Genomic DNA, 136,383 nt, shown 5'->3' on the forward strand with positions numbered 1-136,383 from the left:
GGACTTGAATGGTTTCATGATTGATGGTAGGCTATATCTTGTTCGCATTAAAGATAAGTTACGGTACTCTTAGACGTATTTTGATTTTTCAAATGTTTAGTCAATAGTTTTATTGACTTGCAATCATTTTTTGATTAATTTCTGTAAGTAAATTTACTAATATCATTGGAAAATAACTTGATCATAAAATGACTAAAACTCAATTTTGTTCAATATCGAAATTCGAACTAGTTTTGAACTGACAAGATTTGGAATTTTACTAGCCTATCCTACTGTAGCAATTATGCATGATAAAATATGTAGTTACTTTTTCTTGAAAAGTAATATAACCAAGTTGGAAATCCATACTTCTGAATCCCTGATACTTACAAAGACAATCCTTGATCGTATGGCTTGTTGACTGCACATCAACACACTCACAGGCAGCACTGTCTTTTCATCCTTAATGCAATATGTCTGTACCGATGAGACCAACATAATAACAATTTAATAATCAAACAATAAATACTATTAATACTACAAAAAGTGCTCAATGCCAAGCTAAAAGCCAAGCAGAGCGAATTAAGTCAAATTAAGAGTTTACTCTCTAAATCCTTGACAGCCAGTTTCACCCTAAAAGGAGGATCATCAGAAGGTCCTTATTCAAATAGAATTATATTTGAATTCATTTGATTCTGTTTGAATAAGGACCTTCTGGTGATCCTCCTTTTAGGGTGAAACAGGCTGTCAAGGGTTTTTAGAGAGTAGGCTAATAACTATATTTGATTTAATTTAATATCCATGTTTTATTTTGAGCCCACATCAGTGAACAGGCGGTTGTGACTTGATGAGAAAAGTTTAGAAAAGCCATAATCCGACTGACTCTCATATGTAGATCGGATGCAGACACAATGAATTCGTACTATCTGACTATGCTTCACACCACCCCGCATGAAATCACTGCTTGCTAGAGCATCCACCAAAATTGCCAGGAAGTCCCATGCAACAGGTATAATTGCTTTTTGGATCATAAATATTGCGTTGATGGTAGGCCTATATTGAATGTGACTGAAACACGACCTGGACTTGGCTTTTACCACTTGGAGAGAGGACAGTACGCTTGCACTGCAGTGTTGCTGTTTCAGAGAGGTGTTGTTTGTCACATAAACAAAGTATGGCCACCTAAAGATACGACCTGATTTGTCACATTTTGCAGGAATTTCCGGGTTTTCCTAACTTTGGGCGAACGTTTAAATAAATTTTTCTAAAAATTAGATTTTTACGCTTTCTTTACTGCTTTCCCCAGATGACACAAAAGGTTTTAACATCCTCACATGTTGAAAAACAAAGAAAAACTCGATTTCGAAGATTTTAGTCAGACTGTTAATTTTCAATAACAGTCTGATTTAGCGTTTTTCAACTTACTTTTTCTCATTTGCTACTGCTTCCCCAAGGCAACAAAAAAGTTTTATGTCATTAGGAAACCGCAAAAAGTAAAAACATCTCAAGAAATATCAGTCAAGTACTAGCAGTAGCTGTAATCAAAATCTGCAGAATGTGACAAATCAGGCCGCATCTTCAGGTGGCCATGGTGTAAAAAATAAGCATGTCTGCACTAAGTTACTATACAGTACTAAACAAATTTGTATACCAAAGCTAAAGCAGTAAGTTGTTCTTGATACAAATAAGAGGCTTGCATGTTATCTGATGCTAGCAAGACAAGCACTGTGCGACCTGAAGCTTTTCAGCAAAGAAGTCACGGCTTGACGTCTTTAAGGCATGGGTGATGTCTAATCCAAAAAATGTGGACATTAATTCAAAAGCAAGGTTGAGCTATTGGTTCCATTGAATTTATTTTTAATTCAGTTGATTTGTTTTTGCTGCCAAGAAAAAATTGTACAAAATGACCAAACGGTTAACAAAGTCAGTTGCCACCCATATCATATAGGTTGCAGGTGACACTTACGGTCCTTGCTTTGCTCAATTTTACAATGCTAATGATGCAACAACGTGTAGCCTAAGACAGATTGTGCATGGGGTAGCTAAGTTATATGGATACGGTACACATATTTATTTGATTAAATAATCTGGAAGTCATAGCTTAAATGAAAATAAAGGAGAAGATCTGAGCAATCACATTGGAGGGTCCAGCAGTAATCTTCCATCATGCGTTAGTCCATGGGTTTCCAATCGAGGGAATTTCCCACTAGGGGGAAGTTTTGCAAGTTGTAGGAAAAATTTGGTTTTAGGATTGTAAATCTTTTTAAGCCTGGTAAGTTGGCCTAAGCGAGAAATTTACAGCGTGTACAAATCATTTTTGAATTAACATGATTTCACACACTAACTTAAGAATCTTTTTTGTTTCAAAAAATTCCTTTTTGTTCCCATTTCGAAACAATTACGAAAGCTGTTGACATCTTTGAAAAAGCTTATTCTTTTTTGAATGCGAAGAATTTTTGTGGATAAACCTATGTGGGTGTTGCACAGACGGAGGCTCAAATATTTTAGGAACCAAATCTGGATTTCAAGCTCATGTTAAGAGCGAAAGTCCAAATCTAAAAAGTATTTGCTGTATCGTCATGCGCTGGCTTCTAAAGTGTTTCCTGCTCCATTTAGAAGCTTTCACCAGCAAGCTTGATAATTCGAAGAGAAAACTTAGAATGAACAATGTTGCAATGTTTGAAGAATTATCATCTGTGTGGAGTAACTTGAGTTTACTATGAACTTACGAATCTACAGGCCACCAAATCGTCTGCTTTAAGTTTTCAAGTGCACAAATTAATGGAATTGTTGCAGAGGTATAAGCTATCATCATCTTCGTTGAAAACTTTGCAAGTCATTTCATTAAGCCTAGTTAAACATGAATGGGTGGTAAACTGATCATTTGTTCTTCAACCAACAGATTTCTAACAATGTTTGCTTGATCCACTTTCATAGTTTTCTGATGCATTGTTCGAGCAATGTCCTTACCTCCTTCTGCTGCCCTACAAACACATAAGGCAGAAGTATTTTGTGCGTACCCACCATATTGTCAAACCAAAAATGTCAAAATCTTCAGGTGAACACTGAACATAACTACAGGTTATTCAGATTTTAAGGCTTTACTTTTCCACAATCTTAGTATCTATGCCCAGATATTGTATATTAAGGAGCTCAAGTTTTTACTCCGCAGTATGGCAGATAAGCTACACCAGCTTGACAAATTTTGTGATGCGTTTTCCGTTTTTGTGTTGTATATTTACCACAAATGTGATAAAAACGAATCGGAATTGTTGCATCATTGGTGCTTCGATGACAAAACCTGGGATATCCAGAGAAGGGGATGCGAAGGCTCACAGCGATTGCCTTATTCTTATGACACTACCAGGGCGGTAGTTTGTAGTGCGTGAAACATGCGTTTTTTCACAATTGCAGAAAGTTTTATTGTGCAGCTGTTACCGTCAGCTACAGAAGACAGTTAGTAAATGTTACATAGAGCATATTTAACGAATACTTGTTTGGAAAGACAGTTGAAAAATTACCAGTAAGCCGTTTTTGTTAACAAAGCCTTTACAGTAGGCACTTGTAAAGCAAGTATACGGATAGATGGTAAACTAAGATTATTTACGATAAACAAAAGCCCTTCTATTATCAGACGTATTAAAAGCCTTCGTATCCCCTACTTTAGATATCCTTGGACAAAACTTATGTGAAAACTAGATAAAACTAGATCAGTTAAAATTAATTAAATTGAATATAAACAATAATCAAAAGCTGGAAACTAACTCGGATTAATCAAATTGCAGCTTTAACCAAAACACAAGTGTTAGATTAAAAAAGTCAAACTAGTCAAACGAAAAAAACAACAACAATATTCTTTATCACAGAATGAGCAAAACATTTGATTGGTGAGACGTTTTCAATCATAGTCTACGACGTGAAGTGGATCTGAAAAAAAAATGCATTTCTTCATTGCTTGGAGTATCAATAAAATTCTGGAACATTGTGCATTACAATATTGCCAAATTCTAATATTAGTTACAAAGTTACAATATTTATGTTAATATGTACACAAATATCATTAGATACAATTACATTAATATGTATCGTATTGGTACATCTGTACTGTAGGCTACTTTGTAAATCAACCAAAATTAAATGATATGAGATGTTCTACTGGTGCAAATTAAGCTAAACTATCACAAGATGTATACAGTGACAATCTGCTTTTATTCCGACGTTTCGTCAATCAGACACGACTGACTTCTTCAGGGGGCTAGACCAGGTAGTGACTACCTGTCTAGCATGGCAAAACACAGGACATATTGCTGAAAACAACTAAACATGCAAAATGAAAATTCAACTTCTGGACAAAAACTTATCGCGCGCAAAGTTTGAAATAAGTTAGAAAAAAGGGGGACTTAATTGCGATCAACAAGAAACTAAAATAACAACAAGATAGGAGAGTGAACGGCATGAGTCATGAATCGAGTTTTGTACGCACTACTGCACAGTTTTACAATCAGCATGAAACCAATTTAAAAAAACGTCAAATCAGCACTTACAATAGTTTTTTGTAGATAGCGGGAAAAGAGATGCCATCATTGCGATTCATTACATGAGGCTTTTGATTGATGAACCAACTTTCAGAAAACATTCGCTTTTTATAATCACTTTCAACTTTTAGAATTTTAGAATTGCTCCAAGTTATTTTATGATCTGAAGTTATGGCATGCATGCAAGGAGCGGAATGTTCAGGGCGTTGATATTTGAAAGCTCTTTTGTGTTCATTAATGCGAGATTTGAGATCTCGTTTTGTTTGGCCAACATAAATTAAATTGCAATCATCACAAGAAACTTGGTACACTAAACCTGAGATTTCGCTTTGATTCAAGGGGTCTTTTAAAGATGGCAAAAATTTACTTATTGTCAAGAAAGGTTTTAAAGCGACTTTTACACCAATTTCATTTAAGATACGCCGAATTTTTTCAGAAACTCCCTTAACATAAGGTAAAGAAACAAAAGACTTATACTGGGTAGATGGGGGTACTAAACTTTTAGGTTGTCGTTGGCAAGCATGCTTTCTTGGAAATCCATTGAGGCGCAAAGTATTGTGTAATGCTTTGTTCTGTCGTGAACGTTCATGCGGATCTGCGACATGTGTGTCAATGCGGTCATACAAAGTTTTAGCTACAGTAAGTTTTTGATGTTTGGGATGGTGTGAATTAAAATTTAAATATCTGTCAGTGTGTGTGGGTTTTTTGAAAATTGTAGTGGTCAACGTGTTTGTGGCATTGTGACGAATAACTGAGACGTCTAAAAATGATATGGAGTTGTTTTTTTCATGTTCTGTTGTGAATTGAATTGAAGAAGATATGCTATTCAAATGTTGATGAAATTGGTTGACCGCAGACTTTTTTATAATGCAAAAAGTGTCATCTACATATCTCACCCAAAGTTGCGGTGGTGTATGGAATGAAGTGATGGCAGTGCGCTCAATGTATTCCATGAAAATGTTAGCCACGACCGGGGAAATGCAAGAACCCATCGGCGTACCATAAATTTGACGATAAAGAACGTTATTATAACAAAATACAGTAGACTCAAAACACAATTTCAAAGCTTCTGTGACGTCATTGATAGAAAGTTTAGTGCGTTCGTGTAAAGACTTATCTTGCGAAAGTAGTAGAGAGATAATCTGCAAACATTCTTTGAGAGGAACGGAAGTAAATAAGCTCACAACATCAAAAGAAACAAAGCAATTATTGCAATCAACAGAGGTGTTTTTGATTAATTGTACAAACTCAGATGAATTTTTTACAGTGTATTCTTGGTTCAACAATGGCGATAAAATATCAATTAAAAATTTCGATAAATTATAAGTAGGCGAACCGATAAAGGAAACGATAGGTCGAAGAGGGGTGTGGTTTTTATGAATTTTGGGCAATCCATAGATTTTCGGAGTTACACTCTTATTACACTTAAGACGATGATAAACTGGCATGGTGATTTTTCGTTGAGTTGCAAATTGCCAAACTAGTTTGTTTACAGATTTTTCAATAGATGCAATAGGATTAGGTCTACGTCTTAAAATTTTATATGTAGTATTGTCATTTAAAAGTTCAGAGAGTTTGTTATGATACTCAGAACTGTCCATAATTACCGTTGCGTTCCCTTTATCGGCTTTCATTATTTTGATGGAGCTGTCAGATTTCAGTTCTTTTAAAGCTGTCATTTCTTCTGGAAGAAGGTTAGGTGGTGGGGGTCTTGCCGTATTCAGAATTTGAGTAATCTTTGATCTGGCCATTGCAACACCAGCTGCGTCATTTACTCCTCTGTATCCTTTTTCTGTTGCCGCTACAATATCTAATTTAGGAATTGACTTGGGCGAAATGGCAAAATTGAGACCTTTTTTCAACACTTTGATTTGAGGTTTAGTGAGTTCTTTCTGGCTTAGATTTTTCACCCATCGGTTTGTCAACGATGATGTATCATTTCTTTCTGAGAGCTGTGTTTGTCGTAAAGCAGCTAACTTTTTTTCATGAATTTTCTTTGTTTTATTGTTTGAAGAATGTTGCGTTTTAGTAGAGTAATGCAGTAAATCTTGGACATGGCCTGACTTTAGCTTGCTCTTCAAAAAGTCATAAAGTTGATTATAAAATGATTTTTTCTTCTTAATTTGAAAGTGACATTCCGTTATGCGCAATTTTAAAAATTCAAAACCGTGTTTAGACGCTAATCGAAAACCACGAGATGTGCGAATAGGGGGAGAAAACTGTAGACTTTTAGGAAGAATTCTTTCTCTCAAACAGCAATGATTAAACTTGAGATGCTGATATAATTTGCTAATCTTCAAATTTTCATTCACAAGTTTCCTCGCTTTTCTTAACACGTCCTTGCCATATTCTTTTCTGATAATGCTGAAAATTGAATGAGGCTGTTCACCAGGCATTAAATTAAATGATATGAGATGTTCTACTGGTGCAAATTAAGCTAAACTATCACAAGATGTATACAGTGACAATCTGCTTTTATTCCGACGTTTCGTCAATCAGACACGACTGACTTCTTCAGGGGGCTAGACCAGGTAGTGACTACCTGTCTAGCATGGCAAAACACAGGACATATTGCTGAAAACAACTAAACATGCAAAATGAAAATTCAACTTCTGGACAAAAACTTATCGCGCGCAAAGTTTGAAATAAGTTAGAAAAAAGGGGGACTTAATTGCGATCAACAAGAAACTAAAATAACAACAAGATAGGAGAGTGAACGGCATGAGTCATGAATCGAGTTTTGTACGCACTACTGCACAGTTTTACAATCAGCATGAAACCAATTTAAAAAAACGTCAAATCAGCACTTACAATAGTTTTTTGTAGATAGCGGGAAAAGAGATGCCATCATTGCGATTCATTACATGAGGCTTTTGATTGATGAACCAACTTTCAGAAAACATTCGCTTTTTATAATCACTTTCAACTTTTAGAATTTTAGAATTGCTCCAAGTTATTTTATGATCTGAAGTTATGGCATGCATGCAAGGAGCGGAATGTTCAGGGCGTTGATATTTGAAAGCTCTTTTGTGTTCATTAATGCGAGATTTGAGATCTCGTTTTGTTTGGCCAACATAAATTAAATTGCAATCATCACAAGAAACTTGGTACACTAAACCTGAGATTTCGCTTTGATTCAAGGGGTCTTTTAAAGATGGCAAAAATTTACTTATTGTCAAGAAAGGTTTTAAAGCGACTTTTACACCAATTTCATTTAAGATACGCCGAATTTTTTCAGAAACTCCCTTAACATAAGGTAAAGAAACAAAAGACTTATACTGGGTAGATGGGGGTACTAAACTTTTAGGTTGTCGTTGGCAAGCATGCTTTCTTAGTACCTTTAGTACCCCCATCTACCCAGTATAAGTCTTTTGTTTCTTTACCTTATGTTAAGGGAGTTTCTGAAAAAATTCGGCGTATCTTAAATGAAATTGGTGTAAAAGTCGCTTTAAAACCTTTCTTGACAATAAGTAAATTTTTGCCATCTTTAAAAGACCCCTTGAATCAAAGCGAAATCTCAGGTTTAGTGTACCAAGTTTCTTGTGATGATTGCAATTTAATTTATGTTGGCCAAACAAAACGAGATCTCAAATCTCGCATTAATGAACACAAAAGAGCTTTCAAATATCAACGCCCTGAACATTCCGCTCCTTGCATGCATGCCATAACTTCAGATCATAAAATAACTTGGAGCAATTCTAAAATTCTAAAAGTTGAAAGTGATTATAAAAAGCGAATGTTTTCTGAAAGTTGGTTCATCAATCAAAAGCCTCATGTAATGAATCGCAATGATGGCATCTCTTTTCCCGCTATCTACAAAAAACTATTGTAAGTGCTGATTTGACGTTTTTTTAAATTGGTTTCATGCTGATTGTAAAACTGTGCAGTAGTGCGTACAAAACTCGATTCATGACTCATGCCGTTCACTCTCCTATCTTGTTGTTATTTTAGTTTCTTGTTGATCGCAATTAAGTCCCCCTTTTTTCTAACTTATTTCAAACTTTGCGCGCGATAAGTTTTTGTCCAGAAGTTGAATTTTCATTTTGCATGTTTAGTTGTTTTCAGCAATATGTCCTGTGTTTTGCCATGCTAGACAGGTAGTCACTACCTGGTCTAGCCCCCTGAAGAAGTCAGTCGTGTCTGATTGACGAAACGTCGGAATAAAAGCAGATTGTCACTGTATACATCTTGTGATAGTTTAGCTTAATTTGCACCAGTAGAACATCTCATATCATTTAATTTAATGCCTGGTGAACAGCCTCATTCAATTTTCAGCATTATCAGAAAAGAATATGGCAAGGACGTGTTAAGAAAAGCGAGGAAACTTGTGAATGAAAATTTGAAGATTAGCAAATTATATCAGCATCTCAAGTTTAATCATTGCTGTTTGAGAGAAAGAATTCTTCCTAAAAGTCTACAGTTTTCTCCCCCTATTCGCACATCTCGTGGTTTTCGATTAGCGTCTAAACACGGTTTTGAATTTTTAAAATTGCGCATAACGGAATGTCACTTTCAAATTAAGAAGAAAAAATCATTTTATAATCAACTTTATGACTTTTTGAAGAGCAAGCTAAAGTCAGGCCATGTCCAAGATTTACTGCATTACTCTACTAAAACGCAACATTCTTCAAACAATAAAACAAAGAAAATTCATGAAAAAAAGTTAGCTGCTTTACGACAAACACAGCTCTCAGAAAGAAATGATACATCATCGTTGACAAACCGATGGGTGAAAAATCTAAGCCAGAAAGAACTCACTAAACCTCAAATCAAAGTGTTGAAAAAAGGTCTCAATTTTGCCATTTCGCCCAAGTCAATTCCTAAATTAGATATTGTAGCGGCAACAGAAAAAGGATACAGAGGAGTAAATGACGCAGCTGGTGTTGCAATGGCCAGATCAAAGATTACTCAAATTCTGAATACGGCAAGACCCCCACCACCTAACCTTCTTCCAGAAGAAATGACAGCTTTAAAAGAACTGAAATCTGACAGCTCCATCAAAATAATGAAAGCCGATAAAGGGAACGCAACGGTAATTATGGACAGTTCTGAGTATCATAACAAACTCTCTGAACTTTTAAATGACAATACTACATATAAAATTTTAAGACGTAGACCTAATCCTATTGCATCTATTGAAAAATCTGTAAACAAACTAGTTTGGCAATTTGCAACTCAACGAAAAATCACCATGCCAGTTTATCATCGTCTTAAGTGTAATAAGAGTGTAACTCCGAAAATCTATGGATTGCCCAAAATTCATAAAAACCACACCCCTCTTCGACCTATCGTTTCCTTTATCGGTTCGCCTACTTATAATTTATCGAAATTTTTAATTGATATTTTATCGCCATTGTTGAACCAAGAATACACTGTAAAAAATTCATCTGAGTTTGTACAATTAATCAAAAACACCTCTGTTGATTGCAATAATTGCTTTGTTTCTTTTGATGTTGTGAGCTTATTTACTTCCGTTCCTCTCAAAGAATGTTTGCAGATTATCTCTCTACTACTTTCGCAAGATAAGTCTTTACACGAACGCACTAAACTTTCTATCAATGACGTCACAGAAGCTTTGAAATTGTGTTTTGAGTCTACTGTATTTTGTTATAATAACGTTCTTTATCGTCAAATTTATGGTACGCCGATGGGTTCTTGCATTTCCCCGGTCGTGGCTAACATTTTCATGGAATACATTGAGCGCACTGCCATCACTTCATTCCATACACCACCGCAACTTTGGGTGAGATATGTAGATGACACTTTTTGCATTATAAAAAAGTCTGCGGTCAACCAATTTCATCAACATTTGAATAGCATATCTTCTTCAATTCAATTCACAACAGAACATGAAAAAAACAACTCCATATCATTTTTAGACGTCTCAGTTATTCGTCACAATGCCACAAACACGTTGACCACTACAATTTTCAAAAAACCCACACACACTGACAGATATTTAAATTTTAATTCACACCATCCCAAACATCAAAAACTTACTGTAGCTAAAACTTTGTATGACCGCATTGACACACATGTCGCAGATCCGCATGAACGTTCACGACAGAACAAAGCATTACACAATACTTTGCGCCTCAATGGATTTCCAAGAAAGCATGCTTGCCAACGACAACCTAAAAGTTTAGTACCCCCATCTACCCAGTATAAGTCTTTTGTTTCTTTACCTTATGTTAAGGGAGTTTCTGAAAAAATTCGGCGTATCTTAAATGAAATTGGTGTAAAAGTCGCTTTAAAACCTTTCTTGACAATAAGTAAATTTTTGCCATCTTTAAAAGACCCCTTGAATCAAAGCGAAATCTCAGGTTTAGTGTAGCCTACCAAGTTTCTTGTGATGATTGCAATTTAATTTATGTTGGCCAAACAAAACGAGATCTCAAATCTCGCATTAATGAACACAAAAGAGCTTTCAAATATCAACGCCCTGAACATTCCGCTCCTTGCATGCATGCCATAACTTCAGATCATAAAATAACTTGGAGCAATTCTAAAATTCTAAAAGTTGAAAGTGATTATAAAAAGCGAATGTTTTCTGAAAGTTGGTTCATCAATCAAAAGCCTCATGTAATGAATCGCAATGATGGCATCTCTTTTCCCGCTATCTACAAAAAACTATTGTAAGTGCTGATTTGACGTTTTTTTAAATTGGTTTCATGCTGATTGTAAAACTGTGCAGTAGTGCGTACAAAACTCGATTCATGACTCATGCCGTTCACTCTCCTATCTTGTTGTTATTTTAGTTTCTTGTTGATCGCAATTAAGTCCCCCTTTTTTCTAACTTATTTCAAACTTTGCGCGCGATAAGTTTTTGTCCAGAAGTTGAATTTTCATTTTGCATGTTTAGTTGTTTTCAGCAATATGTCCTGTGTTTTGCCATGCTAGACAGGTAGTCACTACCTGGTCTAGCCCCCTGAAGAAGTCAGTCGTGTCTGATTGACGAAACGTCGGAATAAAAGCAGATTGTCACTGTATACATCTTGTGATAGTTTAGCTTAATTTGCACCAGTAGAACATCTCATATCATTTAATTTAATGCCTGGTGAACAGCCTCATTCAATTTTCAGAATCAACCAAAATGTTACTTATAATATCTTCATTGATTATAGGCTACTACTATTATTGTAGTACAATTTTGGAAGATTGGGGATTTGGGAGATTGGGGATTTGGGAGATTGGGGATTTGGGAGATTAGGGATTTGAGAGATTGGGGATTTGGGAGATTGGGGATTTGGGAGATTGGGGGTTTGGGAGATTGGGGGTTTGGGAGATTGGGGGTTTGGGAGATTGGGGATTTGGGAGATTGGGGATTTGGGAGATTGGGGATTTGGGAGATTGGGGATTTGGGAGATTGGGGATTTGGGAGATTGGGGATTTGGGAGATTGGGGATTTGGGAGATTGGGGATTTGGGAGATTGGGGATTTGGGAGATTGGGGATTTGGGAGATTGGGGATTTGGGAGATTGGGGATTTGGGAGATTGGGGATTTGGGAGATTGGGGATTTGGGAGATTGGGGATTTGGGAGATTGGGGATTTGGGAGATTGGGGATTTGGGAGATTGGGGATTTGGGAGATTGGGGATTTGGGAGATTGGGGATTTGGGAGATTGGGGATTTGGGAGATTGGGGATTTGGGAGATTGGGGATTTGGGAGATTGGGGATTTGGGAGATTGGGGATTTGGGAGATTGGGGATTTGGGAGATTGGGGATTTGGGAGATTGGGGATTTGGGAGATTGGGGATTTGGGAGATTGGGGATTTGGGAGATTGGGGATTTGGGAGATTGGGGATTTGGGAGATTGGGGATTTGGGAGATTGGGGATTTGGGAGATTGGGGATTTGGGAGATTGGGGATTTGGGAGATTGGGGATTTGGGAGATTGGGGATTTGGGAGATTGGGGATTTGGGAGATTGGGGATTTGGGAGATTGGGGGTTTGGGAGATTGGGGATTTGGGAGATTGGGGATTTGGGAGATTGGGGATTTGGGAGATTGGGGATTTGGGAGATTGGGGATTTGGGAGATTGGGGCTTTGGGAGATTGGGGATTTGGGAGATTGGGGATTTGGGAGATTGGGGATTTGGGAGATTGGGGATTTGGGAGATTGGGGATTTGGGAGATTGGGGATTTGGGAGATTGGGGATTTGGGAGATTGGGGATTTGGGAGATTGGGGATTTGGGAGATTGGGGATTTGGGAGATTGAAACAACAAGTTTTTTTATCTCAATTTATAATTCCTTCAATGATTTTTAAAAGTCCTCTGCAATTCTTGTCTCCAATTTGTTGGTGGTTCCATAATTTGTTGTTCGACGATTTTTCGTGTCTTTAGACCTTGCTTTGAGCAGTTATTGCTTTGAGCAAATTCTGCTTCCGTTTACTTTGTCCGATCATTTGTTGGTTGGTTTTGAATCTTTATTCTTGAACTTATAAACCTTGATAGGTTAACCCTGGCAGTTTTTCATACTTGTAGAGGCTTTTGGCGCAAGGTTGGTTACCGAGATTGGCAGAGTAAGTTTCCGATTGTTAAAATGTTGTTGATTAGAAATCATTTGATCCACTAGGTGCAGTGCTGAAATGCGTTGCTCAAGAGCATACTCCAAAGAGCCGAACCAGTGCCGCGTGATCTTGATTCGGGCGAGTAATCACTGTGCTAACGAGGTGGACTGTTGTTCTACCATATGTCATGTAAGCCACCGCCGTAGTACTAATGCAGTAATGCAGCAACATTAAACTTCCAATTAAACTCAAACATGATTTTATATTGATACAAGTCAATCTAAATACGGCTGCTATGTACTGGCAAGATATGAGGTAACATAATTATAAAGAGAAATGCTTATAAAGCTATTGAAGTGCCCATCACATAGGCTACAGTATTATATGGGCAACTTCAATATCTGTTATAAACAGTATAAAGGTTTTATTGAGTATTCTATGATTTATAAATTACATTTAACTTGTGTTGTAGTATTGCATTAGTAAGTGTATAATGCTGTTGATCATTATTTTTCTCAAATTTGTTTTTACTCTCACCTTGATTGCACCCGTTAAAACTGCAAGATGTTATACAGTTTCGGAGTGTTGAGTTACTAAACCTCTCCGCAATACAGGACGTTCCTATGTCCAAAACGCTGCAGCCACGCGACACTAATGTGGAATATCCAGGAATATTTTCTGCAAATCAATTAAAACGAGGATTGCTTAACTAGAAATTTCAACCTCATCAAAACTAAAGCACTTTTAAAAAAGTAAAGCCTACGTTTTCTCATGTACTGTAGTTTAACTTTTAAAGAAACTTTTTTTAACAGTAACAATTTGTGCTTAGAATTTCTTAAGAAGAAGCAAAAGCACTGATCTCAATTGTGTTAGCAAAATCAGATTATTCAAATTACATGCTACATATAGGAGCAGTATTACATTTAGCTCAAAAGTTGTAGGTTATAAAAAAGTAACAACCTATTTTGCGAAGAAAGGGGCGTTCTTCCCGGCTATCAGCACAAGGCTGAGTACTCACTAGTACAGCGAGCAGTTGTGATTTGCTAACCAAAACGGTGTAGCTTCCACGCTAACCATTCAGACTATCCAATCAACTATATGTTTCTCGGCAGCCGATCTGTAGCAAGAATACACAGCGATAGACACCGTGTTTCGCCTATGACGCTGGGCTGTCAGTATCACACCGTGCTCTTGCCACAAGGGTTTGTTTGTTTGTTTGTTTTTCATATATTTACCCTGCATTGTGGGAAAGCGGACTTGAGCGCTATGCATCGGTGTACGCCTTCCGACGTACACCTAACCCACGCTGCAGCCGACGGCAATGTCTGTTTCCGGTTGTCTACTCTACTTATGACTTAAACTTGGTACTACCCATTACTCGAAATCGATCACTGGGTAGAGGCAATTATCGTACAGTTTCTTGCCCAGAGAAACAACAGCAAGTGCGGGTGGCTGGAGTCGAACATGCAGGCTCTCGACTGCGAGCCCAACGCGCTAACCACTCGGCCACAGCTGCCGAAGGGTATTCGACCGCCGCTTACCAGTCCGTTTAACTCTTATCTTTGTGAAAAGAAAAGAGACAACAAAACCAGCGAGCGCCAGGAGAGGACATTGTGAAGAAAAGGGCGTTCTTCCCGGGTATCAGCACAAGGCTGAGCACTCACTAGTACAGCGAGCCCAGCCTCATTGGCGAAGCACGCTATCTATCGCTGTTTATTCTTGCTACAAATCGGCTGCCGAGAAACCTATTTTGCATTACAAATTGTTTCTTTAATATAAATATATAGGCTACTGTGTTAGCCATTTTCTTGTCAAGGCTTGCAATATCAGTATTTTCATTACTTATTACTTATATTTCTATACTTATTACCACCTATACTTGAGCTAAGAAAGATGGATTGTTTGATGTTACTATGGGCTCATTTGATGGTGCAGAGGTTTGCGAATTAGTTGGCTTGTTTCTTTTGAACGAACATTCTGATATTGTTGACAGAGCGATGCTTGGGTTGTATCGTGATGATGGTCTGGCTATTTTGCGTAATTTATCTGACCCAAATGTTGATCGTTTGAGAAAAGAAGTCATTCAATTATTTATACAACATGGCTTAAATATTACTATGGAGACTGGCCTAATTGAAACTGACTTTCTTGACGTCACTTTGAATTTACTATCTGGCAAATTCTGGCCTTATCGAAAACCCAACAATGATCCAATTTACTAACATTAAGAGACAAATCCCGACTATGATTGCAAAGTGATTGTCCGCCACATCATTTGGCCAGAATGAATTTGATAAGACCGCATCTGTTCATAATGATGCCCTTTTGAAAAGTGATTTTACGTAGAGAGTTTGCTACAACCCTGCTAATTACTTCCGCACATCTAGGAAAAGGAGTCGAAACATTTTATGGTTTAATCCTCCTTTCAGCTTGCAGGTTGATAGCAACATTGGTAAGAAATTTTTCAAACTCATTTCCATCCACTTTCCGCCCCATCATAGATTGCATAAAATATTCAACAGTAATACTATTAAGCTGAGCTACAGTTGTACTCCGAATTTTGCAAGCATCATATCCTCCCACAATAAATCAATATTGCAGGCTGATAATGAACCATCTCAGCCTGGTTGCAATTGTTGAGTGAAGCCAGATTGTCCTTTGAATGGGCAATGCCTGGAGAAGGACGTTGTTTACAAAGTCACCATTGATAACGGCCCGAAGGTTCTTAATTACATTGGTTGTTGTGAAACTACTTTTAAAAAACGTTTTTTCAACCATAAATGTTCCTTCTTGGATAGGTCTAAACGAAACAGCTCGGAACTATCTAAGGCAGTTTGAGACCGGACAAGGGCGTTGATCCTAAAATAACATGGTCCATCCATAAATGTGCTCGGCCTTATAGTGAAGGTGGTCGTAACAATTGTGGCCTCTGTTTGGCTGAAAAGCTGGCCATTCTAAAGGCCGATAGTGGCCATCTTCTAAACAAGCGTTCTGAACTGGTGGGTAAATGTTGCCATAGAAACAAATTTAAACTCAAGTACTTTAAAATAAAATAAATTCCTTTTGATTTTCACAGGTTACAAACTTAAAAATAAATTTCATTTAATTGGTTCAGGTTACTACAGGTTGCTTCATCGTTGTCGCATTTTGCCTCATTGTGATGTCACAGGTGTTGGCATCAATTTGCTTGATTTCAAGCTGAACATTCTAATTGAGGCTTGGTGGTAACGGATGGAGGTAGCCCTTTGTAATTCTGAGTTTGTTTTTGCAGATTGGATTATGGTTTTAATATTTAACATCTTTTCAGGAATTACAGGTTTAAAGTTTTTTTTTGCAGATTAAATTACAGTTATAGTATTTAATATCTCTTCAGGAATCACCGATTTATTGCTTTTGCATTTTTTTCAAACTTTTGATGATCCGTATAGGTGAAACAGGCTGTTCAGGATTCAGATAGTAATAACTATATTGATTTAATTCACTCTGCTTTGCTTTTTTGCTTAGCATTGAGCCATTTTTGTAGTATTAATAGTTTTCATTGTTCATTCTTTATTACAAAATACATGGAAAATCAGCAGAGCCCTATTGGCATATGCATTTCGCTCTAACTTTAGAGCATCTTTAGTGCCTAAAAAACAAACATAAGAAAGCAAAACCTAAAAACTGTCACTAAATAAATAAATAAATGAATCTGCAGTAGCCTAAGATACTGACCAAGACTAACTGCCAAAACTAACTGGTAGAATACTGCGTAAATATTAACTGGCTGCGTAAAATATTTATAGGCAAATTTAAACTATATTTAAACTAAACTACACGAACCTAACTACTATGACAAAATAATGATGACAATGCGCAAAAACAAACCAAGGTTGATGAGAGTCGAATGGCTAAAGCAATACATACAAAATGAAACTGTGTGAAGATAGCATGTCAAAATAAAACTAATCATCAGTCAAATCTTCTTTTATTTTATTTATAGTTTATGTGATCACTCGTTGCTGTCAGTAATTTACTTTGAGCTTGTGTATTTGGTAACAGCCTTGGTTCCTTCGGACACTGCATGCTTGGCCAATTCACCAGGAAGCAACAGACGGACAGCTGTTTGTACTTCACGGCTGCTGATGGTGGCACGATGGTTGTAGTGACACAAGCGAGAAGATTCAGCAGCGACTCGTTCGAACAAATCGTTGACGAAAGAATTCATGATCTTCATTGCCTTGCTGGAGATACCAGTGTCGGGATGAACCTGCTTGAGAACTTTGTAGATGTAAATTCCAAAGCTCTCTTTGCGTCGGTGTCGTCGCCTTTTCCTCTTTTCAACCTCGACTTTCTGAACAACTTTCTTTGGTCCTTTTGATGCCGCCATTTTATATTCACAAGTGGGCATCACTAATCAAATCTTCGATTAACATCAAGAGAATGATTTTGCCTCTAGTTAAGTAGAGGTTTCTGATCGCTGGTCCTGCTTTTCCAGCTTCATTTCATTGTAAATTTATCGCTGCGCTATCTTATTGATTTGCACTTAACACTTAGGTCATGGACCCATTGATTTTGCTATGTTCTGTCACTTAGTTTTATTTTGACATGCTATCTTCACACAGTTTCATTTTGTATGTATTGCTTTAGCCATTCGACTCTCATCAACCTTGGTTTGTTTTTGCGCATTGTCATCATTATTTTGTCATAGTAGTTAGGTTCGTGTAGTTTAGTTTAAATATAGTTTAAATTTGCCTATAAATATTTTACGCAGCCAGTTAATATTTACGCAGTATTCTACCAGTTAGTTTTGGCAGTTAGTCTTGGTCAGTATCTTAGGCTACTGCAGATTCATTTATTTATTTATTTAGTGACAGTTTTTAGGTTTTGCTTTCTTATGTTTGTTTTTTAGGCACTAAAGATGCTCTAAAGTTAGAGCGAAATGCATATGCCAATAGGGCTCTGCTGATTTTCCATGTATTTTGTAATAAAGAATGATTAATTGAAACTTGATGGAGAATCGCTGGCCCGCTGCTTCTTAGTCAGGAGATCCCCTAGCATATCCTTAATGGAAATCAATATATGTAGTTTTCATTGTTTTAAATCGTTGTATAATATATTTTACATCATATACAGTTACTACTTTCTAAAACCTCTAGGCATCAGCTTGTTTCACCCTAAAAAGGGGGTCATCAGAAGGTCCTTATTCAATACATATATTTTTATAACCGTGTATCAGCCCACCAATGCAACAACGTCCTCATTAGTATACACAACTTACTGTATTAAATTATCTTAATTTCTGTCAGATTGACGCAGTAGCTGTAGTTAAAATTTGAAAAATGTGACAAATCCGGCCCCATCTCCAAGTAACTAGGGTGTAACCTATTAAGGAATAGTTTTAAACCTTTTTTTTATTGAAGTTACACGTTATTGATACAGCAATTCAGCAAAAATTAAAACAATAAACAAACGTGTTAATCAACGCTTACCAGTATTCATAGCGTTTGTGAAGCAATAGGCATGAAGTGGCGACTGGCAAGCCCAAGGTGCCCCAGGGTTGAGTTTGCAAGATTCGTTTTCTACTGTTGAGTTTTCTCCGCTGCATTGTGAACATCGAGGCCTGGCAGCTGTTAGCAATGTTGATAAGTTCAATGGATTATATCAATGTGTGTGGTTGGTTGGCTTTGTAACAAAACTATTAACTTAGTCTGATTTGTATGTTCCATAAAGTTACCTGTATGTTTGAATCAATATTATCTACATATCCTGCATCCGTGCTCCTGCGTACACCAGTTTAATAGCGTTTTATTTTGAATTATATATTGATTATGATGCTATTGTGATGGTGAAGGGAATCTTCCTTCCATGTTTTTCTACACATGACTACATGGTGTAGACATGTGTAGGAAAGCACATTTCTCTCTTGATTATGAACGGTAAGATACACTGCTCTGTTGAGAAATCCCCACAGTTCTTCTTAAGGCTATGGTTTAATGAACAGAGTTAAACTGACTGCGTGGTTTATTCACACCATTTTGTAATCTCTATTTATCGAAAAGTTTACAAAAACTTACCGCATTCCAGGATGCGTATAAACGATCTCAGCCTGAGTCAGAAAAACAGTGCCTAATTTGTAATTCTGCCTAGTAGGCTATATCTTTAGAGTCTGTTTTCAGTCATTTTTCATTTTTATTATCATTTTTATGATAACGCGTATGAACAGATCAAAACGAAGTATACATGAACAATTACAAAACTTACGCCATCCCACATTGCAACCTGAAGAGTTACATGTTTCCTCACATGTCACGATATCCAATCCAACTTCCTCAAGGAACTTCGATTTGCATGACGCGTTTACTGATTCAGAGGAACAACCTCGGTTTATTTTGGCTATTTTATATTGGATTGGATCTGAAAAGTAGTTTTTAAAAGCGGTTGAATTTTCTTTTAAAAGCTTTAAAAGCAATCTTAGAAACAGAGTTCTTCTTTTTGCGTTTGAGGCCACCGCAGATAACGTTGTTATATCCAAGCGCAGCAGCTAATGTATTGTGTGTTCATCGAGCGTTGTTAGGTCCAAATGACATTGGTGGAGAATGTGGTATGCAGTCTGAAATTTTGAACCACATACACAAGATAGTGAGTCGGCGAGGCCCCATTGGAACATATTGCTATTGAAACGGCCCACCCCAGTTTCCAAGCGATTGAGTTTCATCCATCTCTTCCGAGTTAGTTCTGCTCCTAGTGGAGCATTGATATTGGGAAGGACCGTGAATTGAACTGGTCTCGCGACATCTTTCCATTCACTATTCCAAACTTCGGAAATGTGGAAGTTGGAGTTGCAGATAGCTGCAGCATGGCGAGATAAAAGGCGTCAAGATTTCAAGCGCAGGGGATTTTGGAGGTGCGATTTTAGAACCATCTGGTTGAGAAGGTTGTCATCTCTGGACATAGCTTGTAAAACCAGCCTATGTACGTGATTTTGTTTACGTAGTCTAGCTAGGGCAATGCCTGATAGTAACGGCAGAAAGTCAGTGGGAGTTGGAAGCAGACAACCGGTGATAATTCTCATGATTTAGAAATAGAGTTTAGAAGGTTATTCATGTGATGTTGCTTTGAGAATAATTTGTACTTTATGATCGAATGATTGCTTCGTTACCACATCTCCTTAAGGTTTACTCAGTTTCCTTTTCTTCCTTATATTTTAGTCTGCAATTTAGTTTTAATTTAGTTTGCAACCTATCTGCATTTTTGCATAATATACTTTGAATAATATACGAATAAATAATATACTTTGAATAAAAGAACTAGCTCAGTTGCTGCCGATTAGTTATTGCCATCGACTCTAGTGCACGTAGGTCTGTTTTCGATATTAGGTCGATTCATCCAAAAAAAATCACAAAACGGTACCAATTGTGTTCTTTCTTGCATAAATCAATAGTGACGTCACAAATGCGAAAAAGTTAATAAATGAGCCATTGTCGCTAAACGACCTAAGCAGTTTTTATAGTATTAGCAGAGCCTCTACTAGTATGCAAAACTACCAGGAATAACCTATCAAGGCTTTGTCAGTCCGTGGATAAAAATTCAAAACCAAACCGATCAAACCAGTGCAAAAATCACAGGTGTTAATGATACACCTACCTACATTTTACATCAATAACAATGCATTAACTACAACCATAAATAAATCCCGTATCATCAAAATGCATATGAATAAGTAACTATTATGACGTAACAATTTCTTTTGGCGGCTTTTGATGACACAGACTTGTGTTGATGTTTGTTCTATGTTGTTAGCACATACGCTCGAATTCAATTGTACGTTAGTCGCTAACTTATCTATTTGGTCGAGTGAAGTAATTTATTAATAAAATGTATGTTAAATAAAAGTGCCAAAGAAAAACAGGGAGTTCAATTCTACTTAGGGGAAAGGCATTTTTTGTCAATATCAACGGTAAAATCACAGTCTCTGGTGTGCTTGCAAGTACAGTAATACTAATATGATTGTGTTTAATTTAAAAGACTTTGCATTGAAGATGTGCTCTACTGTATGTTCGGTAGTACATACATTTGCGAAGGGCCTTTCTCAATAATGAAGAGCTTGAAAAGCGACACACTGAACAGAATAAAATGATGAAACCCTGGATGCCTGCTTGCGTCTGTCGACTACCGAATTAAAACTAAGATTGACACAATAACCAAAAGCAAAAAAACATGAATTGGATGAAAAACATGAAAAAACATGAAAAAAACATGAAAACATGAATTTTTATGGATGTGATGTGCCATGTATTTTTTATTCTTTACTAGCTGAAAATCACTTTTTGAGGTAGCAAATAATCTGAAAATCATATTTTATGCGCCCCTTGATACTTTCCTCAAATGTTCATGTGGTCCTTTATGTTCACAATCTTGGACTAGTTTTTAATTAGTTATTCATTAATTAAGTTAATATTTACTTTTATAAAGTTATTATTTCGCTAGTTATCAGCTAGTGATTGGATGTTACACTGGTTATTAATTAGCTATTATTGGTTAAAAATCGGTCACAATTTGGTTATTAATTAGTTATTAATTAGATCTAAATTACTCAGTTATTAATTAGCTCTAAATTAGCTCTTAATTAATCAGTAATTAGGTATTATACATATGGTTAATGTGAGCATGATTTGAGCACCAGAAAAAAAATATTTATGTTCTATAAAAATTGTAATTTCCAACTAATTTAAAAAAGATGATTATCAGTTTTTTGGTACCCATTTGTTCTTCGGTACCTATATTAACCTTTAATACAAAGTTTCCTTTTTGCAACGCCATGATATATCAAGCTTATTTAACATCATTTATTTGGATAGAAAACAAAATAAAAACGTTATTAAACCGCATGTAGGCCTAGTCGGCTTTCACGTATTATCATCACAAAAATTTGTTTGGTTGCCTGCTTGCGAAAGTTTGTTGACTAACTTTTTAGACTTTGTTGCTAAGCTACAATAGGTTGCTATACCGTCTTGATCCAAGGTGACATAATAAGATAAAGTCGATATGCAATGGGTGGATTCTGCAGGACATGGAGTTGTTTGTTCTTTTTTCTCACAATGAGTCGTTATTACGTTTCCCGAACATACAACGCAACTCAGTGGGTCTGGTCCGGGCAGAGGTGCAGCTAAAATAACAAAATATTGCAATAATTCAAAAGTAGTAACTCCGACAATATTTGAATCGAATAACGTTGTCTTTTCAAAGAGAAACGTTACTTTACTGTATATCTCGTAAAACTGTAGTATTAGCAGAAGTCCGGTTCAAGAAAGACCGACATCTAACTTCATCTGCTGTTTTAAAATCATTCTAGGCCATTTTGCAAAATTAACAGAAGAAAACGCTGTGAAAACGCCGTTTTTACTTATCAGCTACGAGTAGAAGATTGCACATAGCTCAAAGCTGCAGGTTTTCGTCAGATTTTCTTCAAGAGTTAACGTCAGAATAAAATAAAGTTAAATGTGGTAAAGTACTCATAGTAGAAGAAAAACGAAATGTAAATTAGGCTTATCAGAAGGATTCAAAATAATGAAGGAGCTTTATGGCATAAACGAATTCTTTTCTGCGACATAAGACTAGATCGAGATGAAGAGTAGTAAATTCATTCAATTTAATTTTTTTTTTTTTCTTTGCTAGCGCGAACATGTAAGAAAACTTCAAAGTAAACACATGAATTTGGCACCAATTAAAGGAAAAGATGGATAAACCAAAAGATTTAACATATGCATAAAACAGCGCTTGAAAATCACTATCTATATTTTGCACAGCCACAAAATCAAGAAAAACAACATAAAAAATATTTGTGAAAACAAGTTTACAATTACAATTAACACTTGCAAGTACAACAATAGCAATTTAAACTTTACCACACAAAAAGAAATTCGAAAAGTGACAAGTTTCCTGAACTTTTCACTTTGCGAATTTTTAAAGACACTTAAAAAAAGAAATGTGATATCTCAGTTAAGTGAAAATTACAGGAAGCCTGCTCAGTGTGACCACACAATTTAGAAAAATAAGTAAATATAAACAGATACAATTAAATGCACACATACCGTACTACTTATTTAGATAAATTTTGATTAATAAATTTCAGTTTAAATTTCTAAAGCATTTACAAAAATGAAATAATTTTTTGGCAAAAGGTCTGGCAGAACTGCTTCTTAAACTTAAAAATTTTGGGTTAAAAAAATGAGTTACTTTACTTTGACTTAAGTTAAACATTGAATTCTATGAATGTGTATGAATGAACAGTTGAACACTACTAAATAGAGCATGTCAATTTTGAAATAGAGCTTAGGTTAGATTTTGTACAATACAGCAGGGGTCCGCAAATAGTGGGTCGCGACCCAAATTTGGGTCGCAAGACCATCCGCAGTGGGTCGCAAAACGGTTTAAACTTACCATAAATATAACTTGTATGGCAAAAATAAATACAATCATATAGTCTTTGATGTGCTGAGTTTCGTACAATTTGGTAGGTTACAAAAAAAGTTATACTTTCGATTGCAGTACAGTAGTTAAGCCCACGGTTATATAGCCTGGAAGACACCTTGAGGCAGGGCATGAAAACTCTCTCAGCTTATCTCCAGAACTGGCGACTGAAACTCAGCGAAACCAAAACATTGGCGGCAGCTTTCCACCTACACAATCGGGAAGCTGATCGTGAGCTACAATAGAAAACTTCAGTCCTTATGCCCCGAACCAAAATATCTTAGGGTGGCACTAGACAGATCGCTCACATACCGCCACCATTTGGTGTCACTGCGCAAGAAAATGACATCCCGCGCTGCACTACCGTACTCAAGCGCCTGGCAGGCCACAGCTGAGGGGGGGGAGTGCTGACACTTTGCGTATAGCAGCCTTAGCCCTTGTCTACTCTTCAGCAGAGTACTGTGCACCAGTGCACCTGTTTGGTGCTGCGGTGCTCACTGCCATAACATCGACACTGCCATAAAGAGCGCCCTGCGCACAGTTACCGGATGCCTGCGTCCCACAACATTGGACAATCTCCCCATTCTCGCTGGCATCCAACCTGCTAAGCTTCGTCGCGAAGAAGCCACTCTGTTTCTTGGCCGACGGGCACTAGAGCCTAACCATCTTCTCCACCACAAGATATCTGCTCCCCCAAACCAGCACCCCTGTCAACTGAAATCATGACACCCATTCGTACCAGCCGCTCAACTTCTGATGAACTTCACCTCTGCGGCTACTTGGGCAGACAATAATGAAATTCTGAATGGAAGTCAAGTACCACCAGACTCTATTCGTTCATCCCGACGCCGACACATGCCCTATCGGCCTGGCACTACAAAGACAAGCATGAGTGCGCCTCAACTGTCTTCGTACGGGCGTCGGGCTTTTCCACTCAACCATGTGCACCAATTGGAAATCGGCCTCTTCCTCCTCCTGTGATTGTGGTGCCGAGGAACAGACCGCAGACCACATTATCAATGACTGTACCATCTTCATACCACCTAACGGAGTGGAAGGTCTGCGTGTCATGGATGATGAAACTAAAGACTGGCTACTCTCTAGTAGCCTTCCAGTGTAGTCCGGGAACATCTTGAATCTGGGGTGGTAAAAGAATAGACCCTCGGCCCAAGAGGCTTGCACGACGACGATGACGAAGCACACGGTTAATAGGTCCACCCGCTTATTAAGCTCAATTTGGTCCATTCCGGAATTACTGAAGGTATAGGAGTGGTAGAAAATTGTCCCCCGCTTAATAAGCCAAAATCGTCCGGCCCCGATGTGGCCTTAATAAGCGGGAACGACCGTATTGGAATTGATATTAATTTGCAAAGTGTTTTGCGCATTCCGAAACGTTTGGGTCGCGAAGATTTCGAACGATTGCTTTTTGGGTCGCACCAACAAGTATTTGCGGACCCCTGCAATACAGTATAGTTAAAGTTGCAGCCGTGCATGTGAATTCAGAAAAATCAAAAGCAATCCTACAAAACTTATTTGCTTGTGCATTTGCAATTATTGATATTTATTTGGTCCTATTTTTATATGCAAAAATAGTGACGTGATAAAGTCTTTGTCAATATCCCAAGCCAGCAAGCTTTTATACACGCTTTGTCATCTGTGGACATCCATGGGTACTTACAGATCCGGCCGGATTTGCCACATTTTGCAGAACTCTTTGGATTTTGCTAACTCTTGGAATTAAAAAAAATATTTATCAAAATACATAATGATAAAATTAACTGTTTAATGTTGAGACAGTCTATTAAAACATAAAACAACAAAAAGTCAAAAAGAAACTGGATTTCTTTATTGAACATTTTCTACGGCTGTTGGTAAAAATGTGGAGTAAAATGCTGGCTATTGTCAAACTCGGCAAGAAATTAGATTGACCCACCTGGTGATTAGGCTGCTCATCTTCATAAAAACAAGATGTACACAATGCAGAAGTAAAACATTTTAACTTAATTTTGCCGTTGAAAATATAAACTTTATAATGAAAAAGTGAAACTTCTCTTGCGTTCTTTTTATTTAAGTTTGATACAACGAGCCTTCCATAACAAGGATTGTTTTCAATCTTAAAAACAGTAGATACGTTTTGCTGCTAAAAGCGAAACTCAAACTATTACATAGTTTGCAATATTGGACTTTATAATCAACCATTTGTCTTGCCTCTTGAGTGGGATGCTTTTGCAAGTGGAGTTGTATGCATTTGTCACACTAACAATCTATTTATTACATAATCAAGTGGCCAGAACAAACTACCTTTATTGCATCCATTTTCAGCACAGAAAACTGAACAAGCCATGGAAGTTGTAGATTGTGGATAATTAAACGAGTTGGTTCTCACATGGTTGGCACTAGTAATATGGCACTGGTTGTGTGGAGGTCTGTGACTGCGAAAGCTTTTACAACTCCTGACGATATTTGTCGCTATTGTCGTCATATCTGCAAAGCAAAGGGTGAGCACTCATCTGTGTGCTAATAGGATAACTTTATATAATATTATATCGAAATATATAATAATATTATTACTCCAGACAGTGACACACTGCTTATTGTAATAATATAACATTTGTTATAATAATAATATTATATAATATATTATACAACATAATAAAACAATAAAATCAAATCAAACATAGTTATTACTCTCTAAACCAGTGGTTCCCAAACTTTTTGTTGTCACGGACCCTTTTAGACAAATTATTCATTCTGCGGAGCCCTACCTAAATTTTGCCTGAAACTCAATTAACATACTATTGTATATTGACTATTGTAATAATTATGCAATTATGCTACTCAACTACTGTAGCCTACTGTGTCATATTGCATTGCCGCTATGATCCCTGCGGCAAATATCAGCTTAAACAGTTGCTCATATAAGAAAATGAATGAATTGTTCAAGAAATGTCAGCAGTATTTGAATATTAGGGTGACCCAAAGTGCCATGCCGAAACGTTTTCAACGTAAGCAAGTCTAATGAGAGGGCTGTTGTTGCCTTTCCTGAACTAAACGACTGAACTGTGGTTGAGTTTTTGACAATGCTACACGCATGTCACCTTCAACGCCCAGGCGATTTCGATGTTTAGTTTTTATTGTAACAAGAGCTGAGAATCCTGCCTCGTAAAGATAAGTATGGTTATGAATGGTAACAAAACAATAATCGCTTGCTTTGCCAAGAGTGGGTAGGTTTGTAGTTGTGAGCACCAAAATTCTTCCACAGTTTTTGAATGAAATTCAATGCGTAATAACTCTTTTGATCTCAAATCAATTAGGTCATCTTTACTGAGATCGTCATCGCCAATGTTGTTCAAGTCAAAAAGAAAACGATTTCGAATCCATGTTTCAACTTCGTTCGGCAGGTGTTCTAAATTAACATAACGTTGAAATGAGATTTGCAGGTTTCCAAGTGTGCGCAAAATTTTTCTCTCATAGAGATCAAAAGAATACATTCTCTTTGAGTTCCAACTATCAAGATAAGATCTTCTAACATTGGAAAGTTAGCGTAATTACCTGCTTCCAATCTGCGTTTCCAAACCGGCAACTTAGCTAAAAACGCTTTCAGTTTTTCAGTTGCATCAATTATGTTCACACCTGGTCCTTGAATGCCACGATGAACATTGTTAATATGACCGAAAATAACGGCTAAGTAGGCCATGCCGTATAGAAACTTTTACTATCAAACAATTATGAGAGGGGACTTCCTTTTGCTTTCAAAAGAGTTGATACCTCATTTTTTAGCTGGTGCAGTCGTTTTAAAACTTCTCCTCTAGATAACCAACGTACCTCAGAATGATACAAAAGTACTTCATAATCTGACCCTTTGACAGAGCGCTTTAAAAGTATGGTGGTTTACAGCTCTGCTTTTGATGAAATTAACGACTTTTACGCAATTCGTCAGAAATTATTTGTGACTTGCTGGTAAATTTTTGCTGCCAAGGCGTACCTGTGCAAGAAGCAATGGGTAATAACCACGAGAGGAGCTTCGTTTTTTTACTAAAGCTTGACAAATTTGCATTTAAAGAGAGAAATGAAAGTGAAAAGATCGCTTTTTTTTCCAGAATTCATCAAGGTAATCACGGACCCCCAAATGCTTTCTCACGGACCCCCAAGGGGTTCGCGAACCCCAGGTTGGGTACCACTGCTCTAAATCTATGACAGCCTGTTTCACCTTAAAAGAAGGATCATCAGAAGGTCCTTATTCAAATAGAATATTTATTCTATTTTGTATATCTGTTGCCTATCAGTTCATTTCTCAATCGGATATCAATCAGTTTTGTTGAAATAAAAAATGCCATACTTTTTATTGAATTTTCTTGCAGTGACCCAGTATAGTCTAAAAACGTCTTGGACTTGGCATAATATAAACGTACTTTGATTCAATAAAGTTGTCTTCTTGGTTTCGCAGAAGTTATTCCTTATGCTTGAACAACGTGATACTTTGGTTTCGTTTTTACAATCTTCATTGTCTTCACTATTGCATTGGACACATTGCTGATTGACTAAAACAATGAAAATTGTTGGATTACAATCAATAGAGTATACATAGGCAAAACCAATTTTATTATTGATAGTAATAGGCTACTGTAATAAAAACAAAAAGCTATCTTTTTCAATACACATATCTCCTTCAAGACAAAGTATAGAACTTAAAGTGCTGCGTATAGCCTACCCAGTTTTTATTATACTTTTAATCCTTGAAATATCCTCACAAAAATGGCTAGAAAAATTAATACATTACATTTGAAATGTAGTACTTCCAAAAAGTGCAACGTGTTTTATAGTGTAGCTGATAAAAAAGTAAAAAAGGTAAAGGGGGTCCCATACTTGATTCAAGTGGGGTTTTTTTCAAGTGTTTCTTTTCAAAAATTGGCGTAAAACTTTTATTTGCCTAACTTTAATGTATAACTACAAACAGGGTATCTGCGCTTCAATCTTTATGTTTGCTTTGTGAGTTTAGTAATATCAATTGGAAATGTAAGATTTGTATTTGCGCTTTGTTTTATTTACATGTTATTATTACATATTATTATATTTACATATTTTAAAATTTACTTCGGAGAGACGCCATTTCTTTCTTGTCTAAGTCATTTAGTATTTAACCCTAGAAGTACTATAACGGTTAATTGACCGGTAGGGCAGTAGTTTTTTTGCAATATTTTCCGCAAATGGTATATCTTCGGCTGATAGTACCGCTAATCCTCGAGTTAGATGTGAACTACGTGCTTTATGAAGGTAATCGCTTTACATTTAAAGCAAGTCTAAAGAAGTCGTAAATACACCTAGAACTACCATACCGGTCAATTGACCGATAAGTGGAAATATTGGAAAAAATTATTCTTGTAGGTATGAAATAATCAAAGTTATTTGACAAAAGCTTTAGCATAGGCTTGGTTTTCTATCCAACCAAAAAATTTATTTCGGACACATCTACAAACAACTTTATCCTTTTTTTGCTTTTAACCAGTCAATTGACCGATGTGGTCGATCTAGATATATCGAGTTTCCAGTAGTTTTGGAGTTTCGTTTTTGTTAACTTTTCTCTGATACTATTATATCCAATAACCAAAATCATTTGATATTAGGTCTGTCATTAGCTTTGTTACCAGTTACAAACAGGATAATTTGTCTCGGGATCATTTGCAAATAGCGCTATCTTTGTCTACCAGTCAATCGACCAGTACGGTCGCTCTAGGTATAACGATTTTTTGGTAGTTGTAGGGATAATACATACAATATTATTCGAAATATCTAAACATCCATCTGAAACAGATTTGGATCTATTACATTTGTAATTTGATTACACATTTTAACTTAAATGTAATTGTATTTGTAAATGAGACGTTTTGTTGTTGCGTAGCCTAATTGTATTTTTAAAACATTTTGGTCCAAATTACCACTAGATTTGGTAAGCTGCAGGCATGTTATCAGTAGCTTAATTTGATGAGCCGCTACGACTTTTACATAGAAACCTAATCTTTTCGAATGCTATTCTACTTGTCTTTGATAAAAACTTTGTAATTGACCCAACTCTGATCTGAATAAGATGTTACTAAAAAGCGCAATCAACTTTTTCATAGCTGCAAAATAAATTATGTGTTTTTTTGCTGTTGGAAAGCTAAACTCATTGCAAGCTAAGATTTTGATCAACAACGATAAAAAAATAGTTTATTTTTAGAATAATTTAGTTTAGAATTAGTTTATTTAAATAATTAACTAACTGCTTGCTTTGAGCTCAACATACAAAAATAATGTATTCTCTATTTTGTTTGTCGTATCCAGGCTGACACCCGGTGGTTGAAGATTTAAGTGGATAGGATGGCAAGGAAGCCAATCTTCGTGTCCACCTTCAGACATGCCTTTAAAGGCATACTAAAGGAAAATTTCAAACCGGAATTAAGCATTAAAATGAGTAAACTGAACATTCAAGAATACATTTCAAAAACAATTACCCAAAAAAATTTGTTTTCAATGGCGCTGGCAAGGCCCAAAGTCCAGTGTTTCATTTATTTTCATTTTTTTCAAAATGACCAAAACGTGCAAACACAGCTCAAGAATACGTCATAAAGTCCAGCAATAACAAAAGCCACGTTACCAATCTGATGTTTTGAGCAAACTGTCTGCTGTTTTGATGTTAAAATGTGCTGTTTTGATGTAAATACATACATAGCCTACAGTCAAATCGCCCGCAGTAACAATCATTGCGTGATCGGTTGATTGCTAGACTTTATGACGTAGACTTTATGACGTTCTTTACAGTCGCACGCTTCGTTGCTCAGGCCAATCTCGTTTTGAAAGCTCTGACAAAAGCACGCCCACAATGGTGGTCAGACCGCAATGGGGCAAAATTTTATTGAAAATCGTTTTATGGTAGCATGTTAAACACAAAGAACGTGGAAAATCGCCAAGTCAGGTTTTTCCTTTAATACCCCTTTAAGTGCCCTGCCAGAGACACAACCGCGTGCTCTTGAGCGGTGTCGAACTGGCGCCCTTTTGATTGCCATTCCAGGGCTTTCATCACTCTGCTATGCAGCCGACCGTGTATTCTATGAATACGCACGACGAATACAAGAAAATGGTTTCACCAACCTTCAATGCAAACATAGCACTGGAATACAGGAGTACGAGTTATTAACCAAAACACTTACATGTACTACACTTTCCCTCAACCGGTTCGCATTCTCCTTTGCATTCTTTGGAACATTTTTCAACCGTACCTGTAAACAATTAACGTATATGTAATGTCGTTGTCTATTTTAAGAGCATTTTTACTTGAATACCTAACTTTCAGTTGCATTCAACTACTACCTGGAGCATTGTGTGATCCAAAATTATAAGGTTTGGAACAGAGTAGGTAGTTTGCTTCAGAGTTTGTTGTACTGTACATTAGACTATGTTTTTATTTTTTAGGGACTTTATCAGGTTAATTGCCAGTAAAACTATGGAAAGTTTTCAACACAGGTAGATAAGAGCATAGCAATACTTAAAGAAATGTCAACAATTTTGTTTCAATTCGTTCGTTCGTTCGTATGAAGCAGATAGTTTGTGATGAGTCGAATGGAGAGACTTAGAGCTAATTTTTCGTTAGATCATCAAGTGTGCTGAGGCTTGTTATTCTGTTGGGATAGGAATACATGGGACACCCAAAGATGATGTAGTTGTCTGCTTGCCCAGTCGGACCTAACTGACACGCGGCAGAGACCCTCATTCTCCAATGTGTCAAGCAAGCATCAGAACGGTTAACTCCCGTTCTTAATGCGTTTAGCGTCACAACTCCAGTCTTTAAAGCTCAGAACCAGGTGGGAGTGATGAGGAGGCAGGAAAGATGGCAAATAAAACGAGACGTGATTTTATGTTCGGTGCACTGCTCATTTCCTCAGACCATGAATCCGACATGCTAAAGTTTGCGAATGAACAATTTGGATAGAATTCGTCACCATATACGACGCTTCATAACTGCAAAATTTTAATCTAAAAAAAAAAGCATTATTTAAATTCTCGAAATTCAAATCTACCTAAACCTCCCGAATATAAATACTCCAATCGATCGGTCGTTCCATAAAATGTAGTTCGATGAATTGTTGTTAGGCGTACTGCTGTATCTGTATTTTCATGTTGTCTAAAACGAAACTTATTATATTGTACTGCTGTACTATTCAGCAGATGAATATTTCCACAATCAGGTGTAATGATCGAGTTGATTGTAGATATAGTTCTTCTATGACAGAGAAAGCCTCCTTGGAAAGCCTGTCATGGCAGTTTGGCATGCTTGTAGAGCCTATGAACTAGTGACACAAGCCGGTCACAGAGATCGGCTAAGCTACTTAAATTCCATCATCTAACTGCTTCTGATAGATGAAGAGCTGTTCCTGAGATCACTTGTTCAAAGGCATACCCCGAATATAGAACTGGCTTGATTCTTCCGTTTTGTTAAATATTGGGTGTTCATTTGACAGAGTTATTTAGGATAATTATGCTGATATAGATTATTATCTAATCTACTACAGTATAAGATTATCGGTTGCAAAATAATAATTTAATCAAATTAGATGATCAAGATGAGAAGTTTGCTTACTTGGAATTAAGTTATTGCATAAATTGCTCGCACAATAATGAAAACATTCAAAGGATCCACGATTGTCCACATAATTCTTCCATGCGCAATGGCTCTTTATGGGAAGCCTGCTTGCATTTTCTTCTGGAAAAAAATTCGATCTCTGGCAACGTCTTCGAATTTGATTCAGCACTAGAAAAAGTTTACATCTCAATAAAGGTTTTGTCTAGAATAAATTGTTCAATTAAGCAGTAATCAAGAATTATTTAAAAAAATAATAATAATAATTATTGCAAATCAAATTTTTAAACAATTTTTAAAAGATACAGAGAGTCAATAATATAGATCCAACTGAGAGGTCTATAAAATTTTAGGAAAGAGCAGCTTTAGGGCAGAGAGCAATGCATATCTTTGATGGAAATAACGCTATGTATAAACACGTATTGATTATACTCAATACGTGTTTTTTGTGTTTAATAATTATTACTATTAGTCTACTTTTAAGAGTAGTCGAATTTTGTTAGGGTTAGGACTCTAAAGGACTCTCAGATAGCACCCAGACTTTCATCGCACCATCAAAGACATGCAGATACTTTGCCCTATTTATTAGATAAATGGTTGTAGCATACAGCTGTTAATGATGATTTGCTATACTTTATACATATTAGTGTCATACCAGTGGGAAGAGGAAGATGTTATCCCTATTGGAGCGTGGTTCATCATCAATTCTAAAATGGTATAAGCCATGTGACTTAGTTTTTCATGGGCATACTCAATCAGATTAAGGTTAGGGTTAGTCCTTGCGTACTTCTTCACAATAGGGGACTAAGTGTTGATCCATAATTATAAACAAAAATAAAAAAACACCTAAAATGATAAAAAATGAGAGCGGTGGTTAAATTTTTACATGTACTGTAAACTGGACTCTTCGTACACTTTTCTTGAATGTAAAATTTCGAGGCAGTGCATGCTACGAATCCACAAGTGGGCTTCTCTCTAGCACCAGCTTGCTGTGCGTGCAGTTGTTCTTTTGCGTTAGGTTGCTTTTTTCATTATTTTTGTAATTTCATTATTTTGGAAAGGTAACTAACGAAATCATTTTTTTCTGTGTCGTTCGTGTCGACGCTAACTACACTTTTCCAGCAACTACAACGAACACCTCACTCCCTACTAGGCATCTCCTTCCATCCTTTCTACATCCCGGTACCCCATTATAGTCTAGGAGTTATACGAGTTTAATTACATTTTCATTAGGAAATTTAAGGAAGAACTTTTTGGATGAATTTTTGGGCGTAGAATCCAAAAATCGAGTGCTTGCACACCGAAAACTGGACATTTTTGAGATATTAGCAATTTTTAATGTTTGTGGGCTACTTCCGTTTATTATTTTCTAATTTTTTCCTTTACCATTTTGTCATAGAATTAAGACAGCTTCTAAGTTCAAAAAGTAAAATTGGTCAAATTCTGCCAAGTCAAAAGGTTATCTGTCATGGTTTTTAAGTAACTGATGTAACAGTTTTTGTGTTTTTCAAATATGAAACTGCAAAAAAAATACAATCTGAAGTACAAGATTTAGTTAGATAATGTTAAAATCATCATTCTGACTTTAACTGTCATCTGAATCGTCAGATAAATTCGAATCCTCGTAGTCACTGTCATTGTTATATTGGTCTACTTCCATAGAATCTGGCAGCTGAGAGCATTCAAACCAATTTGGCACTATCTTGCCGCTATTAACCTCTTTGCACCCATGGTCTAAGGGTGACTCTGTCAGGCTTGAATTCATTTGCAAGCTTCCGCATCCTTGCAATAAAATTTGCTCGCTTAATGCGCTGGATAAACGCTGCCCTGCAAGGAGGCATTGCTGTAGGTTCCAAACTTTTTACTTTTTGCAGAGACCGCTTACTATGTATTGGCGTAAACTTCGTTTCAAATACAACTCTGCGGGCTTCATTGACGTCACGAATTTACCTTTCCCTTATGTTGCACCTACAAACTCTTGGAGAGCAGCTTCCGTGACAGAGCTAACACTGATGGAACTGCCTAAATCTGCCAGTGCTTGATGGAATTGAGGGTACTTTAATGCAATTAAGAGGGGTCTAGTTTTTCCTTTGCCGAAGAAACAGGAATTGTAATCACACCATGTAATGGCATGGTATCCTGGCAAAGCTGTACAGCAGGGGTTCTTAAACTTTTTGAGCCGCGCCCCCCTTTTACGTGCCATCCAAACTTGCGCCCCACCAAACTACAAAATTAGAAAACATTAAAGTGTAATGACTACAGGAATTTATATTTAGCTTTCATCAATGTGAGGGATGTAATTGTTTTTCGGAAACCAAAACTTTAATTCGAGGCTTTGTAGCTGATAAGGCCTCAGATCGGCTTCACAATCAATAAGTTTGTTTCGAAGTTTTGTTTTTATGTTCAAAAGTGTAGAAAAGCCACTTTCGTACAGATAAGTGGACGAAAACGGAAGAAGTGTGCTTATCGCCACGCTACCCACTCCCTTGTATATGTGCAAATATTTAACCCAAAAATCAGTTAGTGGCATTGCTTCATAATTGTCTTTTGCAGTGGAGTTACACTTTATTTCCAAGAATTCCTTTTGCAAACCATCGGGAAGAATGTCTTCGTTAACACAAAAGGGATTTCTTGTCATCTTCCATTCTGGAAGTCGGTGTCACTCAAGTCTGGGAAATAGCGTTCGAATTCTTGTTTTAAAAGTTGAAGGTGAGCCTCCACTTCAGCCTTAAGCTCACCTTCCAGTTCAAGTTGCTTTTTGTCAAGTGCAGTATCTACAGTAGGTTGGGAAATGAAGCTGCAGTTCCTATTTGTATTCGGCGGTGCCACAACCCCATCTTTGCCACAAATGCTCGAATGGAATCATAGCTATTAATCCGGTTAGTATTTCTGCCCTGCAAGAGCAGATTTAAGTTATTGAGAGCCTCGAAAATGTCCACGAGGTGGGCTATGCCAACTCCAGATGAAACTTCTCTGATGAAAATGGCAGAAGGAGATCTTGCTTCCCAAGAGCTTCCAAAAATAGCATCAGTTCATCTCTCATTTCATACACGCGGGCTAACATATTACCTTTCGATAACCAACGAACAGATGTATGGAAGAGGAGAGTCTCATGGTTCGAATCCATGTCCTTGCACAGCTTGGTAAACATTCTCGTATTGACAGCACTGGTTTTGACGAAGTTGACGGCTCGTATGATTACTGTAAGCTCTGGTAAGACTACAACCATGGCAAGACTACAACCTACCGGCACTAGACTAAATTAAACTATGTCATTACGACCCCAAAATTTCATTACGCGACGTTTAGTCGCATAGTTTGACATAGCTCGCGCCCCCCTTGTGAACCTTTCACGCCCCCCAAGGGGGGCGCGCCCCCAGTTTAAGAACCGCTGCTGTACAGAATAAGCCATTAATTTCAATGAGCTCCTCCATCATGCTTCTGATGTTAACAATACGCCGAGTATTGTTGTAAGCATGACCCATTTCTAATAAAACTTCTGTTTGCAGGTCCACATCGCTGCAATAATGCAAAAGAATTATCATTACATCTGTGTCATTACAACGCACATTCACTCGCAGAGGATTGTTACTACTTTTGTAGAGCTGAAAGATGTGATGCACCATCCATAAGTGTTTTTTTTTTTTGTTCGTATCCAAGCTTGCACACGGTAGTTGAAGATTTAGATTAGGTGAACGGGAAGGCAAGGAAGCCAATCTTCGTGTCCACCTTCAGGCATGCCTTTAAGTGTCCTGCCAAAGACACAGCCGTATGCTCTTGAGCGGTGTCGAACCGGCGCCCTTTTGATTGCCGTTCCAGGGCTCTCACCGCTCGGCTATGCAGCCGACTCCACCATAAGTAGAAGGAAGGTTCGTAATCATTCTGATCAAGAACATGCCATCAAAAATACTCACATCGCTTCCCGTATTCAATGGTTCATTAGCTGCCGTCGCAAGTGACTCAAGATCATTAGCCAATTTGGACTTGTTAGTTGTGGTCATACTTCCATTTACATTGCATAAACTAAAGGGAACTACTGACAGTGGGTGAGACAGGGCTTTTCTTAAGTCAAGCTTTTTTTGGCAGGACAAGTAAAGAAGTTTGCCAAACATGTCTCTGGAACATTTTAGCTCTACCACTTTCTTGTCGTTTGTGGTGACGAAAACCTTTGCTGCATTGCCAGCGAAATTTCTAACTTTCCTTCTCTTGATGGGCTTTTCAATTCGAGCTGGATCTTATTTTATTTCATCAAGGAACTCCTGTTGCCATTCAGAACTTTTGCTAATTGTGTTCAAGAGATCATTTCTGATCTCATCTGGAGCTGGTTTTCCAGACGATAGCTTGATCAAGTGATTGCTTTGTTCAACTTGTTGAAATGGATTCATGGTCGAATCGATAGTTTCACCAATTTTCATGAAATCAGCATAGTCTATTTTTTTCTGTAGGGTTTTGATTCCTGGTAAACAGTTTCATAATGTTTCATACCAGCCTTCTCCATTGCACAATTTATCACTTGAGTCCTTTATACATACAGTACCTCGTGACATACCATCTTCGTTGGGCAGGAAAACTCTGGGTGTACGCACTTATGCCAGTCATCCTGGATACAGCATCCACATTCACAGTCATCTCCACTGCTTGATCAACAGGTAATCTGGAGAAGGAATGTCCAAACAACCTCACAGAGAAAGCTCCTTTCTCCAGCTGATCACGTCTGCCAGGGTGTGTGTAGTCCATGTTCAACAGTTTCAGGAAGTACAGTAGTATGTGTCTGGAATAGTTGGGCTTGTTGCTTGCAAAAAAACACAAGTATTATTGTTTTCAGAGCATAAGTGAAGAGCTCAATATCATTCGTCTTACAGCTCTGTTCATAAGTAAAAACAGCTGTACCAGATTGATGTAAAGAAACCAGAACTGGGCTGTACCGCCATGATTCCCGTTTTGTGTGTCGTCACAGAACTGCTCATAATCATTCATAAGACCTTTAAAGGCGTCTGATTTCTCTACATCTTCAATATGTATACTTTTTCGAAACATTGCTGTGATGATAGCATGTCTATTCACATTGTCCTTCATCTGCTCTAAGAACGACTCTACGCTACATGTTTGTTTCCTGAACGCAGTGGCAAGTAAAACATGCAATCGCTTACACATGCTGTAATGCTTTCCTGATAAGAAGCCGCTAATTGACCCAGGAGCTAGTACTTCCGATTGAGTAAAGATGTATGAACCTCCAGAATCCTCTATCAGGTAGCCCAAGCAACCAAAGTACCTGAACATGATGTGGAACGGTCCATAGTAGATGAATAACCTATAAAATCAGTGAGCCAGAATATTCTGGATTTGGGCAGCAGGCTTTGCAATACCAAGGTCATACGTAACATTCATGTAATGTTCCTTGCATTCATCCGCTACTTTCAAGTTTGTTTCATACTATCAAAAACTACATCATGTCTTGTAGGTGGTTCCCCTATATTTGGCATGAATGCAACTGTCTGGGGTGGCAGGGGATCTTTTGTAAGTTGAGCATTCCATCCTGACCACATAGGCGTGTCTTTACAGCCAACAAAAGGGATTGACAAAATCACATCCCTTTTTGTCACATTTTGTAGATTTTCAGGATTAGGATTTAGGGATTTGGGATTAGCATAACGGGATTTTCTTGCAACTTTGGTTTTGAGTCATGCATTCAAATGCAGCCGCTATCCAACGACCGCGAATTTCTCCTGAGCTCCCAAGCAATGACGTCATTCTCTTGCTAGCCCAAAAAATGCAAATATCTCAAAAATGTCCAGTTTTCGGCTTGTAAGCACTCGATTTTTGGATTCTACGTCCAAAAATACATCTAAAAAAGTCATCGTTGAAATTCCTAATGAAAATGTAGTTAAAGCCATGTGGTCACAGCGGTAAACCATAATTTCTTCGTGGGAAAATTGTAACTTAAAGTTCCCGGATCCTTTCGTCTGCATATAATGACCGAAGAAACACACACTTGAACTTCTTTTCAAACAGTGTATTTCTGTAAAAATTAGCCCACGGCTACCAAAACGAGGGGGTGCAACGCGTACACCACTGAAAACTGTCACTACAGAACAGATTACTTGGATAAAAGACGGAACCTTTGTCCAGCTAGCAAGCACTAAGCCAACAGTTAAATGTGCGGCCAACTTTCAAACAATCATTTTACGAATGACCAGAATAGATATCAATATCTCAAATTCACGTAGAAAGTAACTGTGACGCAATAAATGAAAGACAATTATGAAGTCATTCCAACAGGTGTTTAAAGCTGATGTAATATTTCCTGTTTAAACAGGCCCAAACAAGTCCAAACAAGTTTGACACAAGTCTATGAACGATGGTGCAATTTTGGCACATTTTCTAGCAACTTCCATGACGTAATATTCAGTAGACTTGAACGGTTTTATATGACGTTTGATTTGTACAGAGATTGGCCGTAACATAGCGGCCCCTAGTTATGACAGTCTAACATGGCATAACTAAAAAAGAATTGAAGGACAATCGTGAGCCGATGAATAAAACACACGATACACAAATTTTTTGAATCACTCACGTTTAAGTTAATACGCAAATACAAAGGGCATGCAAAGAATGAACAGCAATAAGAATAAACACGACGATACATGAAATTGGTACCATAGGTACACGCTAAATGACGCTATATACAATAGTTGCGATAATAACCGACTGTTCCGGGCTCAGACAAGTATCGGCCACCGCAGACAAAACCAGGCTCAAACCCTAACACTTAGCTGTTCTTTACGGGGGCGAGGCACGAAATATCCCTCAACACGTAGTCTACTTTCACTTTCCCCGTACTCTCATCATAGTTGCAGACGGCAACTTTGGCTCTACGAACCACAGGCTTCCTTTTCCTAATTTGTGGAACTACCTCATGCACCCTCCCAAGTTGATACTTCCCACGTTTACCAATGTCTTGGAGAGAACCTACCACTACAAGTTGACCAGGCTCCAAATTCTCGGCCATTTTTAACCATTTTTTCCGGCCCTGAAGACCTGGCAAGTAAAAATCGATCCATTTACTCCAAAACTGCTGAGAAAGTGACAAATTGAACCGATAATCCCTTCTTAATTGGTCACGATCATGTGGTTGCCCAACAGCACAGTATGGGTCTAAGTATGGGGTCAAAAGTGAGGCAGGGGTGATGACAGTAAAATCCCTAGGATCGTCACTCAAAGGTACCAAAGGGCGTTCGTTCACGATCCGAACGGCACTACTGGTGTACGTAAGCAGTTCAATAAAATTGGGCTTACGAATTGAAGAGTCCAAAATGTGAAAGAAGTATTTGGTCATATCGGCCACGAAACCAAATCTTTCAAGCCGAAATCTAGCCAAGACATCTGCCAGAGGGTTTAACAAGTCAGACAAGTCAAGACAAGAAGACATTAAATCATTAACACAAGTTCCTCGAAATTCAGACTTGCCATAGTAAACAATGCGCTTTTTTAATTGTGACGTCACAAAGTATGGTAAATACCATTCAAATCCCTTGACATTTCCTGCTTCACCAGCACGCTCAATATAGCCATTAGATTTAAGATCTTTCATGGTGTCAGTAAGGAAATCACGAAGTTCAGGTTGTTTTAAAGCCTTCTTTCTTAAAGCAGCAGCTCTATCTGACGCCAACACAAAATTGTTAGGTAAATCAATATCTTCCTTCAACGGTACAGGTATCTCAAATCGACCATCTTTCAACTCAATATTCGGTTCGACAAGTTCTCTAGCCAAAATATCATTGCGAGACAATTCACAGGTTTCATTTTGCAAAGTCAAATCCTGAATGACTTTATTCAGGTCTGCTATTTCCATATCGCCAGACTCAATTTTACGCTGAAAGCCAGAGATGACATCCGACTCTGAAGACGTCTGCACTCTGCACACTTTAGCAACGCTTTCAACTAAGGGTGACTTACCACCACAAGCCAACCAACCGAGAGGAGTGAGCAAAGCATGCGGTTCACTACGATTGTCACCAACACGCTCTTCTTTTGCACACATCAAATAAGCGTTGTCGTTGCCAATCAGTACATCTACAGTACTACAATCATTCAAATGAAACATATTCACGTCATGAAAATGACGGAAACCACTTAAATCTTGTTTATGGGGTAAAGTTTTAACATCGTCAGCCCAAGCTGGGTTAACCACCGAGGTTATATCACAAAACAGTTCATCAGTCTCTAACGACTGGATGTTGAGTTTAACAAGGTCAGCACAAGTAGGTTTCTGACCAGCCAGAGTATCCATTTTAAACGACGCTTTATCATACGGTTTAAGACCAAGTTCGCACACCAAGTCACTCGAAACAAAGGTCAACTGCGAACCAGGATCATGCTGACAATACACCAACTTCGATTTGCCAGTCATTGGATTCAAAACACGAGCAGCAGTAACGCGGTTAAAGGCTGCTTTAACATTTCCAATCTTAACATTACGCACAGGAACTCTGGCACCAGCCTCATCTTTACCGACCAAATCCAGAGAATCACGTGACGTCACATAAAAATCATGCAGAAGAAAATAGTGTTTCCTATCGTTGGTAGGTCCACACTTACGACAGTTATTTGCATGATTACAGTCTCTAACCATATGCTGGCGCAAACAATTCAAGCATTTGCCAGCTTTCACAATGACATCTCTCCGATCTTTAGGTGTCAAGCGCAAAAATTCTTTACAATTAGACAAAAAATGATATTCAACTTGACCACGTGACGAACAACAAAAACACGCCGGTATGTCACTATGTCTGGCAACACCGCCGCGCGGTGCGCCAACAGCAGTCGAGTACTGCGAACTCCCTGAAATCACATTATCATGGGGTTTCACCGACGTCTGCCCAACCGGACATGAAGGCAATTTTCCTTTGCCAAACTTTTCAAAATGCTGCGACTCACCAGAATCGCCCATTAGCACAATGCTAAAATCAGTCGACTTGCGCGTTTCCTCCCGTACTACAAAATCAAACAAACTCTGAAAAGTAGGTTCCTCAGTGCTACCATACTGATCACCTAAAAAGTCAAGATAACGCTGCTTAGCGTCAAACGGGAGTCGTTTAGCCAAATCCAAAACAAAACGTCCTTCTAATTTATCACGCTGACCATAAGCTTTCGCGTAAAGCAAACACTGCGACAATTCATCTTTAAACTCTTTCAAATCACTGGAAGAGATAGAAGTCAATTTGCTACCATAGCGATACTTTCTAATTTCTGGTTCTGCGAAAAGACCTCCACGAACTCCAAAACGTTGGGACAAGCGAGATAACGACATTTCTATCCTGTCTTCCTCTGACAAGCCAGGAGTGTCGGAAACCAAATTAGCAATCGTTTGTGCAGCTGTTCTAACACAAGCTGCTTGCAACAAAGTCAAACGAGTTCCCTTAAAGGGCGAAGCTGCCATCAAGGCCATAACACGATTTTTAAAGAAGACAAATGGCATATTATTACCATCGTAACCAATCAAGGCCGCCTTATCGAAGAACGTCCTACTATTTTGGTATTCAAAAAAGCAATCCTGCTGTTGAGAACTCGATTTAGCGGGAGAAGACAAGCTATATCCCTTAAGGGGCTGAGTGGGCTCAGTCACATGCACAGCCCGATCACGATCCTCAAACACGTTAAAATCAGGAGACACGATACGCCTCTCACAACCACCCAAATTACGTGTAGCTGGGCGATCAGCAACAAGCGGCGCAGAAAACTTTGAAGGGGGCAAAGCATTACTGCTAATGGCGGCCCCGTGACCTGTACGCTCTGGGGGAGGAGTTCGGTTGTAATTTGCAGACCTTGGCTCTACAGCCTTCGGAAGACCCTTAGCCGCGGCCCCGAGACCTCCTGAAACAGCTGGAAAACATGTGGATTGTACAGGTCCACTTACAGATTGAACAGGCGTCTGGAAAAGGTTAGGTAAATTAAACTGCGATTGATGTTCACTTCTGGAATGCCTAGAAGAGCCCTTCCTAGAGCTACGCCGGGAGCCCAACTCAGAACGATATTCAGCTAAAGCTACCTCCTTACGTTGTTCAGCCCTCAACTGTGCGTCTTTGAGTGCGAACTCAGCAGCTCTCGCTTCGGCTTTCGCGGCAGCCTCAGCTCGTACGGCCTCAGCTCTCGCGGCGGCCTCAGCAGCTCTCGCTTCGGCCTCAACTCGTATGGTCTCAGCTCTCGCGGCGGCCTCAGCAGCTCTCGCTTCGGCCTCAACTCGTATGGTCTCAGCTCTCGCGGCGGCCTCAGCAGCTCTCGCTTCGGCCTCAGCAGCTCTTGCTTCGGCCTCGGCTTGGATCTGGAGCTCCTCTCGTCTTAGCTGTAGGTTAATTTGTGCAACTATCCGTGACGAGCTCTCAGACATCCTAGTGCTTACATTTGAGGCGCTATCCTCAGGATGTATGTCAGCATCTAACCTATCTGAGAAATCACTTTCTTTTTGTTCGAAGTTATTTTTTAACGAGTTAAATTCGGGATCTACCCTATCACGAAGTTCTGCCAAGATTGCAGAGTTAACAATTTTACTCAAAAGAGCATGGAAATGCCTTAATTCCTCTTCTAAAGTAGATAAGTTAGATCTAAAAATTAACAGTTCCTGCTTATCACTCAAAGAACCTAGGGCCACAGAAAGTTTCCCAATTTGAGTCAAAATATCCCGTCTAAGATGCCGGGCCTCTCGAACTGACTTAGCCTCATCGTTAATGGGTCCCTCCCCAGAATGGCCTGCCCGACCGCAAAGAACATCATCAGGCTTAAACTCAGTCGAGTCGACGGCGGTCGAGTCCCTGTCACCACCGAGTGTAGACATATTAAATGTTAGGGCTAAATTTAACAATTAAAAAATTAAGTTACACAAACACACAAAATTACAGTAGTTATAAAAAACTTAACTGCAAAGACCGTAAAAATACAAAAAAGAATTTAAATGCACGATACCGTAGCTGTACGAGTATGTGAAGTCCAAACGTCCACAAAACTTGCTTGGATTCTTCCACTTGAATCTTCAAGCACAGATGGATTGCCTTTAATCTTCTTTCTTGCCAATAAATGTCAAAGTTATTTTTCTTCTGTACCAAACTGAGAAGAAATGTCTTTACTTTTTAGCTTAAAGTTCTTCAGTTGCCTACCGAGAAGAAATGTCTTTAATTTTCTTTGCTTCTTTAGACTACCAACCAATAAGATCTTCTTTTATTATTTCTTTGCTTCTAAGTGCTTCTGTGCCAAACACTAGACAGAGAATAGTCTTTTATTTTTTATGGTCACAGCGGTAAACCATAATTTCTTCGTGGGAAAATTGTAACTTAAAGTTCCCGGATCCTTTCGTCTGCATATAATGACCGAAGAAACACACACTTGAACTTCTTTTCAAACAGTGTATTTCTGTAAAAATTAGCCCACGGCTACCAAAACGAGGGGGTGCAACGCGTACACCACTGAAAACTGTCACTACAGAACAGATTACTTGGATAAAAGACGGAACCTTTGTCCAGCTAGCAAGCACTAAGCCAACAGTTAAATGTGCGGCCAACTTTCAAACAATCATTTTACGAATGACCAGAATAGATATCAATATCTCAAATTCACGTAGAAAGTAACTGTGACGCAATAAATGAAAGACAATTATGAAGTCATTCCAACAGGTGTTTAAAGCTGATGTAATATTTCCTGTTTAAACAGGCCCAAACAAGTCCAAACAAGTTTGACACAAGTCTATGAACGATGGTGCAATTTTGGCACATTTTCTAGCAACTTCCATGACGTAATATTCAGTAGACTTGAACGGTTTTATATGACGTTTGATTTGTACAGAGATTGGCCGTAACACCATGTAACTCCTGCTTTATTACAACCCAGCTTAATGCTTCATAACCTGAGATGCAAACCCCTGCAACGGAATTCTGTTCGCTTTTACCTCTCTTTTCTGCACTAGCTTTAAACCTAAAATCTTACAAATTACCATCCTCTTGTGTTCGTGCAGAGTGCCTTGGTTTTCTCAAACTCATTGCAATTGCCTAAATCAGTGGTTCTTAAACTGGAGGGTGTGAAAATTCTCCAAGGGGGAGGGAGGGGCGAAGATGGTAGGCTGTTGCACTAGTATGCTATTAAATTCTACACGTAGTAAACAGAAACGAATGTTGGTAATACCGTACCCGTCCTTGTGTCATGGTGATTGACTAGAAATGTGACGTAGTTTTAACTTTAGCTCTCCAGGTATTCTCGCGGTTGTTGGTTAGTCCATTGTTCGATAACAATGGATGTTTGTGACGTTTTTTATGTGAAAATGGCTGTTTAGAGCAGGGGCGTCCAACCCGTGGCCCGCGAGAAGGTTCTGAGTGGCCCGCGTGATATTTTTCGAAATGACATATAGCCTATTATATAATCAACTCAATCGCCAACGTAATTTATGGCGAACTTACATTCCGATAAATTGGCATTTATTGTTTTCTTTCTTTCTCTATTACTCTATAACCCCTAGTGCATGGGGCGCGCAACTGTTCAAGTTAATTTTATTGTATCACAATGCACATTGTTACGCATCACATTTTCCACATTGTTACGTCCACCCTTTTCCACACAATAGTACTGGTGCTTCAAGAGTCAGTCAATCAGCCATATTTCTTGCTTTTAGCGAGAGAAGTTCAAAACTTTCTATTGCTAGAATTTCGCAAAAAAAAAGGTTTCTTATTAAAAAGATCAGAGGATTCATAGATTGGCAGTTTTCGTGACATCAATATTCGACAGCACTTACTTGTACGAGCAAGTTTTTCGTGGATGAACCTAGGTACAGCCGGACAATACATTACGGGACGCGCAACTCCGCTGTTCCGTCAACATCAGAAGGGTCAATTGCCAATTTGACATTTTTTACGCTTTGCTGCTGGCTTGCTTTCAACTAAAAACCTTAAACCACTTTAAAACCTACTTCACTCTTTTTATATAACCCATAAAATGTACAAACACATTTCTAAGATTAGAATTTGGGTGTGAGGGTTTTAATAAGAAATTATCAGACAGTCATTTTTAAATAAAGTAAACAATATCACACCAAATCAGAAGAATCGGTTTATTTAAATACAGAGCTTTCGCCACACAAGTGTGGCTTCATCAGTATAAACTGCAACAATAATAAAGAATGATATACTATTAAGATGGTTATAAAATTTAATGAAAGTGTTAAAAAAGTAGATAATATAGTAAAAAAATAGAAAAGATCAAATATTATACATAACTATAAGACTTTAGGTCAATACACTAGATAATAAGATGATAATCAACATGTAAAAATTCAAATCTATTAAAATTGTAATTGGAGAGAACTTGAAACTATAAAACTAGTTTCTACGTATTGTAGCTCCTATCATTTGTCTGACTTCTAACGATGACATAACCTACACTATTTATTATCGTGATAGCAAGGAATAAAAACAAACTGAACTGCTAATTCAAAGAATGTTGAGATGCAAACAAACTGAACCGCTAATTTAAACAGAACTAAATTCTAAGAATGTTGAGATGCAATGACATTGGCATAGCAACGATAGGTTAAAAGTAAAAATGCATTTCAATAATGATGTCATAATGAAAATTTTATATTAGAAATGAATTAAAAATGAACAAGGTAGTAGTAAAGAAAAAAACGTATTGAAATGTTTAAATCAATTAGTGAAAGAAAAGAACATCTAAATCTAAAACGAGAAAATTAGGAAAATAGACAAAACAAGAAGGTCTAAAAAGTAGTTAGTAAAAGGATCGTTAGTAAAAGAGTGATAAGATTGTTTATTCTCTAATGTTTATCCCAGTAGGTTCTTGTGAGTGAAGTGTTTTAATCCAAAATTGTTCTTTAGTTTTTCTATATTCACACGTTTTGTTAAGTTTATCAATGGCAATGGCGTGAAAATCAACAGTGGTATGATTTTGTTTGTTGAAATGTAAAGCTACAGCTGTGTTTTTATTGTTCTTGATGTCTCGTAAGTGTTCACTAATTCTGATTTTAAATTTGCGTCCAGTTTCTCCAACGTATTGTTGGAAACATTTTTGGCAAGTAATTAAATAAATGATGTTAGAAGAATCACAATTAACTGACTGGAAAATATTAAACTGTTTATTTGTAACACTGCTGGAAAAGTTTTCGCAAGGATTAGAATGAGCACAAGTGGAACAACTTTTTCTGTTACAATGGGTGAAACCAGGTGGGGTCAAGGTGGAATGTAAAGGTTTAAGGTTAGTTTTGACTAGAAGATCACGAAGAGTAGGGCATCTTTTGTAAGCAGGAAGTGGAGGATCCGGAAATAAAGTTTTCAAATTTTCATCAATTTTTAAAATGTAATCAAATTTGTTAAATACTTTTTTGATGTTAGAAAGTGAGGGATGATATGTGGTGACGAATGGTATACGTTTAGAGTTAGTGGTTTTTATAAGACTTTGTTGCTCAAGAAGACTTTCACGATTCATTGCTTTAGCTTTATTAATGGCATCAGTTATGATTTTAGTTTTGTAATTTCGTGTTTTGAGATGAATGCTTAAAATTTGGCTGTGTTTATCAAAAAATTGAGTTGTCGAGCATATTCTGCGAAGGCGTAGTGCTAAACTGTATGGAATATTTTTAGTGACGTGAGATGGATGGCATGAGGTGGGTAAAAGGTATTGATGTGCATCTGTAGGTTTACAATAAAGTTCTGTTTCAATTTTGTTATTAATAATGTGTACAGTTGTGTCTAGAAAGTTTATTTCATTTGAAGAGTAGTTTAATGTGAAGCGAATAGTGGGGTGAAGTGAATTGGCAAAATTAAAGAAGTCTAAAAGTGATTGTTCTCCCGTTGTCCAAATGATAAAGATGTCATCAATGTATCTTAAGTAACAGAGTGGCTTGTGTTTTGTAGATTGAAGTAGCTGGTTTTCAAAGTTTGCCATGAAAATGTTAGCATATTTCGGAGCCATTTTAGTGCCCATGGCTGTGCCTTGAAGTTGTAAGTAGTTTTTAGAATCGAAGGTGAAGTAATTGTTTTTTAAAATGCAATTAACAGATTCTTTTAATAATGTAATGAAATCATTAATGTAATGAAAGTACTAGTCATTTTTAAGATTACAAATTAGCAGTAAATATTCAAGTGGCCCGCGCAACCATTCGTAAACTACATGTGGCCTTTTGGCCAAAAAGGTTGGACACCCCTGGTTTAGAGTTTGCAAGTGTGAAGACTAGGGTTGTAAAAATACTTTTTGTGTAAAATACATGTAAAATACAAGAAAAATACATCGACGGAAAAATACATGTATTTTTCGTATTAAATTAAAACTTATTAAAAGCTCGCGTCATGCTCCGGCAACAGCGTAATGGCAGGGAGCATCCGCTCGCTACGCGAAGTTCTTGGTCCTTGTAGTTCAGTGGTTCCCAAACTCATTGTCGCGACCCAAACGAGGATCGCGAGGATGCTTCTGAGGGTCGCGGAATGGTAGGCCTACATAACAACGTATACAAATGAGGACTTTTACACAACCCAACCATTCCAACTGCGGATTTTAGAGCCCTGTATATTCTTTTTTATCAACGTTTAGTGATTGTACTTAATACCTTACTTGCAATGGCCTTATAGTCTTCTACAGATATTATATATTGTGATGTCACAGGCGATCTAGGTCACAATTAGGTCATTGTTCTATTGCGGACATGTGTAACCGCCCACCACGTTGTTCTGAGTGGCCCGCGTGGTAGGCTACTCAGCATAATGTTAGTTCACTTACATCAAAGCAAGTTTAAGGTTTAGGGGGTTTATGTAGAGCGGAAGCTTTGTTATGTAAGAATACTGCCTTGCAATTTCGTAATGCGAGGATAGCACTTAGAAGCTGTATGGAGTTGTACAGTACCTACAAAACTGTACAGTACGTAGCTAGAGATTTGTTGGTGCTAATTGCTAAATAGGTGCTGTTGGATTTGATTTCAGCTTAAGTCTCGTAGGCTACTCGCAAGTAGACATAATTTTCACTGTAAGTAAAAGCATCATCACGGTAAGCAGACAAAATTTTCGGTTTATTTAGTTATAAAATACGAAAAATACAGAAAAAAATACGAAAAATACATGTATTTTACATTTGTATTTTACGCACAACCAAAAATACAGTATTTTTACAACCCTAGTGAAGACACATAAAGCTTGGAACAAAGTTAACTGTAAACATGTGATACGCTTTGTCTTTAACTAAGCCACTTTTGGCTTCGGAAAGCTGCCACATCCTTCTCGTCAATGCGAGAAAAGGCAGATTGCTATCCACTTAATCTTTTGATTTTTGTATGATGAAAAATAAACTTTGTTGTAGAATCTTAAACATATGAAATTTATGTAGTTCGAGTTGGATTTACAACTTAAACTGGAAAATGGGGTCACAAGATTTTACAAGTGATGTCAAAGAGGCGCAGCCAATCACGTTAAAAAAATCTTCTAAAAATGTAGGTCTCACACTGAACAATAGAAAAAGTTCACTGTCTGCCATTAGATTTGTACGCGATTTTCGATCAATGGATAGCATTGCAAAGTAACAAGGATACAAGGGCTTCAATAGTTTCTGTTTCGTCTGTACAAGGTGACCAAGGCCTAGAAGCGCGGGATTAATACCGGCAGGAGTTATGCATTCAGGGATTGCAGGAGCTGTATTGATTTTGGGTTGAGATGAAAAAACGAATAAGGTGCTCGCTTTCTGCAGTAGACATGCATTCCCAGTTCGACTCCCAACTTAAGCTGGTTGTTGAAGAAACACTGCTCACTTCTAACTACTATTGTAATAGGTCAGGCAGGCGGAGTTTCTAAATAAAAGTCAAGAAAAATGATTGTGGACTCTGCACTCTTATTATGCTGAAGGCTTAGTATAATGGGGATCTTATCTTCTCGTCCGTTTATTTCATTAAAGAAGGCACTGCTAAAATTAAAGTTTCTGTAATTCTAAAATAAGGTCAAGAGCAAGAGATAGCTCACCAGCACCACTGAAAGTGTACTCGATAGCGCAATGTTCGCCCTCTCTGCACGTCACTGCTCTCCAAGAAGACACCTTTTCCACACAGTCTAAGTTTGCTCGGTTTTTGTAGAAGTGGTTTGCAAAGCAGGTATAGCACTGTATACGTTCTCCTGAAACAATTAATATTTCATATTAGAAAGACTCAAGCTTTCATTTAACTAAAACAACGGATGATAGCATTTTGAGATCTATGTTTATTGGAGTTCAGAAGTTTGTCCTAATTTGTGTTTTTATTTATCAAAACAACAGGTACATGTCCAACGTAAGTAAACCAGTGACATGTAATAGCGCAATACAAGAGTCTACCTTGATTTTAGCCTGTGCACAAACACATACAATACACCGTGTGTGGCAGAGCATTTTTTAGAACAACATTTTGGGTATTGGTTTGCACTAGTATTTGCTTGTTCTGTAGTTCTCATATTCTTCTTCTGAAGATAAAAAAATTTCCATGATGTTCGCTTAGAATGTTGACTGCGAACGTCTATAATTCAACGGTTGGCAAACTGCGGCTCGCGAGCCGCATGCGGCTCTTCAACATAAATTTTGTGGCTCTTGCATTGAATCGTAATATTACAAAAAAATTAGGATTATACTTTATAAATGTTATCTCGCGCTGTCAACCAAGCATTGGCGTACTTAGGGTATGGCAGGCCTGGCTCGAGCCATGGGCACCACATTGATATCGGGCGCAAAAATCGGTTGGCATAAATTAAAATCTTCAAAATCTAATTTGCGCCCAATACAACACAAAGATCAAAAAGGAGTCTCTCTTTTACTGTAGCCATTGTTAAACAATGGAATTGTGACGTTGCAAAAGCAACATTGTGCTTCTCCTGGCTCATTTTGCGTTCACTCAGCAACAATTGGAAGTTTAGTAACGTTGCTAAGCAGCGATTAGTTGAAGCCTAGAAGTAGCACCAGAACTTACTTATTCATTTTTCTACAAATTTATAACTTTGTAAAATGAAAACATCGTGCAACCTTGACAAATGAACACTTGGAAGAATTAATTCGCACAGCATTAACAACTTATCGTCCAAGTTTTCAGAGATTAGCGAGTCAAGTACAAAACTGATATGGATCATTGCGTTTTTATTGCTGTTATGTTATTTTGTGTCAACTGATTTTGCTGCTCGCTGGTGTTTATGGTTTACCTGCAAGAGGCTCTTTCTTTGAACAACTTTGCCCACCCCTTGTCTATATTGTGAGATATTTTCCGATAACAATAAGACTGTGCCATTAATTCTAACCAATAAGTTACTGCTGGTGTAAATTAGCCGTGTTTCAATGTGTTTAACTGGTTTTATGCATGTAAAATCAAGGCTGTGGAATCGGAGTCGTGGAGTCGAAGGGATTTTAGCGTGTCCGGAGTCGGAGTCGTTGAAAGCAAGGTCGACTCCGACTTCATACGATAAACTAAAATTTTTTAGCTTGTAATCTTTTTTTCAAATAATATTGCTTGTTTACTGAATTGTGTTCTAAATATTTTCCAGAAAATTGAAGTATCGCATTTGTTTTTGTTAAATTTTGTAAACTTGCTGCTTAATTTACGATTACAGCTTGAACGAAATTGAATTAAACAAAATTAAAAAAGCAAAGTTAAAATAATCTGGCAACACTAAAGTCAGAGTCAGACTCGGAGTTGGCCAGTTATAAACTGAGGAGTCGGAGCCATATATTTTTAAATAAAACAAGCAGGTTTTGCAACTAAAAAAAAAATATTTGTAGAGATTTCGCTGCCGTAAAGGTGGTTACATTAGTATTTTTATTTAATTAACATTAGTGCAAAATAACAGTGCAAGAGAAACTATTCAAGCCTATCTCTCAGACTAAGTCAAGCAAAGTGAAAAAACAAATTAAAAACCTAGCTAACCTGACACAGGAAGTGAACCAACTCGGATTGCGACAAAACCGTGCAAGTTGATGAAAGTTTGCAAATGGTTGCAATCAAGTAAAATAAAAACAATGAAATTGAAAAAAACATGAAATAGTAATGAACTGTGCAATGTACCTGTAGTTATCGATGATCTACTTACCTGATGCAGGAAGTAATCCAATTAGGGAGACAAAAACTGATAAAATTTGAGAAGGCAACATGACGGATAGACCACAAAACGTCAAATTAGTTTATTGTTTTTACAAGAAAACAGAGCTAACTTTGTCTATGTTCTGTCAAAATCAGCTGCATAGTTCATCAAGGAGCAATACCAAACTCTGAAATCCACTTCCTCTAGTCCAGATCTGGTCAGATCCGTACCTGATTTTGTAAAGATCTGGACCAGAGAAAGTAGTTGTCTAGGAAGTGACCAACTTACTCAAAAGTAGAAAAATATATTAAAAAGAGATCAAGTCAAGTTTTTGAAAATGATAAATGCTTTGAAATGATAAAAGTTATAAATACACCACCCATTGGTAAGAACAAGCTTAAATTAAAAAGTATTCAAAGCTATGCGCATGCAAACGAATCTACATCATGTGGCCAGTAATTTTGAACAAACGTTAGCCACACGTCTTGTGGCAAATCGTAATTTTCGGGTATTTTTGAGTCATACGTCTTATATTAATTAATACTCAGCATGATCCATCCTGGCATAGATCATATTTTCATCAAACTTAACAGCAAAAATCGATTAAATGATTTATCTCTCACTTGGGATTTACTAGCAGAAAAGGTTAGCTAAATCTACAAATAAGTTTTCACCCTTGGTTACAATTCAACCAAAAGAATCATGGGAAGCTATAGTTAAATCTTGGAAAATATGCATTTTGCGATGTTAAACAGACTCGCATCTCCCAATTTGAAAAGTTTTAGTCTTCAGAATAAATGTTTGACAATCCTGAATTACTACACGGCATGCAACAACTCAGCAAGTGTTTCAACTAAGCAACTAGGCTACATTTCAACTACTGCAAAAAGCAGTGATGTACGCGCATACAAAAAATATTGACGCCGTCAGCGTAAACGCAAACGTTCGAAAATGCATACGCCGTATGCGTCAACGTAACTTGTATAAAAAAGTTGGCGGCGTCAGCTTCAGCGCATACACTAGCGTAAACTCATTTTGTTTCCTAGGTTCCAAGTATTCACACGGTATAAACTACTCGAAACAAACAAGTTTTATTTTGAATTTCCACGAAGAAACACAAGCACCTGAAAGTGTTCATCTGACATTTTGCTGCGCTTTGGTTTCAATATGTGTTTGCCCATTGAAAACATTTTTCAACTTATTCAAAATTTGGAAAGTTTGATAAAAAAAAATGCAAACAACAGCTAAGACATTAAAAAGTATGCGTTGACGCTATGCGCTAAAAAACCGCGAAAACTTTACGGCGTAGCCTCAAGGGACAACTATCCAAAAAATGTGGCCGCAAGCGTTAGCGCAAACAAAAAGTCTACGCCGCAAGTCTAGGGCGTAGAATTTGCGGCATACACGTACATCTCTGGCAAAAAGTCATCAAATAAGATTTGCTTTTTCATCGCTTGCTAAATTGAATTTGCTCACTTGTGGTTGTGCCATGCCATGCTTCGGCTTGTTCATTTGTTACTTTCTTAGTTTCATCATTTGCGCACTTCAGTCACTTGCTAAAATGTTGCTGTTCAGTTGTTACTTGCTCAACTGCAATTTGCTCAGTTCACAACTGCTGACTTGTAGGAGACATGCATGTGGTTATGACGTGTCAAAGGAAAAAACATAAAAAGCATATTTTTGAATATCTGATAGAGATGATTACCATTTGCACCAACTGCCTGATAGAATTCTCTGTTTCTAACCGAATTTCATTTCAGTAATTAAATTTACTGAAAAATGCCTGAAGCAGAATAAATTTTAATCTCCCTGTTTCAGCTTCAACAAACAAGTTTTTCTCAACTACAGGCCATCAAAACAAAATTTAAAATATTCCATTTAAAAGCTTTCAACGTTTACTTTTATTACAAGAAAACGCATGAGTAATTTTAATCTTAAGCTTGATTATCTGATGACTGCAGCATAGCTGATACTTTATTGAACGTTCAAAGATATGTAACAAGCTTTGTTTATAACACTTCTGGTGACAACAAACCTGACTTTATCAAGGAAGTTGATTTATAGAAGTGCAAAGGTAAAGGTGGTAAGGTGGTTCCACACTTGATTACAAGTGACGGAGATAAGAAGATGATGTTCTTATTGTACTAAGCCTTCGGCACAAACGAGAGTAGGGTGGCCAGTTCCTTTTTATCCGCAGTCTTTCCTTCAGCCATTATATATGCCCACCCAGTTTATTACACATTAGTATTACACCCTTGGTGTTTTCAACAATCAAGTTAAGCCAGAAGTCGCATCAGGTTTGCATAATTGGACAACCAAGGCGTTGCAGACAACGCCATCCCATCGCTGTAGAAACGTATAAGTATCGAAAAAAGATGCACTTCATATGTTTCCAAGTTAAATATGAAATATTGTATAGCAGTTCAGTTCAGCAGGTTATAGCCTTAGGAAGGGCCGTAGGCATTTGTCTCTAGAGCAGAGTTCTGTTCTTCAACATCAGAAAACTCAAGAGCTACAGCTAGTCGAAGAGGAGCCACTGAGCAATCGACGGCATGCTTTTAACCCTTAGAAGGTTGGGCTCCTGGAATCTTGCTCAGTTTGGGGGGAGGGGTCTGTCGATTCTTCTTATGCTTTAGGAGTGATATCTCTGTTATTGTTTAAGGCACGGTTTCAAAATTTGGGATTCATTTTGTAAAATTATTCACACTGAGCATATCCGAAAATTAAAACTATGTAAATTTTAGAACTGCTCATATACGTTTAAATATTGAGGTGACTTATGACTGTAATTGTAGCGTGAGTTCACATATTATTTTTTGGTAGAATAGGCTAATGAAGAACATGCTTTGCAATGTTGTGATTAATTTTTTTTTACATAATTTTACGTACAGCCAATACCCTTCACGCTGTGAAACAGTTAAGAGGGCCAAATTAATTACTTTCATCCAGAGGATGTGCTGAAAAATGCCTTATATCTCTCAATTTATAACCTTTATTCGCTCAAAGTTTCAGCTCAATAGAAGTGACTAAAAGTTAGGAAAAGTCAAGAAATCTCGTAGTCGAAGCTTCAGTGGATTTAGAGATACAACTGTTGATACAAAAAAGTTAAATTGACAGCCCCCCCAACCTTCAAAGGGTTAAGTGTCTTGCCAAAGACACATGCTCTTGAGCGGTGTCGAACCGGTGTCTTTTCGAACGTCGAACCAAGACATTCACCACTCGTCCATTTAAAGGAAGCAATGTTACAAAAAAAATGCTAAAATAGTGTGTTCTGAATTTGCCACGACGTTATTTTGACATAGCCTAAAGAAAGAAAAGATAAGAATAGCTATTTTCCTAAAACTAAAAAATAGTGGGGAAAGATTTGTTTCCCTTTGTGCATTTCGTTATCCAATACGAGTTATGAAAAAGTTATTGCGTAAAGAATGTTGATTGATTGATTAGCATCACGTCATAATTTTTTAATCTGACTGTCAGTCTGGTCATAGCAATAACATGTAACAGGTTGAGTGACAACATGAAAATACCAATTGATATGCCGTATAGACTATTGCAGATTGTTTCAAATGTTGACAATTGTTGCAAGTACACTACAAACTTTCAAAATTCATACTTTCTCAGGTGCTAAGTAACAAGCCGGTTACACTATCTCTTTTCCAAGCATTTAAAATAAGAATATATTCTTATTTGAAGAGGTTTCAATCAAACTGTCAATTAAGAGAACGTTATTTTGACTAAGCCTACATTACCTACCATTAAAATAGTGCTTCCAGCAGAATCTCAATGGTTGCAAGACCGGATGTGATATTGGAATACCACCACCTCATTCAAAAGAAGAGATACATTCAAAAAAAATTTAAAGTATATTTAAGTTAAAATTAGGCTACATCTACATAATAACAAAATGTTTCATGAAGTCATGCTATACAGAGTTAAAAAATGCAAAGAACCATCGGTTTAGCCTGATATATAGAAAATGAATCTATCCGATAATCATGCTCTCTGATGTATTTACAGCGCAATTTGACAGTATTTGAAACTTTGTTTCTTTTAGCCATGACATATTCATTGGCTTTATCAATGCTTGTTTCTATAGTTGGCGCACTAGCTGTGTTAGGTGAGTTTGTTTTAGCATAATTTTAATTTCTGTTGTATCGTTGTTGCATAACAGCATAATATCCAACTCAATGCAACCTTAACGCCTATGTGGGTCGCTAACGACCGGAACACTAATTTGCAAGCATGGAGCTCACATACAATACACCCAACTATCGTCACACTCCTTGCATTCCTCAATCTAATATTTACTTTAGTTTTCTTTAACGTCAATTGTTTTGATTTGTCCAATAACTCCCTAAAGAATAACTAAACTTTTCTCTGGTAAGCATGCTGTTGTAAACATGCTCTCTAGTTCCTATAGTATTCATGATCAACCAGATATTGGTGCATACTCGAATAAAAGAAGCCTGCTGTTATCTTGCTTTGTAACAAAACCATAAGCGGAATCGACATTGTTAAAAACAAATGGTGAAAACTTATAGCGTCAAGAGAATGAGTAGATGATGGTTTTCAACACCTTTTCCAACATGGTTGGGGTTGACGTGTTTGCTCCCAATGCGTTCATTTGTGGCAAGAACTTAATGGCAGGGATAGTGAAGTAACCGTCAAAAAAACAAGATTTTTTCTAAGAAAGCTTGTCAAGAAGTTGGCAGATTTTTTACCCAAAATTTGCACTAAAGCAAGTAGTCTTTGTACAAGTAACCCTCAACAAAATGCCAGAAAACGATAGTCTATGTAGATTGCACAGAAAGTGGAGATGTTTCCCTTAAAATACAAGCAAGTTGTTGCATTGGTGAGATATGTAGCGATCAAAAATGCAAAACGATCTGTTGCAAGTGTCTGAAGAATATCTTTGGAGATCACTTTAACGACATCGTCATACTAGTTTGCTTCTGTGATGGCGTGAAATGAATTCAATTTCCAAGATATTTTCAGTGATGAGTTGATATTTGTTCATTGAAAGTGTAAACATTATTAAAAAAAAAGCAAAAAAATAACAAAGATTGATGTGTTTCACAATGCTATGTACTAAAAAATATTTCTGATGTAATCTGGTGAAATTTTCTAATATTGCATCTTTGGGGTACAACGGACCCCAATAGTAAACAAGGCAAGTTTTTTTCTTCAGTGATCTAAGGGTTTACACTGGTATCCTTTAAAATTGTTTCAAATGGAAAAGCTGAAGTTTCTTTGTTTTAAATTATTCGACTTTTAAGGTAAATGCTGAAAAATTTTTTAAACAACATGGGCAAACTTTGAGAACAATAAAATGACTGAAACGTAAAAAAGGAATGAAGAGGTCTTCACAGCACAGCATCCAAATTTTTGCGATGTTTCTCTGATAGCAATGCTCTTCCAACGATTGACATTCAAGAGGACATAGATTTTTTGGTTTCTCAATGGTAACCTGGCATTAGCCTGGTAAAAAATGAAGAAGAAGGAGAGTGAAAAGACAACACGAGTGTTGTCATGTTTCTTTGCGTATTATAAAAAAATAATAATGATTTTTATAACTTTACCAAAACCAGCTTCTAACCGCTTTTTTAGTGGTGACTTGAAAAACTGTAGCTAAAAAAATGAAAATAGCTCCGGCATAAGCAAAGAGAAACTACTGATTTGTTGATTTGGTTTAGTTAGTTTTGAAGTTTTATCCTCAGAATAATAAAGCTTCTGAAAAGTAATATCTGGAAGTTTTACATCCTTGCATCAGAAGCTTTTAACACTGACCTGTTGTTGTGTCTGAGTAATTTTATCCACCACGTGCCGTTCAATGAGGATCATTTCTGAAAATGAGTTGCTTAAGCGCACACCCAGAGAGCCAAACTGGTGCAGCTTGAGCTTAAGTTTTTTTTGCGCTTAAAGTCGGGTTCTCAACCTATTTAGACACTCTTGCTTTCCTTACCAAAAAATATAAGTTTAAGCAAATGGGTTAAAATGTTTCCCACCAGATTTTCATCTATCATTGTTTTCTACAGTAGAATTCGCCTATATTGACACCTGAAGGGACCGCGGAAAAAGTGTCACCATAACCGAAGTGTCACTATAGCCGAATGCTACTCAACTGTTGCATATGCAAACGGGACTTTGCAACAGGTGTCACTATAGGCGAAGTGTCACTATAGCCAAAGTCACTAGCCTATAGGCGAATTCTACTGTATTACCAAGTCATGGCAACGTAGTAAAAAACTACTTGAGGTTTCTGGCACATACCAGCAATAATGCATCGAAGAAATAAAACAATTAACATTGCTTTCATCAAAAGCTTCTGACCAACGCTTGAGTTGTTACCACTCCACTGAACAGTACGCCCTCAGAAACTATCGAGGAAACTATTACTCCATGGTCAGGCCGGGGACTGTTCCAGTGAGGCATTGCTCAACAGGACAGGCTTGTGTAACAGAAGTGCACTTTAGAAATGGTGAGTTTCAATTAACAATCTTGCAATTGCTTGTTTTGTTTGTGTTAGTTTATGCATTACAATATATACTGCACATACTACGTAGGCAGGCCCGGATTTAGGGGGACAGAAGGAGCAGGTGGCCCGGGCCCCCCAACTTTTGAAGGCCCCCCTACGTGGAAAAAATATTTCAGGCCTTTGAATGTAAAACAACTCCAAAACATCTTCTTTGGGGGATGTTTTGGAGCTTGGTCAAAATGTGAAGCATTTAAGGGTTATCCTGCACTTCGCCTCACATATAGCGATCTGTAGCCATGCACTTCAAAATGGCTTTCATCTGAAAAAATAACTTTGCGCCACTCTTCTTTCCCCATTTTTACATTTATTGGCCCATGCCAGTCGCTTCTGCTTCATAGCAGTTGTAGGCTATAACTACTGCTTCATAACTATATACAACTATATAACTACTTCATAACTACTGCTTCTTTTGAGGTCTTCTGGCTTTCCTTTCTGCTTGAAAAAATCTTCTTCTTACTGTTGATGAGTCAACGTTGACTCCTGCGGATGCCAAATTTTGCAGAAGATCTTTGCTAGTTTTTTTTAGAGTCTTTAACCCTTAGGCGGTTGGGCTCCTGGAGTCTTGCTCAGTTTGAGGGGGGGGGGCTGTCGATTCTTCTTATGCTTTAGGAGTGATATCTCTGTTATTTTTTAAGGCACGGTTTCAAAATTTGGGATTCACTTTGTAAAACTATTCACGCAGAGCATATCCGAAAATTAAAACTATGTAAATTTTAGAACTGCTTATATACGTTGAAATAATGATGTGACTTATGACATTTGAATTATTTGGTATTTTTTGATAGAGTAATGAAAAACATGCATTGCAATGTTGTGATTACATTTTTTTTACATAATCTCAATTTAAATCATTTGATTAATGAGACATGGGCCAAATTAATTACTTTCATCCAGCTGGTGGGAAAATTTTGAACAATAGAATATGAAATGTTTCAGAGGATGTGCTGAGAAATGCCTTATATCTCTCAATTTATAACCTTTATTCGCTCAAAATTTTAGCTCAATAGAAGTGAATAAAAGTTAGGAAAAGTCAAGAAATCTTGTAGTCGCAGCCTCAGTAGTTTTAGAGATACAACTGTTGATACAAAAAAGTTGAATTGACAGCCCCCCCCCCAACCTTCAAAGGGTTAATGCTGTTTCGCAAAATCACTTTGTCATCATGAGCAGTAGTTTTTTGCTTTCTACCACATCGACCTTTTCTTTTGGTAGTGGTGGTGTCACGACCATTTTCGCTCATCTTCAAAAACCGCCCAGCACTTGATTTTGACAAATTTAGTTGGTCTCCTATTTTTTTGATTGACATGTTGGTATGCTGTCGCAAAGCAACAGCCTGAGCTTGTTTTCTTGGAGTGACATCCATGGTTGAGAACCAAGTAGTCTACTGTAAACTTGAGAACCAAGTAGCCTACCGTAAACTTGAGAATCAAGTAGTCTACCGTAAACTTGAGAACCAAGTAGCGTACCGTAAACTTGAGAACCAAGTAGCCTACCGTAAACTTGAGAACCAAGCAGCCTACCGTAAACTTGAGAACCAATAGCGTACCGTAAACTTGAGAACCAAGTAGCCTACCGTAAAAATACTGTGAGAAGTTTCGGGTTTTGTAGCCTACAATGGAAAATACAGCCAGAGTTTTTAAGTTTTCTTTTTAAATTTGAAGAACCAACACAAAAGGATCTTGTGAGAAAATTTCGCCGAGAAACGACTGGATAATTGGAAATTATTGACAAATGGGTTTCCGACGTTTTTTTCGTAAACAGCTGTTCGTAAAACAATTGTTCGTAAACAATTGTTCGTAAACATTGAAAACAATTGTTCGTAAACGGTCTTGAAATACTTTAAAATGACTCTCACCTTTTGTGCCCAAATTTTTTTGTTGGCCTGTGTTATAATTAGGCTAAAAGCGAATAACAGAAATTGTTATATTGCAAAATGTGCAGTAGCTTACATGACTTTAAAATAGCACCATTTCCTCCCTGTCCCTTCATGATGCCTCCCTGCCCCCGCTTCCGCCGCCTCTGAGTAACAACTGAAAATTGTTTACAAACAATTGACCTATACGAACTATTGATGTATACGAAGAAATGATTTCGGAAGAATTGTTTCACGAAGAATTAATTTTACGAACAACTGTTTAATAACAATTGTTTTACAAGCCACTGTTTACGAACAATTCACCTATAACCGACAAACAACCGACATACCACTATGGGTTACATGAAAGGGACTAAAAATATGTGAAAATTTCTCTTTGTCTCATTTAATTTGCACACTACTGTAACTTCTAAGAAGCTCATGAAACTAAGATGCTTTCTGCTTGGGTCATCTCTCGAATAATTTCATTACTAACTTTATCCAAGGTTTCTTACACATCTCTCTAAGCATTCCAATTTCTATTGCTTCTTCAGATATTTTACAAAGGCAGGAAATTTGCATTTTAGACACAAGAACAAACCTAATGCTAAGTCTTAGTCCTGATAGCCCAGTAGGCCTTGTGATGAGAGCCTTGGAACGGCAATCGAAAGGTCGCCGGTTCGACACCGCTCAAGAGCATGTGGCTGTGTCTTTGGTAGGACACTAAAAGGCATGCCTGAAGGTGGACACGAAGATTGGCTTCCTTGGCTTCCCGTCCACTTAATCTAAATCTTCAACAACCGGGTGTAAGCCTGGATACGACAAAAGTAGGCCTAAAGGTTTCTTCAACTGTTCAATATATATTCAGGATGCACTGTTAGGGTTTTGGGTTCAAGTTATTGTGGTGCTCTTCATACATAAGCATTAGATTTTGTGTAACGGTTGGGTGTAAGGTAACGAGTTACTGTAGCTTTATAAGGAGCAGTGAAATGGCTACTGCACGTGCATGCAGTTGGACTGTAGGCTACACTAGGTAGGCTACTCCGGGTAATTTCTAAGCCTAGTCAAACAGTACTAACATTTATTTCCTGTCAATATTTCCTGTCAATAATAATAAGTGCAACGACAATGATTATTTTCTTTTTCTGTTGCTTATTCAACTGAGTACAAATATGTATGGCAACCCAGTAAAACTTACGAAACACGATTTCGTTTGTAAACCCATAACTGCTACAGTTGTATCATAATCAGTATCAATACATCAACAAATTTATTTTTTTGAGATTGTTGCAAAAAGTAAATAGAAATACTTCAACGTATGTAATTTCAGTAATACCAGTAACTTTAACCTTAATTAACGCGTTAACCGAAGAAAATGAGAAAAAAGCAAGATAAGCAAAATCATTGCTTTATCAGCTATAATAGGTTAACAATTAAATTAACACTAAAATGCCAATTCTTTCTTTTTTCTTTTTAAAATGTCCAACAATTGTCATGTTGGTGTGAAGTAAAAACAAATTTTAAATGTGCTATTCCTTTTTTTGCAACTTGTACTTAGTATAGTGAAATGGAAATCGAATAGTTTGAATTGGAATTCCATTCACGTGTTGGTGCGTCAGGTTTTACAGTAAAATCAGATTTTGCATGCTAACTCTACAAATTTCTGGCCTGAGTCCTTAATGGATAAGTTCTCCGATATGCAACAACCTAGATTAGAAAGTTGGATAAGCACTCAGGTTTTATGCATTTTGCGTCGAATTATTGAAGCACAAATATGGCGTTTGACCTTTCAATATGTCAATTCAAATGCTTTTTCATTCTCATTAGCAGTAAGCTGCTTAAATATGACAATTTTTGTAAAGCTTGCTCTGTAGTTACGGTGTCCGACAAATTGTTCGTAAGCAATTGTTCGTAAAGCAATTGTTCGTAAGTAATTGTTCGTAAAACAATTGTTCGTAAAATTAATTCTTCGTAAAACAATTCTTCCTAAAGCATTTTTTAGTGCATGCAGTTAAATTTGATGTATACGAAGAAATGCTTTACGAAGAATTGTTTTACGGATTTTCTTTTACGAAAAACAGTTTACGAACAATTGCTTGCGAACAATTGCTTTACGAACAATTGCTTACGAACAATTTGCCTATAATCGTAGTTACATAAAGAACGTTTACAGCATATTGAAAAACAAGTACACTACAAAGGAGCCTTAGATTTCAACTCAAAATAAATACAAATGAACCACCTTGATCTTTGATTACACATTTGTGTTGAAATCAGCTGAATCTAAACACTCCACCACTATGGGTTGCTTTGAACTTATTTTTTGTTGTGTTTAGACAACGCATATAAAAGTTTGTTTTGTTTTGAGAAATGCGAGCTCCACATACAATCGATGTCGTAGCGACATTTAGCCACAGGAATGAAGGAGCATTTGCATTGATCTAATTAGTTACACTTTAAATTGTCAATCCTGCTTAAACATTAAATCGCTTATGGTCTATTTTGGTTTGAGATGATATTCGTATGCTTTTCCGAAATAGCAACCAACATAAATTATTAGCAACCATAATTATTAGCATGAACAGCAACCAACAATCAACATAAACCAACATAAAACTTTTGCTTTGAATCTGATTATCTTCTGGATTTCAAACTAAATCACCGTGTTTAGAATTGCTTTGGCATTTTAATTTTTTGTTTAACCTATTCTATAGCATTTTTTTTTATATCAGACAGCTACATGATAAATCATCAAAAATTCTCTCACAATTTTGCAACCCGATGAATACTGAATTGTTGCTTAGTGTTTTGTAATTGTTGGGTATGTTTATGATGTTATTGAATCAATTTTTTGAGGTGATATCATTTCAGGTGAGCTAGCCTACATCAGAAGAGCTTGTTCGCCCCGTCACAAAATCCGTTTCCACCCTTCAGAAGAACATGTTGCAAATGGTGGCTGTCAATCACATCATTATCCAAACGACGTCAGGGGATCTACCAGATGTATATATTATTGTTCAAACAACACTTGCAACAATCAATATCCTGGTCAGCATAAACCTAAATTTATTTGCATTTTACCAAATCGATTCTCAAAGGAAGACATAAATTAATCAATCAAAATGCTGTGGCTAAAAAAATATATGAAGTAAAGGAGAACTGGCCATTCCACTAGTGATTATGCAATATAACATGTTCAGTCGGAAACTTGAACAATCTCTGCTTGCTTTTTGGAATTTTGTGTTTACGTTATCTTGAATATGTTTTTTGGTGCGTTTCTTGAAGCGCGGAATGTTTTAACGTTTTAATTTTCATTTTTTCTCTTGTATTTTAAATGGCAAAATCGTCATTTCCGTAGGGTGGCAATTGGCTAGTAGACCGTATGGTCGTCTCGTTGTCTCCCTGTCGGTATGGGAACTTGTGTAACTTTTGCATTGTGTATATTACTTGCATATTTCAAACATATAGTAGGCCTATGTTCCTGTTACTGAAAAATAAACCATTGATTGATTGATTAAAATTAACTGGCCATTTCACTCTTGAACCTCATTCTCGTTAATTCAGAAGGTCTAGTGCAGAGGTTCTCAACCTTTTTGCACCGTGGCCCCCTTTGAAATTTTGAAAAATCAATGACCCTCCTATTTTTTTCAACGTTTTGAAAAAATTAAGAAACGTTATAACAACCAAGAATTAAAGACTATTTCATAAAGATTTGGGGCAAAATGTACCAGTATTTTTATTAATTTTAAGTTATTTCTTTTGTTATATAATGTTGGAGTGGACTTAGAGATGATAACTTTAAAAAAATATCATTTTTTGCCATTCCCCCTTGAAAAAAACTGATGGCTCACTAGGAAGCCATGGCCCCCAGGTAGGGAACCCCTGGTCTAGTATAATGATAATATTAAGTTTTCTTTCCCGAAAGCTTAGTAACTGGTTATTAACTAGGTAAGCTTAGTACCTTTACTTCCTTTTTTTCCATCTCTCACTACTCTGCCACACAGTCCACAAATGTAACTTATAAGCATAAAATATATAACATGTATTGTACAATTGTACAAGCAAAATTGTTTGTAATTTATTTACAGACTCCTTTAGAAAATGCTTACAGGAATGCTCGGGAAATTGCGATTTCTTTACCGGACAATGCCACAACAGTAAGTGATTACCTTGCAGCAGACATGTGCAACCAGCAGTCCGCGTGGTACTGAGAATAATACTGAAATTGTATTTTGTATACGCCTGCTGACTATCACAAACTATATCTTATTGCTTCCAGCATTGACCCAAAAATAATCGGATTGAAGGAGGAAAGCAATGACTCGAAAAACTTTGTAAATTACACCTAATCTTCACATCAAGAGTAAATTTTCGCGCGCTATTGATATTGCGCTGAAGCTTTGTGATACAATAATGCTGCTTTGCAATTTCACAATGCAAGTTTAGCGTTTAGATGCGTGTGGAACAGTGTTGCCAACCTTGTGGTTTTTCCGTAAACTTGGGCTTGTATTTTTTTTAGTTGGCATTTTTTTTAGATTTGCAGGTTGCTTGTTTTATTTTTCAACTAGCTTTTTTAGTTTTTGAGCTTGATTTCGAAACTGAGATTGAGAATGTCTTGCTGTTGTCAATATTCCGCCATTTTCTTTTTTTTTCTTGTTTTCATAATAGGCTAATGGTTTCGTGGAAACAGTGAGTATAGAGAGTAGGCTAAGTGAGCTCACTAAATTCACGGTGTAAACACGTCGCAGTATTGCTGACCAATTCTATACCAAAAGGGTCTCGTTTTCGCCTCTGTTGCTGGTAGATCTGAGATCGATTTCAGGTCTGAGTTCGACTCTCGGGGTGTGCGTTTGAGCAACGCATTCCAGGACTGCTCTCCATTCAGCGGCACCTAGTGAATGGCATAATTCTCCGCATAATTCTTCGGCAACAACACTTCAACAATCGGAAACTTCACTCTGTCAATCTTGTTAACCGGTGCTGTGTCAAAAGCCTCTACAAATATGCAAAACTACCAGGAATAATCTACCAAGCCTTTGTCAGTCCGAGGATAAAGATTCAAAACCAACCAACCAGGTCGGGTCAAACCGAAGACTTTAAAAACAGTATCGATTGTGTTTTTCATGTATAACGAAGTGAGAAAAAGTCAGGTAATACTGTCATGATATATCTTAAATCTGATATACAATTAAAAATACAGTAAGTTCTGTCGCTAAAAGACCTTAGCTGTTGTAGAGCGACAATAAATAAAACCATAACATTTTTATTATTACAGTATTGCTATTGCAGTGCAGAAAGCATGACAACCACCGTTTTAGGAAAGTTTTCTGGTCTTTGAGAACAAAAATTATGGCAAAGCAAGGTGTACATAAAACCTTTTCCGAAGGCGAAGAACTACAGCTTGTTCATTTGTGTGGACGTAGAAGTCGCAATAGATTACTTTACAACCGTTCATACACGTAAAAATGACGTTGGTAAAATCTGCTTTTCAGTGATTATTTTTGCATTTGCAAAAATTACCAATTTCTTTTGAGCTGCGTATTTTAGGTTAGTTTTCTCTGATCTACTTGCTAGTTTTTATGCAAATGCCTATAGCCTTTCATAAGAAAATTACTCTAAATTTTCCTTTAAAGTTGATGCGGCCGGCGTTATCACTCGAAGTTTCGCATTTGGCTCGCTAGTGTAAATAGTTGCACATGACTGACTTACAGTAACCTAATTCTATTGCATATCTCCAATTCCATAATAATCAACAAATTCCTAATCTGCGAAGATACTTTTCGATTTCCTTTCTCATTTGATGGTTGAAAGAAAGTTGAGGAAACACAAACAAGAATACGGTAACACCATCACCGGTTTCTTGTACCGGTCACACTTGCAAGCACCATGGCTACCTAGAGATACGGCCTGGTTTGTCATAATCTGCAAAATTTTCAGATTTTGCCATCTTTTGGTAAATGTCTGAACGAAGTTTCACAGCTTCAGGTGGCTATACAGATACCAATGGGGATTAGCCTTTCTTTCTTTCTTTCTTTTTACTTCAGTGGCGTCTTAAACCATATCATCTATTACTGCACAATTCCCCATTTACCAAACTAAACAGAAGATGTGCGTGTATGAGATAATACAGACAAGAACTTCCTTCTCTCTCTTACCTTCTCTTTGTAGCCAAGAAAAACATCAGTAGTCACGTGATAAATTCTCGATTTAAGAGATTTTAATATCTCAAATTATAACAGTACTTTATGCAAAATTGTTGTCTAAATTTTAAACAAAATTGCTGTAACTTCCATTTCTAACAACCGTATAATAATTGACACGCTAGCATGCAAAATTTAAACCGCTTTTTTGAATTTTGTCAAAGTCTTCGTCATTTAAGCATAAAGTTGTTGGCAATTACTTTTGCATACTGTCTGTCTTTTTTTCTTGGACTGCTACTGTAGTCAGCGTATTATTTTTTATTGCATATTATACACAGGTGGCCAACGATGTGTGCAATGCCATAGTAAAGAAAACGAAAATTGTGAAAGCAAAACGGAAGCAACATTGTGTCCTCGCTACGCAAGCCATTGCTTCATCCATGAATTTGCGCGTTTCGGTCACGGTAAAAGTACCCTTGTAAAGGTGTTATACTAAGTTTACTGATTTTGTTTTATATATACATTGTACAGTATACATTGTTCTACAAAAAAACTAAATTGGCAAAGTCATGCGCTGCCTGAGGTTTCATGCTAGGTGGCCTAACAATCATCAAGCGCACCAATAAAAAGTAAGCAGGAAAAAGTAAAAATGCAACTAACTGATGGAAAGCAATCAAGTAAAAGAAGCCTTTTTCATGCAATTGCGCAACTGCATGTAATTTCGCTTCCAAGAAGCTGTTTTCATGAGTAAACAGAGTCCAAAGATGAACAATCGTGCCAAAAGGGAAGAGTTACATCAATTAATCTATATTAATCAACTGATTCGACAAAGTTTACAATGACATCGCCTGACAACACATAAACTCAACAGACAACAATCCAGACAGCAGCCTCAAGCCGAATTAAAGAACCGCATAAGAGAACAACATACTAACTCCAACATCATTTGTCATAGCACATGACTAGGGAATTGTGATCTGAAAGCTAGTTCAAACCGCTATTATCACAGCGAACTCGCAGGATCAGGCTAAAACAAGTCGTTAGTATTTTATTAAATCTATTAGTGTTTAGTGAAATCTATTTCTGTGCCTGCACTTGTAACAGATATGGAGAATAGACGTGGTTCCCAATAAACTGTTAAATTGAGGCAGCGGAAGGAAGTTGATGGATATCTTCTGCTGACTAACTAAATTGCATGGAGATTCCTAGCTGATTGACCATTATGGAATGCGAGTGGCCTTTCTGATTAAACTGGAACAGTGGTTGAGATCAAAAATCCATTTTGTATTGTTTCAAAGTGTGACTTTAGTATCTTAGTATCTTGACTTTAGTATCTGACTTTAGTATCTTGACTTTTGTTTCTTAGTGTGACTTTTAAAGTATATTGTTAGTAGCCTATATAGTTAGACTTTCGTGACTTTAGTATAACCTTAACTTTACAAACACAAAAACATAAATTAAAACAGTTACACTACAGTGTAGACATCATAGTTTCACACATTATGGTATACCAAATTTTACATGAGATGCACAGCTGGTTAACCAATTAGACCAGATGTAAATAAAAATGAAAATCATATTTATCGGTTGTTGACAACCCTCTTTTCCAGAATTCATGTAGCCTACAAGGTAGAATGACTATAAGCATTATATCTCGACTAAATAGAAACATTTATAATATAATTAACAAATATTCCAGAAAAATCTAACTAACATCTAATAGCCTACGTCACGCTGTTAATAGGCAAAAATTCGTGTATGTTGATGTGATATAGCTGGAGTCAAACTTTTCCCCAGGCAAATTTCTTAATGCAGAAGAGCCTGCGGGCGAACAATATCTGATAACTTTTCGTATAACAAATCATTATGCAGGTTTAAGTATTTTGTTATAGGCCTATATCACCGGATGTAATAAGTTAAAATATAAATCATCTGCTTTTCCAATATAAATTGAAGCATCTATAAATTTTGTAAAACACAGGCTGCTGACGTCTTGATTCCAATACCCAGGTTAAATTTGGTTCGAGCTTAGTGTTGGACAAGCAGAAACATATTGAGCCGAACAAACTTAGCTGCTGTTTCTTTGTAAACGTTCGTATTTCTGGATTTTTTATATCCAGCTGCTGGTAAAAAAACACAAGGCAAATACGTTGCATTGTTGCTGTCGACTTCAGCGTTGCAGTGAAGCCGAGTTTGATGCAAGTGAGCTGGAGTCTCATCAAGGTTGACGTAAAAAGAGGTAAACAGCAATAAATCCTTTTCAATAGCAGCAAAGTCCCGAAAGCGGTCGTTGAGTTCGCTAGCAAGGAAATGAATAAATACTCGCACATCACTCATTAATCATTATTATACTCTTCTTGACAACAATAGTTGATGTCACAATTAGGCTATGACGCATTGATGCTTTATCTTTTTTCGCCAGCTTTTCTCTTGTCTGAGAAAATGCTATCTTAATTAATTTTCTTAAAAATGCAAGCTTAATTGCTATGATTTCTGTTTGTCTGTGTGGAGAAAATAACACATTTTGAAACAACAAGCGCGGCCATACAAAAAACGTATCGCGTGCCGGACTTTGGACACCCTTGTAATAAATGCATGCGTTGTTTCACAGATCTGAATGTGGAGTGGAAAGGTGTCATCAAAGGCTGCGCTTCAATTAAGCGCTCACAGATTCCATCTCAAAGATGCCACTTTGATATTAAAGACGACAGCGGGCAGCCTAAAAGCGTTTATTTTTGTACGGAATTCTGCATTAAAAATGGCTGCAACAAAGGTGGCTTTGTCATTTGACTTTACAACACTACAGTAGGGGTGGATGGGCTTTTTTTTCAAATCCAACTTTAGCCCTAATTTCAGAATACAACAGGACATTTTAAGACCTGTCATTTTTTTAATTTCTATCCAAACCCCCTACCCTAAAAATTACTTTTCGCGTTTTATTTGCTAACAGTGTATGGACGTCACTGTTTTTTTTATGGCATTTAAAGTTCAAATATTATTTGCTACTGTACTCATCATCATTAAGTTCTTTTCTCTCGTCTAGGGTTGTAGGCAATGAAGCACCAAGTTTTTATTTTTGACGCTCATCGTATTCTATAGAGAAAATACTTATAATATTTGAACTTTAAATGCCTCAAACAAAAAGTGACGTCAATGCATTGGGCTACAAAGCAATTTTAAGGGAAAAGAAATTTTAGAGTAGCGGGATTTATGAACGAAAATTTCAATTTTTTTTTATAGAGGTCTTAAAATGTATTATTGTATACTGAAGTCAGGGTTAAAATTAACCCTTTTCCCCATCTGCAGTCAATCAACTTTACAACTAAACAACATTCTATGCAAATACCTGTACTTAGGGTTTCTTGTTTGTGTGCCATGCCTGTTTCAAGCTTAGACGTTCATGCACAGCTCTTTCTATTTGAGAATATTAAAAGTTGGTGTTTTCCACGAGCTAGTTTTCCTTTTGATCTTTTCAAAAAAAGTAGTGTGTTCTAACTTTTCTTTATTCGATGACGTGGCCAAAAAAAGCTGTCAGTCATTTTATGATGTTCTTCAAGAGAGTTCTGGTTTGATTGGTTGTACTTAGTCCATTTCCATTTACGTTAGGGTACTGCAACTGCGAAATAAAATATAGCAGACTTTTCAGAATGGCTGCTTTCATGATCACAACGTAGTAGCCTACTGACAATTCACAAAGAATAAAAAGCTATTGAAATATATGTCGGTTGCATTGCCGAGTGGTGAGAGTCATGGAATGACGTTCGAAAGGGCGCCGGTTTCGACACCGCTCATGAGCATGCGGCCGTGTCTTTGGCAGAACACTTAAAGGTATGCCTGAAGGTGGACACGAAGATTGGCTTCCTTGCCTTCCCGTCCACTTAATCTAAATCTTCAACCAACCGCCTGGATACGACAAAAATTAAAATATTTCATTTTTACGTTATATGTCTTTCTTGCTTATATTTTAGTGGTTGCTAAACGTCCTATAAAACAACCGTTTCTTGTTTCAGCCATACGAAAGGTCACCAAAAATGCATTACAGTGTGTCGTGTGTTCGGAGTTTGTTTCAACAGATAATTGCGAGAAAAAGAGCCAGACAACTGTTTGTCCGAGCAAATCTACTCATTGCAAATCGACTGTAACATATTATGTTTCACAGGATCAAGGTATACTGCACATGGGCGTAGAAAAAGTTTTTTTTTATTGTTGCCACACAGTCCGAGTATGCTATTACGAACTAAATAGCCTACAGATAATAGATTTTAAGATAATTGTATGCCTAATAGATCAACTAAAATGGTGGAAACCTTATTTTGAAAAAGATGACAGAAAAACGAACAATTTTCTAGATGAAACGTTCTTTTCAGTATCTCAACACAAGATAGCCAGCATAAAACGAGAATGTTCTTCTGAGCGTGTAAAACCGTCATGTACCACGAAGACTCTTGATGAGGCTGGATTGAACGTTGTGACTTGTGTAGAGACATGCGCCACATCTGGATGCAATACTGGATGGCGTGAGTTGTGCTATCCTGTAGGTTATTTAATTGTTTGATCACTTTTTCTAATTTGGTTAAATTTTACTGTTTTTTTTTACAATTTTTGACACGGATATTTATCTTTCACAAAATACGATCTGTCTGTTTCTCAAGCGCTAAACAATGGACCATTTTCATGTGTCCTCTCAGCTTACCACCCAGTCTAAAAGTAAGAACTTTCAAAATTCAGTTACATCGCAAACTATTGCTTCAAGAAACTCTCAAAAAGGCCTTTGAGAGGATTGTGTCAGCATACGTTGTGACACCTTGTTCAATTTTTGAGTTTTTCTGTATAGCTTGCAGTTTTCTGTATAGATTCACATACAAGACACTCTGAAAGACCTTCTATCTTGTAAAAGCTTCCAAAATGTTCGGAATAGTGATCAGCTACATCACCAACTTGTGTCCGAAGAAGTATTCTTTTGCACTCGTTTTTTTCCACTAGTTGGAGCTCAATACAGTGCACGAGTGTTCCAATACCTAGGATACACTAGATCTTCAAACTCTAAGATTGACAAAAAAAAATAGAGTGCAGACTGACCAAAGCGAACTTAACATTTTTAAGAGCTCACAAACCAATTTACAACAACCACCATGTGCAAAAACAAAGATCATGGTATTATTATGGTGCAGTTGTTTTAATAACTATTCTTGAAAAATTGTACGATTTTTGGAACGATTTCACCAGCGTGGTCTTAGAAGATTCGTTTTGAACATATCCACTGGGGACAGCATGTCCTACTGAAGTTTTTAACAAGGATCTAGTTCTTGCTTCTAAAAATAATTACTTTGGGTCAGCCATGTCTCCAGAAAGGACATTGGACAATCATGCACTCTATAACTTTCTTTTATTCTATTACTTAAACTTCTTGAGTTGTACAATATTAATTCAGCTCTGAGAGTATTCCTCAAGCAACACTAACTGTAAATTGCTGTCAAGGTTAAACGACGCAACATCTGCTCTAGTACAGTGATCAGAAAGCAAATGCTTTGCACGACTTTGCCGAGTTCAACGATAGAGCAAGAGCTTGCTAGATGCTCTGATAGATTGAATCTTTATCCTTGGACTGAGAAAGCTTCTTTGATAGCTCAATCCTGGCAGTTTTGCATACTTGCACTATAAATGCTATTTAACCCCTGACGCAAACCCGGTTATCGAGATTGACAGAGTAAAGTTTTTCGATAGTTGTTAAATGTTGTTGCAGGGAAATTGTTTTACTTACTAGGTGCCGCTGAATAGAAATCAGTCCTGAAATGCATTGCTCAACCAGAAAGCCGAACCAGCACCCCTTGATCTTGAGTCACACGCGTAATCACTGAGCTAATGGGGTGGATGGTAAAGCTAGGATATGATGAACAAATGTATAATCCTGCCTGATGTATTTCGTGACACCTTCCAGTTCAATGTTAGCCCATGTTTTAATTAGTCACTTCCTTTACTTCACATTTGATTAAAAAACAACAATCTGCTGTCAAGATTGAAATATTCCGGTATTTGCTTTTTTAATGTAGATATAATTTTGCAGTTTTTGACTGACTTGTTGTTTTATTAGTTTATTTGTTTTATTCAATACTGCTTTGTTTTGAAATTAGGCTATAGCTGTTTCATGTTTCACTCATATGATCATATCAGTTTGTACAAAGCTTTATGTCGGGTATTTAGGCTATCTAGTGAATTATTAATACCACTTATGTGCCCGCAACAAAAGCAAGTGAAAACTGTGCTTCAATTTGTTTCAATAGTTCACACGCAGTTTGATAAAATTTTCTGTGAAAAGCATTTTAATTTATTAGTTTATTATTATTATTTATATTTATTATTTTATATTTTATTATTTATTACTATTGATTATTATTTAATTTATTATATTTGTTAGTTTTATTATTATGATTATTATTTATTGGCATCAGTCAATAATGTCTAATGATTATATTTGAATAAAAAAAAATACACAATAAAATACAAAAACAGTTGTAGCCTACACAAACAGTTGCGGCATGAACGTAACCAGAAAACATTTAGCACAATCAAAAATCGATACAATGCATTATTTTCTAATGTTCAAATGTTTTGACGTATCTTCACTCTTGATAAACGTATACGCTAATATTCCGATGGTATTTTTGGATAATGATCTGATGGTATTTTTGGTGCCAACAGCTGGTAGACCAAAATGTTCGCGTTGCATGAGTAGTACAGCGACTGGAAGCGAACGTTGCAGAGTCAGTCCACCACCGCCTTCACAATGCCAGTCGCCCCTCCACGATTATTGCTTCACAAAAGTCATGAACATTGGTATACGCTGATTGTTAGATTATGTATAAGTTGTATTTTAACTGTCAAGTGTATTCATATGTAGGCTATTAGGCTACTTGCTTTTTTAGTGTAATCTTCTTAGCAGTTTTACTATAGGCTACATTATGCTTTGATTTATCGTACAATTTTGTTTCTTTTCGTAGCATTCAATAAGTTTCTATCTAGCTCTCTTGGCTCCAATTTCAAATATTTCATTAACGTTGTATAGTATAGCAGGCATTAGAGCTTTAGCTGACATGAATAACGGCATTATTGCAATTCATGTCAAGTAGCCTACATAGGATAGGAAATGTTTGAGAAAATATTTCTGCACAGTGTAATCTGTTGATAAGTGGATATTTTTGAGTAATTAACGATCAAACTGCTGTATAGTAAATGTAAATATTGCGAGTGTTTAAACACTATTGTGTTATGCATAATAGCAACCTATCCATTGTCACCTTTCGTCATCAGTTTATTGAAAAATTTGTTTAATATATTTGACAAAACATCGTTTTTTTATTTTCACGATCGCTTCACAAAACAACGTTATTTCACGTTTTTCAGAGAAAGAAAATTCATGTTCTTAAAACAAACATCTTGAAAACGATACTGTCATCATCTTCAGTGCTATAAAGTGTTTGCTGAATTTGAGTTTAGTTTCTACATTTTTGGCTCTTTATTTTTTGACCAGACTAACCAGACGTTCCAACCACTTTGCTTTTAAATTTTTAAAATTATTTTGAATTATTTGAAACGTTACATTCAAAACCCAGTGTTGTTAGTTTTTCTGTACATTTTATTTTAGAAAGAACCAATATTCAATGAATCAAGAAAAAAATATTCGCATTCTTTCAAGGGCACCAAGGTTATCATTTCCCATAGCTATGTTTTCGAAATATTTTGAAGTAAATATTTCTCCATTCTTTTACTCTCTTTGTTTTAATCCCTAGAAAATGTTCCTGGATTCTCCGCCACTGTGTCGCGAGGCTGCAGCATTTCTGACATTGGAACGTCGTGTACTGATGAGAGGTTTGGTGACACAACAATCCGCAATTGTCAAACGTCATGTCATTCCAGTGGTTGCAATCAAGGTAAGCAAACTAAAGATTTATACAGCTCCGAACAGGAAATACAACCGTATATAGTAGATGCCTTTTTTTAAAGTTGTTTTCGATAGAATGTTGAATTTCATTTTGCACGTTTAGTTGACTTACAGCAACATGGTTCAGTTGTTGTTAAAAATTGTTGCAAAATGTTATTATCTTTCAATTGATTAAACAGTAGCCGTTGCCTTTTTCAGGTCTGTTACCTCACACTGCTGCATGAAATCGACTCTCCTGCATGGACAAATTAGCAATTGCATTTGTAGTCAATTAGTATTGAGTAATAAAAACGATTTGTTTATGTGTTGCATTATGACGAATGACAATAAGAAAACCTCTATGTTTTGATTTTTGTCGTTTTTAAAGGGATACTAAAGGAAAAACCTGACTTGGCGATTTTCCACGTTCTTTCTGTTTAACATGCTACCATAAAACGATTTTCACTAAAATTTCCCTTGTGTAGGCTTCTTCCACACACAAGCAACCAGTGCCGGTCTTAGGGTATTTCGGGCCCTGGGTGGAATATGCTTTGCAGGCCCCAATGACAATGATCCAATTCAGTAGAGTAGTTGGGTATTTTGAAAGGGAAGGGGGTGGTTTGACGGTCGGCGAGCAAAGCCTAACGGCGTGATCGCTGATGGCGACACCCAGCGGCGGGGAGTCTGGGGGCTTTCCCCCAGAAAATTTTAAAACATTACTTTGAATTTGGGGCATTCTGAGAGCATGTTCAAAAAAAATTAGGTGTAAATACTACTGTAAAATGGTGCCGTCCGGTGGCATAGCAAAAGGATATAAGATCATGCATTATTTGGCATTTTTCGGAAATTAAGCTATGTCTCTATGTTGAGTCTGGATGCAACCTATTTTGTCCCCCGATTTCATACCTTAAAATCGGAGTAACAAAATCAAAGTTCGACCTATTTCGTCCCCTGAAAAGATCAAGAAAATTTTGAAATGTTTGTGGCAACTCCGATCAGCAACTTCCGCTCTGTTGTTTTTTTTCTCGATCTTTTCAGGGTACGAAATGTTCAGGGGACGAATTAGGTTGCACCCGTTGAGTCTCTATGTTTTCTTGTTGCTAATTACTTTTATGAATTCACTTGTTGAATTTTTCCATTGGAAATGACAAAATTACTGCATTTTCTGAGTAAATTGCGGGCCCCCTAATTTGCGGGCCCCGTGCGATCGCACGGTTTGCACACCCCAAAGACCGGCACTGCAACCATATCTTAGCCACAATAAAAAAAAGTTGTTGTTGCAACTGACATGGTAAGAGAAACCAAACTTAACTAAAATACTGTATTGGTTGTTTCTGCCTACCAGGTTTCTTTATTCTATTAAACATTTGCATCTTAAAATAGTCAATCAAGACAACACAAGGATTATAGAATCTTACAGACTACTTTATAGCAAATGTCACGATGATTTAAATACATTTTTGGACAACACTTTAATCTTTTGTTATGTTTAACATCATTAATGTCGTAACATATTTTTTTTACTTCTTTGTTTAAACTATAGGACTTCAAATTGTCCTAAAAATATTTTTGTTGCATAAAATTGTTACAGAAAAGAAACTTGTTTGTTTTTCGATACCAACAAAGCGGTGGAAATCTCAATTCAATTGAGCTTTTTTTTACCATGATCAATTGATCATGCTTCAGTGTAACCAAGAAAGAAAGACTTGCGTGGGTCCGGCTTAACCGCCTACGAACCGGCGTCGGTCGCTTTCGTTCAGACATGTGCAGATGGGGCCTGGCTCCTTCACCGGGATGCGAGTGTGGCGCCACATACCAGACAGTAGATCATGTCGTCCATGACTGCCCAATCCATCAACCACCACATGGAACGCTTGGACTGAAGGCCCTGGATGACGAGACTGTCGAGTGGCTGATGACATCATGCCCAAACATATAGTCCGGAAGAACAGCTCATACGACGAAGAAGAAGTGTAACCAACACGCATCAAGTTATATAATTGTACTTCAAGAAAGAAAGAAATATCTTTGAACAGGTGTCAACCCACAACAATGCTTGACATGAACGAGTCGGTTACATGTCTCATAAGGCAAAGTTATTTTCAAGCGAGTCAGCAGTAAATAATCGAGTTTCATCTGCTAGTTCAGTTTATCAAGCAATAGTCAAGAAAAGTTCTGTAGGCATTTCTCTCTAGAATAATGTACTCCTATAATCATGAGAGAAGTCAATAACTATAATCGAAGAGGCATCACTCCGCAATCGACGGCATTCCTTCGATAGTCTTGCCAAAGATAACAGTCACATGCTTCGTGAGCGGCGTCGAATCGGCACCAATTCGAACTTGGATCAGATGTTCTCAAACTGTGTGTCGCGACGCTATGATGCATCTTTTTAATTTTCCGAGGGTATTGTACAACGTTTTCGCTTCTCATCAAAACAATGGCAATATTAAATGCGCACATATATTAGCTGACATGTGCATTCAAAGTCATTATTCCGAGACTGTAGCAATTGAATGTGATTTATATATAGTAGCCTGCAACTATAATTCACTTAGCTGCATGGCAATTGAAAGCTGGTGACATAAATAACGAAGCTACTGAAACTCTTATCAGTGGGTGCGTGGTAAGTTCAGATGTTTTTTCAAAAGGCGTCACAAAGGAAAAAAGTTTGAGAACCACTCGTGGCCTTCGAAAATAGACGTAACCTAGACACCGTGTACAAGCCTTCAGAACTGAAGGTTGAAGATGATTGCAGATAAAATTGTACTCGGGTTTTACGTCTGCCTACAATGTTTCTTCAAATGTTTCAGTGTTCAATTGCTTTAGTGTTTTGTGGTTGTTTTCATCTTGCAATCATAATGTTAGTATATTGATAACTGATATAATAATAGTCGCCAATAAAAACTGTTGAATCAACATACAAAGAATTTCATTCAATATTTGAACTGTTGAATTGTGTTTAGATATTGCTTGATAAAGTACTTCTTTCTCATGTTAAAGTTTCTCATAATTAAAAAGCACTTGAATACTGAAACAATTGAGTAATTGTTTTTCGCATCAACCTAGTTTATTTTTTGGGTCAGTTGTAACTTTTGAAGTTATCCGAAACGATTTTTTGGTCGAAACGAAATCCAAACTTCAGAAATGAAAACAAACCGAGCTGAAACTTGAAATCAAATAAAGACAAAATATTTTCATACCGACAAAACCAAATTTAATAAAAAACCCTTGACATTTTTTTAGGCAAATCTAGGACACCAAAGTAGGCCTACATGTTTTTCTGCAATCGACTTCAGCCTTCAGTTCTGAAGACGGTTGTGCACGGTGTCTATGCCATCTATTTTGTATGTCACGGAACCACTGCATTTCAACCGTTTGACGGCATTGCAGACTGCTACCGGAAGAAACTAGAGTAGGCTACTTTGCTTACACGATAAAAGTAATAAAAATAAATTGTTTTTAATAAAAAAGTCAAGTCTACTCATTCTAATAGTATGTAAAATGTGAAAATGTTGCCAGAAAAACGCAAGAAAATATGTTATTGCAAAACTTCGTCATTTGACTCGAAATGTGGGTATATATGTTTTAAGCATTCGTCATCAAAATTATTTTGCAAAGTTTACTATCTGAAAATTATTTTGTTATTGTTATTTTGTGTCATTATTAAGTGTTATTTTGACTCAAAATTGGTGTTGAACAATATTGAAGAATAGGCATTATATCTGTTTAATTTTTCCTATTTAGCAGATAAGCTGACTGCAACTACCCTGTACTTTATTTCCACTGATTTATTTGAAGGCGTTACTTGTATTTTGGCAATTTATATTACAATGGCATGAGAAACGCAAACTTAATTGACTGTAATAGTTTGAGATTGCTTATTACAACCAATGGCATTCATAAATTAAACATGCACTTTGCACTGAGTTCATAAAGTAAGGTACATTTCACAATGTACAATAACTTGTTAAGTTTCTTGGTTGTCATTACCAGGTCGTATCAGTGACAGGTCTACAACTTGAGCAATGTGATCAGATGGTGCGATTACACTTGGCATGGAGGTGTACTTTGTTACCAACTCGTGAGACGGTGCTTTCAGTACCTAATCAAAATTCGACAAAGCAAATTAAATCATAAAAGCAATAAAACAGTCATTTATTACGCGTATCGCGGTACGTATTGGACAAAGATATGCAAATGTATCCTGCGTATTTTTCATAAATTATTAAAACGATTAATGCTGTACAATGTCCATACACAAAAAAACTATTAGACAACATAAATGTTGGTTGGAGCCAGATTATTCTGAATTCACTCTTAGCATGACTGCTGACAAATCAGTGACGAAGAAAATGTGTTTAAAGAAAAGTAATCTGCCACTCTAGTCACGTTGAAGCTGTAGAACCAGAAAGTGCATAAGCAAGTACAAATCTTTCCTTTTAAGTGTAAAATTACAAGGTTTTTCCATCCCGTGCAAAAGTATTCAAGTTCTCATTCCTAGTTTAGTTTTCAAATACAGTATATACTATATATACAAAGAAAATTATATTTTTGGCATAACCATGGTTGCCAATTCTCGCGGATTTTCAGCGGAATTCGGCAACTTTTGTTTCGGTGTCGAGGGAAACATTTATCAGTCGTGGGTTGTGCTGATGATTTCGTTTTACCGTATTTCAAAAGCAAACTTCAGAAAATAAATACCACTTCTAATCATAATTCGTTTTTGACTGTAATTTATGAAAAACTTTCACGTTTTAGCAACCTAATGGGCTTACTTCAGCTTGTAAATGTTTGGGCTACTATTTAGTGGCAATTGAGCTGAAAATATAAGAAATATCTGGTAACTTTGGAATAACCCCTAAGCTATGCACTTTCATTACTTATAATAACAATAAAAATTTTCTTAAAAAAAAAAGTATTTACCTTGTCCACTTTCACTGTGTTTGGACTAACGAAGATATAGTCCACACAGTCGATATAATCCTCTGCGTGGAAGGAGTATGTGTGGTAGTCACTTGAAAGTGAAAATGGTAAGCTGTGTGACAGTGTGATGTTTGTTCCGTGGAATTCTTTTAATCCAGCTGTTTCAATAATGAAAATAAAAATTGAAGAGATTTGGTACAAAAACAGCATTAGGAATTATAACAAATGCTCGTTACATTTTACTACAACTTGCTGTAAACAATAACTTGAAACTAACAATTGAAGGCATGGTTGAACAACTATTTAGGTCACATTTAATTTAAAGTTATACATTAACTTTTGGGCTAATGCTAAAATTATGTAGAGTATTCTCCTCATTTCAAGGTTATAGAAAGAAATTGGATTCAATTTGATTAATGTAACGATAAATCTAACATTTGAGAACTTTTCTAGGTGTCGATAGTGATAAAAAATTAAACGAAATGCTATGAAACAGCTATATATTGGTGTTCTGCTTACTGAAAATACCATCGTCTTAGGTATAGTTTATCGAGGTGAATGAAGTCCATGATCAAAGCATCTGTTCATGACTAAGTTTATTCCGTAAATGAATTAATTCATACTCATACAATAACATTCAATGCATTGCTTTCTGTTGCTTTTCAAAACATTAACATGAAATTCTTTTTTGTAACTCGATACAATCAAGTTTTCTTCTATTTCATTTTCTCTCTTGAGCTTTACACAACCAAAAAAATCAGTCATCACCTGAAAACCAGTCTTTATGGTTTGGTGCCACTTTTCCAGACAGAATATAGTCTACTACTGCAGTACGTGGAGGAGCATTAAAATCGCCAGAAAAAACATAAGATACAATAGAACTTTGATTTAAAGTCTTGCGTAGCTCGAGTAATTTTCTTTGAAGGAAATTGATAATGACTGCTGTCTAAAGTGATACAAAAAATGTGGTAAAAAACAAAAACATATTAAAAATACAGACAAGAAACACGTTAGTTAGGGTTGCGCTAAACATTTGAGGCTTAATTTTTTGGTGATCATAGATGAATTTAGTTGATATCTTTTGTGGTTCTATGCATTATGCAAATCTAGAGACGTTCCTTCAGATTTGAGTACAGACAATCACGAAGGCAGTTGGCCCAAGGCCATTGAGAGGATAGTTCAGTTCAGTTCTATTCATTTCTGACCATCACAGCAAAAACAATACACGTTAACATAACAAAAGTCGAGAAAAAGTTAGAAGCGTCAAAACGCGAACGTTAAAACGTGGTTGTGACCGAAGTTAGTTATTAAGTTGAAAGACATTTGGCACGGTCGCAACACCTTCAGAAAATTGTCTTCTTGTGTTTTGGAACGATAAAAAGCTTCTGAACAACTTCAAGCATGACTGCGTAAAAACATGGCCATTGCACAAACAAGATGTTGCCAAACATATAAAAAAATTAATATAACCATATAAAATTTTGTAACTACTCACTAAAAACCTTAACAACCTGTTTCACCCCTATTATGATTAATTATCGGAAGGTTCTTATATTCCCATAGAATTCTAAATAAGTTATACAGTCTTTAAATAGGTACTTTCTGATGATAAAGGTGAAACGAGCTGTTACAGTTTTAATGAGCAGCAACTGAATTTGATTTGTTAGCATCTAATGTGTAATACTCTAATAATGTTTAATAAAATAATAATAGTATTTTACGTCAACAGTACTAAATATTTAAAAGTAAAACCGAAAGAAAATTAATTAAACACTATAAAAACAACATGGAACGTTTAATTATTGTATTTATTATACAGTACACAATTACACATTACAAATAGTGTTATAACATTTACTATATTAAACACATTAGCATGTAAAGTATTTACCTGTACAATTCTTGCATGATCAGCATTAACTGGAGCATGCAGGTGTGTATTAACAACAATGATGTAATGAGATGGGTCTTCCACAGATTGAACAACTACAAGCTAAAGTTATACAAATATATGAATTTAAAGATTAGGCCTACTGTAAATTTTTCAAGAAAAGCTAATGACGATTGTTATACAAATTACCCATAAACAGAAGAGAAAATTTCATTTTTTGGCAAAAAAATGTGTCTTTATGTTGTTAGTATGGAAGAAATGTTCTAAATTTGGAAAGTTATATCACCAATCAGCAATAAAGATTCTGTAGAGGTAGATCAGAGTACAGCCCCGGAAGCAGAACAAACAGCACAAACATGATGGCTAACAGATTTGGTAATCACCTTTCAAAGATTTCAAATTCTTCATTACAAAACAGATAATGTATAATGTATTAATGTAGGCTATAATAATAAGTAGCTCGTCATCGTCGTGTGAGCCACTGGGGGTGAGTGTCCATTCTTTTACCAATCCAGATTCACGCTGTTCCCGGACTACAATGAAAAACTGCTAGAGAGTAGCCAGTATTTGGTGTCATCATCCAAGACAAGCAGGCCTTCCACTTCATTCGGTGGCTTAAAGATGGTACAGTCTTTGATGATGTGGTCTGTTCCTCAGCACCACACTCACAAGAAGAAGAGGCCATTCCCCATTGGTGCATGGTTGAGCGGAAAAGCCCGACGCCCGTACGGAGACGGCTGAGGAGCACTCACGCCTGTCTTTGTAGGACAGGTGTTGGCATCGAGGATGAACGAATGGAGTCTGGTGGTGCTTGACTTCCATTGAGAACTCCATTTATGGTCCGCCCAAGCAGCCGTAGAGATGTTTTGTCCATAAGGTTAGTTGAGTAGAAGTTGAGCGGCTGGCACGAATAGATGTTTTGATTTCAGTCGACGGGGTTGATCGCTTGGTGAATCAGAGATCTAAGTACAGTAGCTTCCATACAATAATTATGAGACATAGAAGAAGTGTTGCTTGCAAAGCGGATTCAGTTCAGTTTGCCATTGCTTTAAGTAGGGCCGTAGGCATTTCTGTTTAGAGCAGTGTACTGTTCATTAATACGAGAAATCAAGTGTAATGTTCGAAGAGGCGCCATTCCACTATCGACCGCGTGCTTTCACATGTTTTGCCAAGGACACAGCCACATGCTCTTGAGTGGTGTCGAACTGGCGGTCGTTCGATCGTCAAACCATGGCTCTCACCACTCGGCTATGCAGCAGATATTACGATACAAAAGCCTACTTACTAACACCACAGCGTCGTGTCTCAGTAGCCGCCGCTTGAAGACGTGATTATGAAAAGCCAGTTTGGCTACTGGTTGATTCGCGTCGTCTACCTCAAGCAACTTCTTCAAAAACTCTCTTTCAGAAGAAATAAGTCTGAAATAAAATTAAAAATCTTTGTTTTACAATGGAAAAAAAAACTTCAAAAATAAACAGCTTTGGTCACCTTGATAAATTATCTGGAATACATTATAAAATTTCGGAAAAGTCAAGGAGCATAACGATGTAACTTTAAAAAAATTACAAAAAAACACAAAAATGCCCACTGTCCCATAGAACAAGGTGGTAACTGGTAATCCTAGAGTCAAGTCCACAGAACTGGGAGCGAAAACCCTGCATTTGTTGCTTTCTGCCAAACACCATTGGTCGGTTGCATACCGGGTGGTGAAATCCTTGATTTGACGTCCGATACAGCGCTGGTTCGATATCACTCAAGAGTATGTGGGTCTGTTATAGGCAATAAATTAAAGGCATTCTTAATAGTATACTGGAAGATTGGCTTCCTTTATCGTCCACTTATCTAATCTTTACCAAAAAGGCTCTATTTAACTCTTATGTAATATGGTTCAAGCACATGAATCAAAATAATCCGTTCGACTCATTTCAAAACATATTTTCATGGCGAATACTTTCTGTTGATATAAAGATGAACAAATTGTAAAACTTACTTAAATTTTTGTTTGTTGAAAAATAATGCTAGACCCATTGTTCTATTAGCCCTGTTGCAATATGTAGATCCATAATTGATCTTTAACTCGGACAAATGGTCATTGAAAACAAATTGCTCCACTTCTTGCAAGGAAAGGATATCGGCATGATAACCTAGAAATATTGCGGTATGAAAAATATATAAATTTTGTCAGCCGATGATGAGTTGTTTAATAAAAAATATTGTCTTATAAGTAAAACTTATGATAAGATACAATATTTTTTATTCTGAATCGTTTTAGTGCTATGTGGCAGCTTGCATCAAATGTGATATGTAGTAAAGGACCAGACGGTGTGATTTTTAACCGTCCGGTGGCATAAGTAGGCCTACAGTATGGAACTTTTGCGTTTTTACATTGTGATAACTGGAAACCGAATTGAGATGAAATGTCCTAAAATCTCTACATTTTTGAGTTAGATTTCGAAGTCAAAATTTCAGATGAAAACCTTTACACGTTCCTAGGATAAAGAGCCAAGTTGTTTTTACATCCTTAACAGGCGGCATGGGTACAATTGTGCCTTCGCATCGGTATTTTGTATGGGCTTATTGCAAGAAAAAAAACATAACTTTTTTTGTATAAAACACCTTCCTTTCAATTTCAACGATAAATTAAGAAGCTATTTTATTCATTTCCACAAATAACACACGTTGCCTTTGCATGTGAATGTTCTTCGCAAACAGGTTGGGCGTAAACCACACAGCTTTTTCCTAGTTTTAGGTCGTTTCTGTTTGTGGTCTGGGCAGACACAGCAACTTCCAACAATCATAGTAAGATATGTCTGAGTGGTTTATTGAAACTGATACAGTTCAGTAACGTTAGTTTTAAGTTACGATTATTGCCTTAGTGCAAGTCCATTGCACCGAGTCAGATGTCTTGATTACGTCTTGCCGCCCTGTGGCTGTGAGTAGTTTGTAAATATTGCAGTAGGACTTGGTACCTACTACACAGTGATTTGTCCGTGTACACATAGCTCTACTCATGTTAAGACCTCTTTTCAATTTCTTTACGTTTGTGTGTATCTGTAGCTATTCTGCAGTAGGCCTACCTACAAGCGTAACAGAAACGTTCGGACCAAACAAAACCATCCATAAAGTGCATCTACGCTAATTCTCATGCAACATGTATGAAGATGCAATTGTACCTATGCAGCCTGTTAGCGTTATAAAGTTATGACACGTGACAAAGGTTAAAGCATTATGTCAAACTATTAGTCAGTAGCCAAGAATCTGACTGAAAAATTATAAAATCAAATTTCCTCTATTTTCGACTGCTTTGTAAAGCAAAAATCAATTGAGGTGTTATAGTCGTCATTTTATTTACGTTGATTTTATGTAAACTTGTGACCTGCCTCACTACATAATAACATTCAGCGTTTTCTGGTACAGACGCTGGAATTGATTACCACCGCACAACGCCTGTAATCAATGGGGTTGTGCGACAGGATACCACGAAACCACTAGCGGCGGTACAACTGGGTCCTTCTAGACGAGAACTAGCCTTGCGCAGCATATAGACGATGCGTTGTACAGCGCTTGGTTATGCGTGGGCGAAAGAATAACTTAAAATATGATTCGGATATGCATTGTAGTTATCAAAACATGTTTGTTTTTAGAAGGTTGGAACGCAGAGTGATACAAAAATAAGAAAAACATCTCATAAAGTTACAGAATTCTCATAAAGTTGCAAAAGTGCTTGTAATTAACTAAGTGTACAGTAGAAGGTTGACACAGCTTACAGGTTAAAGTTGTGAAGTCAGTTTCCGCACAGCACATGTTTTGAATACCATAGTGTACACATGTTGACCCATAAACTGGCGATGTTGTAGCTACCATGACGTAACTGTAACCTTGCATCTACCTAGTCATCATAGTAAGACGGGAAACTACGATCAATTTGTTGTCGCAATAAATTTCGTTTGTTACTTAAGTTTGCACTAACACTTGTTTCATATTTGTTGTTGCTTGTTTTATTCCCGTTATCGAGTACGACATGCTAGTTATACAATAAATAACAAAAATTAATTTAAGTCCACAATTTGGCTACATCTAAGTCATAAGCAAAAGATAATTTTCACTTTAACTCAAGCAGCGTAACATGAGAACGGAAAAGGGAAGATGCGGCAAAACGAGCTAGCGTTATAACATGCATTATAAAACAGCTTACAGTCAGAAAAAATAATTATAAAAACACATGGCCGCATCACCAGCAATGGTGCAAGGCCAGCTACGTTAGGTGAGGAGGAACGCTGCTGCGGTAGTATAAAAAAAGAGAAAGCCGGTAGGCAAAGAAAACCTCCCGAAGAGATTTTGCTAAGAAAGAAAGTAATCACAAAATCAACTAACAATAGGTTTACGAAAGTTACACAGCATGAAACATACAAACACGATACGTGATGCCATTGGGACATACTGGTAAGTTACCAGTATGTCCCAATGGCAGTGGTAAGGCAGTGGGTTAGTCAAAATTTTATATGTATTGCTCAGTCCAATAACACGCTCGACATGTATGCGTGATGATGCAATGCGTCTATCCGAGACAACCACATATGCATCAAGTTGGTGCTTCCCTTTCAGCATGGTAGGCGTGTTGACTGCAATATCATAAGGTGCAAAATGATCCTGCACAAGAATACCTCTGTCAGCCATGATGCTATCCCCCTGTGAATAGTGTTCATTAGCTTGCTTGTAGAGAGCACTTTGCTCGATAAGTTAGCAATCACTTGAACATCCACCTGTTGATGGGCCTACGTACGATAGGCTACCAGCCCATTTGGAGTGATGCCAATCATAATTTTTAATGTGTTCTTATTCTTGGAAGTGGAGAACGTCATGCTTTGAGCATCAACTTTTCTTGGCTTATTGATTGGTATTTCAGTTGCATCTAAAATGACACGTGTTGTGGGGAATGAATTTTGAAATTGTGTGGGCATGTGTTCATCCACAACAGCTCGAGATGGCCAAATATTAAGTTCCTTCAGCTGAAAATACATAAAGTTGATCCATACCCTGAAAATTAATGAAACTGTGCTTTCACTAATGTGAAAGAGAAAACTCAGCTCTTTAGTTTCCTTTGATTGTCTTAGCTTCATTAGAGTAAGAAAGAGCTGGTTTGGTGGGTCAAGTTTGCTGCTGGTATAGTTCAAGTCATATGCAGCTGGCTCCAAGCAACGCAAGAATAACATAAAGTTATCATAATCATCGAAGCCAGTGTAGTAGTTTATGACTTGCTTATTTTCATTGTAATGTTCGATTCTCATTCCAGTTGAAACGCTTCCTCCGCTATTGTCGTTGCTATCCAGGCTGCACTGAAGTGCAACTGAAGTCGCTTTCCTTCTCTTGCTATGAGGTTCCGTTGTATATTGAGCAGGATCAACAACCTCTCCTTCATGCTCCCAATCTTCAATGTTACAAAGCTTTTCTAATCTTCGTTTCAAACGCGCTCCTCTTCCTGAGGTAGCAAGTGTTGGTTTGAAAGTGAACACTGATGGCACACTGTTTGCTTTCAAGCAATGTGTTGTCATGCAATGTGTTCGAAAACGCCTGTTTACTTATTTGCTTTTATAGCCACAGCAACGTTAAATCAAGCCTAAAATGTATCAAGCTTTGTAATATGCACCTTCTTACCCTCACATCAACACAACGCTGCACTCCCATCCCACCCATATCAGCTGTACGCGCGTTACGCAAAGCGTGCTAAAGCTTGAAGCGATCACTGCGAGCGTGTTGCTAGGACCCAGTTGTAGCGCCACCGAGTGGATCGCACAACCCCACGTTCTGTACCACGTTCCTTAGTTGATTGTTTTGCGTTTCTTTCTTACTATATATTGCGTTGCTTTTATACACTGAATTAGTAAGTACAAAACCAGCTGAGTGGCCGAGTGGTTTCGCCTTCGGTTCTGGTGCTGGTAGATCTGAGATCGATTCCAGCTCGGGTCAAACCGAAGACTTTAAAAACGGTACCGATTGTGTTCTATCCTGCGTAGCGCAGTGAGAATGAGTCGGGTAATAATGTGATAAACATCGTAAACTTGATATAAATTAAAAATGAGCCCTGTCGCTAAAAGACCTTAGCTGTTGTAGAGCGACAATAAATAAAACCATAACATTATTATTAGTAAGTACAAGAGGTAAATGGTTTTCTCACTTGGTTGGCTACTACTATTATTATTGCTTATTTTATATTAAACGTCTGGAAATACTACATGACGAAAAGAGTAATAAGATTTTTTTATGATCTTTAAAAATAAGTTAATTATACTCTGCCATATTTGCAAACTTTTATCAAGCATGACAATTCAGAAGACGTATCACAGGTTAGCCACGATTTCACTTATTCTACTTGAACTGGCGAACCATAAAGGCCACATGAATAATCATGAATCTAATTCACCAGTTTGCAAAGATGCTGAAGAGATGCAAATGCTAAATAACCTTGCAGTTCTTTACGAATGGTTGGAAGTCGATACTCCATGGTTAGTGCGTGTCTTGGGCAGTAATCGTACCGTTTTGCTCCATTTTTCATTTTTCGAGAGAAGACGTCGTAAAGAATGTTATAAGTTACTAGTCGGAAACTAAAAAACAAATTATGAGATAACCTTGATAAATTGAGTATGGACACCTTTGTGATAGTTTGGGAGAGATATAATTCTGCAATACTATAGACATATGACAGACTAGAACTTAATTAATTGGATTGAATAACCTTATTTAAAAAACACTATAATAAACTAACACAATAACCTAGCATATAAAATTCTGACGTTCTGGGAAAAACTCGTCGGGAAATCACATAACCTCACAACGCCAACATTGTGATTTGCTTGCAAAAAATATTCGCAGTTACAATTTGCTACGTCTCTTTCTATGTAGAAATAAGAGGTTTTGTTTTGTTTGTCGTATCCAGGCGTACGCCCGATGATTGAAGAGTTAGAAGACGGGAAGCCAATCTTCAGGCATGCCTTTAAGTGTCTTACCAAAGACACAGCGGCATGCTTTTGAGCGGTGTCGAACCGACGCCCTTTCGAACGTCGTTCCAGGGCTCTCACCACTCGGAAATGCAGCCAATAAGAGGTTAATACATCTGAACAAAAAACATATAACTTTGAAATAAAACTAAGTGAGAAAATACAATATGCAAAGAGCTAAGTACAGACAAAAGGAAAAAAGTAGATACCAAAAGATGTTAACATTCTGTTGTAAAGCAAAGAAGAGTGCAGTCACAAGACAAGGATGCGAGTTAGCCAACAATAACAATATCAAGACAATCCGAAGACACGACTAAAAATCATTATACCAACGTAATCCAAATTAAGAAGAAATGATACCTCACCAGCAAACAAATAAATTACTTGTTGAGCTTGGTGTTACGTCGTTTTGTTTGAAGTGCCTCGTGAATTTTGATTTCAATTTTCGATTGACTAATTCAATTTTTTTTAACACTGTCCTACTTAAAAGATGGGGCCAGATCTTCCCCCTCGTGGTTTGTTTGATTACTAGAAGCGCAGCAATGCCATGTAGGCTACTTGTTGTTTTTTAATATTCGCAAAATTGCTTTTTTTTTGTCAATTTAAACTTTTGGTAAATTGTTGCTTTTTCTGACCCTTTATAACCTATGTGAAATTGATTCCATTACGTTTACAAAAGGTCAGCTCATAATTGCTTCGTACATCAACTTACGCAAGGAGAGAGGCCCAACGCCACGTTTCCCATTGTTTGCTATACCTTCAATAACACAAAGCATATTAATTTATTGTGCTACTATATGTACTTAAGTTCCTTGCAAGTGAAAGCAAAGTTGTTGAATTGAAGGATCATACGCTTTTTTGCGTTGTTAGCTCCACGAGGAACAGCAATCCACGATCAAAAAAGCAAATACAAACTATTAAAAATAGTGTTTCAACGAGCAAAATATTCATTGATGTATGAAAAAGTAACAATACGAAACCTTACATCGAACAACGACATGAAAAGCTAGTATGTTCTGACAAAAATTGCAGTTCGGGAAGTGTATTACAACAAATGCTTTTGGGAAGAACTAGAAAAATGACAGTTTTCCATTCTTTTGGCTCGAAGACAAACAATAGAAGACAAACAAACAATATAAGTCTGTTTGCTGCCTACAACTACATGTTTTGTTTAGTTGTTTGCATTATTCATGCACAGCTTAGGTCTACTGCACTGCATGTTGTCGCAATGAGAGCAAAATAAAAAGATCTTATGTGAGGAGTGACATACGACAATCAATGTTACTTTTCAAAACTATATTGCAACAATATTTAATGACTGAAAATCTATCCTGACTATGTCATGCGCTATCTAAGGTTTTATGCTGGGTTGGTTAACGATCGTCAAGCGCAACACTTATTCAAATAGAAAAACATTTAACCTACTTCAGGAAGCTTAAATATTTATCTCCAATTTAATGCGGCTGGTTGTAATATTTCTAAGTCTGATTGGATTATACCTTACCTATTTTTACCAGCAAGAAAGAAGGAAGTAGATTCTTGTCTAGGTTCAAATATAAATCTCTCTCTTTCCATTACTTCCAGACAGCGCATGGTTTGATTCCCCGTGGTTTCATTGTTAAGCCTGAACAATGCATTGAAACAGGCAAAAGAATAAGAGTATGGTTCACTCTGTGCCTCAGCACAACAGAGTCTAGCACGGCCTGCCAGAACACCACCGATTATGTTGCTATTAGGGAAACTTTTTGAGTCTGAATTGTTACAATCACTAACAATCTTAGAATTTTTCTACAAAGGAACATACTCGGTTGTGCTTTCTTAGACAGTGCTTTTAGTTAGTGAGATCCGGACTGTATTCTGTATCAAATGAGTAAGATTTCCGTTTCCCGTGTAATACCGTACCTTGGCATCACTTAAAATACCTTAATTTATTCAGATAAAGTAGTATTTTACAAAGAGAATGAGTGGCTATCTAATGTGTAACCAGACAGCCTCTTAATATGGTGAAGATCTTAACCCTACCTGGCATCGTCAGGCAAATATAACTTGGTTCTAACGTGGCATTAAATCATGCCTGCTCAGGGGTGGGCCGATAGGACGTGTTTATTTTTGCCCTCTAGGGGTTAGGGATCAGATCATGCCTAAATACGATCATAACCAGATTTAGTGGTTGTCTAGGTACTTATTTAATTAATAACCGTACTTGAAGATGTCAGTCTTGTGTGACTGACGAAACGTGAAAACAAACATGAATAATCTTGTAAATGCTAACATAAAAAGCGATAAAGGTTCTTTACTCAATTTGGATTTGTCCAACTTTCACTTATCAAAAGTGGGAAAATGTGCTTAAAAATCTTTCATACAGTTTGAAGTTACACAACCATTTAAATTGAATAACGCCCAAACTTAACAAAATACAAATTGTAGCTTTTAAATAGGATTAGCCCACTATTTGAATAAATAATTATGCATACCGTACTTACTTTCTTGTAGTATGCAAAGCCTGTTTATTGCAATTGACTGAGGTAAGTGGTAAGACTTGGCTGATGAACAGTAACAGCATGCAACATAGTTGAAATGGAGTAGAAAAGAGAGCTGCCCACAGAGCCATTGAAGCTAAATCACTTGTCAGAAAGTTTTTTTTTATTATAAGCTTAATGTTAACCAACCAAAGACAAATAGTACATAGTGGTCAGAGGCTCAATTGGTTAATATGCAGCATGGCGATGTATATAGATCGCAATGATATGTAGGCCTAGTACCTTAGTACGTTATCAACGAGTTTCAGGCTTTTAATCTACTACTCTTTATGAGCGGTTCTGTAGTAGCAACAATTGCCTTAATAAATATTATTAAGAAAAGCAATTCGTTTGTTTTATTTTTCGTGCGTTTATTCTGCCAAGATACAATTTGTACGGTTGCAATTCAGTGACAATGGTATGGTCAACTACATTTCTTCTAGCAAATTTTACGTGGCACTGTTGTCAACAAAACATGTGATCTTTACATGGTATCAAGATGAGCAGAAAATAAAAGAGGAGTGACATACAGAAGTGAGTTCTCAAAGAAAAACATCTCAGACAGCCACTTTATCTGGTCCAGATATTTACCAGATCGGATACGGATCTGACCAGATTTTTACCAGATCCGGACCATATAAAGTGGCTGTCTGGGATAACTGCTTTGAAAAAGAATTCCAAGTACAGTCCAGCTCAAAACTGTAAGCTCACTCTCGATTTTTTTTTCACTCCAGTGGTATTATTACTCTTTCTAGTACCTCATTTGTTTTCACTCTTTCCCGCTTAACGTGTTACAGTATCTGTTTGTTAACTTTTAATCAGCAAATGCTGAACTGTTTTTGTTTGCTTGTTTGTTTTTTCATATATTTACCCTGCATTGCGGGGAAGCGGACTTGAGCGCTATGCATCGGTGTACGCCTTCCGACGTACACCTGACCCACGCTGCAGCCGACAGCAATGTCTGTTTCCGATTGTCTACTCTACTTATAACTTAAATTTGGTACAACCCATTACTCGAAATCGATCACTAGGTAGAGGCAATTATCGTAAATTTTCTTGCCCAGAGAAACAACAGCAAGTGGGGGTGGCTGGAGTCGAACATGCAGGCTCTCGACTGCGAGCCCAACGCGCTAACCACTCGGTCATTGCTGCCGACTATACACATTGCTGCCGACTATACATACACATAACTCAACACATCTTTAAAACAAATACAAACAAGTTCATTTTTTCAATCTTTTGTATGACCTCATATATTTTTCAGCACTGCAGCTATTGTACCAGGCATGCTATCAACAAAGTTGCTGCAAGATTCAGAGGTAATTTTGAAGCCACGTTAGTTTGATTGCTGCTTTTTGTGATATTATGCTGGTAGGATTTTGTTCTGTCACTTTTTTCTTCATTCAGTGCCATAAGTTTTCAATAGGGTACAAGTTTGGACTATTACCTGGCCGATTTAGGCTTACAACATTTTTCTTCTGCAGATAGTTAACACTACAATCATGCACGTCATGTGAATGTCTAACTAGACCTTGAGAATATTCCGATATTTATTATCATTCATCGTGGTCCCTGGTTGTAGGAACTACATTACCTCCCAGATCGTGATGCTGAAGGGATGTTTATTGTTTGGACCGTATAACCATCCTTATGGCCACAACCAACTTGTCTTCAAACGAGACGCTTTTAACTCCTTCTCACGGAGCGAATTCAATGCTGCCCTTAAACACATAAAACCTGGAAAGACTCTTAGTCCAGATGCACGCTGGTTGCGCTTTAAAATTCTGGTTATGCAATTTCCTAGCGTCCTGCTTGCGCCGCCTAAAAATTCTGAATGTATGGAAAAGATCTCTTTTCTCCGCATCCCAAAGCCAAATAAACCACTAGCTAGAAGATGCAAGGAGCTGCCACCTCATCTCCTTGCTCTGCATTCCTTTCTAGATCCTTGAGAGACTGATTTATGCTCGTGTCGAACCAATGATTGACCCATTGCTTTCCAAAGAACAAGCTGAGTTCCGACACTAGGGGTCAACTGTAGATCAAGTCACATCATTAACTCAGGACATTGAGGAGAGTTTTTCGAAAAGAAAAGCTGTGCTGTGTTTGCTGACCTAACATCAGCCTATGACACCGTCTGGCACCGTGGCCTAGTCTACAAACTACTCCGCCTAGTCCCTGATAGACATATGATCATGGAAGTCATCCACAGCAAGAGTGTTATCCTTACTACCAGAAATGGAAAACCTAGTAGACTACGGCGTCTTAAAAACGATGTCCCACAGAAATCAGTCTTGGCACCCCTTCTTTTCAACGTCTATATGTATGACCTACCATCTACAATATCTGACAAATATGCATACACTGATGACTTGGACATCTTGTACTTTGCGAAAGACTGGCAATCATTAGAAACGACGTCGAGCCAAGACATGATGGCCATATAAGGATACATCCATCAATGGAAACTGAAGCTCAGCGAAAGTAAAACGGTGACGCAGCCTTCCATCTTAACAACAGGGAGGCTCAACGTGACCTGAAAATGACCATCAATGGCAAGATCTTGCCTTCTTGACCAGAGCCGACATACCTTGGGGCTAGGCCGGATTTAGGAGGGGAAGAGGGTGCAGTTACCCCGGCCCCTTTTTTGAAGGGCTTCCGAGGTGGAAAAATGTGATTTTGTGTTATTATTATTATTTTCTCTAAGTCTTTGAAGTTTCTACAAAATGCCTCCTTTTTCCTTCAAGGTTAATTTTTAATCACAAGGTGGCGACTGAGCTTGACGTCAAGGCATTAGCAACGGTGTGGGTGAGTTTCAAGTTACTTTGTAAAGTTTTTCGCGCCTTCTATGCGAAAAAATTTTTTGTACGGGAGACCCCTAATCTAAAAGTGCCCCGGGCCCCACCATCAGCCTCTATTTGGGGCTACACTTGGCAGGTCACTCACATACCGTCACCATTTACAGTCACTACGCACAAAACTAAAATCTCGCGTCGCCTTGCTAAAACGCTTGGCAAACACAACGTGGGGTTCAGGCACTGACACCTTGGCCACTGAAACCCTTGCTCTGGTTCACTTCGATGCTGAATATTGTGCCGTGCCTGGTGCCGCGGCCGCACCCGCCTCATCGGCCGGCCAATCAATGACCCATTGTTAACTGTAACTGGATGCCTGCTTCCAACTGCAATAAACTACCTACCAATCCTTCCAAGCATCCAACCTGCTGAGCTTTGCCGAAAGGGAGTCTTTATACATCTAGCTTGTCGGGCAGAAGATCCCAACCAACCTACTTCACTCAAAACTCGACGTCCCACCTCAGGAACCCTCCCGACAGCTAAAGTCAAGACAGCCCTTTGCACCAGCTGCCGCTGAATTATTACAACCATTCAGTGATCATACCATCAGCGCAGCACATTATATGGAAGACACCTAGAATGCAGCATGACATCACCACTCCACGGTTTTATACCCCATCCAATGGCACACCCCCCTGGTATGGACCATTGGACCTGCCCCGACCGACATAGGTTAAGCTTAACAGAATCCGAACAGGAATCAGCCGCTTTCATTCCAACATGTATACAAGTGAGGTTTGGCTTCCTCATCGGCCTGCGAATGCGGCGCGGAGAAACAAACTGCTGACCATGTCATTCTTGAATGTCCAATTTACAAGGCACCAAGTTGAATGCATGGTATAGCAACACTGGACGAAGCTACAATTACCTGGCTTTCCATCACATGGTCTGAAATCTGAACTATTCTGTCTCGCACAAAAGAAGAAGAATCTGTTACTATGCATAGCATTGTAATTGCGACATAAAGCGCAATATAACATACCATTTAGAATAATTTTCTGAGTTTATTGTAAGTATCCAAAAATTTGATAGGAGGTCTTAAACTTTCAAACGCAACTGTAGCTTCGTGCTGTTTCAAGCACGCTATCCATTTCACTTTTTCGAACCAGATGTTGAGAATGAATTACGAAGAACTAATGATTATTGGCAAACCCGTAAATTAAGTCTGGCTGAGCCTGCTGAAGAAAAATACATTTACTGCAGCTGAAATGTAAAGCCTTGTCTGAAAGCTCTTTCGATTTAACCAAACAAGATCCATTGAAATTTAATCCTTTTAATCAATGAAACCAATTAAATGGAACTAGGAAGGTTCAAATAGCCTAAGGCGGTTTCTCCGCAAAAAAAAAAACGTTAGTCATCAAGATAACACAAAAGCTCATAAATAGATATATCAATTAGATCAATTAGATCCCATTGACCCAGTCTACATAGCATGTTTAGTTTTCAATTTACTCTTGAATAGACAGTGCAAGGAAGGACGACCAGGACTAACTTACTAAGTTTTCTACAACTTGTAATACTGTGACGTTAGATATCTGTAATACTCGACATCTTGGAGACCCTGTTCGTTTGTTAACTGGAACTCGAAAATGGTTTCACCCTGAGCACAGACCTTTTGTGCTTTAATAAATAATTTAGAGGGGAAACTTAAGTGTTGTCCTTTTGGTTTAGAAACATTTAGAAACGTCAAGGTTGAGTTATTTACATTCATCCAATTGCTTTGTGTGGCTTTGATAAACAGAACTTGATAAGTGAAGGGAAGAAATGGCAATTTAATCTTTATAAAAATGCTGACCAGGCAGAAGTGTTGAGGAAAGTGTTGTAACATATTTGTAACTTAGTTGACAAACCAAATACTTCTCCTGCAGCAATATTTTATACAACCTACAATTTTCTGTTTTTTTTTGCATTATTGAGTATGTTAGAAGGCGTATGAGGTGTCGCAGCGCATAATGCTTTCGAGATGACTATAAAACTTGTAATTTTTTTAAATTTATATTTGCTGTTAATTTTGTAAATTTCTCAAGGTGTTGCGACGTGCCAAAATCCTTGTATTTAGTAGATCAGTTCTCTCTGGAGCACAATTTAACGTTCGCGTTTTGTCGTTTCTCCCTTTCTCTAGACCCCTCTGTTGCTGTGCTATGGCAAGTGATATTGTTTTTTTTTACTTTGGTGTTAAAAAAACAAAACAAAAACATGATGATGATGATGAGACGTAGTAGTAAAACCCACGAACGTGTCACCATTGTCACGCACGAAAACAAAATTATTGTGCCTCTGTGTGTGCGTGTACATTATTGGAAAAGTGTCATAGAGTTTTGTTAAGTTTGCAGTGTCATTTGCCTGTGAAGAGATAGCAACATTTCTTGAAGGTATGAATGAGGATGTTTCACGTTTTTCAGAACCACTTTGGCATCTCAGATTTTTGGTAACGACTAGAACAGCACACAACTAAGACGAAAGAGAAAATTGAAAAAAGAAAACTAATCGGAAAGTAGTTAAAACATCGCACTCTCGAGTTTTTTGGCGCTAAAAGTAACTACTTTTAATTCTCTCATTTTCGCAAACCATCATTTTTCCCGATTAGTTTTCTTTTTACAATTTTTTCTTTCGCCTGAGTTGTGTGATGTTCTAGCCGTTACCGAGATTTTTGGCTGATATTAACACACAGTTAACCCTATTCGGACTAAGCTATTTTTGTGAGGTAATGGCCTAACGTGTGGACTTATTCCATCCACACTTTCATTTGCTAATAAATGTTGATATAAAAACGTTACGAGGTTGCTTTTTTCGCAAAGTTAAAGCAAAATTATTGACAAACTAGTTAAAATTTTAAGTGGATACACATACTCTACCAGTTATTTGCTACTGCTTTTTTGCTAAAAGTAGTCATTTTTTTAAATAAATTTCTGATGTCTCCGTCATAATCTCCTGAAATCGCTAATATCTTCGTTAAAGGCACGCGGTCCAGTCATGCATGTAATCCGAAATGGTCAGTAGTCATGTAGGTCACGCAGTAAATCTTGGAAGGCACAAAACAATACAAATGTTTACTAACTTGCTTGTACAAGATGATAAAGTTTTTCAGATGACCTGGCAATTTTAGGAGTAGGGTGTCAAAAACTGCTGATAACTAAAAAAACTATACCACATAAAAATGTCATTTTATTACTAAAACAAAGATGAATAATTTTTAGGAAAAGTCATAAAACTTCAGCTAATTTGAGCCATTAACTTTTATGTAATCGATGAAAGTTTTAGGTATGGACGGAACCCGTCCACCCGTTAGTCCGAATAGGGTTAAACGATGTGACCTTGGTACGGCGGTGGGATGGCGCAACGGATAAGGCGTTGGCTTTCCAATTATGCAAACCTGGTTCGACTCCCGGCTTCATCTGGTTGTTGAAAAACACCGCTCACCTCTACCCAGGGTGTAATAAATTGGGTGGGCGTAGTTGCTGAAGTAAAGGCGGCCGAGAGAAAGGAACTGGCCACCCTACTCTCCATAGTGCCGAAGGCTTAGTATAATGAGAACCTTATCTTCTCATTCCCCAAAGCTCAGTATCTGAGTATGGGACCTTTACCTTTACAGAAGAAAAAAGAGCAGTAGCAGTTGTGAGAATCGAACCAACGTCAATGAAATGACTACTTTCTAACCCTAACCCCAAAAAAGCCAACCAGCTGCCAACTTAGTCGGCAGCAGTGGCCGAGTGGTTAGCGCGTTGGGCTCGCAGTCGAGAGCCTGCATGTTCGACTCCACCCCCCCCCGCACTTGCTGTTGTTTCTCTGGGGAAGAAACTTCACTATGAGTATAATTGCCTCTACTCAGTGATCGATTTCGAGTAATGGGTAGTACCAAATTTAAGTCATAAGTAGAGTAGACAACCGGAAACAGACATTGCTGTCGGCTGCAGCGTGGGTCAGGTGTACGTCGGAAGGCGTACACCGATGCATAGCGCTCAAGTCCGCTTTCTCGTAATGCAGGGTAAAAATATGAAAAATAAATAAACAAACAAACAAACAGCTGATAGAAAATCCAGCACTTGATTTGCTTTGTATCATCATCTTTTCGCCCTTTTTCACGTCTCGGAAAACGTAGTTTATGATTGGTTCGAGTTTTCATTTGCAGTGCCAGAAATATTTCTTGTTAAGTGACTACCAGTTTGCTTACCCAAAAATGGCTTTTCCGAAACGTACTTTGTGAAACGACTTGGAAATCCTATGCTTCGATCAGAAAGAAGCCGATGCTGCAATGGGGGGTCTGGGGGGCTGCGCCCCCAGAAGTTGAAATGACTATGACGATTTTAGCCCACTGTCCAAAATCACCCCCCCAAATTCTAAAAGTGGATAGAGCCCCTGGATGATACTAAGGGTCCGTAACATTTTCATAGCGGCCCGAAAACTTGAAGACACCACTACGGACTGTTTAGATAACATGCATTTTTCTTAAAAGTGTTTTAATTTGGGCCCAAGGATCTCACCGGGCCCAAATTATTTTTTCAACTGCCCTGTGCAGTGTGCAGTGTAACAAATTGTTAAATAAATTGATGCTTCTGGTGCGTCTTTGATGAGTTTTACAGGAAATGTGATGGCTTATCGTGGCGGAAATAGCTTCCAATAATGCAAACCTGGTTTGGCATCTGCTTTCACTTGATTGTCGATAAACAACGCTCACATCTACCCGAAATGGTCAGTAGAGCGCTACTTTTGTAGCTCCGCTACTACTGCGCTAGATTTTCAGTAGCGTTAGCATGTCAAATGCTAGTTAGAGTAGAGGCTGCAGTAGTTATTTTTTCTCAAAGTAGCGAAGATGCAAGACATTTGTTTCAGTCGTACTTCCGCTACTTTCCAATTTAAAGTAGAAAAATTTTCAAAGTAGCGTGTGTGCGCTACTTTTATAGATGCACACATCTGCCTATGCTCAAAGTGCAACAATTTGAGTGGGCGTAATTTCTGAAGCAAAGGCAGACGAGAGAAAGGAAATGGCCTTCCTGCTCTCGTTAGTGCAGAAGACTTATTGCAATGAGGGCCTTATCTTCTGATTCACTATCCAATTTCCCAATGATGATGACAGGGCTGGAGATTAAGCCATCACTGGTAAATTGATTAGCAATTAAAGAACCGTGTTTTGTCTTGGAACATACAATTTTCTATTCTTTTGTGTTTGTTTATGTTTTCACTGTATCGCTACTACGTCGCTCTTACGTAGGCGTAATTCGTTAAGCAAATTTAAGTTGAAGTTGTCCTTAGATCAAGACGGACTATATAGAGGCCATGACAACGTACAATGGGATTGTTAAAACTGGGGGCAGATAGTGACATCATAGTGCCATTGTCTTCAATTGAACCGACATCAAACGTTAATATTTATAACACTGAAACGAAAACTGTGTCAGCTTTAAAAAACTAATATGTTGTTACAGAACCGTTGCCTACTGAAAGTTGAAATAAATCGCCAAGTAGCCTACGCTACTCGTCTTGTAAACAATTTATATATTTTTTAATCTCGTATCAAACGGGCCCACCACAAACTTGTAAATGTAAAATACAATTAAATCGTTCGTTATACTGATATTGTACCACACCAACCTTGAAAATTGCGATGGATCAGCCATGACAACACTGAGATATTTAAAACAGTAGGCTAACATCACTAGCAAAAAGTATCTAAAAAAAAACAATGCATCAGCTAATCGTAGCCTAGACTCGCTTAGTTAAAAGATTATATAATTGTTAACGTGTAAAAAGTAAGCCATCATTCACTAAGCCTTATAAACAAGTCAATATCGAGACAAGGCTGATACGCATCATCTTTAGTATATAATTAAGCCATCATTCACTAAGCCTTATAAACAAGTCAATATCGAGACAAGGCTGATACGCATCATCTTTAGTATATAATTTGACTAATATGCTAACCCGACTTATAGTAGTACTAGTATTAATGAGAACACTCAACAAAAAAATTGATAAATATCCAGAAAAGCTCATAAACTAACCTTAACTATAGTCTATGATAATTCTCAAGCTTGAGAATTGTAAGTCTTGTAAGTGTTCTAGTAGGCTACTGGGCAACTTGAAATCCCGTCTCAGTCGGTTGTATGAGCTTCTGGACAAAGAAAAATATTCGAAGGACGTAACGATCGTTTCCACGGTGTATTTCTTTTCTATAGCCGGCATAAAATTCATAGATTTCATCTGTTGCAAAAGAATACTTTGTTGATGAGAGAATTCCATATAATGCAAGAATCTCACAGCTTCTTGAATTTGTGACCATCTGGAACATTTACTTGCTGATTGAGACGTTATAGAGCATTTTACTCCAGAATGAAATGCTTCAAAGCTCAGATTGTCATCAATTCTTAACACAAACAAGGAGCCTAATCATCTTCTCCACCACAAGATCTCTGCCTTCCCAAACGGGCACCCCCGCCGACTGAAATCAAGACACCCATTCGTGCCAGCCGCTCGGCTTCTGATCAACGAAGCTGATGAACAAGACATCTCTGCGGCTACTTGGGCGGACCATAAATGGAATTCTGAATGGAGGTCAAGCACCACCAGACTCCATTCATTCATCCCCGACGCCGACACACGCCCCATCGGCCTGACACTACAGAGACAGGCGTGGGTGCGCCTCAACCGTCTCCGTACGGGCGTCGGCCTTTTCCGCTCAACCATGCACCAATGGGGAATGGCTTCTTCCTCCTCCTGTGAATGTGGTGCCGAGGAACAGACCGCAGACCACATCATCAATGACTGTACCATCTTCAAGCCACCTAACGGAGTGGAAGGTCTGCGCGTCATGGATGATGAAACTAAAGACTGGCTGCTCTCTAGCAGCCTTCCAGTGTAGTCCGGGAACATCGTGAATCTGGGGTGGTAAAAGGATAGACCCTCGGCCCCAGAAGCTCAGACGACGACGAATACAAACTTGGGTATGCCAGAATCTTGCATAAATTCTTTGCATTGAAAAACAAGCGTCTGATGAGCCCGAAATACTGACATCATCACCTGCTAAAAAAGGAAATTGGACACTAAAAGCATTAGCTAGGAGATTTTTAAAGCTCACAATAATGTCACTTTTGTCAAAACTTGGTAATTCATCAACAGGCTGATTGCGTGTTCCACTTAACGCCATTTGAGTACTTCTAGGAAGAAATGGTGGTGAAGGTACTAAACTCAAAGGGACACAGGTAAACATAGATGGTGGATACAAAGGTCTTACTTTCCCATACTTGATAGCGGTAAGATAGTTTTCTGGCCAATGGCGTTCACAAACGACGGTGTCCTTTGAATTAGGAATATGATCCCTTGAGATAGTGGCAAGCCATCTATCACGTTCCAGTTGGCATTTACTCAGTCTAAACACTGCAACTTTATTTTCTTCACTATAATTTCCATTGCAATTAAAGACACAGCACTTCTTAACCATATTTACAAGTGTACTAATATATCACAAACAATGCTTCACAACGTAAAACAAATCAAATATAAGATTGAATCAAATATAGACGTATTGTATTAGGACGTTACATAGCCTATCCATCAAGGCTGTTTGAAACAAACATAGCCTAACTTATTTCGAAATGCGGGTACTTAGGTGCATCCTGATTCCTGACTCATTACTAGTACCGGTAAGGTAACCGGGTTGCTCAATGGTAGACCCTTCGTCCTAATAGTTCAAATGACGACCGGCAATTTAATTAGGCTCTGCTGTTTCGAATCAAATCATCCATGAACGTAAAAACAATCATTGTATTACAACCGGAAAAGCAGCTTACCATGCAATAGCACTGGAGGTGAGAAAACTTTTTGACTGATGATTTCAATTTGTTTATTTCAAAAATTTCCGAAATATGGATTAAGTTGAAGCCAAGAAAAGTATCATTTGCTTCAAATCAAAATGAAATGATAAAAAAAAAACACTCCGGAAAAGGCAAAAGTAAATTATTCCTTTTCTACCTCACCGAAACTGACAGGCCTATTTGAGATTCTCAAACTATAGTAGCCTAGCCTAGTAGTTTTGTATGGCAGTTTCATACACTCAGCTGGTGATCTCTAGAAATGCTGACTTGTAGGAGACTCTCTCATTCATCGATAAATCACATTCCTACCAAGTTTAGAGTTCTAACTTAAGTAGGCTACTGTACCGGTATTCATTAAAGTAAAATAATTCCTGACTACCCTGAACTAATCGCACTGCAAAATGGAAGCATCTGTAGAGAAATTTCATTGAAGACAATGGCGCTATGACGTCACTATCTGCCCCCAGTTTTAACAATCACATTGTACGTTGTCATGGCCTCTATATAGTCCGTCTTGCCTTAGATACAAAACAACAGAAATACAGTTGCGACATTTCTTTGTTATGATTAAACAAGTCTGATGCAAGAATAGGTTTTATACCAGTTAAACAAATACGGGTTCAAATACTTGAAGGTAATTTTGCCTGCACTTGTGTTATTGAACGAGTATCGTTGCGACCCACTTCGGCATTATCATTATTGTGCTTTATGTGGCCCGTGCATGTAAAAAGATTGCCCACCCCTGCTTTATCCGTTCTCTGTTTTGTGTTGTGTGTTCTCGTGAGCTGCATATATTTTAATGTATTTTACACCAGTTGGGTGCCAAATAGCGTTGATAATAAGTTTCTCTGTATGCTATCGAGGAACTAGTGAAACTAGTAAGGCCAATAATCACCCACTAGTGGAGAACTAGGCTACTAACTACGAAACGATAAACGAAACAACTGGATTAGTGGTCGGCACCCCGTAGTAACCACATTGTTATGACGTCTGTGCATGAAAACTGTCAAGGAGGTGTACAGACCGAATCGAGACGAAGAAAGCAACTACCTACTCTTATCTTATCGACATTCAAAATGTAAGTTACTGAAACCTGTTCAAGTAAAAGTCTCTGTTCATTCTTACCTCAAATTGAGTAACTCTGGTTTTCAATGCAAATTGTGGTCTTGTTCAGGGGCGGCTCGCTAGTGTGTGCTGCGGTGCTGCAGCACTCCCATAAAAGTTTTCACAAAAAGTTACTCAAATATCTTAGCGTTTCTTCTGCCCAAAATGTATTTTATGTTCTCTGTTCACAGAATTGCTGACTGTTATAAGTGTAACTTATACTTGGAAACTCTGCGCGCTAGGAAATATGTGCTGTTTTGAAACAGCACACAAGCAGAACGTCGTAGAGGCGTCGATCGTGACGTCGTACAGCCGCGTGTTTTCTTGACTTGCCTGTACAAACGAATTGCAAAGCGATGTGCTGTCTTCAGGACAGCACATCGCGCAGAACGAGAAGAAAGGAAAAAACCACAGAGTGAAAAGTCGATTCACTGTGTCTGGCTTCGTGGTGACGTCAAAAGTAGTTTACGACGCAATAGCGACACCAGTTTGAATCCACCTTTACGCTGTGAAATTAGGCATTGTTAAATATTACGCAATAAACCAATTAGTAGTTTACATTTTCGCTGATTAGCATAGTTTTAGTTAAAGAAGAACGCAAATACGAAAGCACTAGAAAAACTGATACTTTTTAGGATAGATCTACTGTACTTCCCATCCGTGGAAAACACTGCTTAAATTTAATATGTCATGCAACAAGCAATGTGTCTACATCCAAAATGTAAAGTGACATAGGCCACGGGAGAATTTTTTGTCGAGTAGGTAATGAAAAAAAACAAGTATTTCTCTTTTATCATTAAGAACGTGTTATTCACATATGTTTGTTGATCGTCCCCTTCAAAATATTACACATTTGAAAAACCTATAAGCCAAGTTTTACCTTAAACTTCTATCACAATTTAGAGCTAAAATATACTCAGAATGCACCAAATCAAATGTAATTTTCTGAAGGAGACTCCCCCGCTGTTGTAGGCTATTCGCCTTCGGCAGACACGCGGACGAGCGAAGCCCGGCCGCAGCACCCCCATTTCTAGGACTCACCAGCCGCCACTGGTCCTGTTTCATTTTGCCAATTCAAGGTTTACAATAACGCTGCTTTTTAGGTTAAGCACAAACAGTCTGAGCCTAAAAGCCTGATACTGGGGATGGAATCATACTATAAATAACAATACAAAAATAATCTGTGCCAGGCACGTAGCCACGGAGGGGGATTAAGGGAGCAATTATCCCCCAAATTTTATCTTTCTACTCCAAAAAAAAAACGGTTTTTAATTTTATTACAACGTTGTAATAACGTTGAATTACATGTTGAATGATGCATCACAATTGATTGGTTGTATTCGGTGGCTATATTTTTAAACAAACTTTTCATTTCAAATAGCCTATGCAAATATTTGCTCTCCAACAGTTGATTTTCCCACCTAAAAACTTCTTTGTAGCTACGTCATGGGTCCCTGTGGAAAAACGCTTTGCTCAGTCTTAAACAACTCTCAGTACTTTTCGTGCCTAGTGAATTAGTGGTACGTTTGGATTACTTTTATTTTCATTGCTTACTTACATTTTACTTTGTTAGCTACATAGGCAAATGGAGACAGGTGAGATTCTTTCTACGACTTTTGAAAGGCCGTCAGTTCGACACCGCTCCAGACCATACAGTCGTGTCTTTAGCTGAACGTTTAAGACATACATGAAGGTGTTGGCCATAGAACGATTGGGCTCCTTACCTTTCCATTTACATAATTTAAATTTTCAACCATCGGGCTAATGCCGTAAAACAACGTCATCTGCCGAGTGGTTAGCTCTCAGCACTATGCCTGCTTTGTTTGCTTTGTGTTTTATTTTATTTATTTAGGAAAACGTCAATTTTCATTTAAATTTACATGTAAAACGAGGACGACGCGTTCGACAGATGTTTGGAGTTGGCAAGCTCTGCACAACGAGATTTCCGCTTTCACGTTGTTTTTATACTGCGGCATGGTTGTATAGTATCGGGCTCTGGCTGCACTCTAGCTGATTTGTCGATTTTGTTGTTGAAGATAAACTGCGACTTGTTTTTCAGCAATTTGACAAAGTCGTACATTTCTGCTCGTAAGAATATTGAGAACACATCGTTGAAAAACCTGATAAAGCTAGCATATAATATAATCAAACACAATCAGGCATACAATCCCACCATTGACCAAACTCGTCTGTAAAACATGGCAGCCCAAAAAGGAATTCGTAGAAGGATATAGGCCTAGAATAGATCTACCAGAAGCGACTTTTGAAAAGTATCACTAAAATCATTTTCAGTTTAAACAAGCTGTAGATAATGAATTACATGTAAGAGTAAATAGATCCAAATCCCACTAAAGATAAGCAGTGGCGTACGCAGGGGGGGGGGGGGGCATTGGGCCATGCCCCCCCCCTCCCTTAAAAATGTTTTAGTAGTTAACGACGTAGATTAAGGCATTTAATATGTTTTGCATTGCTCTGTCAAAGCAATGGGGTTGTGCGATCCACTCGGTGGCGCTACAACTGGGTCCTAGCAACACGCTCGCAGTGATTGCTTCAAGCTTTAGCACGCTTTGCGTAACGCGCGTACAGCTGGTATGGGTGGGATGGGAGTGCAGTGTTGTGTTGATGTGAGGGTAAGAAGGTGCATATTACAAAGCTTGATACATTTTAGGCTTGATTTAACGTTGCTGTGGCTATAAAAGCAAATAAGTAAACAGGCGTTTTCGAACACATTGCATGACAACACATTGCTTGAAAGCAAACAGTGTGCCATCAGTGTTCACTTTCAAACCAACACTTGCTACCTCAGGAAGAGGAGCGCGTTTGAAACGAAGATTAGAAAAGCTTTGTAACATTGAAGATTGGGAGCATGAAGGAGAGGTTGTTGATCCTGCTCAATATACAACGGAACCTCATAGCAAGAGAAGGAAAGCGACTTCAGTTGCACTTCAGTGCAGCCTGGATAGCAACGACAATAGCGGAGGAAGCGCTTCAACTGGAATGAGAATTGAACATTACAATGAAAATAAGCAAGTCATAAACTACTACACTGGCTTCGATGATTATGATAACTTTATGTTATTCTTGCGTTGCTTGGAGCCAGCTGCATATGACTTGAACTATACCAGCAGCAAACTTGACCCACCAAACCAGCTCTTTCTTACTCTAATGAAGCTAAGACAATCAAAGGAAACTAAAGAGCTGAGTTTTCTCTTTCACGTTAGTGAAAGCACAGTTTCATTAATTTTCAGGGTATGGATCAACTTTATGTATTTTCAGCTGAAGGAACTTAATATTTGGCCATCTCGAGCTGTTGTGGATGAACACATACCCACACAATTTCAAAATTCATTCTCCACAACACGTGTCATTTTAGATGCAACTGAAATACCAATCAATAAGCCAAGAAAAGTTGATGCTCAAAGCATGACGTTCTCCACTTACAAGAATAAGAACACACTAAAAATTATGATTGGCATCACTCCAAATGGGCTGGTATCGTACGTAGGCCCATCAACTGGTGGATGTTCAAGTGATCGCCAACTTATCGAGCAAAGTGCTCTCTACAAGCAAGCTAATGAACACTTTTCACAAGGGGATAGCATCATGGCTGACAGAGGTATTCTTGTGCAGGATCTTTTGCACCTTATGATGTTGCAGTCAACACGCCTACCATGCTGAAAGGGAAGCACCAACTTGATGCAGACGTGGTTGTCTCGGATAGACGCATTGCATCATCACGCTTACATGTCGAACGTGTTATTGGACTGAGCAAGACATATAAAATTTTGACTAACCCACTGCATTACCAGTATGTCCCAAGGTATCACGTATCGTGTTTGTATGTTTCATGCTGTGTGACTTTCGTAAACCTATTGTTAGTTGATTTTGTGATTACTTTCTTTCTTAGCAAAATCTTCGGGAGGTTTTCTTTGCCTACCGGCTTTCTCTTTTTTTATACTACCGCAGCAGCGTTCCTCCTCACATAACGTAGCCGGCCTTGCACCATTGCTGGTGATGCGGCCATGTGTTTTTATAATTATTTTTTCTGACTGTAAGCTGTTTTATAATGCATGTTATAACGCTAGCTCGTTTTGCCGCATCTTCCCTTTTCCGTTCTCGTGTTACGCTGCTTGAGTTAAAAAGAAAATTATCTTTTGCTTATGACTTGAATGTAGCCAAATTGTGGACTTAAATTAATTTTTGTTATTTATTGTATAACCAGCATGTCGTACTCGATAACGGGAATAAAACAAGCAACAACAAATATGAAACAAGTGTTAGTGCAAACTTAAGTTACAAACTAAATTTATTGCGACAGCAAATTGATCGTAGTTTCCCGTCTTACTATGATGACTGGGTAGATGCAAGGCTACAGTTACGTCATGATAGCTACAACATCGCCAGTTTATGGGTCAACATGTGTACACTATGGTATTCAAAACATGTGTTGTGCGGAAACTGACTCCACAACTTTAACCTGTAAGCTGTGTCAACCTTCTACTGTACACTTAGTTAATTACAAGCACTTTTGCAACTTTATGAGAATTCTGTAACTTTATGAGATGTTTTTCTTATTTTTGTATCACTCTGCGTTCCAACCTTCTAAAAACAAACATGTTTTGATAACTACAATGCATATCCGAATCACATTTTAAGTTATTCTTTCGCCCACGCATAACCAAGCGCTGTACAACGCATCGTCTATATGCTGCGCAAGGCTAGTTCTCGTCTAGAAGGACCCAGTTGTACCGCCGCTAGTGGTTTCGTGGTATCCTGTCGCACAACCCCATTACTGTAACAATGTTGTTTTATAGACTAAGCCAATACGAAATACATAGCCCAATCCACCTACCCACCCCAGGTATGCCAATGTAGCATAGTGTTCTGTAAGCCTACTATAGTGATTAGTGAGAGAGAAATGGATAAAGTCTAAACTAGGGATATCAATGGCCAGTGGCATAGCCAAGGGGGGGTTGGGCCTTGGGGGTTACAACCCCACTTTGGCACGCCTGTGACGTCACGATATTGAGAATGATGCTTTCAGTCTCTTTATGCTTGAGAATGATGGTTTCAGTCTAAAAAAAACTTGCCTAATTTTTAACAAAACTGCATTAAAAGAGCGAGGTTTGCCAATACCAAACATCTCAGCCAGGAATTAACAACAAGAAAACATAGAGACTTAGCTTTATTTCCGAAAAATGCCGAAGAAAACATGATCTTATCCTTTTGCTATGCCACCTGACAGCACCATTTTACAGGAATATTCATACCCACATTTTTGTTGAAAATGCTCTCAGAATGCACCAAATTCAAAGTAATTTTTCAAATTTTTCTGGGGGAGGCCCCCCAGACCCCCCGCTGCTGGGTGTTGTCTTAAGCGAAAATGCCGTCGGGCTTCGCCCGCCGGTCGTCAAAACCCCCCCTTTCAAAATTCTTGGCTACGCTACTCTCAATGCCCCCCCCCCCCCCCCCCTTGACAAAATCCTGCGTACGCCACTGAAGATAGGGTTATTGCTTCAGGCTATTTTCTACCTGATACGAAATGGAACAGAAACTACATTAAAAACTAAGCTGTAGTTTCGCTGCATGTCATTTTAAAGTGATAGAATTTGTCACAACGGACAAAAACACAGAAAACTATACTTTTTGATACCAAAGCAATCGTATCGAGCATCCTCAGACATCACTTCAAGCAACAACTAATGTAGAGCGGGCTTCATTTGCTTATAACCAGTCAACCGTAGTAGCCTATGGCTCTATTAGCTATGAAAAAGCTCTATTACCTATAGAAAGTCTGATCAACACCGCACTTCTATCGACACAAAGTTTTAGTTGTTGTTGTTTTGTTTTTATATCAAATTTTGAAAAATAACCTTCAAATTTTGTTACGTCAACAAAATTGTTTTATTCTTGTCACGGCATTGATGGAATTGTTACTTGCTTCACATTTAGCCTACGGTCTTTCGATTACTTGGTTTTCCTGTTTTAAAACGGAAACCTTTTATATCATGAGGAGTCAGCAAAAAGCAAAAAAATCTCAAGAAAATGTCACTCAAACACTAGCAGTAGCAGTAATCAAAATCTGCAAAATGTGACAAACCAGGCCGCATCTCCAGGTGGCCATGTTTTGTGTTGTGTGTTCTGGTGAGCAGCATGTATATTTAATATATTTTACACCAGTTGGGTGCCAAATAGCGTTGATAACAAATTTCTCTGTATGCTATCGAGGAACTGGTGAAACTAGTAGGGCCAATAATCACCCACTAGTGGAGAACTAGGCTACTAACCACGAAACGATAAACGAAACAACTGGATTAGTGATCGGAACCTCGTAGTAACCACATTGTTATGACGTCTGTGCATGAAAACTGTCAAGGAGGTGTACAGACCGAATCGAGACGAAGAAAGCAACTACCTACTCTTATCTTATCGACATTCAAAATGTAAGTTACTGAAACCTGTTCAAGTAAAAGTCTCTGTTCATTCTTACCTCAAATTGAGTAACTCTGGTTTTTAATACAAATTGTAGTCCTGTTTCATTCTGCCTATTCAAGGTTTGCAATAACTTCGCTTTGCACAAACAGTCTGAGCCTAAAAGCCTGATACTGGAGATGGAATCATACTACAAATAACAATACTAAAATAATCTGTGCCAGGGACGTAGCCAAGGAGTGGGATTGAGGGAGCAATTGTCTCTTAAATTTTTATCTTTACACTCCCTCCAAAAAAACGGTTTTTAATTTTATTACAACGTTGTAATAACGTTGAATTACATGTTGAATGATGCATCACAATTGTTTGGTTGTATTCGGTGGCTATATTTTTAAACAAACTTTTCAGTTCAAATATTCAAATATTTGCTCTCCAACAGTTGATTTTCCCACCTAAAAACTTCTTTGTAGCTACGTCACAGGTATGTGTGCCTTGCGGAAAAACGCTTTGCTCAATCTTAAACAACTTTCAGTACTTTACGTGCCTAGTGAATTACTGGTAGGCTACGTTTGCATTACTTTATTTTTATTGCTTACTTATATTTTAATTTGTTAGCTACATGGGCGAATAAAGACTGGATAGATCCTTTCTCGACGTTCGAAAGAGCGCCAGTTCGACACCGCTCCCGACCATACAGTCGTGTCTTTAGCTGAACGTTTAAAACAGGGGTGACGAACCTTTTTGCGGTCGCGGGCCACTTTGTCAATGACACATACGTCATCGGGCCACACTACTTTTTAATCGTGACGCCATAGATTGGAATCAACCAAAAATACAAGGTGAAGTTGTTGAATAGTGTTTTCACAACTTTACCTCATAACTTCCTATTTTCTAACTTTAAATCCTGAACGTTAGTGTTTAGGGCAAGAAAATAGCAAAGGAAAGGTGTACCAGAGAAGGCATAACAACAGCTTTGAGATGTCTTTTGTCTTTAATGCATGAGCGATTGTCAAATTGCTTTGGCGGCCGCACAAAAATCTTTGAAGAGCCGCAGGTTCGTCATCTCTGGTTTAAAACATACATGAAGGTGTAGGCCATAGAACGATTGGACTCCTTACCTTTCCATTTACATAATTTATACGTTCAACCATCGGCTAATGCCGTAAAACACGTCATCTGCCGAGTGGTCAGCTCTCAGCGCTATGCCTACTATTGTTTGCTTTCTGTTAAGTTTATTTTATTTATTTAAAAAACGTCCATTTTCATTTAAATTTACATACAAAACGAGGACGACACGTTCAATGTTTAGACTTTAGAGCTAGCAAGCTCTGCACAACGAGATTTCCGTTTTCACGTTGTTGTTATACTGCGGCATGGTTGTATAGCATCGGGCTCTGGCTGCACTCTAGCTGATTTGTCGATTCTGTTGCTGAAGATAAACTGCGATTTGTTTTTCAGCAATTTGATAAAGTTGAACATTTCTTCTCGTAAGAATATTGAGAACACATGGTTGAAAAACCTGACAATGCTAGCATATAATCAAACACAATCAGGCATGCAATCCCGCAATTGACCAAACTCATCTGTAACAAATGGCAGCCCAAAAACGAATAAACGAATTCGTAGAAGGATATGGCCATAGAATAGATCTACTAAAAGCGAATTTTGATAAAGTGTCACTAAAACCATTTTCAGTTTAATAAGCTTTTGGTTATGACATAGATTTCAGAGTAACTAGATCCACATCCCACAAAACAGTTAGGGTTATTGCTTCAGGCTATTTTCTACCTGATACGAAATGGAACAGAAATTTCGTTAAAAACTGAGCTGTACTTTCGCTGCATGTGATTTTAAAGCCATTGAATTTGTCACAACGGACGACAACAAAGAAAACTATACTTTTTGATACCAAAGCAATCGTATCGAGCATCTTCAGACATCACTTCAAACAACAACTACTGTAGAGCGGGCTTCATTTGCTTATAACCTGTCAACTGTAGTAGCCTATGGCTCTATTAGCTATAGAAAGGATCTGATCAACACCGCACTTGTATCGACCACACTAGATATCAAATCCCCTCTTAATATTATGAAAGCAAACAATGAAACGTCTTCGCTAACGACGCAATGTTTGAGCCGCCTTTCGTAACTGGTAACGCAATGCATTTTGAGCACGTAGCAACCAGTAAGTAGCCTTAATTAACCAAGTAGCCTAATTCAGCACTGTGCAAACCGATGGTTGTGACGAGAATCACAACAGGCTTGCTCGGCAGCAGTGGCCGAGGGGTTAGCGAGTCGGGCTCGCAGTCGAGAGCCTGCATGTTCGACTCCAGCCACCCGCACTTGCTATTGTTTCAAGAAACTTTACGATAATTGCCTTTACCCAGTGATCGATTTCGAGTAATGGGTAGTACCACATTTAAGTCATACGTAGAGTAGACAACCGGAAACAGACATTGCCGTCGGCTGCAGCGTGGGTCAGGTGTACGCCGGAATGGATAAAGGATAAAGATATGAAAAAAAAACCTACAATCGAGAAGAATCAGCACAAAGTTTTTGTTGTTGTTTTCGTTTATTTATATCAAATTTTGAAAAATAACCTTTAAATTTTGTTACATCAACCAAAACCTTCGTATCTTGTCAAGGCGTTGATGGAATTGTTACTTGCTTCACATTTAGCTTACGGTCTTTCGGTTAGGCTACTTGGTTTTCCTGTTTTAAAGCGGAAACCTTTCAGCGCGCGATCGGCAATTGTGACCGTCAACCGAATTAAATCAACAAGCACCATGAATAATAAACAAACAAAGCAAGAAAAAGACGTTCAAACGTTTTCGTAGCACTAGGCTATTAGATAAAGATAACTCACTGCATTCATAAATAAACAACGCATAGCCTACCGTTGGTTTGGTTTTGAATCTTTATTCCCGATCCGACAAAGCCTTGATAAATTATTCCTGGTAGAAAAACTACTCCATTTACTGGATGCTGCTGAATGAAAGCAGTCCTGAAATGCGTTGCTCCAACGCACACCCCTAGAGCCGAACCAGCGCCATTTGAGTAGAGCGCGTAACCACTGAGCTAACGGGATGGGTTATAGACAGACCATTAGGCCTATACAAGATTATATATTTAAGACACAGTCATCTTGACTAAGCAGAGCAAAAAAACTATCACAAGTTGCAAATAGAATATTTGATGCTAAAAGTGTAAGCTACTTTAGTCATGGGCTAAATCAGAGTGACAATTGGACTATCCTAATTAAAACAACATCAAATTAACACAAATTCTGTCGGCTTTATCGATGATACACAGCAAATAAATTCACTTTTGAATAGAGTTGTCTAAAAGCTGTATGCGACCATAAACGCTGTTGCGACGTTAAGCAACAAAAAGTTGCGTCTATTCACGCTTGCCATACTGGGCATGCAAACACGCAGCGTCCATCAACGCTTGCCGCAGCAAACTGGTTCATGCTGGTAACCTATGTAGTATGTCTCATAGCTTGATAAAATTACGATAAGAAACGTTAATGAAAAAAGTAGAACAACATGATACAATATAACGAAGTTAAATTGAACTTAAAATCCTCTTGTCTCTTCATATTTCACTCTGCTCAAATCACACATTGTCCCTCACTACAAAAATACCTCACACTGCGGATAACCGAAACTTTTCTGGGAATAAGCAAGGTTTTTTTTAGTACTGTGCGTGAAACGCTGTTCTAGCTTATTTGGTATTGTAAAATACCAGCCTGGTTAAGTTTGGTCGGTTTAAAATGCGGACGCCGTGTACTACTGTAGGCTACTTGTTATTGTGGTTGCAAACATTGCTCAGCGGCGATGTTAACTTGAACGTTCCCACCCAGGCATACACGTTCTTTTTTTATTGGTTCAACAGCCAAAGACAATGAATCAATGTAAAAAGTACTACGTTTGCTGGCTAAGTTAAATACCGAAGATTGAATACGTGTGGTGTCTTCTTTTGTAGTGTCCCTTTGCTGTTAAGTTGCCACTTGATCATTTTGCACTGCCGAAATGTAGGCCTATGTAGCCTACTTTGCAGTTATTATGTGCTTGTAGTATGTTTCATACGCTTTTTTGCGTAAGCAAATGAGTTGTGCTACAAGCTTGCTACTACAACTGTGCTTGCCAAAACTAAAATCTTACATTTTTTGCAAACTGTTAGAACTGCTTAAAACAAAACTATCCAGCTTCAAATCGGTGCAGATACAATTTGTTTTAATAAGTCATTTTGGAACGCCTACCTGATAAGCTGAAATTTATGCTAGACTGAATTTGTTTAGAAAAAAAAGCAAAGGTTGCCTCGGTTTCGATGCTCTTATCACATTGATCAAGAAAGCGGAACAGCCGACGCTCACTAGCATCGTGATGTAATTCGCTTGGAACTTTTTCGTGTTATGCTTCTTTGAAGAGGTTTCCTGCTAAATATCATCAGTAGACTAACCAATGCACCAGAGGAGGTCAAAGTATTCACTTGACAGTTAACACAGTAAAAGACCGCAAAATTTCACTACCTAGAAATACCGTTGCGGTTCAATTTTGACTTTATATATGTATGTAATTTGTCCATTGTGATTACAGTTATTTAATGATGTTTGTGGGTTCTTGTAAGCCACAAATTTTTAACCACAGAAATACTGAATTATACTAAAATTCATAGAAAATGAAAGGGTGTACCAGCAAACATCAATAGGATTGGCCCATGATACAAGAGAAAAATCCACAGAGGGTACAAACTGATATGAATGAATCAACAAGTGAATAAAAAAATATCAATAACCTTTCAAGTAGGCTACATGTAGCTCCACACAAAGTGAAAATTATATGACATTCAAAAGTCCGAAATTAAAAAGTAAATCATTTCTCATTGGATTATTAATAATCATTTTTGAAAATTTTGAGGCTTTTGACACAGGACCGGTCACCGAGGTTGACAGAGTGCAGTTTCCGATTGTTGAAGTCTTGTTGCCGGGGAATTATTTCATCCATTAGGTGCGGTTGAATGGAAAGTAGTCCTTAGAATGGGTTGCTAGAGAGCACCATAGGCGTAGCCAGGGGGGGCGAACAGGGCCATGGCCCCCCCCCCAAATTTTCAAAGTTTGGATTCCGAAGTTGAACCCTTTGTTGAAAATATAATATAATTTGTATAAATTTATATTGTTTTCCAAGACATCTGGCTATTAACACCCCCCGGGACTTGTTTTAGACACACAAAAAGACACCAATAAATTTTGCAAATCGTAAATCGCGCAAAGTTTACGCGATTTACGCTTCTTTTAACTAATCTGCGGAAGCAATTTCAGAATCGCTTACTCTGTAGGGTTTTTGTGTAGCTGAGTTTTTTGTGTTCTCTAATTTTAGCCGCAGTTTTTGCCCGTTCGTGTGTAACAGCTACCTTTAATAAGTTAATAGCTGTTTATCTGCTAATAAGTTTCATACAAATATTACCCTGAAATTGTTTTCAGAAAGCGTTATAATCCATTATTTAAGTGTAATTTTGCAAAAATTTTCCAGGGGAGCATGCCTCCGGACCCCCCTAGAATACGCGTGCCTTCGGCACGCTCTAACCCCCACCAGCTTTATTGCTTCCATTGCTTAACCCACCAGGATGCGCCACTGCACATCAGGTGGCGATGTCTTAAATCAAACATTTTGTCGTTCTCTTCAATTCATCAAATATTTGGCCCCCCCAAAAATTTTTTCTGGCTACGCCACTGGAGAGCACACACCGAGAGTCGAACCAGCGCCGCTTTATTATGAGGAAAATTTATCAAAAATCATGCGACATCTGCAATAGCCAAACAAATCAAGGAAAAACGTACATTGTTGAATTTAAACTGGTTGTGTTCAATATCATTGAACACGTGTTAAGTGAAATAATCAGAAAGATTTAGTTTCTACACTTATAGCAACCACAAAGTTTTGTTTGGGCAAGGTATTTTGGAAGTAAACAAAAAGCTTAGACCACGAGATCATTAGTCCATTGTTTCATCAGATCATTATACCATTAGACCATTGTTTTAATCGGTTATAGGTGAATTGTTCGTAAACAGTTGTTCGTAAAGCAATTGTTCGTAAACAATTGTTCGTAAAATCATTTCTTCGTAAAGCAATTCTTCGTATACATCAATTCTTCGTAGCCTATAGGTGAATTGTTCGTAAACAGGTGATAGGTGAATTGTTCGTGAACAATGTTTCGCAACAGCAAGGTTTGTCTTGCAATTTCCGATGAAGGTGCGTAATGCAAGTTTTCCTGAATAACCAAGTTACGACGACACAAAGAAATAAGCACAATAAAAAAGCGCATTTTTTGTTATTTATTGGAATACAACAATTGCCTGTGTGTAGCAATTCTTTGCTTACACTACCAATACTACTTTAAGTAACTTCGTACAAATTGTCCACGAGCCAAGTTTAGTATGAAGTATTGTGTGCAATTCCACGCAATTAATCACAAATTTCATCATCTTGAAAGTCTTGACGCCAAGTTCGGACGACTCTAGTTAGTTTTTCTGCACTGTCCTTGTACTTCTTCTTTGGAGGGGGTCCTGCCTGGCCACTGACATACTGTTCAATGCGAACCTCATTTAGGTTTTGCTCTCGCTTGATTGCAGATATGAACTTCCAAATATCTGGATGATTTGCAGATACCTGGAATATGAACCCTCTGTGCCATCCTTCAATGCTATTATTAGTTTTGGGAAGGCCACTGAGGACGTCATCATAGCAGTTCCACATTTGAATTGCAAACATTGGAGGACGGCGCCCTTGACGACGATCTGGGCGCCCAACTGTCTTCAAAGGCTCGGGTTCCAAATAGCGACTGTCAGAACAGCGACTGTCAATAGAGCGACCACACGACAGCGATTCATTTAAAACAGCGACTGTCAATAGAGCGACTACACGACAGCGATTCATCAAAAACAGCGACTGCCACAACAGCGACCTCACTTCTTTTCATTAAATCGTTTTTTTATTAAAAGATGACAAAATAGCAAATGAAAGTTACAGCAGCAAAGGCATAAAACAGCTTTTGCCTGGATGGTATTCACACACTTCACCCTATATTTGGTCGATTCTGACTCATGACGTTTTTGACCAAGAAGCTGAGCATCTGTACTTCCAATACCTTAGCCTACTAATTCTAACTGTAAACTTGTAAACTAAAACTACCCTAAAAATACTTTACAAACTTTATCACAGATCAACTAGACTAGGCAATCATTGTCAAGCTGGTGCCATACAGAACCACCCAATTTGGCCTCCAAGTCAAAACCTGCTGACTGGCATGATATAAATCCAAAAACTTCTCGCTATAGCTAAATTGAAAACTAGTTGTGTTCAAATTTGGCGCCTACAATAAATAAAATTCAAAAATATGCCACATAGGTGCGAGATGGGGCATTTTTATGGCACTTAAAGTGTTAAGTCGCTATCATAACAGTCGCTGTTTTAATGCAGTCGGCATTTATACAATCGCTGTTTGGAATGTCGCTCACTTCATTACGTCGCTATTATGAAGTCGCCATTATGACAGTCGCTGTTTTGACAGTCGCTATCCGGCCTGGATGCCGTCTTCGTCTTCAAAGTAGTCAATTACTGGCTTAGCAACATCTGGTAATACATTCCCATTAATGAGAATGTCAAAGGCCGGCTGACTTCATCAATAGGCACAAAGGCCAGAGAACAACATGCGCAGCCTCAGAGCAAACTCTGCACTTGTCTCGTACTGCTCCTTCAAGCCACTTGATTGCGTCTTTTTCCAAATGCACTGGCACAAATGGAAGAAACAGCCACGGTGAGTTGAAAGTGGGTACTCTCTGCTTACTGCATTAACCATGGCCATCTCAAAGTCAGTCATGGTTGTCTCTGGAACAGCAACAGCAGGTAACAACTCCTTGATCTTTTGCAGCAGATGAATGTATGTCCCTCTCCTTTTGTCCCCCAGCAGGGCATACACCAGAGGCACTGAAGTGTTTTCCTTCAGTCCGTGTATTGTGTAAAGCTGTTCAAACAGTGAAGGCACTGTCTTGAAGGTGCCGTCAGCATACCAGTGCTTTGAACGGACAAGGAGCTGCAGATTTCTTTCAGTGGCAAAGAGAACCATACGGTTATCTCCAGGCCCAGAATCATAGGCCAAGAATGTTACACCAGCAAACGTTTGCTTGTACTCTACTGGAAGCACAATGTCACGGAGAGAATGTGGGATTGCCGGGCCTGCATTTTCCTTCAATCGCACTTGGGTGACTGCATTTTTCATGCTCTGCACACTCTTTCACTGCTTTCATGCTCTGTTGGCGGTTTTGCTGCCGTGGCTTGACTGAGTCCAATAGTTTTTGCTGAGACGAGGTAACTTGGGGCATCACGACTGTCTTTTGCTGCACAACGAATATTTTCCATAACCAGTGCTGTATTCGAGGGTATACGGCGGTATACGCAGTATACTCTCTGCTTTTTCGATAAACTATTAGTATACCCTCTGGTTTTCCAAAGAGAGTGCGTATGCTATCCTTAATTCTTGACAACTACTAACTAACTAACTACTTAACCCTTTGAGGACCATTAATAATGTGAGCTGTTTGATGTTTATTAATAAATTACAATGGACTACCTGTGGCTATCAATTTACCGCTAAAAAATATGTAAGATCCTGGCTGCTAAACCACCGATCAGCTAAAGATATATAGCCGAGCTGACTGCATAGCCGGCTGCATTGCCGAGTGGTGAGAGCCCTGGAGCGGCACTCGAAAGGCGCCGGTTCGATACCGCTTACGAGCATGCGGCTGTGTCTTTGGCAGGACATTTTAAGGCATACTTAAAGGGCGGGAAAACCCAAATTAACATTTTGCGAGTTTTTTGTTTCAGCGTGATGTCATTATGTACAACATGCGTCTTAGCAATAAAAAAATCCAAATTTTGTTGCCCTCGTCTCGCTAAGGCCGCTTTTGTTTGACACCCGTTTGCGAGGTCTCGTTGCGCATCAAGCTGTGATGCTGTTCGCTGTGACGTCACAAGGTACATATAGTTGTGGCCAAAAGTTTAAGACCAGACTTGATTTACGATGATTTTTGCATTACTTCAAAATACTGCATCAGAAATAAGATGATGCATAAAGATGATGCAACTGAAACAATATATGATGCAGTATTTTAAAATATTTATCCGCCGGTGCTGCCAGGCGCATAGGAAATGAATTAATAAAACATGAACGTTGGCTAAACAGTAGAATTATGGAATTATGAGAACGTTGGACTGCATTGCAGAATAATGGCTGGTGACGAATATAAGACAGCAGTCGGTACATGCGTTGGCCCCAGTCAAAAGAACATTGAAACATAGGAGAGATGTCGTGAATGACGAAAACAGTAAGTTATGATTGAGGGTTAGAAACTGAAATTGAATACTGGGGCGCAACTTTAAAATCAGCCATGAGAGAAAAAATGTTTACAAGCGTTTTTTTTTTAGAGAAAAATTAAGCATATATACAAACAGGTAAGCGTCCATGGCTGTCCATGTCCTGCCTCCGAAGAGATAGGACCTGACACCCATGGAAGCAAACCAGAAAGGTAAAAAAAAATGTATGTAGCCTAACGTTGCGCGCTCGGTTGTGCGAGACAGGATGTTCTAAAGTCATACTATTAGTTCGAGTATTTTGATGAGGGAGTAGAGACAGCAGTTGATGTGAAAGTTCGATGATATATGATGAGCACGACAGCAGGTGATAAGCAGTTCAGTTAGTAGTCCATTGATGGATGACGAGCACGACAGCTGTTGAGTTGTGAGTCCGTTGATAAGTGCCGAATATGACACGAAAGAGGCCAGCTTGTATAACTGCAAGCTGTGTGACGATGCAGCCATTGCATGTCGAAAGTGGAGCAAATAGCAGCACTGGTTTGGTTGACGTCGCGGTTTGCTTCTGACGTGGAGAAGGCTTGAAACGTCGCGGTGTGCTTCTGACGCAGAGAAGGCTTGAATGATGAACGATGCAGCAATTGCATGTCGAAGGAGTGTCGCAGGGAGTAGCGACAGATATGGGGTTGACCATATTGGTTGCGTCGCCGGCTGTGAATAGCCGTATTGAAATCATCTCCGTGGAGGCATCTCGTGGTTGAGGTATGTGATGAGGGACTGTTCAACTTAGTGCAAGTCGTGGAGAACATGGGGTGCTGTGGTGCCATGTTGAAGTGGTCTCATCGGTGAGCTTGTCGTGTCATCATCGTGGTGCTGTATTGAAGTCCCTTGAAGTCTCGCATCCCATCCCGCAACAGCCGTGTAGGTGGGCGCGCCTGAAATGAAATTGAGACAGAGTAGCGACCGCTAAAAAAAATGACACATAAGCAGTTCAGACACTTTACAAAAAAAAATGGCAATACATGCAGGCACACAAGTTATTAAATTGGCAAGGCATGGCAAGGCAATGCCGGCTGATGATAGGTAGGAAACGAGACAAGAAACTATGAAAGTCGTAGTATAGGTACTGAGTAGGCTCAGCACTCATTAAAAAAAAAAAAAACGACAAAGTCCAAAACTCGGGAAGTTTAATATTAAGAGGTGAATAATAGGTAGGCGTAGAGATGGAACCTACTGTAGTAAGATCATGCAGTGCAGTTACTGAGGAGCGCATTGGCGTGACGAAGGTGGCGTCTGTATGAGACGTCATGATGGGAGTGGTGGATGCAGTACTATCTAAAGTTAGAAACAATGTGGAATTGTTGGAATGAGTTGCATGAGAGTTTGAAGAGGGCGCAGACGAATACGTAGGTGCAGCGCAGGCGGGAGTGGAATGTTGAGTAATACCACGAGAGACTGTAGGGAATCGATGCATAGTGGGGAGAGTAATGAGGAATAAGGGCGGCAATTGCCTGTGGGCTACCGTACCGTACTAGTTACTTGCGACAAGTTAAAAAAAAATTTATGCAGTGGATTCTATAGGAACTGCAAGGATAAGGTACCGTCTAATAAAAGTTAGTTATAAGTGGTTGAAAGCAACTAAGCTACTAGATGATTACTGTACAGATACTTAAAAAAAAATTTGTATGCAGTGATTTCTATAGCAACCACAAGAATAAGGTACCATGGAATAGAAATTATAAATGGTTTAAAATGATTAATATAGGCTGCAGTGGGCTGCTAGATGATTAAAGATATTTTTAAAAATTTTTGCATGCAGTAGTTTCTATAGCAACCACAAGAATAAGGTACCTTGAGAATAGAAGTTAGAAACTATGCATATAGACTATAGTAGGAGGTAATTACAGAAGTTAAAAAAATTTGCAAAAACGTGGTACATTACCAGGTGGCGTTGATGTCTTGGTTGCAGGTCGTGAGTTCTGAAAATTTACTCGGGGTCACCATTGTAACAGAAGAGGTTAAAGCAGATGTTGTTGTGACAAAAGTGGTTAAGCTAACATTCTGTATACATAGATCAAGCACTACAGTTGCTTCTCAAAGGTCTTCTTTATTGATTGCCCAGCATACAAGACGATGTCATCAGATAGCCGAGACAAAAACAGGTCATGCCAAGTTGTGTCAATTTGAAAAAGGAGGAAAAAGAACGATTCTAGCTACGCTAGTCCTTTTATCACGAAAATATTCATCCGCCGGTGCTGCCAGGCGCATAGGAAATGAATTAATAAAACATGAACGTTGGCTAAACAGTAGAATTATGGAATTATGAGAACGTTGGACTGCACTGCAGAATAATGGCTGGTGACGAATATAAGACAGCAGTCGGTACAAAACTACCAGGAATAGCCTATCAATGCTTTGTCAGTCCGAGGATGAAGATTTAAAACCAACCTACCAATCATTTGAATCAGGGAAAAAAAATGATTTGATATTGACTTGATCACCAATCACTTCTTCTTCGTCGGATGAGCTTTCTTCCGGACTATATGTTAGGGGATGAGGTCATCAGCCACTCGACAGTCTCATCATCCAGGGCCTTTAGTCCAAGCGTTCCATGTGGTGGTTGATGGATTGGGCAGTCATGGACGACATGGTCTACTGTTTGATCTGTGGCACCACAATCGCATTCCGGTGAGGGAGCCAGGCCCCATCTGCACATGTCCGAACGAAAGCGACCGACGCCGGTTCATAGGCGGTTAAGCCGGACCCACGCAAGTCTTGCGAGGGACATTCCCGGAGGGTGGGGATCGACGTCGGGTAGGAAATCACGGAGTCGGGAGGTGTTGTTTTGCCACTCCATGTTCCATGTGTAGTTCGTCCAGTGTGCCGCACTTATTCCAAGATCTTCAACGTTGTTCAGAAGCTGTCGTGCGGCGGGCACAAATGGGCGTATTGATTTAAGTCGCTGCTGTTCTCCAGGTAGGCGCTGGAATGTACTGTGGAGGAGGTGGTCGGGGTCCAGTGCGCGACGAGCAAGGGAAATCATGGCTCCTTTACGGCGAAGCTCAGCAGGTTGGATGCCTGCAAAGATGGGAAGGCATTCCGTTGGAGTGGGACGCAGGCATCCAGTCACAGTGCGTAATGCGTCGTTGATGGCGGTGTCAATGTGGCGGGTGCGAGAGCTACGGCACCACACTGGTGCGCAGTACTCGTCGGTAGAATGGACGAGGGCCAAGGTAGCTGTGCAAAGGGTTTTCGCGCCAGCTCCCCAGCCGGAACCCGCCAGCCGCCTCAAAAGCGCAACGCGCGCAGATAGTTTTTTCGCAGTGACTCCAGGTGTCGTCGGTACGTGAGTGACCTGTCCAGGGTTACGCCGAGGTAAGTGGGTTCGGCGCAGTAGGGGAGGTGTTCGTCATCGGTGGTAATGTTGATCTCACGTTTTGCTTCCTTGTTGTTTAGATGGAAGGCCGCCGACACTGTCTTTGCCTTGCAGAGCTGTAGCTTCCATTTCTGGAGATATGTCAAAATAGTTGACATGTCCTGGCTTAGGTTCCTCTCCATTGACTGCCAATCTCCGGCTGGATGTAGGAGAGCCAGGTCGTCTGCGTAAGCATACTTCCTGGAGATAGTGTCAGGCAGGTCATAGATGTAAGTGTTAAAGAGGGGGGGGGGGCCAGGACAGAGCCCTGTGGGACGCCGTTCCTGAGTCGACGTAGTCTACTTCGTCGGCAGCTACCGATGGAAAGGGTAAAGCTGCGGTTTTGCACAAGTTCCATAATCATATGGACCATGTGCCTGTCAGGAAGGAGACGGAGTAGTTTGCAGGTAAGGCCGCTGTGCCATACAGTATCGTAGGCAGCCGTGAGATCGACAAACACGCGCCAGCGTTCTTTTTTGCCGAGAAGCTGTCCTCGATGTCTTGGGTCATCAGAGCGACCTGGTCCACGGTTGATCTTCCGTGGCGAAAGCCGGCTTGTTCCCGATGGAGCTGAGGGTCTATTATCGGTTCGACACGGGCGTAGATAAGTCTCTCGAGTATCTTGAAGGGGATACAGAGCAGAGAGATGGGACGGTAGCTCTTCGGATCCCCTGGGGGCTTCTTCGGCTTTGGGACTGCAACCACTAGGGCTCTGCTCCAGATTCTTGGGATGCGCAGGTGACGCAAGCAGCAGAAAAGGAAATCTTTTAACCAGGACCTCATAGTGGGGGCAGCTTGGAGTATTAGTTCCGGGCATAGGTGGTCAAGGCCCGGGGATTTGCCTGGCTTTAGGTGCTGGAGGGCGGAGGCAAATTCCTCTGGGGTAAACTGACCAGAGATGTTTCCCTCGACAGGTGTTGGGACCTTCCAGAGGTCCGTCATGTCCTTGAGGACGGACTTGTCTGATTCACGGTCTCTCGTTCTGTGCACTCCATTTTTCACAAGTTATGAGGCGATGGCATTTGCTGAAATAGGGCATTGGCGACGAGGGGCACGTGATCTGCCAGTGAGGTTGTTGAGTGTACTCCATGCTGTGCGGCTGGAGTGCGAGAAGTCGATTGAGTCGATGGCTTGTCCAGCGCTCCTTCCTCTTTGAATCCAATCTTGCCAGCAGGGCTGTTGCTGAGTTGGAGGTGGCGGTGCCCTGGGGGGAACGGAGGAAGTCGCGGTAGAGCCTGTCGCACTTCACATCCCAGCAAGGTATGTAGCATTTTCGTCGACCTCGCGGGATAGAATCTTTTGCCGCAGATATGATTGCATCACAGAAGTCCTGGTAGGCTTCGTCCACTTTGATGGTGTGTGGGGATGGGAGGTACTGCGTAGCTTCGTTTGTGAGGAAGCTGTAGTGTTCCCAATCGGCCTTTCTGAAGTTCCATTGCTTGACAGGCTTGCTCGGAATAAGTGTGGCGAGCAAGGGAGACGTGATTAGCGAGGGCCGGTGTTGAGACCTTGGGAACTTCTCTAGCACACGTCTGTCCGGCTGGCGATCATTGGAGTCATCACTTGCGAAAACCAGGTCTGGGTTCGTGCCAGTGTTCCAACGACCAGAGAGGAAGCTTGCTGCGCCCATAGGATCGTATAAGAGGGCGAGGTTGTTGTTGGTTGCCCAAGTGGCCAGACTTTCTCCGTCGTTGTTGATGGAGTTGTAGCCCCAGTCAGTGTGGTGGCAGTTAAAGTCGCCAGCGTAGAGGCTGGGGTGGTGGAACACTGGGATGGCTGTTGATGTTATCCGCGAAGGTGGGGGCTTGTAGACATTGACGATGTTGTAGCCTGCTACATCTACACAAGCCACTCGATCTCCGATTGAGCTTGGGATTGGTCAACCAAGGACCAGCTCAGCCGGTCATGGACAAACGTGGCGAGGCCGTGTTTCCTGCTGCAGGTTGCGCCTGCGAGTGTGAATTTGGTTAGTACCAACTTATCCACAGATGTGCAGTGGGTCTCCTGGAGGAGGATGATGAGGGCTTGATGTTTGGTGGCCAAGTGCTCGATGATGCTGAGCTTGCTGGCCGTGATGCCCTCGGTGTTCAGCTGCAGTACGGTGGGTCGTCGGTACTTTTCGACAGTGCAAGCACTGCCGTGCCCTGAAAAGGGCATTCCCCTATCCACCCTGCGCTGAACAGTCTCGTTAGCTCTTGTTTGACAAGCTTTGTTTCGCATACGTTTCATTTATGTTTCGTATGTTACTGACGGGGGGGACCACGTGAAGGTGCTTGTCTTCCTCCTCTAATATTGTCTTCCTCCCCAATCACTAATATTAACAAAGTGAAAATTCCGATTGTCGAAGTGTTGTCTGTAAATATTGAATGGAGAGCAGCCCTAGTGCGTTACTGTAAACGCACACTCCAAAATCTGAACCAGCGCCACTTCATCACAAGATTTCTCAGTTGAGAAGGAGCGCGATATTCCTGGCGTCAGCACTACCTGACTACTCACTATAGAACAGCGAGCATTATAGAACAGTAAGGATTCAATTGACTTACAAAACTATCGGTTGAGAACTATGTGGCATGAATTGGTGGTGCAATGCTGATGAGCCCAGCCCCATGGGCAAAACACGTGTCAAACGCTGAATTCTACATGCTACACTAGACTGCCGAGAAAAATAAGGTTTCTCTATGCACAAAGTCTCTGCATGAAACGCTTACCCAACTGAGTTACCGTGGCGGAGTCACCATGGGCAATAGCGCTGACAAATGATACAATTGGAACTGTCCTAAAAATAAAATTAGGATCCAAAAAATTCCAGTGTTTCCGGAAAGTTAAACTAAACGTCGCGTAGCCTACATTTTTTTGTGCACTTGTTTAGCCGTGTATTGGTTTGGAGGCCTGAGAATGCAATGCCAAGTCAAAACTAACATTTTAACTGGCCTGATCATGCCTCACATTGATTATGGGCAATGCCGTTGTGATTATGGACAATTTTCACGATTGTGTATTCAGTCGTAGACAAGATAAAACCGCCGCTAAACTACAATGATACGATTGTTTGCGGTGGTTTGTGAGCTATATATTCCAACGTTTCATAAATTGTATACGACTGACTTCTACAAACTTGTGCTGGATCAAATAAAAACTGACAAAACGTCCGTAATAAAAGCTAGGCATCATTCTTAACATCAGGAGGTAACCTAATAGCCTATAGTCACCAGAAGAATGCCATTCCCTTTATTTATCAAATTTTAAGTTGCGATAGATGTATATTTTTTTGAGTCATCTGTTCCAGCTCATGTCCGAGTATTGGTTTTGATTTCAAGATGGGTGGAGATGTAGGATTTGGTTTTGGAGGTCCGGTTTGAGATGGAATAAACGTAATCAAGAATTATTTATATGGAAGGTATGGGACTTGGCTTATGTTACTTTTCTTTCTTAGTCTTTCGTTTCCCATGAATCTTTTCATCCATTTTTTTCAAAATAAATCTCTATTTTTTCAGATTGACCTGTCACTGGCAAAATGATAACACGATTTCAAATCAATGTTGGATTGGTTTCTTGAAATTTTGCCTCTCAATAGGGCTCTTATTGTTGCCAGTTTGTCATAGTGCATTACTTGTAGCAGCCTCGTTGATTCCATTTCCAGCAGAACGGTGTTGCAATATGGTGACGCTCAGCAACCTAGAAGAATTGAGGATTGCAAGGATGGTTAGAATATCATCCGAACAAGTGTTCAGAATTTCCTTTATGATAGGAATTTTTTGTTTATCGCAGCAGTCGATCGTAGCAAGAACTCAGCGATAGGCACGTGTTTCGCCCATAAGGCTAGGCTTATCAGTACCGCACCACTAGTTCTTGCTTCAAAATTTTTGCTTCAAAATTTGATGTCTCAACGTTATAATGTACAGGTTTCATAAGCATAGAGACAAGTGGTGTGAACCACTGTTTGTGAAATTATAATTTTTATGTTTGCCCCGATAGCTCAGTGGGTTAGCGCGTAACTTTATGAAGGAAGAAGCTTCAAGATCAAGCGGCGCTGTTTCAACCCTTGGGGTCTGTGCTTGATCAACGCATTCTATGGACTGCTTTCCATTCAGCAGCACCTAATCGATAAAATAAATCCCCGGCAAAAACATTTCAACAATCAGAAACTTCACTCTGTCAATCTCAGTAACCGGCCCTGCGTTAAAAGCCTCTACAAGTAGGCGAAACTACCAGGAATAACCTAACAAGGCTTTGTCAGTTCAAGGATAAAATCTCAAAACCATGTCTACCGCATCAAAATGGCTTTTGTATCCCACTGTAGCATGGCTATTGAAAAGATGGTTAAGTTTTCCAATGCAATGAACTATTTTTATGCTGCGTTCAATATCCTTTGCACATGTTGGTGTTGTTGTTAGTTTGCTATCAAAATAAGAGAACTCTTTCAATTTAGCCAGAGCTTCTTGAGTTGGCCCACAGCATAAAATTATATTCGCAATCACCTTGTATGACATCTCTTTAAATATTAATATCCGCTAGAGTGCGCTACGATGCCGTTAGAATAAGTCCAATCAAGTTGGTGAACCTTCAAAGTAGCAACTTGAAAAAAAAACGATAAAATTTAAACCATTCAAAACAAAAGTGTAACACGAGATTATCGCTTGATAATGTTTTTTTTACTATTATTTGGTACTTTATTGTTCAATGAATCGCACTTGTGTCCTTCACTCATTCAAAACGGTATTTTTCAGAATTCCATTAGAACATATGTAAACAAAAATAGATTTCTCACAATTGTCCGTAAATCTGTTAAGTCTACACCGATTCAACGTTTGCAAACGTTAATTCAATGTAAAATTGACAGATTTTGTTGGTTGAGTTAGTCGTCATCGCTTTTATCTGGACAGCACTATTATTGCGAGAAAAAGCTATGAAAACAAAGGATTATTGCGCTGTGAGCTGAGGACTCTCTGACAATCTACAAAGTAGTAATACGACGGAAACGATTGGAAGTTGCTAAATTAAATAAGCGCAGTTGCAAAAAAATTATTACGTACTTAACTGGTGGAACTAGTGGCGTAGCCAGGGGGGGGGGTTAACTCCCCCCCATTTGGCATGCGTGTGGCGTCACGATATTGGAAATGATGCTTTTAGTCTTTTTATGTCTCTAAAACAAAGTTTGTCTACTTTTAAACAAAACTGCATTAAAAGAGCGAGTATTGCCAATACCAAACATTCAAATATCTCAGCCAGGAATTAACAACAAGAAAACATAGCGACTTAGCTTTATTTTTGAAAAATGCCGAAAAAAACATGATCTTATGCTTTTGTTGTGTCACCCGGACAGCACCATTTTACAGGAATATTCATACCACATTTTTGTTGAAAATGCTCTCAGAATGCACCAAATTCAAAGTAATTTTATAAAATTTTCTGGGGGAGGCCCCCTCAGACCCCCCGCCGCTAGGTGCCATCTTGGATCATGTTGCTACTCAAGCTGCAATAGCAACTACAATATCAACAGGGACACTGTGGTTTAAACGTGTTAGTCTACACAGCATAAGTTTCAATTTTATGTATTTACTTTGCCTTTCTTTCTAAACAGTGGCGTAGCCAAGGGATGGGGGGGGGTTGGGGGTTACAACCCCCCCCTTTGCCACGCGTGTGACGTCACGATATGGAGAATGATGCTTTCAGTTTAAAAAAATTGCCTAATTTTAAACAAAACTGCATTAAAAGAGCGAGTTTTGCCAATACCAAATATTCAAACAGGGGCGTTGACAGAGGGGTCTAGGTGGTACTTTTGGACCCGGGCCCGGAATATTTAAGGGGCCCGGATTTAAAAGATTTGCCGCGACTTCAAACATTATTAAGATCTTACAATAATCAGATCTAAAGGAATTGCAATCAGAGGTTAAAACAGCCCCTTCAGCCGTCATATAGTAAAGTACCGGGCCCCCTTCTGGGTACCGGGTCCACTTCAGCTCTGTGGTGCTAATAATAATAATAATAAATATTTGATGTTGTACGCACCGAGGTGCTTTTTCATCATTCTGATATACATGACGCATTTGCTGTTAATTAGGTTAACAGCTAGTTTCATAACTAATAATTCTAACCATCAATAACATCTGATAACATATACGGTATAAACTTTTAGAAGACGTATTAGTGAGAGCAGAAAATGAAAAAAATACGATCATATGTAACAGCAACAAACCTAAAGTGGCAGTGGGCGGGACATGTAGCAAGAATGAAAGACAACAGATGGGCCAAGATAACCACAGAATGGACACCAAGATATGCAACAAAAACTAGAGGGAGACCAAAAAGAAGATGGCGAGATGACATAGAAGAAAAGATTGGCATCACCTGGATGAGAACAGCAAAAGACAGAATGGTGTGGAAACATATGTGGAGGCCATCTGCCAGCAGTGGCATGACCGGCTGATGATGATGTACATGAAAAATACATACACAATAGTACTATCACTTAATACATAACATCAATAGCCACTTCAGCCACTACATATAGCCACTTCAGCCACCAAACAGTAAAATAAGAATTTAGTTTAGTCTAGTACTGTATAGTGATTTCCCTAACCACAAATAATTCCCAAACCACGAATAATAATAACCCAAAACACGAATTTCAAAATATACAAGCTAATGTTTGTTTAAACTCAAAAACTGAAATGGCACAGGTAAGTAGATTGCTATCCTATTTCTGGACTAAAAATTAGACCAAAACCCTTTTTAGATTGCAGCAATCACCGAGGCCCAAAAACCTTTCCCAAATCAAATTGAAAACTTTCTGACCATCTGCAATAACTTTGCTGTAAATTCTCTTTTGGTGAGCCTAAAATGACCAGTGAAACATCAATGAAATCGGGAAGTAATATTCTAGCGCCATGTGACAAATAAAAGTTCAAAAAAACAATCGCTAAATAGAGATAGTAAGTTTCGCGGTTAGGGAAATTTTAAGTTTGCTCAAGATCTATTAAACAACCATAATTTTGGCATATCAGGTTTGATCTATTTCTCTTAATTTTTTTACTTTGAACGGCATGTGTCATACCCATTTTAAGAGCAACATTTATATTCATAACATTGTTGATGAAAGGGGCCCGAAAATAAATTGGTACCGGGCCCGAGAAATCCTGTCAACGGCCCTGCATTCGAACATCTCAGCCAGGAATTAGCAACAAGAAAACATAGAGACTTTAGCTTTACTTCCGAAAAATGCAGAAGAAAACATGATCTCATCCTTTTGCTAGCCACCGGACAGCACCATTTTACAGGAATATTCATACCCACATATTTGTTGAAAATACTCTCAGAATGCACCAAATTCAAAGTAATTTTTCAAAATTTTTTGGGGGAGGCCCCCCAGACCCCCCGCCGCTGGGTTTTTAAAACCCCCCTTTCAAAATTCCTGGCTACGCTACTGTTTGTAAATGTACTTCTTTTTGGTCATTATTTTATATTTTTTAAATTTTCATGTGCAATGGAAAAAAAGCAAATACGTCATTGTGTAGAAGTCAGGTAATGATTGATTAATTGATTCGCTTTCATCCTTGGACTGAGAAAGCTTCTGTGAGAGCTTATGGCCGTTTCGCATACTTGTAGAGGCTTTGAACCACTGACTCAGGCCCGGTCACCAAGTGAAGTTTCTGACTGTTATTGCCGAGAATTTATTCCATTCTTTAGATGCCGCTGAATGGAGAGTGGTCCTTAACGTGCATTCGTCAAGCGCACACACCGAGAGACGAAACAGCGAGGCATGATCTTAAAACTTCTTCGTTTACGAAGTCACGCGCTAACGGGGCGGACAATCATATAGCAATGCTTATCTAATTTATATGAGTTTGCATTTCAGGCTACAAGTTCAAAAAAGTCATTGTCCTAATGTTTCAAGCCCTAAATCTGGAAGCTACCTAATCGAAGACTACAAGCTCAAACAACAAAACTGATCATATACTTCACCACTCGTACTTGGGTTTGGACCAATGACCCACTTTGTATATAGTCTGGTCAGTTATGCACATTTCGGTGCAAACTTGGGTAGACATTTTTCACCTATATTTTCGAGTTGCTTAGGTGCAGTAGATGTAAAAACCGTCTGGAGCCCGAAAATTTCGGGGGTGGAAGGTGCCCAAACGGCTGCTCCCACTTTTGGGGCTACAAGACAATGAAGCGCATACAAGAAAATGTCAAAATGTTTTAAATTATAGCATGTGGGTAATCAATTTGGGGTAATTTGGCCCAAAAAATCGTTTAAAAGCACTTATTTTCATCTAAAATCATCACAAAGCCAGTTATTTACATTAAAATAGCGAAAAATTGCAAAAAAAAAAGTCAAAAAGCACAATATTTTGCAAATGGTTTGTTGGTTACCGTACCGTATATAATATAGTTGTTGTTTGTTTTACTCAATGAAATGATCTTTTTCAATGTCATGCTACACTACACATTGTCTCTTACAGGTACAAAAACTAAGGCATTGCAACCCTAATTTTGCACATTGACAGTTGTCACATTTAGCCATCTTGCACTTGCAAGTCTTCGTCAGTCTTTCCAAATGTTGTGCTCTGGCATCTGTTTTCCACTGAATGCTCAGCTCCTTCTGCAATTTAACCCAATCCCAATGTTCAACAGATGGACAAACAGACTGATTTATAGTGTTTCCCCACAATTATCCATCCTGCCTGATACGCACTGCAATGAACATGTAGAGTCAGGGCATCAAGTGTAGGTGGAAGGTCCCTTAATTCATTTGATGATGATGAGACGAACAGCTCATACCGAAGTCGATTCAAGTTTGCCTCTTTTTTGCATATGCTAATGAAACAAAATCAGCAATATCTGACATGCTCTTAGTCAGACATGATTCTGATGGTAACCAGCTGAACCTTTGGAAAACTCTTGTGAGTTGTTCCACTTTAGGATATTGCTTCCACATATGGAACCAGCTGCGTTTAGAAATTTTGTAAAAGGAGCTTGTTGCATCTCCTCCAGCAAATGCATGAAAAAACAATATATCCAAGCAGACAGCCTCTCCTAAATGATTGTATGCAGCATTGATGGAGATGGTCTGCCTGTGTTTTCCGGAGCCAAAGTTCACAGTTATTTGGGTGTTGGCATTCCAATCAATAAACTGCTTCATGAAAGCAAGGAGGATGATAATTACACCTGTATCCACAGTCCGTACACATAGTGTTGACAAACCACTTTGCAACATATCCTTAATGTGGCAAACAATCCTGTTGTCAGCCTCTTCTAAGGCAAGGTGATCACCATAGCTTGTATCATAATTGCCAATATTGGCCCAAACACTAACCTACTACCGCTAGTGATGCAAAAGTCTTTTTGCCATGACCAATGATGCTCTTTGCTGATGTCAGCAATAAGTTGGTTCAATCTCGTTTTGTTTGCCGAGTTTGTAAGATATGAGCCAGAAAAGTTTGGCGGTAGGAGATCCTTTTTTTCAAACTTAAGTTCTGGGTTAGTGTCCGACCCACGTTGTTTCCTTGTAGGCCTAATGCTCTTTATGCTTAAGGCGTGGTATTGATCTGCATTCTGCAACCAAGTCAATACTGTGCTGCTTTTCTCCCATGTTGGCTGTCTCATTTAAGACCATTAATGTAAATTCCTCAAATGTAGAATTTTTTTTCCACGGTAGCAGTTTTAGCTCGAATGATGACAGAAAGATCAACCACAAGCTCATCTGCCTTTTCTGGATAAGTGACTGACTTGCTTGTCAAACAATCAATGATCCTTGATATTGGATTGTGATATAGTAAGCTATCTTTGGTTGCCAGGCACTTTGGTAACCCTAAAAATACAGACATTACGAATTGTGCGCATATTACGAAATAGGCTACTTTCAACTAATTTGCTGGCTAACAATAAAACAAAACTACAGAAAAAGTAGACATAAAAAATATAAAAGGCCTTCTTTCAAACCTGTAAATTCGAAGCAAAAAACATCCCTTGCAAGTTCTTTTCTGTTCCAACAGGCATCACGAAGCTTGTTCATCATTGCATGATTAAACATCATTTTGGGGCATTCTATTTGAGTTTTTCCAGCAGTGCTTGGCAACTTCAAAGCGTTCTTTCTGATTGGTGTTTTTATTACCGTACATCATCTGTCCCTTCAACAAAACGGGTCTTCTTGAAGTTGTTGTACTGCGCCTTTCCCAAGTCAAAGATTTCCTTACAATCAACAGTAACCTCTACTGGTGAAATGGTCGACGAGTTCAGCTTTGTAAACTGTTGTTGACTGCTGAATGGGTTAATGTGGAGCTTTTTGTATATCTTTTTACAGTCCTGCACAAACTGCTAGATATATGCTGCTGAACATTCTTTGTGTTGCTTGGTCATAATATTATTCTTACCATCGACTTTTTCTAGAAAGTGAAGCATCTCTGGAAGAGATATCTCGATCTTGCGTAGAAAGTCTAGATCTTCCTTGTTGACAAGATTGATATATCCTCCTTGGGATGCTTTTACTTGTTTGCTGTTTTGCTCGTGGCGCTGGTCAAACGCTACCTTGGAGAATTGCTGTCCCACAGAATTTACAACAACGTGACCAGCCATAAAGTGTTCAAACAAATGGAATGTGTAACACTTCCATTTATTTTGAGTCTTGTATGAAGACTGACGACCACCTAGCATAATTGATGTGATCTAATGCAAAAAAAATGGAGGTATTAATTCTTCGATTGTGCGTATGAAAAGTGGAAGGTTAGCCTTTCGCAAGGATCTCACGGAGGCTACAGTAGAACTGTTTTTATGATTTGTAGAATGTTGAACCAATACTTGAACATTGTACTTTCATTACTTTTAGACAACCAATCTTGGAATGATTGTTGTCTGTCTTCGTGTTCTGACAGTTCATAAGCATCCTTTGAAAGTTTTTTCAAGCATACTGCTGTCATTTGCAAAGCGTATCTTGCTTTTTTAATGTGGTTCACATCACATACGGCATTGGCCAATCCGACAGTATGTAAAGCAGTCGAGTTGATAATCGTATCAAGACCAGTGCCTTTCAACAGCTGTCCAACACAGAGTAGAGCAGTGTGTTCAATATGCAATCCACCTAGGAAACAAAAGTAATCGTCTTGGTTTGGATATAACCACTGTACGGTAGCCTATCTGTTTCTTCATTGCGTACAGGGGTTTATCTGAACAGTGAACAACAAACAACCTGGCCTGAATTCAGATATGCTGTATAATCTTTGGCAATGTTCATAATGTGCAGTGGCAAATCCCAGCTATGACTCACATGGTCGATTATTGGAAGAATTCTATTGATTGTTGTGATGTTTGCAGTTTGATCTCTTGCTTTAGTTGTATGGTATGCAACCCATGAAGGAGGAGTACCGGTACTGTAATCTTCTTCTTCCCTTTGCATTGTAGTAATTGCTGACAGCATCCTTCACCTTCAGCAGTAATCTTCTTCACTGTTTTGTTGTTGGAGTACCAGTTGAATGTTCTCTTTAAATGATTCTTCAGAGTCATGCATAGTGTATTGGGGGCGTTGTGCATATTTAGGCAGATTTGCAAGTGATACATTGAGGAATGTATCAAGCGAACATGTGCTATTTGACTTCAGTTGGTGTACCTCGTCTGTGGCCATGTCTGCATACTTTCTTCTGATCCGGTGTTCACCTTGATCCTTATGCAATTGAAACTGCATGATTGAAACGGATGTTCCATGCAAGTGATGAGTTGCAGCAGAACTGGAGCTGTTTTGGTCGATGTTGTCATCAACTACCACAGTAAATACACCATGTCGTAGGGCAGTTGGTAATACTCTTCCACCTGATCTGCAGTAAAAGTATTTTACTGTAACTGAGAGTTCTTCAATGAAGCGAAGAGTGCTATAGTAAGATAAGGTTATCCCATGATGAAACAAGGGTTGCATCAAGTTTTTAGACCTAATAATAGAGTACAGCTTGATCGTAAGTTGGCAGTTGATAAAACCAGCCTTGTCCTTTGTGCGTCCATGAGACAGCTGTGACTGAGTTGCAGGGGTGCGGCAGGGACTAGTGAAATTTTTGGTGTTCTTTACAATCAACCCGCAAATAGCTTGATAAGGCAAACAAATTTTGTCATATTCTGATTGCTTCGGACAAATTAGTGTAATAAGGATGGTGAAATGATTGAAATGGTGAAACAACGTTGACAACTGTCGTACAATTACACTTGAAGCAAGTCAGAACCACAAAAGTGATAGCTTGTTTATTCTAACACTAATCGGTTTTCGTAGCATATTGGATAATTCTAACACTGCCTGGTTTGTACCAATATTAGGTCATATTATAGGAGACAAACAAAAGATGTAGCCTACCGTACCGTAACTCAGAAAGATTAAAATTGTTGCAATGGTGTGTCTATTGACTGAATAAAGGGAAGTCAAACTTTTCTATTCCCTGCTGGAAATAGACTAAACAAAAGAAGAATTCAATTTTTGTATTCCCTGTAGGGAATAGTAGGCCTATAGTTGGATTTCTCTTTGTGACTGACCAATCTCAATGTTTTCCGAAGGCTGACTGACTGCCAATCCTACTCTTAAAACTCAAAAGTTAATCTGTCTGGTGCAAATACAATTCAAAACTAAATTCGCACCCCTTTCACTGCCCAGGTTACTGTAAACTTGCCTCCCGCTTTCACGTATTGCCACCTAGCCTACACAAAAACGATCATTTTATCCATACGGTTTTAGTGTTTCGGACAACTGTTGTCCATTATCTGGTTCAATGATTGTTTTGGGTTAAAATTGATGCTTCCAAACGGTTTTTCAGGCCAAATTACCCCCAAACAAGTACTCATATGCCATTTAAAAAAAATAAAACAATTTTTATACATGCTCTCTAGCCATCACTACCCCCCAAACGGCAGCGGCATTTTGGGGACTTTCCACCCCCGAAATTTTCGGGCTCCAGACGGATTTTGAGTCTGATGTGTCTAAGGAACTTGAAAATGCATATGAAAAATGTCTACCCAAATTTGCACAAAACAGCCATAAAACGTGCATAACTGACTAGACTAATAATATCATTCGAACAGTGCAAAATATAATTCACTCCCGTGTATGTGATAATGAATTGCATTTACAACTTATTAAGGTCCGAAGTTCGTTTTATGAAGCTTCCTGACAAACGTTACGGCAAGAAACAATGGCTTGTTCAATAGTTGGACATTTTTCAAGTACAGTAGGATAATATTATTTAATCTGTTCGTTAAAATCTAAAAAAAAATAACTTAATTAAAACGCAAACTCAAACGAACAACCATGTGCGCTATTGCCATCTTGCCAAAATTTAAACTGATTTATCCAATTCAAGGTTTATGCACGTCACTACGTTTACGCTTGAACATTCGCTTGATAACGTCGCCTTCTTCTTGGCTTTTGCTATCTTTGCCATTTCTTGTTTGTCGTTGTGATGGTCAGAACTCAAAACCAAAAAAAAAACTGAACTGAATTGATTTGAGTTGCTCGAGGCCTTGCAGTCTCAATGCTGTTTAAACTCAGTATGCAACCAGCCAATCAAGCGAAACCAGGTCAAAGTCTAAGATCTATATTTACATGATCTACCCTGTATGGTCAGTCTGTTTTATAGCTGTTGATTAGGAGCACGAGTCAGCAAACGAAGATCAAGTAACGCTAGTTCAGTTCCCTAGATGTGCGCTCAAGCGAAAACATTACAGATAGATTCATTCAATTTAGTTTTTGTTAGAGAATGGAAAAATGATAATAAGTGCAAAATACAGTATGCACAATAAGGACGACAGCGAAAGATCAAAAATCATCAAAATCAGCCAAAAAGTACTGCAATCTGTCGATCTCGGTAGCCGGGGCCGCGAAAAATTTTTTCCCACGAGGTTTCTGTCTCATTTACATATTTTGGTAAAAGTTTGGATTAAAACCGTGTGAATGCAACAGTTTCTCGTTGGCACGGTTGGCTCAGTGGTTTCATCCTCTGCTTATTGATCGTGAGAACGCGGGTTCGACGCCCGTCGAAGTCAAACTTTTTTTTTCTTTAAATTAATTTTTGCGGTGCACAAGAGCTTTTCAAAAAAGTAGGGTTAGGGAAAGCTTTTATTTTATTATCATTGCAGAATTTCATTGGCAAATAGTTATTTCGCAATCTGAATCAACCAATCTCTCAAAACACTTTCGGAAAATCTTACTTTTAGAGTGACTAGAATCAATGAGACAGAAATCTCGTGGAAAAAAAAATTTCGCAGCCGGGCCTGCGTCAGGGGTTCAAATGCATGGAAATTCAAAATTACAGGAACAAACTTTTTATGAGGCATTTTCGGTCAAAGGATAATCCAGCCGGAAATCCTTCAAACGTGGATCTAACGCTCTTTTCACTCAGCCACGCGGTCGGTAGGCTATGATCGTGACATGAGACTAGGTAGGCTACAGACGGTCTCATGTTTGATACAAACAGCTAGCAAAATTGGTACGTTTCACATTGATTCAACGTTTTCAAATGTAGAAATGACCATATTTGCTAGATGGTTGACATAAATAGTATAACGAGACTAGGCATATTTTTTTTTATCTCTTCCTATCTTGCTTTGGCAACTTTTCCCCACACAATTTATTTTATCTTGAGTGAATGTGAGGTCTTTTTTCAACAGCCAGTTGAGGCTGGGAGTCAAACCATGATCAGACAGCTTAGCAAATGCCTCATCTGGTTTTCTATTCCACAGCCATTTGCTAGCAGACTCTTGAGAAAAGTTTCAAGCGAAACCTAGACATGAAGTTTCCAAATAGAAAAACTGGCACTTTTATATCAATGCAATTCATTTTCATCAGAAGTTGAATGTAAAAAAGACCAGTATTGCTAACGTCTCTTTCAGCTGGGTTTCTATAAACAACTAACAGCTGTAGCAAAACGTCGCAAACAAAAGAGCAAAAAGGTGTTCGAAAGGATCGTATAGCACCGTGCTTCAAGCAAAAATAAAAAGTTTGCTGAAAAGAAGCAAAAACAGCGAGAAAAATAGTTTATTGGCCAATCAGATTCTTCTATATTGTACAATAAGCTTAAATCACAATAACATAAAATCCAGGAACATAAAGAAACACTTAGTTTTAAACAATTCGATATTATTAACCAGCAGCAGTGAAAGACCCTGTGGTCATCTAGTCAACTGTTTCCCTTTCAAGAGGAAGCCGTACAGGATGTAGCATGCTTTCTCATAAATCGTGGTAGCTCAAAAATTATAGTTAAGCAACTGTTTCCACAAAATGTCATGGATAACTTGCAAGAAGCTAGCGCAATAGCTTCACCTCGCTGATAAAAGCTTCATCAACAACAATTATAATGCATCCATCATTTAACTTCTCTTGTAAAAAAATGAGTTGTGCAGCACTGAAATAAGCGTATGAAGTTGTCAATTTTAAAGAATCAGCTTGATCGAATAGTTATAGTATCATTGCAATGCAAGCACTTATAACTACTGTGAGTTGGTTGCCTTTGA

The 136,383-nt window shown here is 38.3% G+C and overlaps 4 protein-coding genes and 2 pseudogenes across 7 annotated transcripts; 2 read left to right on the top strand and 4 right to left on the bottom strand.

Annotated features, from left to right (window-relative positions):
• Positions 1 to 3,114: 3,114 nt before the first annotated feature.
• On the bottom strand, positions 3,115 to 49,153 carry LOC145781468 (uncharacterized). Its single transcript, XM_082593230.1, has 10 exons — positions 49,079 to 49,153; positions 32,091 to 32,261; positions 30,664 to 30,732; positions 27,889 to 28,017; positions 25,778 to 25,960; positions 22,014 to 22,172; positions 19,268 to 19,420; positions 18,496 to 18,633; positions 13,562 to 13,702; positions 3,115 to 3,906 (listed from the first exon to the last, which is right to left on the bottom strand). Exons 5-10 carry the CDS (start codon positions 25,956 to 25,958, stop codon positions 3,878 to 3,880), a joined length of 801 nt encoding a protein of 266 aa, XP_082449356.1. The 5' UTR covers positions 25,959 to 25,960; positions 27,889 to 28,017; positions 30,664 to 30,732; positions 32,091 to 32,261; positions 49,079 to 49,153; the 3' UTR covers positions 3,115 to 3,877.
• On the bottom strand, positions 17,037 to 17,500 carry LOC145775740 (histone H2B-like). Its single transcript, XM_082587103.1, has one exon. It carries the CDS (start codon positions 17,412 to 17,414, stop codon positions 17,037 to 17,039), a length of 378 nt encoding a protein of 125 aa, XP_082443229.1. The 5' UTR covers positions 17,415 to 17,500.
• Positions 49,154 to 55,214: 6,061 nt separating the features above from the next.
• LOC145781440 (uncharacterized) lies at positions 55,215 to 74,170 on the top strand. Of its 3 annotated transcripts, XM_082593223.1 has the most exons (11): positions 55,215 to 55,265; positions 57,471 to 57,626; positions 62,407 to 62,583; positions 63,624 to 63,692; positions 66,014 to 66,139; positions 68,287 to 68,448; positions 69,686 to 69,841; positions 70,043 to 70,192; positions 72,375 to 72,509; positions 73,463 to 73,603; positions 73,813 to 74,170. In XM_082593223.1, exons 1-11 carry the CDS (start codon positions 55,229 to 55,231, stop codon positions 73,836 to 73,838), a joined length of 1,335 nt encoding a protein of 444 aa, XP_082449349.1. In that variant the 5' UTR covers positions 55,215 to 55,228; the 3' UTR covers positions 73,839 to 74,170. The 3 variants fall into 3 exon arrangements, 2 of the variants coding, with proteins under 2 accessions (XP_082449349.1, XP_082449355.1); XR_014290753.1 differs by lacking the exon at positions 73,813 to 74,170 and having other exon boundaries at positions 70,043 to 70,209; positions 73,463 to 73,565; XM_082593229.1 differs by lacking the exon at positions 72,375 to 72,509 and having other exon boundaries at positions 70,043 to 70,209.
• A 3,196-nt stretch (positions 74,171 to 77,366) lies between these two features.
• On the bottom strand, positions 77,367 to 90,080 carry LOC145770778 (2',5'-phosphodiesterase 12-like). Of its 2 annotated transcripts, XM_082582497.1 has the most exons (10): positions 89,889 to 90,080; positions 88,910 to 89,029; positions 88,118 to 88,162; positions 86,873 to 87,012; positions 82,401 to 82,554; positions 81,696 to 81,828; positions 80,411 to 80,512; positions 79,288 to 79,465; positions 78,520 to 78,677; positions 77,367 to 77,698 (listed from the first exon to the last, which is right to left on the bottom strand). In XM_082582497.1, exons 1-10 carry the CDS (start codon positions 90,014 to 90,016, stop codon positions 77,564 to 77,566), a joined length of 1,293 nt encoding a protein of 430 aa, XP_082438623.1. In that variant the 5' UTR covers positions 90,017 to 90,080; the 3' UTR covers positions 77,367 to 77,563. The 2 variants fall into 2 exon arrangements, with proteins under 2 accessions (XP_082438623.1, XP_082438631.1); XM_082582505.1 differs by lacking the exon at positions 88,118 to 88,162.
• On the bottom strand, positions 84,776 to 85,962 carry LOC145774830 (uncharacterized; annotated as a pseudogene).
• A 14,341-nt stretch (positions 90,081 to 104,421) lies between the features above and the next one.
• Positions 104,422 to 105,571, top strand: LOC145773761 (uncharacterized; annotated as a pseudogene).
• Positions 105,572 to 136,383: the final 30,812 nt, after the last annotated feature.

The sequence above is a fragment of the Aplidium turbinatum genome, chromosome 1, assembly GCF_918807975.1.
Source record: "Aplidium turbinatum chromosome 1, kaAplTurb1.1, whole genome shotgun sequence".
In the NCBI taxonomy this organism is placed as follows: Eukaryota; Metazoa; Chordata; class Ascidiacea; order Aplousobranchia; family Polyclinidae; genus Aplidium; species Aplidium turbinatum.

Excerpts from the sequence above, each read along its gene's own strand:
- LOC145770778 (XM_082582497.1), bottom strand. The coding sequence starts at position 90,016 with ATGGCTCTGTGGGCAGCTCTCTTTTCTACTCCATTTCAACTATGTTGC. Across the intron at positions 87,013-88,117 it reads CGTTGGGCCTCTCTCCTTGC|TTTCCGACTAGTAACTTATA; the intron begins GTAAGTTGATGT and ends TTTGTTTTTTAG. Across the intron at positions 80,513-81,695 it reads GACACGACGCTGTGGTGTTA|CTTGTAGTTGTTCAATCTGT; the intron begins GTAAGTAGGCTT and ends GTATAACTTTAG.
- LOC145781468 (XM_082593230.1), bottom strand. The coding sequence starts at position 25,958 with ATGACGACAATAGCGACAAATATCGTCAGGAGTTGTAAAAGCTTTCGC. Across the intron at positions 22,173-25,777 it reads TGAAAATGGATGCAATAAAG|CTGCACCTCTGCCCGGACCA; the intron begins GTAGTTTGTTCT and ends TTGTTATTTTAG. Across the intron at positions 3,907-13,561 it reads TTTTAACGGGTGCAATCAAG|ATCCACTTCACGTCGTAGAC; the intron begins GTGAGAGTAAAA and ends TTTTTTTTTCAG.
- LOC145775740 (XM_082587103.1), bottom strand. The coding sequence starts at position 17,414 with ATGCCCACTTGTGAATATAAAATGGCGGCATCAAAAGGACCAAAGAAA.
- LOC145781440 (XM_082593223.1), top strand. The coding sequence starts at position 55,229 with ATGCTTGTTTCTATAGTTGGCGCACTAGCTGTGTTAG. Across the intron at positions 62,584-63,623 it reads TTGCAACAATCAATATCCTG|ACTCCTTTAGAAAATGCTTA; the intron begins GTCAGCATAAAC and ends ATTTATTTACAG. Across the intron at positions 69,842-70,042 it reads TTATGTTTCACAGGATCAAG|TATCTCAACACAAGATAGCC; the intron begins GTATACTGCACA and ends CGTTCTTTTCAG.